The 139,526-nt window shown below is 48.9% G+C and overlaps 8 protein-coding genes and 1 long non-coding RNA gene across 40 annotated transcripts in view; 7 read left to right on the plus strand and 2 right to left on the minus strand.

Annotated features, from left to right (window-relative positions):
- Positions 1-3,738: 3,738 nt before the first annotated feature.
- Znf250 (zinc finger protein 250) lies at positions 3,739-29,917 on the plus strand. 9 transcript variants are annotated; one of them, XM_047567622.1, is made up of 7 exons: positions 3,747-3,829; positions 11,185-11,241; positions 11,414-11,475; positions 11,711-11,837; positions 12,031-12,144; positions 14,080-14,139; positions 27,530-29,917. In XM_047567622.1, exons 3-7 carry the CDS (start codon positions 11,434-11,436, stop codon positions 28,831-28,833), a joined length of 1,647 nt encoding a protein of 548 aa, XP_047423578.1. In that variant the 5' UTR covers positions 3,747-3,829; positions 11,185-11,241; positions 11,414-11,433; the 3' UTR covers positions 28,834-29,917. The 9 variants fall into 9 exon arrangements, with proteins under 9 accessions (XP_047423567.1, XP_047423578.1, XP_047423582.1 ...); XM_047567626.1 differs by having other exon boundaries at positions 3,792-3,845; XM_047567580.1 differs by adding an exon at positions 8,933-9,233 and having other exon boundaries at positions 3,794-3,829; positions 11,185-11,475.
- A 5,352-nt stretch (positions 29,918-35,269) lies between these two features.
- On the minus strand, positions 35,270-45,994 carry LOC124995143 (zinc finger protein 34-like). The gene is given in 3 exon segments (XM_047567637.1): positions 35,270-41,386; positions 41,389-41,937; positions 45,177-45,994. Coding segments are annotated over 2 exon segments (1,410 nt in total). The 5' UTR covers positions 41,777-41,937; positions 45,177-45,994; the 3' UTR covers positions 35,270-40,364.
- An 8,080-nt stretch (positions 45,995-54,074) lies between these two features.
- Rpl8 (ribosomal protein L8) lies at positions 54,075-56,499 on the minus strand. Its single transcript, XM_047567645.1, has 6 exons — positions 56,342-56,499; positions 55,966-56,113; positions 55,747-55,888; positions 55,273-55,491; positions 54,494-54,609; positions 54,075-54,271 (listed from the first exon to the last, which is right to left on the minus strand). Exons 2-6 carry the CDS (start codon positions 56,101-56,103, stop codon positions 54,113-54,115), a joined length of 774 nt encoding a protein of 257 aa, XP_047423601.1. The 5' UTR covers positions 56,104-56,113; positions 56,342-56,499; the 3' UTR covers positions 54,075-54,112.
- Positions 55,728-62,629, plus strand: LOC124995215 (uncharacterized). The gene is made up of 2 exons (XM_047567644.1): positions 55,728-57,721; positions 62,530-62,629. Exon 1 carries the CDS (start codon positions 56,102-56,104, stop codon positions 56,987-56,989), a length of 888 nt encoding a protein of 295 aa, XP_047423600.1. The 5' UTR covers positions 55,728-56,101; the 3' UTR covers positions 56,990-57,721; positions 62,530-62,629.
- Positions 62,630-66,035: 3,406 nt separating this feature from the next.
- Positions 66,036-75,352, plus strand: Znf517 (zinc finger protein 517). 5 transcript variants are annotated; one of them, XM_047567639.1, is made up of 6 exons: positions 66,036-66,829; positions 67,018-67,105; positions 68,471-68,550; positions 69,151-69,277; positions 69,636-69,749; positions 71,283-75,352. In XM_047567639.1, the coding sequence occupies exons 3-6, from the start codon at positions 68,518-68,520 to the stop codon at positions 72,383-72,385; spliced, it is 1,377 nt and encodes a 458-aa protein (XP_047423595.1). In that variant the 5' UTR covers positions 66,036-66,829; positions 67,018-67,105; positions 68,471-68,517; the 3' UTR covers positions 72,386-75,352. The 5 variants fall into 5 exon arrangements, with proteins under 5 accessions (XP_047423595.1, XP_047423596.1, XP_047423597.1 ...); XM_047567640.1 differs by having other exon boundaries at positions 66,036-66,643; XM_047567641.1 differs by having other exon boundaries at positions 66,036-66,604.
- Positions 75,353-81,773: 6,421 nt separating this feature from the next.
- Positions 81,774-93,009, plus strand: Znf7 (zinc finger protein 7). 13 transcript variants are annotated; one of them, XM_047567485.1, is made up of 5 exons: positions 81,774-81,876; positions 83,399-83,445; positions 83,821-83,980; positions 85,311-85,427; positions 88,066-93,006. In XM_047567485.1, the coding sequence occupies exons 2-5, from the start codon at positions 83,443-83,445 to the stop codon at positions 89,826-89,828; spliced, it is 2,043 nt and encodes a 680-aa protein (XP_047423441.1). In that variant the 5' UTR covers positions 81,774-81,876; positions 83,399-83,442; the 3' UTR covers positions 89,829-93,006. The 13 variants fall into 13 exon arrangements, with proteins under 13 accessions (XP_047423441.1, XP_047423454.1, XP_047423463.1 ...); XM_047567498.1 differs by having other exon boundaries at positions 83,854-83,980; positions 88,066-93,005; XM_047567507.1 differs by having other exon boundaries at positions 81,801-81,876; positions 83,402-83,445; positions 83,854-83,980; positions 88,066-93,005.
- A 7,837-nt stretch (positions 93,010-100,846) lies between these two features.
- Positions 100,847-103,565, plus strand: LOC124959651 (uncharacterized). The gene is made up of 3 exons (XR_007103980.1): positions 100,847-102,342; positions 102,520-102,610; positions 103,139-103,565. It is a non-coding gene; the product is annotated as an uncharacterized LOC124959651 (long non-coding RNA).
- Positions 103,566-119,405: 15,840 nt separating this feature from the next.
- Commd5 (COMM domain containing 5) lies at positions 119,406-122,033 on the plus strand. 3 transcript variants are annotated; one of them, XM_047540567.1, is made up of 2 exons: positions 119,406-119,471; positions 120,413-122,033. In XM_047540567.1, the coding sequence occupies exon 2, from the start codon at positions 120,465-120,467 to the stop codon at positions 121,134-121,136; it is 672 nt and encodes a 223-aa protein (XP_047396523.1). In that variant the 5' UTR covers positions 119,406-119,471; positions 120,413-120,464; the 3' UTR covers positions 121,137-122,033. The 3 variants fall into 3 exon arrangements, with proteins under 3 accessions (XP_047396523.1, XP_047396542.1, XP_047396533.1); XM_047540586.1 differs by lacking the exon at positions 119,406-119,471 and adding an exon at positions 119,517-119,646; XM_047540577.1 differs by lacking the exon at positions 119,406-119,471 and adding an exon at positions 119,661-119,852.
- The window catches only part of Znf251 (zinc finger protein 251), a 30,690-nt gene continuing 13,191 nt past the window's right edge, over positions 122,028-139,526 (plus strand). For 4 of the 6 annotated variants that reach the window (XM_047540511.1, XM_047540527.1, XM_047540520.1 and 1 more), the window contains exons 1-3: positions 122,028-125,568; positions 126,025-126,318; positions 126,858-126,971. In XM_047540511.1, the coding sequence (XP_047396467.1) occupies positions 125,439-125,568; positions 126,025-126,318; positions 126,858-126,971 (538 nt within the window). In that variant the 5' untranslated portion in view covers positions 122,028-125,438. The other 2 variants (XM_047540545.1, XM_047540554.1) reach the window with 2 other exon arrangements.

Consider the following 139,526-nt stretch of genomic DNA (forward strand, 5'->3'; position numbering starts at 1 on the left):
CTAGCAACTGGGGAGGCTGAGGCAGGAGGATCACAAATTCAAGGCCAGCCTCACCTTAGCAACTTAGTGAGACTCTGTATCAGAATAAATAAATAAAAAGGGCTGGGGATGTGGCTCAGTGATAAATTGCCCCTGGGTTAAATTCCCAGTAACCACCCCCATTCTGCCCAAATGAGACCTATAAACCAAATGCATTGTGTGTACCTGGTCTGAATATGGATTTACATAAATCAACCATAAAAAAGTAACATGAGAAAAACAGAACATGAACCCTGACTGGAAGTTTGACGACAACATGGAATGAGTGACTATTCTGTGGGATGACAGTTTTGTAATTAACTATTTAAAGGGTCTTTATCTTTTAGACAGATAGGGAAATAATTATTAAATAAAATGCAGTGTAATTATAATGCATTGTATATCTCAGTATTACTTAGCATAGATGTTAAATGGCCTCACCACAAAAAATTTTAAGTCTGTGAGGCAACAGATTTTAACTAGCTTGATTAACAACATAAACATATCAAAGCATCATATCATGTCCTGTACATATGTGCAATTATTTGTCAGTTAAAAATAAAATCTCCTTAAAAGTTATTCCTGAGAGGGAGAAGGGGGTCACTGGATAGGAAAATAGATGGGAAGAGGCTGGTCTATAATTTAAATTGCTTGATGGGCACTTGGGGTTCATCAAACCACAGTCTCTATCTCTGTATATCTCTGAAGTGTCCCATAGCAGAAGGCAGCAGAAGTCAGCATTTCTCTTCCCCCTCTATCTAATACTGCCTGGAGTTAGATGATTTTTCCAATTTGAGGGTTGTCTTTTTTTACTTTGATTATTCTTATGAAGAAAAGTATCCTTTCCACATTTGATATATGAATTTTCTAGTGTGGAATTTTTATTTTGTTTTGTTACCAGGAATTGAAATTAAACCCAGGGGTACTTAACCTCTGAGCTACAACCCAGCCTTTTTTTTTTTTTTTTTAGACAGGGCCTTGATAAGTTGCTGAGGCTGGCTTTGAATTTGGCAATCCTCCTGCCTCAACCTCCCAAAGCTGCTGGAATTATGGGCATGTGCCACCATGCCCTGCTTCCAGTGTAAACTGTCTGATGACAAAGAACTATGCATGAAAGACCACGGAGAGAATAGCCTTTCTTAGTGGTCATTTATACCACACACTTGGAGAACTGTGGGACAGAACATGGCTAACAATTCTGGTTGCCTACTGAATATCCATTCCCCACTTCTTCCTTAAAAACAGAACCTCAGTGTTGTATGGTGCTTTCCCAGCTGAAAACTACATTTTTCCCAGCCACTTTGGAACTAGAGATGCTACTATAACACATTTCAGACCAACAAAATATAAGAAAAATCACACAGTATACTTCTGAAAAAGCTCTTTAACCTGGAGTTGACTGAGCAATCTTTTTGCTTTCTCCCATTCTACCCGGAGTGAATGTGATTCTAGTGATGAAGCATTCTTCTTGTAACCATGAAGCCAAACAAACAGAAACAATGAGAGCCACATGTTAAGACAGCTAATTGAAAATACAGGGGGAGTCTAGAGACCTGGTGGCATCTCAGGATCCTAGATGGCCAACTTCTAGACTTCTTATTCCTGGAAAAAAACAAACAAAAAACAAACAAAACAACAACAACAACAAAAACATCTAGTGGGTTAAGCTACTGTAATTAAGTTTCTGAGGGACTGTTTGTATGATAGTGGGGACAAAAGACAAGGCCTCAAGAATGCTAGGCAAGCACTCTGCCACTGAGCCACACCCCAGCCACACATACTCAATGCAAACCCTGGGTTAAACTGGTAAGAACAGTGTGAACACCTTAAAAGGAGTTTCAACCTGTCACTCCAACAATGAACTGCACCCTTAGAGCTCAGACTTTGGCCTTTCAATCTTTTCTCCACCAAAAGCTGTCAGGACTCCTGAGGGGGCTGAGTCCATATTTGCAGTACAGAAAAAACACAGGAGCTCTAGAACACACTGTGCTCAAAGGACACAGTAACTAGGCTCAGGGTTCCTTGTGACTTGCTGTGACAATCCAGGAATTTAACAGCTAACTAATAATTACAATAGCAATTAATTGCATTAAGTAGAGTTGGTAGAAGACCTTGAAATCATTACACATTCAAAAGGTAACAATAAAGGAAACAAAGAAGCAGGTGCAATGTAAAGGGAAACTAAGTTTAATTCTCCATTTGTTTGAAAGTACACTATATTAGGCTTGAATCAAAGAAACACTGGAGACAGAAGTATATGTGATATACCACATATATGATGTGTTACAAGGAGTGGACCTCACACCCTCCTGGGACACAGCTGGCAGATCCTGTGAGGACGTTTTCCTCACATGTGGTGCTGGAACAGGGCAGGCAGATGGTGAGGGAAGATGGATGTAAACTGAAGAGAACAAGGAGTAGCTAGTACCTGGCATCCAGACTGGAACTCAGGAGGGCGGGTTGAAAACTCTTCCAGGAAAAGCTGTGACCCTTCATCTTGGAGCTGAAGGAGCCAGAGGAGGATGAACAGTTTCACATTGTCTGTTGTCTCACCCCACCCAGGTGATCCCATGGACACATGGGAGCTGCCGCGGCATCTGTGCTCTTCCCTAGAGGAGGAAGAACACATTGTAATTCCCACATTTATTCTATGTATTACCTGCTGTCTCCTTGGTGGTGAATATCTAGTCCCAGCTACTTGGGAAGCTACTACAGGACAGGAGGATCCCTTGAGTCCAGGAGCCAAAGATCAGCCTGGGCATTGCCAAAACCAAGAACTGTCTCAAGGAAGGAAAGAAAAAAGTTGTAGGGGAAAGGAAGAAAACAGGTTGCACGGAGGTGGAGGTCCTGGGATCATCAGAACCAAGATTGCTGGAATGGAGCTGGGGCCTGTCAACTGGCAAACCAATCTAGGACAATCCAGTAATGGGGCCAGATTCTGACTGCCTGCGTCGAGCTTCACAGCCCCTGGCAGAGGGGACCCTGTTCTGCACTGCCGTGCATGGCAGACGGGGAAAGCGGTTCGGCACTCCACCCAGTGGGAGCTGAGAGGGCTCCTGAAAGCACCAGCACAGGCCTGGGCCTCTGCGCTGCAGTGCGGGAGGCAATGGCTTCCTGCGCCCTTCCTGCGGCCTCCGCCCGGCCAGCAGGCCACGGCGGAATCTGCCCCGGGTGGGGCAGAGGCGCGAGAGCCCACTCCCGCCGCGGCCATCGGCGCCGGTGTTCCGGCGCCTCAGGAGCGCAGCCTCCGGGGCCCACACGCCGGGAAGCCCGCGGCGTCAGCTGCACAGGCCGGGGGTGCGGGAGGCCGCGACCCACCGGCCCGGACCGGCGGGGATTCCCCACTCGGGCCCCGCTAGACGACTTCCGCGCGCTGCGACAAGCCGGCCAGGAAGGGCCAGAGGAAAAGCTTCCCGGCTGCGGGGACCGCCAGGGCAAGGCTCGGGGCGGGCACGAGGGCGGCTGAAGCGGCGGGAGCGGCCCGAGGGCGCGAGTCCGGCCCGCGAGCCGCGAACTCCCGGAAGTTAGCGCGGGCCGGCTGGGCCGCAGCGCCAAGCGGCCTCTCAGAGCACCCGGGGCCTGGGCGGCTCCGGAGCCCCGCCCCGCGGTCCTCGGAGGGCGGGGCCGGGAGAGGCGGGGCCAGCGAGCGCACAGCCAGGCGTCGCGCTCCACGATTGGTGGCCCTGGGGAAGGGGGCGGGGACCAAGGGGGATGAGAAGCCCAGGATTGGCGGCTGCGCAGACGGGGCGGCACGGCCCCTTTGTCTGAGGGCGCTGCGGGCGACCGGTGGTCGCGCAAGGGCTCGGGGACGGTGAGTGGGGCCGCAGGTCGGTGCCTGGTAGGACCCTCTTCCCCGTGGACGCCTGAACTGGGAGTCCTCACATCGGTGCTGGCCCCGCTCCCACGGGCGCGCGGTAGCGCTCACGGACCGAGGCCGCGCCCTCCCCCCGCCCGGCCCCCGGCTCGCCACGCCCCTCCCCCACCCCTCCCTCCGACCCTCCGGGCCCCTCTTCCCCACCCTTCCCGGGGCCCCCTCCCTCCCGGCCCCTCACCCTCGGAACCCCTCCGCCCGGGGCCTTGCGCCTCAGCAGCCCCAGTCCGAGTCCGGGAGCGGCGGGGGCGTCCCAAAACTCAGAAACGAAGCGGGTGTTTGTATGTTTGCGGGGACCGGGTCTCGCGGGGTTGCCTCGAATTCCTGAGTCCAAGCTTCCTCCCGCCTCAACCTTCCGACTAGCTGGGCCGCAGGCGCCGCCCCCGCTCCGGGCTGGAAGCCCGAGGTTTCTCGGTTAAGGGTGCGACTGAGCGACCGCGCGCAGCGCCGCGCCGCACCCGAGCGCCGCAGGCCTGGGCGAGACGCCTGCCGGTGGCTGCGAGGACGAGCCCCAGGCGCTTCTTCCCGAATGTCTCACCCCCCACTCTTTTATTTAACCCGATCTGTTACTTTGTAAGAGCCCTCTATTAGTGGATGAGACGGATTTTTTTGGTAACAAAACACTTCATTATTGGCATTTAAATTTTGTAATAGAAAATGAAATGCAATAATTTCTTTACGCAGCACATTGGAAAAATAATTCTCTTCCCAGCACCCTGCCAAGACGTAGAGGTGGCATTGGAGAGTTTCGTACCTACCCTTCCCGAGTATTCGGTGCAGTGACGTCTGCCGGCCTTCGAGCCCACGCCTTTTTCTATTGCTAACTAGGAGCGGAGCTCGGAAGCTCCACTGGCTCGCCTGCAGGGTGGGTGCTTCCTGCTCCCGCAGTTGGCCGCAGTTGGGAACTGGCCCGCAGGTCCCTTGCGTTGGCGTGGCGCACCGGGGCTTCTCGAGGTGATCCGAGAAGAGGGGTTCCGGCAGGTCAGAGCGTTGCAAACCATGTTCTCGCCGTGTGGGGGCCTGTTCCTGCGTTTTTGCCGTGGGGACTTTGAATACCCATTCTCGGTAATTGGTGAGGTTGAGGTTGAAATGGCTTCATTTGTTTTTTAGCCATTTGTATTTCGTTTGTGATTTGCCAGTTCGTATTTTCTTACATGTTGAAAACTCACCCCGAGTGTCTTTTAACTAGAATTAAGATATTTTGTTCTGGTTTTAGTGATGACGGTGGTGGTGTGGTTTTTGAGGTAGAAGAGGTTAAGTTTGTAACGGTCACATATCTTTAAGGTTTTTGGGCTTGGTACCATGTTTTAAAGGCCTTTTCCTATTCCAAGATGATGATGATGATGATGATGATGATGATGATTTAATTGTAGATGGACACAGTACCTTTATCTTTTTGTGGTGCTGCAGATCGAACCCAGTGCATGACATATGCTAGGCCAGCACTCTACCACTCAAGATTATTTTTTAAATAATCTCTTGTTTTTCCTCTGGTACTAGTAAAATGTGGAGTCCAGTTGTTTTGATTTTTTTGTTTTTTTTTGTTTTTGTTTTTTTTAATTTTAGGTGTGAGTGAGCTTGGAATCTAGCTTCATTTTTTTTTCCCTGTAAATCAAGCGTTACTAACACTGTCCACCAACTATTGAATAATGTATTTTTGCATTGATTTAAAAAACCACCTTTGTCATGTACCAAATTCTTCCCTGCGTTTTGGGCCATTTCTGTAGTTTCTGGTGACTTTGAGGTGCACACAGGTTTGGTTTACAAGCCACCTGTCTGTTGGTCTCTGCACCCCAAGCTTTCTGCATTGATATTTTGCTTAAAAAGGCCCTTCCTGCAGAAAATTAAAAAAAAAAATTCCTTTATGCTTTGATATTTTGCTTAAAAAGGCCCTTCCTGCAGAAAATTTAAAAAAAATTTTTTCTTTATGCTTCTTCAAACTCTTTCTTGATGTAGTTGTACAATTTTAACTCTTAATCATTACTCTAATGGATTCATTAGCTTTTCAGTAGATGATGTGATTTTTTTCTGTTTAAAATCTCTTTGTTTTTACTTCATGGTTGGTTGTTGAGTGTTATGAAATTTTTAATTTTTCCCAAAATATTCAACCCGTCATCCTAGCACCTTTAGTGAATTGTCCTTCCTCCAGCAGTTTGTCTCCTCACCACACTTAAACACCTGCTCTACTCTGTTCCTGAGCTGCCCATTCTCCTGAGGCCCTTGTGGCTCTTGTCACTATGACCCTGTGACAGGGCTCACTCCACCCCCAGCTGGTGAACCCTGCCACACTACCTTCACCCCCGGAAGAAGCTTGTCAGTTGTGAGTGCAGTTCATAAAGTAACACCACTGCAATTTATGTTCTGTCCTTATTTTTGAGACCTGGTATATGTGTCTTTCCGATTGTCGTTTGTTGTTTGTGAGGTTTTGTAGTTTTCTTCATACGAATTCTGCACTTTTGGGGTTTTGGTGGTACTAGGGATTGAACCCACGGACATCCTATCACTGAACCACATCCCCAGCCTGTTTATTTTTTAGTTTGAGACAAGGTCTCACTAAGTTACTGAGTCTCACCTGGAACTTGCCATCCTCCTGCCTGAGCCTCCCAAGTCACTGGGATTAGAGGCATGCACCACTGCATCAGGCCTGAATCTACACACTTCTAAAATTTAAGCTTGTTTGTCGTTGGTATTTGTCAATAGAATCTGGCATTTTCCTTCATTTCTTTGACCACTGGTGTATAGGAAAGCTACCAGTTTGGATACATCACTCTGATGGTGTTTTCTGGGAAGGTTGCAGGAATTGTGCTTAGCAGTGTTTTACTTTGCACTCACAGGTGACTAGGAATCTGCCTCATCAGAAGGTGCCTTCATCTTGCAGGGCCAGGGCATGGAGATGAAAGAAACTGTTGCAAGAAGCCCAGGGAGTGAGAAAGGGAGAGTAGTGGCTCTGGGGGAGATCCTGTTCCCTTACCCCAATCCAAGAGACTGGGAATGTTTCTGTCCCACCCTGCCTCTGTAAATAGGGTCCTCTGGAAGGACAGGTGCATGCTGCTCTGTCACATCAAGACCTTCAGGAATTCCAAAAGGAATCACTGATTGCTAGGCTTAGCTTATAAAACAAACATATGTGTGTCTATGCAAACCTCACAGTCTGTGCTTTTCATGCCATGGGTGTCCCTTCTTAGTTCCTGTGCTTGGAATCCTGCCTGGCCATGATCATAGGGGCAGACCATGGACTACTCTGCTGGGCCTCCCTCTGGCTTGCTGGTGAAACAGGAAGAGATGGTGTGAGAGCTGAGTGGGACATTGCCCTCCGAGGGGGGAAAGGGCTACAGCTCCCTGAAGAAGGTCATAAAGTCAGAACAGCTTCCTGGGAGTTGAACTGGGGACTGGAAGGACTTCTGAGCAGAGGACAATCGGGGTATTTCCCTAGGAAGGCAGATGGAGAGGATAGACAGATGTAGGAGAGCCATGAGACATCCAAAAGGTGGTCACAAGTGTGGTCAGGATGAGTATGGATGGTAGAATAGGAATTGCTGTGAGAGAATGAAGAGGAGAGGAGGCTGTGTAGGTTTATAGACCACGCCAGGATACAAGCTGGTGAGTACTGCACTCTGGGTCAGTGGCACTGTGGCTCCCCCTTGGTATTGGCACACAAGCAGCATCTCCTGTGTCAGGCTCACAGACCTGGAGACCTGCTTGGGGGCCCCGGATGTGGTTCCTTTGTTGTCCATCATTGGACCCTCACCCAGTTGTAGTCAGGGCTACATGTGAATGACTTGTGCCTTCTGCCAGGTTTCCAGGAAAGCAAATCTGGGCTTTCACTGAAGGCCACATTCTCATGCAGACCAAGTGGTGTACAGGAAAGCTACCAATTTGGACACATCACTGCCAGGGTCCAGCCTTAGCTGTGGTTGGGGGTCCTAGGTGGATGGGGAGGCATCAGCATGGTGGAGAAGCAGCAGACAGAGACACCAAGTGTTCTAGGCTGAATTTCATTTATTCAAAATCATTGAGCATTAATATACTGTAATATACTTAGCTCAAAAAACACACTTGAGATTTTCATCTAAGGAAATGATTTGCAGAAGCAGGAAGTTTTCAGACATTAAGATTGTATCATAGTTACAGAGAGGAGTTTCAAAATTATCTCATAGTTAACTATTTTAACAATATTTTTGCTTATGAGTACATTCTATAATTATTAACAAAAGAAATCAGCCTTTAGGCAATACTAGTTCCTTATGCTAATTATTCCCTGGTTAATAGTAGACTAAAATTATATTTTGACCTTTAAGGTGTTAGACATAAGAAGGTAGAAATCATATCTGTGGTTAATCTATATCATTTTTATTACCTAAAGGCAGGTAAAGACAGCACTTTCTGAACCAGCTATTAATCTGTCTAATGAGAGCTCTTTTTTGCTCTTTTGTCTTAAGCACCATCCAGGACCAGAACGTCCTAGCCTTTCCATAAACCCAAGTGTTTGAGCATTAACCCATCTACTGTTTCTTCTAACTATCCACTGTCCTTCATTATATACACCTGTATAAGGGAGAGGAGGATCAGTCGGTGGTGGCCAGGTGGTTTTCCTTTTATTCTGTATGCAACATTTGGAGGTCCCTGTACTGTGGGGACCATGGGTTTTTGTTTTTGTATAACTGGAGCCACATGAGGAACGGCTGGAGTTGTTATTTGCGGTGCTGATAAAGCTGCTTGTCTTGCTTATCCATGAATATTCCATTACTTATATTAGGGGGCATATCTCTTCCGATTTCACATAACAGAGATCCATTACATTTTATTTTGTATTCCAATACAGTAGAATTTCCCTGGGGATTATATGCTGTTTCTCAAAGTCAAAGAGACTTGTGATTATTAACAGTAGTCCAAGAAAAGCAATCACACATAGGAGTATGCCATGTCTATGATTTCCAGGAGGGTGATAGCCGTGCAACATCCTCTGTTCCAACAGAACCATGTCATGTGCTGGAATGGTGGAAAACAGACGTGGCACATCACTCTTATCATGTTCTCTCGAAGGGACACATCTGAGAAGGCCCAACTGAGCGTGGTGCCCAGGAGACCAGTTGTGTCCCTGCTGCCAACAGTAGACAAGGACTTGGCCACATGGAGATCAAAGGAGACACCGACCAGGGCTGTTCAGGATGGCAGAGGCTATGACTGTGACAACTGCTCCCCTGAGAAGAGGAAAGGATTGGAGACTACTTGGGGAGGGTCTGCTCCATGGGTGGTGGCTGGACCAGGGTGTGTTCCCTGGGAGGATAGTTAAATGACGAGAGATGCAGATCTCTGCTGGTGCAGGATGTCATGGAAACAGCAGGTATGACAGGAGACAAGGCATGCTACTACTACTTGAGGACAGGCAGGTGTCAGGAAGGTGAGCCAAAGGGTGGGAGGCAGAGCAGTGAGGCTGGTTTATGATCACACTCAATCTTTACCTAATTCACAACTGGTTATCAAGTATCCATCTGGAGACAGGCAAGTTACTAAATTAACCATGCATTCATTCCCACTGAACTGAAATTTACTGCTTGTCATTTTCTTTTTCTTTTTTTTGTTTGTTTTTTTGTTCTGGTTTTTTTGGTACCAGGAATTGAACCCAGGGGTCCTTAATGACCGAGCTACAACCCCAGTGCTTTTATGTTTTATTTTGAGACAGGGCCTCACTAAATTGCTGAGTCTGGCTTTGAACTTGTGATCCTCCTGCCTCAGCCTCTCAAGCCTCTGGGATTACAGGGGTGTACCACCACACCCATGCTTTTCACCTTTTAAATCCAACTTATGCCTGTGTTTGGCTCCATCTGTCCCTTGTAGGCCATTCTCTGGTTTGACTGCAGCATCTTCCCATCACTGGCTCTGATACCTGGCCACTTGGGTGCCCACCACATACGTGCTGCCCACTCTTTTGAATTCTATTCTTCTGTTCTCTAGCATCTGTTCATGTGAATTCTAAGGCAGTTTCATGAAAAGACTCCTTTTGTAGTTTTAGGTAGAATTGCATTATAGTTGCACCCACAGAAACTTGAGCATTTGGAGAACCTCAGAATGGGGAGACTGGAAGTCAGCCTATCTCTCCAACTGTCTCCCTGTCCTGTGCCTCAGGCAGGAGCTGTTAGTTTATTGTGGGTCTTCCTGATGATTGTCTATTCAGAGATGTATGTGTATTGGACATTCATAAAGACAATGGGGAATGATAGCCCATGACTCCTACCCGGTGTCTTGAAGAGACATGTTTGTCATGGTGCCAGCTGAGCCCACTACAGATGCTTGAGATGATTGATTGTATGGGTTTTTTTTTTTTTTTTTTTGGTTTTGGTTTTGGGTTTTTGGTACTGAGGATTGGTACAGAGGTACTCTACCACTGAGCTACATCTCCAGCCCTTTTTATTTTATTTAGAGACAGGGTCTCCCTAAGTTGGTGAGGCTGGCCTCAAATATGCAGTCCTCCTGCTTCAGCCCCTGAGTGGCTGGGATCACAGGTGTGGGGCACTGTTGATTGTGCTCTTATACAACATTTCTGGTGTATGCTCTGCCTTTGCTCACAGGCTGGGCTCTGAGTCACTTCACAGACCCCCCTCAATGCTCCAGAAGACCACCTGTCCTCTGTCAGACCAGCCATGTCAGGAGACCTCTCAGTCCCAGCTTTCCCTAGCCACTGGGATGAGTTGGACACTTCTATTTACTTTGTCCTATTGCATCCCCAGCACCGACCCAGCCTCAGGCTTCTCCTCACGTGATGGTGAGGTCTCAGACTAGATCCCTGGGTCACTCTGGACTCAGTTCACCCAGAACAACCACTGCTCATACTTCTACTGCCTATACCCTGGCCGAGCCACAGGTTGAGAGCCCCTGCCTTATCGGAGCATGAGGATCACCAGAGGATGTTTAGGAGTGACTAAGGATCTATGGGTTGGAGTCTCCATAGTACTGTGAACCTTGAGCAAGACCACCTAGTTTCACACTAGTGGCTGAACCCCTCCTTTTTGGGAGGGTACTTGAGGAGGCAGCCTGGCCTAATACTTGCACATGACCAGTGTACCTTGGGTGTAGAACATGCAGGGCCCTGGTGAGCTGGCATCCTCTGGCTCAACAGTATTGCGGGTACAGTCCAGAGTCCTCACTGGCTCCCCTGCATAGGTGTGACCATGAGGACTCCAGGGGCTTGGGTAATGAAGGCCCAGGACCCTGAGCCCTTAGTGGGCAGCAGGTCCCCTGTATCTGAAACTCAGAGACGCTTGGCACTTGCTAACTGGGATCTTCTGGACCCATAGCCAAAGAGCCTGGACAGACTCCTGTGCTGTGGATCAGAGTGCTGGCACGGAGGACTGGTGAGAGGGAACAGCAGGCCCGTGGTGGGTGCAGTTCCTTGGGTGTCACCTCTGCATGCTCGTCACTCACTGCATGAGATCCAGAAACCCCTGGGACTCCCCGAAGGAAGTTGGGGCAAGGCCTGGCCCCTCCCACAGACCCACAGGAGCCTCCGATTTCTGTCATCCTCAGAGGCCCCAAGAAACAAGGTGATGGCAACTGCCAAGCTCCTGCCACTGCCAACAGAACCCCAGGTAAGTTGTCCCTAAGGCCTGTGTAGTGTCCCTGGCCAAAGCCCCTATGGTTCCTTCCATGCCTAGGGACCCTGTGGCACCCTGAGTGTCACTGCATCCCCTGAGCTTATGGCTTCTTCCTGTCAACTTTACCCTGGCTCACGGGGCCTCACACTCAGCTGCCTGGGGCATGCACCCACAACCCCATCCTAGACATCAGGATTTGGTCTTACTCCAAGAACCCCTGTTGTTCCAGGCCAAGGTAACCTTTGAGGATGTGGCCGTGCTCCTCTCTCAGGAGGAATGGGACCGCTTGGGCCCTGCACAGAGGGGCCTCTACCGAAACGTGATGATGGAGACCTATGGAAACGTGGTCTCACTGGGTAAGGCCACCAACACACCTCGTCTGTGGGACTGTGTGCAAGATTGGTGGGGGCTCGGAGCAAGCTCTGAGAGTGTTCAGCTGCAGCAGGAGGTCAGTCCTGTCCATCCTCATGTCCCCAAAGGTGGCATAGGTGGGGTGGGGGTGTGTTTGGGTAGATGTTGTATAAATAGGGCTTCCCTCCCCTTGTGCAGGACTTCCAGGATCCAAGCCCAATGTCATCTCCCAACTGGAAAGAGGGGAAGACCCATGGGTCCTGGATGGGCAGGGGGCCAAGGAGAGCCAGGGCCTATGGAACGGCTACTCAGGTAAGTGAGGGGAGCTGGCCCTTCCTTCACTGAAGGCTGGGCCTGTGGGTTATAATGGGCTGTCAGGCCTCACACCAGGGACCGCCAGACAGTGGTCCATGGCAGGAAGTAGGTATAGTGGTGAATCTAGACCTGGTGATACAGAGCGTGCAGCAGGGATGAGCCAGGCAGAGGCAAGAGCAGGCCATGGGTGAATTTTTGTCCCTGCTCAGAGAGACAAAAACTGGTTCACCAAGGCTGGTTCATCCTAATAGGACTTTCAGGCTTTGAGGATTACCTGATTGCTTTAGAAAAGAGCAAAGTATCCTAAATGGTGAAGGACTGAACTTGCTGTTAGAGCTCAGGTGCCAGACAAAAGACCCCACTCCCATGTTCCATGTGAAATGAAGCAGAATAAAACAACAAAACTTTAATAATTAGAAAGGAAAAAGAAAAGTGTCATTTGAAGTTAATACAATTTCCAAGTTAGAAAAAGATAGATTAGAATTCATAAGAGAAACTTAACAGTATTACTAGATATAAAATCATTTGTATTTCTATTCATGAGCAACAAACAAAAGCATAATTTTTAAGACAAAAATATTTATAATAGCATCAGAAATTAATGTATCCTGGAATTAATCTAACAAAAGATATGTAAGACCTTTAAGAGAAAATGGAGTCAGGTTTGATGGCCCAGGCCTGTGATCCCAGCAACTCGAGAGCTGAGGCAAAAGGATCGCAAGTTTGAGGCCATTCTGAGCAATTTAGCGCGACCCTGTCTCTAAATAAAAAAGGACTGTGGATATATATTAGAGCACTCCTGGGTTCTATCTCCAGCACCGGAATGAATAACGAAAGGAGGGGCTAGGGAGATAGCTCAGTTGGTAGAGTGTTTGCCTTGCAAGCACAAGGCCCTGGGTTCAATCCCCAGCACCGCAAAAAAATAAATAAATAAATAAAATAAAATAAAATAGTTGCTGCTGGGAAAAAAAAAAAAATAACGAAAGGAAGGAAGGGAGGGAGGGAGGAAGGAAAGAAGGAAGGAAGGAAGGAAGAAAAACATAGATTATAGATGGAGACAGGTCCAGACCCAAAGGCTGTGTTCACAGTTAGGTAGGTGACGAACCTCTGACTGAAAGATGGCATCTGAGTCTTGTGAAAACTGCAGTCAGCATGTCCTGCCAGGATGTACCCCTCTTGAGGCAGGAAGGTTGGCTCAGGCTGGTTGGTCAGCTTCAGCATCTCAAGTGTGGCTATTTTCCCCTTGAAAATTGCTCCTTGTTTTTAAAGAAAGTGTGGGCAGGGGCCCAGTGTTCCAGACAATCTGCCTCTTAGAAGCCTTCAAAACCAGACATGCTCAGAGGAGCAGTGGGCGTAACGCCTTCACAGGAGCATGATTTTCCAGTAACTGAGAACTAGAGGGCACAATATTATATCATGGAAATCTTGCACAGAACTTACTTCTTGAGACAGGTTCTCCCTATGTTGTCCAGGCTGGTCTTGAACTCCTGGGCCCAAGCAGTCCTTTGCTTTGCCTTCCAAGTAGCTGGGACTACAGGCTAGGGCCTGAGCTTTGCTCACAATTTCACACTGTCTGGTAACCACACCCATGGGAGGCAGAAAAACATAGAATGTTTTGCATCCATTGCCAAACCAGACCTGTTGAACATGGAGGTGCCTATGCTCTTGCCTGATGGAGACCTTCTACCCTTTCTGAGCAACGTTTGAGTTTCATGACTGAAAAACTAAGATTTTCCAAGAGCACAAAAGCACCTGGTCACTCTGCCTCTGGCCCAGGACAGAGAAGAAGATGGGACTGAGTCAGTTCTAGATAACGATGGGCATAGACAACAGAAGCCTTGTGCCCCTGCTGGTTTTCACTTGTAACAGCAGTAGGAACACTTTCCTTTTTTGAAGTAATGTTGTCAGCTCAACTCCCTGTTCCTTTTACAGACAACCTCAAATGTGACCGCACTGCAGTCAGTGTGCAGGACAGCTTATCTTGTCCATGGGGTAAGTGTATTTCTGATCTTTTTAATTCAGTGCAATTCCTGGGGTGTTAATGCTCATGTGTCACCAGAATGTGACGAGATTCCCCAGGGTGCTGTGCAGTTTGTTAAACAACTCACACACAAGGAAAGGTTTCTCCTAATCAAGCGTTACTTGTTTCAGTGGAATCTCTTTTTCCCCCTTTATATTTTGTCACACTGAAAACATACTTTCCTGCTCTATACTTAAAACCACAACTAAAAACACCATTCTAAAAGGGGGTGTAGTTGGCTCTGCGCAAGGTACAGGGCAGGGACCACTGTCACCAGCCTTCACAGCAGCTTGAGTGTGTCTCACAAGAAGTTACGTGATGCTTTTAAGCCATAGATGATTGAATGACTTCCCTGCAGTTAATTTACTATGAAAGTCATCTTGCTCATCTTGTTGCTCTGGCAGCAGAAACCATCCATTCAGGAAAACAAATAATATAATAGTGATACTGTCAATGCAAATGATTCTTTCTATGGCCTACAGGCTTTTTTCTGTGAAGATGGGCCTTGTGGGGGGGGGGGGGGACTAAAACTAGCCTGTCAGTTTAAGGAACGTATAGCATAACTTTTTAAAAAATAAGATTCATTAAAAATCTTACTTACTGGGCTGGGGAGATACCTCAGCTGGTAGAGTGCTTGCCTTGCAAGCACAAGAGCCTGAGTTCAATCCCCAGTACTGCAAAAAAAAAAAAAATCTTATTTACTGTAGTGGCTTCAGGAGGCTGAAGCAGGAGGATCACAAGTTCAAAGCCAGCCTCAGCAACTTAGCAAGACCCTGTCTCAAAATAAAAAAGACAAAGGGCTGGGATTTACTTCAGTGGTTGTTCAATCACTGATACAAAAAAAAAAAAAAAAAATCAATGACTGAATTTTGATTTTTTTTTTATTAAATGAAGATCCTATTAAATCCTCAGTTTCAGTTTATAAGTAGGTGCACACTTACACAAATTGCTCTGAAGGAAATAAAAAGACATAGAAATACCCAATAAGAAAAGTGGAAACAACACTTGAACAAGTTCCTGAGAGAGAAGGAACTCCAGAGGAGAACATGCAGATTGGAGAACATGTTCAGCCTCACGAGCCCTCATAAAATGGAAACTGAAGCCATTTCTATCCACCATGTTGCGCCTTCAGAACGGAACCATGGGATTCAGAAAGGAGCCATGGGAAGCTGTGGCAGCAGCAGGTGTGTGAGGATGAGAGCAGATCCTGGACCTGTCAGTCCACGCAGCCACCTTGGAAAACAGCGTGGCATTTTCTTTGTTCATTCGTTTGTTTTTAGAAAAAGGAAAAATGTTTTATTGCTTTGCCAGCAAAGGAGAAACACAGAGACTCCTGGCTGTGGTGTTTTTTTGTTTTGTTTTGTTTTGTTTTGTTGTACCAGGGATTGAACCCAGGGGTGCTTAACCACTGAACCGCATTCTCAACGCTTTTTTTAAATTTTTTTTTTTTTTTTTTTTTTTTTAAACAGAGTCTCACTAAGTTGCTTAGGGCCTCAATAAGTTGCTGAGGCTGCCCTTGAATTTGAGATCCTTCTGCCTCAGCCTCCTGAGCCACTGGGATTACAAGTGTGTGCAACTGCTCCCACGAGTTTGGCATTATCTAATGGAATTGAAAGTATGAAGAATCCTTATGTTCCTCACTCCCACCCCTGCATGCATAATAAGTACCAGGAAACAGGAATCTTTGTAGAAGCATGCTTCATGATGAAAAGGACTAAAAATCACCCAAATGTCCATTAACCGTAGAATAGAAAAACTGGCATTTTAATATAATGAAATATACCACAGTGAAAATGATTGAATAACTGCTACCAGAAAAATTTTTGATGCATCTCAGAAGCATAATTTTGAGAACAGAAGGCAAGTTGCAGAAGACCGTGCACCATGGAATTATAAAAAGCTCTTTCTTAAAGTAAAAAGAGCTGGGGATGAGGCTCAGTGGTTAAGCATCCCTGAGTTCAATCCCCAGTACCAAAAAAGAATGTAGAGCTTGACAGACACAGTGGCTCTGGAAGCTAAAGCAGGAGGGTCACAAGGTTCTGTTCTTGTTTTTGTTTGGTACTGGGGATTGAACCCAGTGGTGCTTTCCCACTGAGCCACACCACCAGCCCTTTTTTATATTTTACCTAGAGACAAGGTCTCACTAAGTTGCTCAGAGCCTTGTTAAATTGCTTAGACTGGTTTTGAACTTGCAGTCTTCCTGCTTCAGCTTCCTGAGCTACTGGGCTTATAGGTGTGTGCCCCCACATCTGGCAGGAGGATCACAAATTTAAGGCCAGCCTGAGCAATGTAGGAAGACCCTATCTTTGTTTTTGTTCATTTGTTGTTGTTGTTGTTTTTCCTTTGTGCTGGAGATTGAACCCAGGGCCTTTCACATGCTAGGTAAACACTCTTCCACTGAGCTACATCCCCAGCCCTACAAACCTCTATTTCAAAATAAAAAATAGGGGGAATATAGGTCAGTGGTAGAGTCCTGGGTTCGATTCCCAGTACCACAAAAAAGAGGGGGAAAGAGAGGAAGGAAGGAAGAAAAGTCTTTTAAATCTGGAAGTAGAGGTCAGAGATCAAAAGCATGAAATGCCCATTACTGTCTTGAGATGGAAGGTACCTTGTGACACTGAATACCTGTGACATAGACAATAAGGAGTCATCTTGGGCCACAAGCTGCAAGGAGCCAAATTTTGCCAACAAAAAGAATGAACTTGGAAATAGATTTATCCCCTAAGCCTCCACACAAGAACTGAGACTGGCCAGTGCTTTGTTTCAGCCCAGTGATACCCTGAGCAGAGAACCCAGCCATGCCATGTAGAATCTGACCTACTACCAACCTACCAATTTACCAACCTACCAATTGTAGGTTGGTAAATGGGCTTGTTTTAAGCTGCTAATTTTCTGGTAATTTGTCATAAGCTGTAACAAACTAATACAGTGCCCAGTGTTCACCTAAGGCTGGGAATACTACATGTTCCCAACCACAGTGCAAAAACAGTTTATAGGGCATTAGAGTACTAAGGAAGGTCTTGCCTCAGTTGTGGGGGAAAACAGCTCCCAGCAGTATCTGGTCTCACCTAACAAAGCTTATAAATGCAAGCCCCAAAAGAATATTCTATCCAAGTAATGTAACCACGTAATGGAATAAAGGTCAATAATATTTATAGAAGTACAGAAATACTCAGCTGCAAGCAAGGTAATTCATGATGTTTAGCATTTAGTCAAAAATAATTAGACATGCAGAAAAGCAAGGAAATATAACTGAAAAATTGGTCGAGTGAAGCTGACCAGAAATGACACAGATAATAGAGGACCAGGGCATTGAAACAAAATTAATATATATATCCTATGTTGAAGGAACTAGAGGAAGTATTGAACCTATTAAGTAGAGGCATGGAGGATATTACAACAGGCCAGATTTTAAATTCTGGAGGTGAAATGATGAGATGAAAAATTTCCTGGTTGGAATCAGTGGCACATTAGACATTGCATAGGGGACCTGGAGACAAGCAGTAGACTTTATCTAAAAGGACAGAAGATTAAAAAAAAAAAAAAAAGGCCAGTGAGCTGTGGGACAGCCAGGAGTGGCCTGACGTATGTGTCAACTGGAACCAACAATGTAGGGCCGAGAGGATCAGAAAAAGTCTTTGAAGAGATAATGTTTGAAATTTTTTCAGATTCAATGAAAGCTGTACACCCACAGGTCCAAGAAGCCCAGTGAGCCCTGGGCACAATAAACATGAAGAAGAAAATTACATTAAACCACATCATAATCAAATTATTCAAAACCCGTGATAGAGGAAGATTTTAAAGCAGCCAGAGGAAAATAGGTTGCACACAGAGGAGTAAGAATGGCAACTACTTTCTTGTTAGAAACAAGTGAGAAGACAGTAGAATGCCTTTAAAGACCTGAAGGGGAAAAACACCAGCTGGAATTTTATTTCCAGGAAAAATACCTTTAAAAAAGTCAGGGCATAAATAAAAGAGTGTATCATCAGAGGACCTGGACTACATGGAATGTTAAAAGATCTACTCATGAGGCAGAAATGCCTATCAACACACTGGAGCCAAGGGCCCTGCAGTGGTAACTGTGGGCAAACAGGATGTTTTATTCTAATTTGATCCCTTTCAAAAAGTGACTGCTTACCCAAAAACAGTATGTTTTGGAGTTTATAACATGCAGAAGTAAAATCTGTGCAACATAACAGACTGGAAGGGAGCACATGTCAGTAGAGAGTCGTAAGGTCTTAGGTGGAATGTGCTGCTGGAAAGCGACTGGTGAGTTAAAGATGTGCACCAGGAACCCTAAGAATGCTAAGAAATTTAAAAGGAGTTATGAACCAGGGAAGGTGGTGCAGGCCTGTAGTCAGGAGACAGGTGGGAGGATCACTTGAGCCCAGAAGTTGAAGGCTAGCCTGGGCAACATAGCTGAGAACTAAAATAGTTAGTTAAAATAGAATAAGGAACAGGGAGCAAGGCCACAACAACGATGTGCTTAACTAAACCATGTGAATGATCACATGGTGTAAACACTCAAAAAGTGAGAGTGTCAACCTGGGTGAGGGGAAGGAAGGAAAGACCAAGCTGCCTGCTGCTTGTAAGGAAAATACACCTCAGGTAAGTTAGAAGTGAAGAAAGATTGACTGGAGTGTATCTAGTAGTGTGCATGAGACCCTGCGTTCAATCCCTAGCACTAATGAAAAGAAAGCTGAATGACTTTTGACATCAAAGATTTCAGAATGAGCCGGATGTGGCAATGCACGCCTATAATCCCAGCGACTTGGGAGGCTGAGGCAGGAGGATTGCAAGTTCAAAGCCAGCCTCAGCAATGGCAAGGCACTAAGCAATGTGAAATCCTGTCTCTAAATAAAATACAAAATAGGGCTGGGCATGTGGCTCAGTGGTCAAGTGTCCCCGAATTCAATCCGCAGTACCAAAAAAAAAAAAAAAAAAAAAGACTCCAGAACAAAGAAAACTAATAATGATAAAGAAAAAAAAAAAAAAGGCTTTGTAAAGAGAGTAACTAATCAAGAGGACATAACAGTAATATATACAAAACAAAATCCATGAAACAAAAACTGATGAAACTGCAAGGAAAAATTGACAAGCCACATTTGCCATTAGAGATTTCAACCCCCTTCTCTTGAAAAGTGAACAGGATCCGTAGGAAGATGACCAGAGTCTAGTGCAGTTGGACAAGACCTCAGCAGCCTGGTGATGACAGTCGCTGAAAGGCCAGCCCACAACTGCAGAAAACATACCCTTTCCAACTGCACATTTACTAAGATAGAAAATAGGGTGAGCTAAAAACAAAGTCCTATGAAATTTAAGTCATCACACCAAGTATCTTCACTGACCTAAAATAGAATTAAGTTAGAAATCTGTATCAGAATGATCTATGAAAAACCCAAAAATATTTGGAAATTAAGTAACATACTTCTAAATAACTCAAGGTAAAGGTCAAATTAAAAGAAAAATTTTAACTGAATAAAAATGAAAACATATCAAAATTTGTGATATGCCGCTAGTGCAGTACTTGGGTCTTTTATGACCTGTGTTGGAAAAGTTAAAAGTTGTTAAGTCTAAAACTGTAACAATTGAATTTTTTTTTAAGACAGCTGCATGTCCAGGCTGGACTTGAACTTGCAATTCTTCAGCCTCCACCTCCTGAGTAACTGGGATGACGGGTGTGATCTTGTTTTTGTTTTGGGACAGGCTTTTGCCATGTTGCGTTAGGCTAATCTTGATCACCTAGGCTCTAGTGATCCTCCCGCCTCAGCTTCCTGAGTAGCTGGGACTACAATCCTAGCAACTTGAGAGGCTGAGGCGGGAGGATCACAGATTCAAAGCCAGCCTTGGCAACTTGATGAGACTGTTTGAAAAATTTAATTTTGAAACCATTCAAATTTTTTTAATTTTATTTATTTATTTTTTAGTTATTTACCTTCATTTTATTTTTATGTGGCACTAAGAATCAAACCCAGTGCCTCACACATGGTAGGCAAGTATTCTACCACTGAGCTACAACCCCAGCCCAGACAGTTTAGTTTAGTTTTTTTTTTTTTTTTTTCGGTACCGGGGATTTGAACCCAGGGCCTTGTGCTTGGGAGGCAAGCACTCAACCAACTGAGCTATATCCCCAGCCCAACAGTTTAAATTTAAAAAGGGCTAAGAATGTAGCTCAGTGGTAGAGTGCCTGTGAGTTCAACCCCTGGTACAAAAACAAACAAACAAACAAATAAATAAATAAATGACATGTTAGATTATTAGTCAAAAGTATAAAATATGCAAGTTCATACTGATGAATACATTTATTGCATAATAAATACCCTAGGGGGAAGAAGTGATTTTATAGAATTCCAAGGAAGATGTAATATAGATGGGTAGGTGGCCCCTCTCCAGGGTAGACTAGACTCAGTAACTTCTATCCAAAGAACAGCATATGAGAGACAGAAAATGAGGGGCATTCTAGAAAATACAGAGCTGATAAGGGAAGAATGAAAGACCATCACAGAGGAGACTGAAGAGACATTATAGCTAAATACAGTTGGTACTTAAAAACACTGAAATCCAAATAAAGTCTGAGGTATGATTAATAGTGCTAGACTAATGTTGCTTTCCCAGTTGTGACAAAAGTACCTGGGAAATGTAAGATGTAGCAGTGGGGGAGACTGGGTGAGGGACATAGGCAATTCTCTATGACTTCACAACTCTGTCAATTTAGATTGATTCTGAACTAAAAACCTTATTTTTTAAAAAATCGTAATTCACAATATTAATAGAATTAATAAGAACTACATAGGAACATATCAACTATGGAAAGAAAAGCATTTCACAAAGTCCAACACCCATTCCTGACCAAAGTTCAGCAAAGGAGGCATGGAAAGGCCAGTCCTCAGCTTCTTCAGAGACATCTGAGAAGTATCCACGCCTGCGGTCAGGCTCACTGGTGGAAGACGGACTGTGTCTGTCCAGCAGTGTCCTGGAAGTTCTGCCAGCACACAGGGGAAGATGGCAGCTGGCAGCCAGGCTGTAGAGGAAAGAGCAAAGTGGCCTGTATGGCAACCCTGTGACAGTCTACATGGAAAGTCCTATGAAACACACACAGTGGTCAGTAGAGTGAGCGAGCCTTGCAGATGTGCCGGACACACAAAAATCAATCACTTTCATCCACGCCCACAGTGAACAGGCCATCTTGAAATTAAAACAACAGCATCATAAAACAGAAAATACTAATGGGGGGGTGGGAGGGGTTAGGGTTAGGGTTAGGGTTGGGAGGGGGGCAAGAATGGAGGAAGGAAGGACTGCATAGAGGGAAAAAGGGTGGGGGAAGGGAAAAAATAACGAATCAAACAACATTACCCTATGTAAATTTATGATTACACAAATGGTATGCCTTTACTCCATGTACAAACAGAGAAACAAGTATCCCATTTGTTTACAATAAAAAAGTAAAAAATATATATATATAATATATAAATATATATAAAATAATTATTAAAAAAAAAAAAAACAGAAAATACGTAGGAATAAGTCTGACCAGAAGTGTTGGGAGACCACAGTGAGAGCCCCAAAATATTGCCGAGATAAAGTAAGTTTAAAATGTATCACATTCATAAATCAAAAGATTTGTTAAGATATCATCCCCAATTTGATGTTTAGATCCAGTGCAAGATAAGTCAAAATTACAGAAGGATTTTGGGTACACATTGATTCCAAAATTCACATGGAAATGCTACGTATCTTGAAGCATCAACAGCTTTGTAAAAACTTGGGGGATGTGCAGTACCTAACTCCAGGATTTATTATAAAGCTATGCCAATGAAGACAGTATAGTATTGGCCACAAAACAGAACATTGCAAGCAGTGGGTCAGAACAGAGAATGCTGAAATAGATTAGCACAGTCAGAAAAATATTTTTTTACACAGGAGCAAAAGGCAGGTCAGTGGAGAAAGGATATTCTTTTCAATAAATCCTGTTGGATATCCACATGCCAAAAATAATAATAAATTTTTTATTCATAACCTTGTACCATAAGAATTAACCCAAAATGGTTCATAGAGCTAAACATTAAATCTAAAACTCTAAAATTTGAAGAAACCATAGAATAAAATCATTTTTAACTCTTGGTTAGGCAAAGATTTATTAAGTCACCAAAAGCACAATTATTTTAAAAATTAATGTTATTTCCAAACTAAGAATTTTTTGAGGCTGAGGCAGGAAGATCACATTCAAGGCCAGCCTCAGCAACTTGAAACCCTAAGCAAATTAGCAAGACTTTGTCTCAAAATTTAAAAAGGGCTGGGGATGTGGCTCAATGGTAAAGTGCCCCTGGGTTCAATCCCCAGTACAAAAAAAAAAAAAAAAAAAAAAAAAAAACCCTTGTTATTAGAACATCTTCACTTTGAAAAACACTGTTAATCGCATGAAAAGACATTCCAGAAGACAATATTATAAAAGCAAGAAGTTAATATTGGGATATCAGTTGCCTTTAAGGATCAGGAAATAGGGTTCATGGTACAGAAGGACACGGAAGGTGTTCAAAAAAGTGTCAACATTCTCTTTCTTAAGTAGATTGTGGGTATGTGGGGGTGTTTTGTGTTCATTTTGTTATTAACCTTTTTGTTTTGTTGAGATGGGGCTCGCTGTGTTGCTCAGTCTGGTTTCAAACTCATGAGCCCAACTGATCCTTCCACCTCAGCCTCCTGCGTCACCAAGATTACAAGCAGGTGCCACCACACCCAGCAGTTGTAGGCCAGGGATATAGTCCAGAGGTAGAGCACATGCCTAGCATGTGTGAAACCCTACATTTGAAAAATAAAAAAAAAAAATTAAGATTTAATTCATATGCCATACAATTCACTCAAAGTATATAATTAAATGGTTTCTGGTATGTTCCGAGTATATGGCCATCACCACAATCTACTTTGGAAAACTTTATCACCCCCAGGAGAAACCTTAGACCTTCTGCTTGCTCCTCTCGGATCTAGCCAGCCCTGTCCTCTCCTTTCAGTCTGATTCTGGACATTTCACATAAATAAAACAACATGTGTTTTTTCATGCCTGCTTGTTACTTGGCAACCTCCATGGTTCCTCCATATAGTGTTTCTGATGCTTCATTGTGTGGCTCCATATTTTATCTGTCCATCCATCAGTTATTAATATTAGAGCTTTTCCAAAGTCCTTATACTTGTAATTTGAAAGCTGTTCTTTGTGTCTATTTGCTTTAAGTGGAATTGCCATTAAATGGTACCAGCACAACGTCCTGGGCTTACAGATAAGCCGTCTCTCAGGTTTGGGGAAGGAGATAAGGAGAGCTGCGTGGAGAGAGGGCATTTGCAGGATGTCTTGAGGGCCTGTGCATGCTCAAGTGGAACAGGGGGACATGGCAGTTGGGATAGCCAGACTGGTTGAAGCGTTGAAGGACACCAGGGATGATGTCCTGACCCAGACCCAGAGATGGAGGCAGGTGGTGGAAAGGTAGTCCACAGGTGGACCAGGAGTGGAAACTGGAAAAACAAATGTGAGCTGATTGTGCCACCACTTTGCCCTAGTCAGAGGCAGCCTTCAAAAATTCCATGTCTGGTTCTAGAAGGAGTTCTTTTGATCTTAGAAGCCACTGCTGTGGAATTTCCATGGCCTGCTTTACCTTTCAAGTTCCAGCAGTACGTGGGAGTGTGCCACCCTGGAGGTGCACGCAGTGGTCGCGGAAGGGTAGCCTGCATCCAGATGCCTGCTCACGCCTCACCCAAGCCCCACCTCTAAACAGGGATGATGGTGGTTTCCTCCCAGGAGTGTGGTCTGGTTGGCAGCAACAGGTACAATGCAGAATCTGAAGGGTGTGGGCCAGGGCCCTTCCCAAGGAAGGAGCTGCTAGGTCATCACTGCCTCTGGGAGGTTTTTCTGCTTAGCTCTGGATCCCGTGAGCTTGTCCCTGGGCCTGCTGCTACCTGGTAGCTTCTGCCATCACTCTTCAACACCTGCTGTCTGAAAGCCTTTATTCCAGCCATAGTAACTCTGTAAGAATTAAATCCAGTTCTCATGAGAAATCCTCATTGAGATTCTGGTACTCCATTGGACCATTCACCTTGAATATAATTGTTGACACCCTTGAATTCAAATCTTCCTTTTTGACTGTTTTCTGATGGTTCCATCTGCTCTTTGCTTTTTATCCTACTTTTATGCCTGCTTTGATGTTGAGGAGTTTTATGATTATTGAATAATTTTATATTTGCTATTTGCTTATTTAATCTCTTTTTTTAAAAAAAGATGCTTAGTGGTTGCTTTGCAGTTTATAATAGAATGGGTCCTTGGCATCTGTGGGTTTTGCATCAACAGATTTAGCCAACTGCATACTGAAAATATTTGGAAAAAAATAGCTTCTCTGTTGTACATGTACAAACTTTATTCCTTCTCATTAATCCCTAAGCAACACAGTGTAAGAACAGTTTATATAGTACATTGTAGAAGGTATTGCAAGCCCTCCAGAGATGATTTAAAGAATACAGGAGGAGGTGGACAGATTATATACAAATCCTATCCCATTTTATAGAAGGGGATTAACATCTCTGATGTTGGTGTGGGGGCTGTTCACAGATGCGAAGGGACAACAATATCTCCAGTCATTGTCTGACCTCAAAAGGTGTTTACCACTTTACATGTAAGAATCTTGCAGCAGTGTACTTCTGCCTTGGTCCACTCAGGCCATTTCAAAACACTATAGATGGAATAGCTTAACCATCAGCAATTCCTCACAGTTCAAAGGCTGGGAAGTCCAGGATCTGGGTACCAGCCAATTTGGTCATTTCTGGTGAGGGGCCAGCTGGCTGCAGACAGCCACCTTCCAGCAGTGTGCAGAGAGCACAAGCTGTGGTGTCTTGTAAAAGCACCAATTCCCTGGCAAGGGCCCCCTCCTGCCTGGATCCAGCTGGGATCATCTCCCAGTACTATCACATGGGAACATAAATAGTCCCTAAGAACTTCCGTATTCCTTCCCTCTAAACTCTGTGATATTAGCATGTTTTATTCTTTAGTGTTCTGAGTTTCTTTTGGAATGATATAGGACTGTTCTCAGTCTTTTATATTCACCTGTTTTTAAAATGGCTATCATTTTAACCATCTCTAGAAATCTTCATTTCTTTTCGTAAGTCCAAGCTTTTATCAGGCATATATCTTCTATCTGAATAAAATTTTTTGGTACTGGCGATTGAACCCAGGGATACTTAGCCACTGAAGCACATACCCAGCCCTTTTTATTTTTTTTTAATTTTGAGACAGGATCTTGCTAAATTGCTGAGGCTGGCTTTGAACTTGCAATCCTCCTTCCTGGGGCTCCCAAGCTATTAGGATTACTCCTGATGCATCACTGCTCCCAGCCCCAACCCTTTTTATTTTTTATTTTGCAACAGTGTCTCACTGAGTTGCCCAGGCTGGCCTTAAACTCACAATTTTCCTGCCTCAGCCACCATAGCTGGGATTGCAGGTGTGTGCCATCACACTCAGCTCTTTCTTAGTTTTTAATCCCTCTGCTGAAATTCCCCATCTGGTCGTGCATGTTAATCCAACCATAATCCATATGGTTATCTCTAAGTCAGTTTTTAAAATTGCTTTAACTTTTGTTGTTTTTTGTGTTCTTTTTTTCTTTCTGGGTATCCCACGATTTTTTACTGAATGCCAACATGTGTGGAAATGTGGGCTCTCCTGCTGGGCAGCCAGTGTGTAAGCTGGTCAGTCCAACCAGGAGCAGACTAGGTGTGAATTTTGTTGTCGTGATTACTTTGCATGTGCCACCAGAGTGCAGCTCCTCTGGCATTTCCTGGAGCACAGGGTAGGGGCCATCAGTCTTCCATAGACACCAGCACCCCAGAGAGGGTCCCTCTGCTCTTGCCCCATCCTAGTCATAGCCTCTGTTACCTGTCACCCAGGGCTTGCTCACCTCAGGGGTGGGGAACAAGGGGACTGTGCTCACCTGTCCCACCTTCAGTCTGCAGGTGCTGGGTCTTTGGGTCTTGGGCAAGACCTTCATGACCCTCCCTGTGCCTAGCTGTGGGAGACCATGATCATCTCCTACCCTGTTTTTCTTTTCTCTTCTCCCAGCCACAGTGACGATTACCAGTACTCTAGGTAGACAGGTTTCCTTTGCTCCCTGTGACTTCTGGCTTGCTCCATGAAGAAGGGTCAGGCAGGTGTGCACCCTTCCCTCCTCCAGTCCTGAACCCCCTGGGAGACTTTCTCATGAGTGCCTTGGGGGGATCTATAGACAAGAACCTTAAGGGACCATGGAGCAGAACCACGGGGACCATGGAGTAAAGCCCTGCATCGTGGTCCCTGGGGTTCTCCAGCAGCTCACTGAAGCATTCTCCTTGCCCACCTGTGTGATGGCCCCATCTCACCTCTTCTCTACAGGGCAGGGTAGTGCACATGTCCCAGGGTCTTCTTTCCATGGGGCACCTGTCTCAGATCCTCAGCTGGTCAACTGACATGTACCCTCAGCTCTCATGGGTTCAGGAAAAGAAGGGGTTTTGTAGGTGATCTGGCATCTTCCAGTTGTTGGGATGCAAGTGAGGCTCTTTCCAGCCTTCTTCCTCCAGGAAAAACAGTCGTGATGATAGCAAAGCAGCGTATTTCACAGCATAAAGTAAAGATGATCAAATGAATTCAGGAACATGCAGCTAGAGTTGTCCGTGTAGCCACATGACTCCACAGAGTTAGGTCTGGTGAGTACCCAGGTGAGGGGGTGGTGAGAGGACAGTCAGCTGGAGTTTCAGCAGGGAACTGTGGGGAGTGGTCTGGATGCTGGTGCAGGAAAGGAGGAAGACAAGGAATTGGAAGAGTGACCTGAGTCCCGAATGCCTGGCAGCTGCAGGAGGGCTTGCTCTTAGAGCACTGTCCAGAAGAGAGGTCTGGCTGAGCTGACCCAGCCTGGTTGGCAGTGGAGCGTCTTCATTGTTGGTAGGATAGCTCTGCCCAAGAAAGTGTAGCGGAGCAGGTTGGTTGGCCCAAAGTGGCACCCCCTGCAGGGAGGCAGGGTCCGGGCAGCACCAGGTCATGCCTCACTGAGGTGCCCACGGCACTCTGCAGGATTGCCAACCTCACTCAAGGTCCACTGTCAGCCAGGCTGGGGCCTGTGGAAATGTAATCTTGCAATTTCTCCAGCAGAGAAGTGACCTTCACCAGAAAGCCAGCCTCAGGGTTGCATTGTGCAGTTTTTTTTTCGTTTTGTTTTGTTTTGTTTTAGTTTGGGTTTTTTTTTTTTTTCGGGTGCTGGGGATCGAACCCAGGAGCACTCTACCGACTGAGCTGTCTCCCCAGCCCCGCATTGTGCAGTTTTGAGAAGTGTTGACATTGTCATTTTGGATTTGCTGTTTCAGAATGGAAAACAAAGGAAGAGAACCAAAATACAGATTGGCCCCTAAAGCCATTAATCTCAGATGCTGTTACTGTGCATCTGGGGAAAGCATCGCCAGGGAGCACCACTCAAGAACCTCCTGACCCAGAGCGGAGCTTCTGCCTGCGTCCAAGCCCTGTCAGTCCCCGCGAGCCTCGGGTCCTGAATCCCAGCGAGGCACCCGGTGGAGAGAGGCCTTACATGTGCATCGAGTGTGGGAAGTGCTTCGGGAGGAGCTCCCATCTCCTTCAGCACCAGCGGATCCACACAGGCGAGAAGCCCTACGTGTGCGGCGTATGTGGGAAGGCCTTCAGCCAGAGCTCAGTCCTCAGTAAGCACAGGAGGATCCACACTGGCGAGAAACCCTATGAGTGTAACGAGTGTGGAAAAGCCTTCCGAGTGAGCTCGGACCTTGCTCAGCACCACAAGATCCACACGGGAGAGAAGCCTCACGAATGTGCGGAGTGTCGGAAGGCCTTCACCCAGCTCTCGCACCTCATCCAGCACCAGCGGATCCACACGGGGGAGAGGCCCTACGTGTGCCCACTGTGTGGGAAGGCCTTCAACCACAGCACCGTGCTGCGCAGCCACCAGAGGGTGCACACCGGGGAGAAGCCTCACCGCTGCAGCGAGTGCGGGAAGACCTTCAGCGTGAAGAGGACGCTGCTGCAGCACCAGCGGGTGCACACCGGAGAGAAGCCCTACACCTGCAGCGAGTGCGGGAAGGCCTTCAGCGACCGCTCGGTCCTCATTCAGCACCACAACGTGCACACGGGGGAAAAGCCCTACGAGTGCGGCGAGTGCGGCAAGGCCTTCAGCCACCGCTCCACCCTCATGAACCACGAGCGGATCCACTCGGAGGAGAAGCCTTACGCTTGCTACGAGTGCGGCAAGGCCTTCGTGCAGCACTCCCACCTGATCCAGCACCAGAGGGTGCACACCGGGGAGAAGCCCTACGTGTGCGGCGAGTGTGGGCACGCCTTCAGCGCACGCCGCTCTCTCATTCAGCACGAGCGGATCCACACTGGGGAGAAGCCCTTCCAGTGCACCGAGTGCAGCAAGGCCTTCAGCCTGAAGGCCACCCTGATCGTGCACCTGCGGACCCACACCGGCGAGAAGCCCTACGAGTGCAGCAGCTGCGGGAAGGCCTTCAGCCAGTACTCGGTGCTCATCCAGCACCAGCGCATCCACACAGGGGAGAAGCCCTACGAGTGTGGGCAGTGTGGGCGTGCCTTCAACCAGCACGGCCACCTGATCCAGCACCAGAAGGTGCATGGGAAGCTGTGAGCCTGGGGCAGCGGCTCCCTCAGGGTTCAGAGCCACAAGACCTTTGCCGGGAGAAGCAGGGGCCTTTTCCTCCTGTGGAAAAGCTGCAGAACGTGTGCCTCGTTTCCTCAGCGCCTGAAGTCGTGTCAAAGGATGACCATGCAATCATCGTGAGGTCTGGGTAAAGGCAGCCATGATTCCTCGTTTCTTCAACATTGGACAGTTCGTTTGAAAGAAGTAACTAAAGGAAGTTAAAGCAAAGGATTGTCCCGAAAGATTCCCTTACATTCCCAGTGAGGCTCTTTCTCTTAGGGGGTGGTATGCCTTTCCCAAAGAGTGAACCAGTTAGCTGTGACACTTAGAACCATGGATTGTTTTCAGTATTCTTTTGAAACACAGAAGTGCTGTGTGCATAAAGTGATATACAATAGATTGTCATCAAGTATCACATGACATCGCTGAAAATTCTAAGTGTGGAAATACCTGTGTGTATGAAGAGAAGTCTAAAGATTCATTCATGATAAGTGATGTAAATTCTGAAAACTTTTATCTGGTGCTTTAACTTATTCAAGACCAGAAGGAATATCCTGACACTTTAGTAAAAATGCAACTAAAAAATGGGTATTTCCTCAAACCTGTCCTCATGACCTACATACTCCGCATGACAGAAATTCTGGATCTCTGGGACCTGTTAGGGCCCAAGCAAGAAAATATTGCTAAAAAGACGATTCCTTGGTGCATGTTGTTTTGTTTTGTTTTGTTTTGTTTTGTTTTGTTTTGTTTTGTTGGTCCCAAGAGTTGAACCCAGGGGTACTCACTCCCTGAGCTGCATCCTCAGACCATTTTATTTTGTATTGTGAGACAGGGTCTTGCTGAGCTGCTTGGGGCCTCAGCCTCCCATGGTGCACCACTACACCCGGCAGCGCATACTTGAGAACAAAATTCTCAGACTCTTTTACTAGCTCTAATAGTCATTCCTGTACTCCGGTTGTTTGTTTGTTGTGTGTGTGTGTGTTGTTGTTGTTGTTAACTCCTGGTTCAAGAGAGTCCAGTATCCATTGCCTGTGATAATTTGGTTCATTCATGATTAAATGTTCGTTCAGAATTATTTGCTCAGTTTTTAAGGGTATAGGCCTTATATCTGAGCTTATATCAGAGTCATTTCTAGTAGTATCTGGCTGTAAATGAAACCAAGGTACGAGACTCGAGCCACTTCAAACCTAAACGTGTTAGCGCCTGATGGAGGTGCATCCCTTCTTCCTCTTGGGAGAGGAGAGTAGCCCTGGGGTGTTGGTCCTCAGTAGTCGGTGTGACCCAGAGCTGGTAAGAGAGCCCCCGACCAAGGCCTTGGCTGGAGCAGGGGGCGAGTCACAGCCAAGCTGCTGCCTGGGCGGGAGCTGACCGCAGAGAAGAGTGGCGCCGAGTATCACTCCGCGAGGAGAGCTGAGTTCGGCGCCTCCCTGCAGAAAGGAAAGGCGTCCGCGGTGGTGTCATTTCAGCGGGGCGAAATTCCAGAGAGTTGGGAGCACTGAGATAGATGAGTTCCCCACAGGACTCAGGTCCCTGAAGGGAGCCAGCAGAATGGGGGCCGCTGGGCACCGTGTCATAGAGCGGGCAAGGTCACCACCCAGAAGCTGGAATCAATGCGTTCTTACTTCAGGGAGGAGCTGAGCTCACTGAGGTGTGACCTGGGGCCAAGATGACATCTTCAGGGGCGAAAGTGAGTGCCATCGAACTCCGCCAAGCTGCGCTCTTCAAAGGACACTTGAGAGGGAGGCCACGCTGAACAGGAACTGAGGCCACTGAGAGAGCGTAAGACCGCTGGTGGAGGGAGGCTGCCAGCCCTCACTAGGAGGGTCCACAGCCAGGGTCTGTCTCGGTGGTTGCTGGTCAGAGCCACCACTACTCGGGCCACGGTTGCCGATCATGCAGAAAGGCAAAGTCATGTGCCAATCAGGGTGAGAATAAGAGCTCGATTAAATTCAGTGTGAGATTCGTGTAGGAAGACTACATGTCAAAAATAGAAACAAAGGCTTTAACTGAAGTTACACAGCACAGATTGCTGAACCCTCCAGTAGCCGTGGGGTCCAGGGAAACCTTTCTACAGTGCAGAGTTTGCTTTCCAGCGTTCTTAGGCAAAGCATGCTCCACGTCTTTCTCCTGTTCTTGCTGGCAGACCGCCTTTGCTACACCCAGGTGCAGGCCCTGGTGTCCATGGAGCTGGGAAGTGGGCATCAGTGCCCCTCCTGGAGGTGATTGCCATTCACCTCCACACACGGCCACCTGGAACACACGGGCAGCTGCCTCTGGAGCTTGGGCTGCCTGCATGTGGTGGCCATCCTCTTGGCCTTTACCTCCCCACTACTTGTCCCTTGTAACTACCATTCCATTCTTATTTTGAATTTTTTTTTGTTCAGAACTCTACAGTTTATGCATTTGAATCTTTATAGTAAGGCATTTAAGTCTTTATATTCTCATAATGGCTACCAAGAATTTGCTACTTAGTACTCTTCAAATTTCCTATTGGAAAACATTATGGCCCTCCTGGGATTTAATTCTGTGTACTGTGTATAATCTGACATTTTATAATAAAAAATAGCAATGACTGTAACACATATCTGGATAAAGAAAGATCAATAACTTTGTCACAAAGATCTGTACTTGGTGACCTCTGGATACAAACAGGCAGCTCCAAACCAAGGAAGACCTGAGAAGCTGGGAAGAGGTCCACTGTGCCAAGCAGGTGAAGTTGTCGCCTTCTCCCAGTCAGTCAGGGATGCGGAGGTGGGAAGAGTGCTCCATGCTTTGCTGATGATATCACCAATTAACATGGAACTTCTCCCCAAGCACCGAGCAGACTTCATTAAGAAATGCAAGTTTTCCTGGAATATCTCTGGTCCACAGCACGCCATGCCCAGCTTCTATCGGGGAGGAAGCAGGGGCGCACTCATCCCTTCTCTGGAGGAAGATGGCAGCACAGCAGGGCTCCACTTGGCAGGGCACTCCAGGGTACAGGCTGGGGAGTGCAGGCCACCAGACGCTGCAGTGGGCTGATGGTGGAAGCTGAGAGGGTCTTGCCTGGGAGTTGGACCTGCTCTGGAGCAGAAATGAGAGCAGCACATACTTGGGAGGGCTCCTCCCTGGCCCACCTGGGCAAATGTGGGGAGCATTTTAGGTTTCAGGCTTATAAGTTCCCAAGCTTATAAGCCTCAGGTGAGGTGACGTGAAGTTTGTGGGTCCCAAGATTGTCCTCCCTGAGGGGACCGATGGCAAGTTTGGTTATCCCCAGCATCATTCTCAGGTTCAGTTATTTAATATGAGGACTCAGGATTCACCTTGAAAGCTGGTATCATCCTGGTTACGGGTTTTGTTGGTAGCGCAGAGGTGAAAGGCAGTGCCCATCACAGACCATGCCTGCACCCGCATCAAGCAGAGGTGACAGGGTCCAGTGCAGGGGCTGTGTGGCAGCCTTTGTGGTAGGCAGGTAAACGACTTTGAGTGACTGAGTGCTGGTGACATGACATGGTGCAGCAACTCTGGAAAGCATGGGGCGTACATCAGTGTCCTTTTAGAACTTTATCACATCCCTAGGAATGTATCCTAAGTACATAACTTAAAATAGCAATAAAACCCTAGGATTACACACTGTAAAATAGCATACAGGTGGTCTCCAACTTATTATTCAACTTAGGCCCAAATGGAGGTACAAGCCTGTAATCCCAGGGGGAGCTGAGGCAAGAGGATCACAAGTTCAAGGCCAGTCTCAGCAATTTAGCAAGACCATGGCTCAAAAAATAAAAAAGTGGGCTGCGGTTGTGGTTCAGTGGTGGAGCGCTCTCCTGGCACATGTGAGGCCCTGGGTTCAATCCTCAGCACTACATAAAAAAAAAAAAAAAAAAAAAAAAGGTATTATGTCACCTTCAACTAAATAAAAAAATTTTTTAATTAAAAATAAATACATGAATAAAGCCAGGGATGTTCTCAGTGGTTGAGTGTCCCTGGGTTCGATCCCCAGTACAAAAAAAAAAAAAAAAAAATTTTTTTTTTTTTTTTTTTTTTTTTTGCGGTGCTGGGGATGGAACCCAGGGCTTTGTGCTTGCAAGGCAAGCACTCTACCGACTGAGCTATCTCCCCAGCCCCCCTGCAAAATTTTAACTTAGGACTTTTCAACTTTATGATGGTGTAAAATGACAGTCATTCAGCAGAAACTGTATGCTGAGTTTCCCAGGCCTGTGGCACGCGCCATGGGCCTCTGGTGGTGCTGGGCTGCAGTGAGCAGTGACCCCTTGCAGGCATGCTATCACAGGTGCACATGCTGTGCAGTGGTGCCAAGCTCTGACATTCTGTAGGGCAGGTGTTAAATGCATTTTCAATTTATGGTACGTTCAGCTCACAAGGGATTTTACTGGGACAAGACCTCATCATATGGAGCATTGCATGGTATGTCCAAGTGATACATTTTATAAACTAAAATATGTCCTCTGGATAGAAAGATTGTTGCTATCATAAAGCAAACTATCAGAGTGATGTCATGAAAGGCAGCTGAGTAGGAAGTTCAGGAATCTATCCTTCTACCTCTACAACTACCAAGCTGACAGGGACTGTCAGAAGTAATCTGAAAACTCTTTGAGTCTGGTCAAATGCTTGTAGCATCCAGAGAGAGCTTGAAGAGGTGTGTGGTAAGTTCCAGCAGATTTCCTTGTAGTGCTTGCCAGGTGCCCTTCCCTAGCCTAGAATGGTGGGCAACAAGGATCTTGTCTTCCAGAGACTGGGGCTGTTTTGATGGTTGATTGATGCTCCTGATTACTAGAGGATTGGCATAGAGGCTAGCTATTGATTTTGATCATCTTGGGCTGAAACCATTTAGGTTTGATCCTCTGTAACCCCCTTCCTTCAAAAAAGTTAAAACAACTATCTTAAGCATGTTTGATGAATTAAAGAAAACCATGAACAGAGAACTAAAGGAAATCAAGAAAACTATATATGAACAAAATGAAAATATCAAAAAAGAGAATTTATTTTTAAAAAGAACCAAATAAAAATTCTGGAACTGGAAAGTACAATAACTGAAGTGAAAAACTCACTTGAGGGATTCAACAGCAGATACAAGGAGGCAGAAGAAAGATTAGCAAACTTTAAGACCACTGAAATCAGTCTGAAAAAAGAAAAGAAAAGAAAAACAGACCCTGAGATTCCTGTGGGATAGCATCAAATGTGCCAACATACACATTATAGGATCTCAAAAGGAAAAGAAAAAAGAAGGAAGAAAAGATATTTGAAGAAATAATAGTCCCAAACTTCTAAAATCTGTGGGAAGAGACAGATTTGACTATACACATCCAAAAAACTCAACAAATTCCAAATGGGATAATCCCAAATCCACAGAGACACATTAGAGTCAAATTGTTGAGACTCAAAACAAATTCTGAAAGTACCACGAGGGTCCTGACTAAGAGCAACAGCAGACTTGTTCTCAGAAACTGTCGAGGCCAGAGGCAGTGGGTGACATATTTACCAGCCTGAAATGAAAAAAACAGTAAACCAAGAATTCTATATCCAGCCAAACTACCCTTCAGGAATGAGGGGGAAATCAAGATACAGCTAAGATAAAGAACAGCTGAGGAAATCGATTGCCAGTAGATCTGCTTCACATGAAATCTGAAGGGAGACTTTCAGGCTAACAGGAAAGGACTTTAGAGGCAACCCTAAGTCGTGAGAAATAAAAAATACTAGTAAAGGTAACTACATAGGTAAATGTAAAAGCCAACATCACTGTGCTTTTTGGTATGGTTTGTGGTTTCTCTTTTTCCTATGTGATTCACTAGAAAAACACACTTAGAAAAAAACATAAATCTGTTAATGAACACAATGTATAAAGATGTGGACTTTGACAATATAAAGAGGTAAGGATAGGGGTGCATAAGAACAAGTGTTCATACTTTTAAAATTAAGTTGATATCAACCAAACTAGCTTAAGAAGTTGGCCATAAATCCCAAGGTAACCAATAAGAAATAAGAGAAAATGAATAGACATAACTGAACAAGGCATGGTGGCCATGCCTATAATCCCCAGCAACTCGGGGGATTGAGACAGGAGGATCATGAGTTCAAAGCCAGCCTCAGCAAAAGGAGAAGCTAAGCAACTCAGTGAGAACTTCCTCTAAATAAAATGCAAAATAGGGCTGGGGGTGTGGCTCAGTGGTCAAGTGCCCCTGAGTTCAATTCCCAGTACCAACCCCCCCAAAAAAGACATAACTGGGAAGAAGACTGCAGCAGTAATCAAAAATCCCCCAACACTGGTGTGGTGGTATATGCTTTATTTAATTCCAGCAATTCAGGAGGCTGAGGCAGGAGTGTCCCAAGTTCAGGGTCAGCCTGACCAACTTAGTCAGAACCTATCTTAAAATAAAAAGGGTCAAGAGTGAAGCACTGCAAAAAAAAAAAAAAAGAGGGGAAACCTAGTAAAACAAATTCAAAAGCATATTTAAGGTATTATACAACATGGCCAAGTAGGATCTGTTTCTGGAATGAAATATGGCAACATATGGAGATTGATTGATATGATCATCACACTAATAGAATAGAGAAGACCCACTTATCATCTCCACTGAGGCAAAAAAGGCATTTCACAGAATTTAACACTGTTTCATGATAAAAACACTCAATAATCTAAAATTAAAAGGGAATTTCATCTACATGAGGAAGGGTGGGTGAAGAACCAAACACTGCACACCACAGAGAAGCCTAGAAGCCTTAAGATCGGTAACAACATAAGGATGCCCACTTTGGCCTCTTCTATTCAACACAATAATGGAAATTCTAGCTAGAGAAGTTAGGCAAGAAAAGGAAGCATTAGGCATCCAAACTGGAATGAAATAGAAGTAAAATTATATCTCAGTCCAGAGCTGGCAATGATCTTCTATGAAGAGAACCCTCAAGACTGCTCAAAAAAGTACATAAGAGCTAACCAATGAATTTAGCAAAGTTGCAGGACATAAAATTAAGGCACAAATATTCCTGAAAAAATAAAAAGGAAATGAAAAAACAATTTCATTCATAGTAGCATTAAAAGGAATAAAGAGGCAAAAGATTCATACATAGAAAGTACAAAATATCACTGAAAGTTGAAAAACATGAATAACTGGAAACATATTCCATGCTCATCATTTGGAAGACTTAGTATCGTTAAGGTGATAACAGTATCCTAACATTTTTTGCAGATTCAAAAAAACCCATCCTAAGTTTCATGTGAAACATCAAGGGACTCCAAATAACCAAAATAATCCTGAAAAAGAAGAACAAATTGGAGAACTCACACATCCTAATTTCAAAACTTAATACAGAGTTATAATAATGAAAACAGCATGGATGTGCCTTTGTCTTAGTTCATTTTATGTTATGTTACTATAACAAAACACCTGAGGCTGGATAGTTTATAAAGAAAAGAGATTTACTTACCTCAAAGTTCTAGAGATTCAAAAGCATGGTGCCAGGTACTTCTTAGTTCTGGTGAGGGCCTCATGACAGATGACATCACAGAGGAATTCAAGGAAGGTACCAGGCTCCCTTATAACAATTTTTTTGTACAGGGGATTGAATGTTCCACCATCTCAACACCATCACACTGGGCACCAATAACAAACCACATCAAACCACAGCATTCTACCCCTGAACCCCAAGCTTCATCATGTCCTTCTCACAGTACAAAATAAACACATCCAATCCCCAACAGTCCCAAGAGCTAAGCTCTTTCCAGCATTGCTCAAAAGTCCAAGTCCAAAGTTTCATTCAAGACTCAAGGTAGACCCCTTCCAGTAGGAAGCCTATAAAATAAAAAAGTCACATACTTCCAAGACACAAAGGCAGGACAGGGAGGGTAGACATTTCTAGATATCCGCCAAGCAAAACCCAGCAGGGCACTAAATCTTAAAAGTTTGGGCAGCATCCTGTGCACACTGTGGGGCACAGGGGCCCCCAACTGCTCTTCCCTCAGGAGGGGAGGCCAGTGCCACGGCTTCCCTGGCTGGCTTTGCAGATGCCAGTGCATCTACCTTTCTGGGGTCTCAGAAGTGGTGGTCCTACTCCAGAGGCTGCACTAGGCGTGGCGGGGAGAAACCCTGAAGCAGGCCTGTCTGGCGCCCAGCATTTCCTTTAAAGCTTGGTGGAAGCGTCTGTGACTGCAGCTCTAGCATCCTGCACGCCAGCAGAGCCAACTCCTTCTGGAAGTCACCAAGGTCTACTGGTTGCTCCCTGAAGAGTGGCAGATCAGCCATGCCTGGGTCTAGAAACTTTGGAGCACTTCCCTAGAAAGCAGGAAGCTGATCCAGGGGCGGCCCTGGGCAGTGAGCCGCGGAGACTGCCCAAGGGTATTCCACCATGCCTTCCTGCCCTGTGAAGGGGAGCAGCCTCTAGACCCCCATGCACACTCTGGCTCCCTTTCGTTCCCAGCACCTGAGCAGCAAGTGGCCACAGGCCACACCTGCATCCTCACAGCTTCGTCTTTGCTCTTTTCCTGGACAATCTGCGCATTTTCCAGATGTTCCCACTCTGCTCCCCTTTGTCCCTGAGTCTGAGCATGAACAGTTGAAAGTAACCAGGCAGCAGCCTAAATGTCTTGTTCAGAAATGTCCCCATCTTCACAGTGTTAGGGTGGGCCCACCACAAAGCCCTCCTGGACACAATGCAGTGAGATCCTCACAATGGCCTTTACTCTAGTGCCCAGCAGGATAGTCTTATTTCTATCAGCATTCTGATCATAAACACTTAACCAATCTCTCAAAATTTCTAGCTTCTTATCTACTAAGCCCTCACCAGAATCACCCATAATCCTCCACTTACAGCATTCTAGGCTGTTCCTCCAGTCTCTTCCAACCTGTGCCCATTACCCAGTTCCAAAGTCCCTTCCATATTTTCAGGTGCCATTATGGCAAATACCCCATTCTCAGTACCAATCTCCTGTCTTAATCCACTTCCTATTACTATAACATAATACCTTTTTTAAAACAAGGTTATTGTATTTTTATACCTTTATTTATTTTTATGTGGTGATGAGATCAAACCCAGTGCCTCACATGTGCTAGGCAAGTGCTCACCACTGAGCAACAGCCCCAGCCCCACATAATGCCTTCTAGTCACCCATAACCTCCATTCTCAAGAGAACTCTGGGCCCTGAGACCTGAGCTAATTCCTGCAAGGATGGCTCCCCACTCCTTACCTAATCACCTTTCCCTAGGCTCCACCTGCTGAGAGACCCAGTCCCCTGACATCACCACATTCGGTACCAGGCCTCCTGCATTTGACCCTCAGCCAGAGAAGCCACGTTCAACCTTGTCACAGTGGCATAAGGATAGGCATGCCGAGTGGAAGAAAATAGTGCAGAACTGAATTCTCACGGACATGACCCATTGATTTTCAGCAACGACTAAATGTTTGGGTCCCCCAAATTCACATGCTTAAGTCCTAACCCCACTGGGGCTGTACGTGGAGATAGGGCTTCTGAGAAGGTGGTAAAGATTAATTCGATAAGCTCATAGGGGTGGCCCTGATCCAACAGGGCTGTTGCTTTTCCCCTTAGGTGCCAGGGATTGAACCCAGTGCTCTACACTGAGCTTCTACGCTGAGCTCCACCCACTCCAGCCCCGCCCCCTTTGTATTCTGGGCCCCACTAAGTGACCCAGGCTGGCCTCAAACTTGGAATCCCTACCTCAGCCTCCTAAATTGCTGGGATTACAGGTGTGAAGCGCCATGCCCAGCGAGGGTTGTTGCTTTTGAGAGGAAGGGACACCAGCCTCTTTCTCTCTGCCCTGTGAGGACACAGAAAGAAGGCAGCCATCTGCGAGTCAGGAAGAGAGCCCTCACAGGACTAACTGGAACCTTCACCTGGACTTCAGCCTCCATGACTGTGAGAAATAAACCTGAGTGGTTAAACCATCCAGCCTGTGGTACTCTTGTGGCAGCCTAGCTGACTGACGATGCATTCAGCACGGAAGGGAAAGTCTGTTGACAACACTGCTGGGAAACTGGGTATCCACACATAGGAGAATGGCGTTAGACTCACCTTATGCCATATGCAAAAATTAGCTCTAAATAGACCAAAGACCCAAAATGTAAGACCTAAAGCTATAAATTCCTTAGAACTATACACAATAGAAAAACTTCATGACCTCGTGCTTGGAAATGATTCCTCACATGTGACACCTAGAAGCATAGGCAATAAAAGAAATAACAGATAACCTGAACTTCATCAGAATTGAAAATTTTGTGCATCACAGGACACTACCATGAGAGTGAAAAGATAGCTCACAAAATAGGAGAAAATATTTTCAAATCATGTATCTGATAAGGGATTAATATCCAAGGATATGAAAACTACTACAACTCACCCAAAATAAAAAGACCCAATTTAAAAATGGGCAAAGAACTTGAATAGACATTTATCCAAAGAAAATATACGAATGGTCAGTAAACACCTGAAAGTATGCTCAACATGACTGGTCATTAAGGAAATGCAAATCAAAACCGCAGTGCCACTTCACGGCTCTGAGGATGGCTGCTATGAAAAGCAGAAGAGAACACAGGCTGGTGGGGGTGCGAAGGTAGGCAGCTCCTGCGGCAGCTCCTGCGGCAGCTCCTGCGGACCCAACACTCGGCTGCAGGCTCCGACGCAGAGGTCCTGAAAGCCAGGCTCCACACACATCCTACAAGGACCTCAACATCGAGTGCACACCCAGTGTCCAGCCACAGGCGGAATCCTACATCTGCAAAAGGAAGGGAGTGGCGATACAGGCTGAACGCCCGGAGCCTGGACCACAGTGCTGGGGAACACAGGCAGACATTCAGGACTCCTCTTGCATGAGGTTCCTAAGAGGTAAATTCAGAGACAGAATGAGCGGAGGTTACAGAAGCAATACCTGGGAGAGCTGCTGTTTAAGAGGCAGAGTTTTGGGGCTGTGGCTCAGTGGCAGAGCGCTTGCCCAGCACGTGTGAGGCACTGGGTTCAAGCCTCCGCACCACATAAAAATGAATAAATAAAATAAAGACATTGTGTCCATCTACATCTACAAGTTAAAAAAAAAAAAAAAAAGAGGCAGAGTTTTGTTCGGGACACCAGAAGGCGGCTGGAAACAGCAGTGAGGGTCACAACTCTGTACATGTGCTCAATGCCACCGCTGCACCTTTGAAAATGACTGGTGGAAAATTTTATGTTATACATATTTTACCGCTATAATAAATAAAAAGCAATTTTTAACTCAGTGACATGGAAAAGAATGAATACGTTACTTTTTGTAATTACAGTACGTAAAAATGTGTCCTGTGTGAACAAAGTTCTCTCTAGCGTGGGTTTCGTGACACGGAAAACAGCCACGGTGGAGGAACTTCTTTTCCGCGGACAAGCACACGAGCGTCTTCCTTTTCCTTTTTCTGGCGCTCAGCATTTCCTTCCCCAAGTCTCCACGCGGGCGAGGTTACAGGAGCTTGGGTTTCCGTCTCTCCGAGGGAGTACGTACCCTTCTGGGCCACGAGCCGAGGCCTCTGTAACCAACACAGCGGCCTCACCCCACCGAGCGCTCAGCGGCGGAGGTCGCTGCGCAGGTGCGTCCTGCGGCGCTGGCACTTGGCACTGTGGCGGGAGGCCTTCCGCACGCGCCGCACCGGTGGGGCTGCTCGCCCGTGTGCGCCCTGCGGCGCTGGCACTCGCTGGCGCTGTGGCGGAAGGCCTTCCGCACGCGCCGCACCGGTGGGGCTGCTCGCCCGTGTGCGCCCTGCGGCGCTGGCACTTGGCGCTGTGGCGGGAGGCCTTCCGCACTCGCTGCACTGGTGGGGCTTCTCGCAGGTGTGCGCCCTGCGGCGCTGGCACTTGGCACTGTGGCGGAAGGCCTTGCCGCACGCGCCGCACTGGTGGGGCTGCTCGCCCGTGTGCGCCCTGCGGCGCTGGCACTTGGCACTGTGGCGGAAGGCCTTGCCGCACGCGCCGCACCGGTGGGGCTGCTCGCCCGTGTGCGCCCTGCGGCGCTGGCACTTGGCGCTGTGGCGGGAGGCCTTCCGCACTCGCTGCACTGGTGGGGCTTCTCCCAGGTGTGCGCCCTGCGGCGCTGGCACTTGGCACTGTGGCGGAAGGCCTTGCCGCACGCGCCGCACCGGTGGGACTCCTCGCCCGTGTGCGCCCTGCGGTGCTGCGCCAGGTACGCGCTCTGGCTGAAGGCCTTCTTGCAGTCACTGCAGGCGTAGGGCTTCTCCCCGCGGTGTGACCACTGGTGCTGAAGGAGCCTGGAGCTGTTGTGGAAGGCCCTGCCACACTCGGCGCAGCTGTAGGGCCTCTCGCCCGTGTGGATGCGCTGGTGCTGGAGGAGGTGCGTGCTCTGGCTGAAGACCTTACCGCAGGCGGTGCACTCGTAGGGCTTCTCTCCGGTGTGGCTTCTCTGATGTTCGACAAGTTTGGTTTTCTGGATGAAGGCTTTCTCGCACTGGTTGCATTTATAGGGCTTCTCTCCGGTGTGAATTCTCTGATGTTGGATCAGGTTAGAGCTTTGAGTGAAGCCTTTGCCGCATTCTTTGCACTCAAAGGGCTTCTCCGGCGGTGAGTCCGGCGGTGCCGAATGAGGATGGAGCCGTCGCCGAAGGCCTTCCCGCACTCGGCGCACTCGTAGGGCTTCTCCCCGGTGTGGATGCGCTGGTGCTTCACGAGGTTGGGCCTCTGGCCGAAGGCCTCCCCACACTCGCCACACTGGTAGGGCTTCTCCTCATGATGAAGCCGCTCGTGTTTGACAAGGTTGGCACTGTACCTGAAGGTCTTCTCGCAGTGACCACAATAATGCAGTTTTTTTCCAGCGGGAATTTTCTGATCTTCTCTAACAACTAAGTTTGAATTTATGATTTCTCCTGCATCATGAACTGTATTTGATTTTTTTTGCCTGGTGCACATGTTTATGGTTGTTGAGGTACACTCTTGGGTCACTTTGCTCATATGTATCACAGTTGTGAGGTCTCTGATCCGTGCACAGGTTGACCCCAACCTGGGGCCCACAGCCCAGGCTGCTCTCCTTGCTGGTCGGTGTGACTGGCCTGGGACCGCTCTGCCACTCTCTCTTGTCCAGGCTCCCCTCGCACTCAGTGCTGGTCCCACGGCTGAAACAGCAAACAGGGCTCATTCAGAGACAGAAGGAAGGCAGGAAGCTGCTGCTGACCGCTGCATACCAGTCGGCAGTCTCCAGAACTGCAGCCCTGCAGATGTAGCCAAGACTCGGAGGCCCCAGGTCCTTGCCCAGGCCCACAGCCATGCAGCACCGGAGCATTAAAACCAGACCTGTGCTGCCAGAGTGGACCGCAGGACACCTATGCCCAACAGTGCAAAGGGACAGAAGACAAAGGCTTCACAGCACCCTGGAAACCAGAGCAATGAGGGGCTCCAAAAGTCACAGATGATGAATGACAAAGAAAAAGTGAGGCCAAGGAAGTCTGAGGGCACCCCAAAATCCGTGGCAGGGCAGATATTGGCACATGCCTGGCAGCCCTGCAGGAGGAAGGTGGAGGGACTTTGGCTCCCCCAGAAGGTCACTGCCATTCCCAAGGGTTTCCCTGAAGGCCTGAAGGTCCCACCTACATGACCACCTGCTCCTCCAACTCAAGACACCTGTATGGAATGCTCTCTGGTACCTTCAGACCTCCATGCATCTCAACACTCAGCCCAGAAGTGGATACTGACAGGATACAAGTGGGTCCCCTCAGAGCCGACACCAGCAGCCCACTCAGGACCCACCAGTCCTAGCCCTGATTTGCCCACTGAATACCCGCTTTCTGAGCCTGGGTTTCCTACCTGAAAAGCAGGGGCCATAGCAACATCATGAGAATGACACCAGATTGACTGTCAGCAGCCCAGCACCCAACACAAGGGTCTCAGCCAGCCAGTGATGCCTTTGTCTTCACTGCTCCCTTCCCCCCCTGAGAGGCCTGCTCCACACCCTCAGCCAGGCCCTCGCTGCATGTGGACAGATGCTGATGATGGGCAGCTGGAGAGCTCACTCACAGCCGCAGGAGCACATGCTGGAGCTGCAGCTCTGGAAAGGTCTGGCAGCCTCCTTATAGCCATTTGTGTGGATTCTGTGACCAGCGACTCCACTCTCAGGTCCATACCCACAAACACCACTCCTGTGTGCCAGGGGTGCAGGCATAAGTACCCCAAACTGGGAACTGCCAAGAGTCCTCCACACGTAGAGGGAAGACAAATCACAGTACATTTACACGACAGAACACTGGCAACAAAACAGACCTAACTGCTGCTGTGTGAACCAGGGACACGCGGAGCTCAGCAGAAGGCGCCTTCAGGCATCCAAGAGCAGCCTCTTGCGACTCTATGGGGAGCAGTGGGAAAGGATGGAGGAGGCCCCAGGCTCCTGAAAGCCATGCTTTTCCATAAAAATTCACTGAGCTATCAACTTAGGGTTCCTCCCATTCTATAAGCATCTTCAAATAAGCAAATTTGCAAAAGAAAAATTCAGGTCTGTTGATCCAGCAGTTCCTTCTGAGGACATGATCACACAAGTGCTAAAGATGATCAGGACATGTCCACAGCAGCAAAAGTGGACAGGACCTTCTGGTTGGCAGTTACACAGACGGCCCGACCACCCACCCATGCACAGAAAGGTAACCATGCTCAGTGGCCGGGTGGGCACAGGGTCTTTCCAATTAGGAGGCAGAGCTCTATGCTGGGCTGGGGCTCAGTGTACAGCAGCTGCTTAGCATGCAGGAGGCCCTAGGTCTAGTCCCCAGCAACACACACCACCCAACACACAGACACCAAAAAGAAGCAGTGCTTGTACACAGGGGTAGGAAGGCCATCACAGAAAGGGAGCAGCCAGGGGCTGGGGCTGTAGCTCAGTGGCAGAGTGCTTGCCTAGCATGTGTGAGGCACTGGGTTTGATCCTTAGCACCACATAAAAATAAGCAAATAAAATAAAGACAAACTGTCTATCTACAACTACAAAAAAGTACTTTAAAAAATATTAAAAAAAAAAAAAAAAAAGAAAGGGAGCAGCCAGGAGTACTCCAGAACACAACTGGGTCTTGGCCATGAGATACAGGATGATGGCGCTCTAATAGTCTACTTGATTTCAAGAAGGGGAATGAAATGATGGTCTCATCACTACACCCTAGTCTGACCCTGCTCTGAGGACAGGGCTCCTCAGTTCCCAGGCCCAAGCCTCCCCTCCAGCACCCTCCCTAACTGGCTCTGCCTGGAAGCCTGTCCCACTCTGCTCCACAACACTGCCACCACTGCCTCCCTAGAAGATTTTGCTCAAGTCTCCCACCAAGGCATCCAGGTGACAGAGGTGATCGGGGCACCAGTAGGGGCTGTGCAAGTCACCTGAGCTGGCCCTGATCCATCACCCCCAGACTCCTGAGTCATTAACCAGACACCCTGAACCCCAACAAATGTTGGTGCAGTGACCAAGCTGGGAAACGACTCCCCTCACACAGCTGAGTGGTGGACTCTTGGGTGTTTTTTCCCCTTGGCATCCCGCGTGTCCAGAACCCATGGCTCGTCCCCTTGCCCCAGCTGTAAGATCACTCCAGGCTTGGGACCTGTAGGGCCTGCTCCTGGGGAGGAGACAAGGCCCTGGTTGGTACTGAGATGCAAGGCTGTGCTGCAGGCCATCTTGCCCTGGGGCTGCTGGGGGAGGGAAGCACAGGTAGAGGGTGGTGGTAGCCTGTACACCCTCTGGGGGCGCTGGGAATGGGCTGGAGGTGGTCATGAAGATGGAGGCCTGCGACTGGGAACAGAGCTCAGGGCCTCTCCACCAGGAGGCACAGAGCTCCCCTGAGGAGGGGCCTGCCTCAGGCCTGCAGCAGGACCTCAGAGGAGGGGTGGGCTGACTCTGAGGGACCCTGCACAGCCTGTCGCACCTCTCCTCTGAGCAGGCCTTTCTGGACCAGTGCAGCAGTGCCACCTTCAGGTGCATGGGTGAGGGTCCCAGCCCACCCTTGCTGAGCCCTCAGACCCACAGGCTATTCCCAGAGCGGAGGCCTGCTCAAGGGCCTTACCCAGTGAGACCAGGTTCTTGTAGGTCTCCAGCGTCACATCCCTATAGAGGCCCCTCTGGGCAGGGCCAAGGTGACTCCACTCGTCCTGGGAGAGGAGCACAGCCACATCCTTGAAGGTCAACTCAGTCTGAAACAATAGGACCCAGCCACAGCCCCAGGTGTGGCCCAGGGTGAGCACCAGGGGCAACACAAGCCCGCCAAGGGCAGCAGCAGGCCACCCCAGGGTGGTCCTCCTCTGCTGTCAGCACCCAGACCAGAGACACCCGACAGCATTTTCTGAGAAAATCCTCCGTGGAGAAAACCCTGTGCCTGGAGAACACACTTACCTGGAGCGAAGCAGATGGGAACAGGGCCTCCATCACCTATGCCCTGGGCTCCTGCAGGCAGTGGGGCTCCTGCAGTCACTCAGGTGCTGAGGGGAGAGAAAGGGACACAGGAAGACCCCGCCCTGCCCCCTTCTTCACTGCCAGCCACTCAGGGTGGTACCCTCATGCTGCGGCACGGCTGGCCTTCCAGGCACCGACCTACCCTTGCCTGCCCCAGACCCATGGCCCTGCCCACCAAGATGGTCCCTCACTGTGTGTGGAGGGATAAAGACAAAACAAGGAGATTTGAAACAAAATGAAACAAAGGCACAGGGCAAAGGAAATGCACAGAACATACAAACAAAACCAGTAGAAGCAAATCCAAATAAATGAGTAACAGTAAGAAATAAAATTAGACTTACAAGAAGCAAGAAACTCTCCAATTAGATGCACACAATGTACCTGTGCACCCTAAAATAAATTAAGCAACACAGAAAGGCCGAATGTGAGATCAGACACTAATTAAATAGAGCTGCTGTAGCTATTGACCTTTTCTTCATCTTTCAAGTTTTTTATTGAAGAATGAAACTTACATAGAGAAGCCAACAAATCCTGAGTGTACAGCTGGACAGTCACAAACTGCTCACCCACAGTACCAGGACCTGCTGCCAGACACCCTCCTGGCCCTGCAGCCTCTGTCCTGACCCCACAGGTCAGCTGCTGGACTTCATGTACACCAGACAGTCTCTGCCTGTGTTTTCCCTGAGTGTGGAGCACATGGTTAGCTATGTTTACACCAGTAAAAATAGAACTGATGCAGGGCACACTGGACACACCTATAATCCCAGAGACCAGGAGGCTGAGGCAGGAAGATCTTAAGTTCAGAGTCACTCTCAGCAACTTAGGGAGGCCCTAAGCAATTTAGTGAGATCCTGTCTCTAAATAAAACACAAAAAGGGCTAGGGATGTGGCTCAATGGGGTTAAACACTTCTGGGGTCCAATCCCTGGTACCAAAACAACAACAACAAATACAGGGTTGTTTTTTTTCTTTTTTTTTTCAAATATACATTGAATATCACCAAAAAAAAAAAAAAAAAAAAAAAAACCACAAACCAGGTAATGGAGAAAGCTTTAGCAAATTCCAAAGACCAATATCACTTGGCAAAACATTCTCTGACCATTTGTTGTTGAACTAGAGATATCTGATAGACACACTCCCTCCCCCGAAAAGTACAGAGAAATGGAAACCAATGTGGGAAAAGGTCCAAGGAAGGCAACTCAAAGAAAATGTGTGTCCTTAAATACGCCTGTTTTCACTCAAGAGACTGTAATAAATGATCTAAGCATCAACAGGAAATCACACACAAAATAAAGTAATTCAAGGAAAAAGGTGAAATAGCATAAAGAAAACACAAGTTAAAGACACAAAACAATCTCAACACTGGTTCTTTGGAAATGTCATTAACATACCCAAAGTCTGGCAACTTCACTTAAGGGAAGAAAAAGTGATGGAAAAGAAAATACTATCATGAAAAAAGAAGAAGACATAAAGTGAGATACCACCCCAAATGTGGCCCAAGGCCTGGAGTCCTCAGCAAAACAATAAGGACACAGGAGAAGCATGTGCAAGGGCCAGTGGCAGGTCAGTGATGCTGCCTCTACTGCTGGCCAGCATCCTGACCAGTGCACCACGTCTCAGAAAAAGGGCACACAAGCTCCAAGTAATGGAATAAAAAAGACAAAATCGCCAATGTGGGGGCTGGGGTTGTGGCTCAGTGGTAGGGCGCTTGCCTGCCATGTGTGAGGCCCTGGGTTCAATACCAGCATGCTTATAAATAAATAAAATTAAGTAAAAGATTCATTGACAAATAAAAATATATTTAAAGTTTTCCATTGTGTGAGAATGATAATGTTGTCTGCCTGGAAAACTAAATAGTGTCAATCCACAGCATCCCCTTCACTCACGGTGCAGGGGATGGAACCCAGGGGCACTGCCCCCAAGCCACACCCCCAGCACTCTTTATTTTTAGACAGGGTCTCACTAAGTTGCTGAGGCTGGCCTTGAACTTGCCAACCACCTGCCGTGGCCTCCGAGTTGCTGGGATTACAGGTGTGCCCCACCACGCCCAGCCAACAGAACAACCTTTTATGTCAAACATAATTAAAAGAAGTCCTACATACCAGCAATCAGCAACCAAAAGCTGACACTACAACACCTATGAAAACCATACAGTACCTAAAAGCCTAACAAAAAATATGTTACTGGGAGCTGCGCTGCACACCCAGCTACTCAGAAATCTGAGGCAGAGGATCACTTGGACCCAGGAGTTTCAGACCAGTCTGGGCAACATAGTGAGATCCTGTCTCAAAAAAAAAAAAAGAAAGAAAAGAAAAAGAAAAAGTACGAAATGAACAAAATAACAAAACTTTATTAAAAGATCTTAAAGACCTAAAGAGAAACAAAAATTATAAACAGTAAAGAACTGAATATAACAAAGATGTCAATTCTCCCTAAATTGCAATTATCCTGTGCAATTACAATAAAATTTTCCAAAGGACATATGAAGTGAGACCACAATGTCTCTAAATATCACATGAAAGAATAATGATCTGAGATTAATCAAGGCAATGCCAAAAAGAGCCCAAGGAAACAGAGGTTTGCCATACTAGACACCAAGGTTCAGGCTACAGCACTGAACCCTGAGGGGTAATCAGCAGTGGCCAAGGATGTGTGCACACTCAATAAGTGTGCTGGCACAACTGGTTTTCCACAGGAAAATAAAGTAGATTTCTGCCTTCTATGGTACCTAAATACATATTTCAGGCAGCTCGAGGATCTAAATGTTTTTTATAAAGTCTATGCAGGAAAAGATTGTACAATTTGACTCCATCAAAAAGAAAAAAAGTCTCGTACAAGATACGGCAAAATTTTTTAAAAAGCTGCAGAGTGAAAAGACATTTGCAAACAAGCATAAATATATAGAATATATTTCTTAATAATTTAAAGGCACTCAGTTTTTTAAAAATGAGGCCTGGGGACATAGCTCACTGGAAAAGCATTTGCCTAGCAAGACTGAGGCCCTGGGTTCAATCTCCAGCACTACCGAAATAAAACAAAACAGAAGAATTGCAGGGTATGGTGCATACCTGTAATCCCAGCAACTTGAGAGGCTGAGGTAGCAGGATCACAAATTTCAGGCCAATCTCAGCTTAGTGAGACCCTGTCTCAAAAACAAGTGGAGGGAGTCAAGGACGTCGCTTTGTGGTACAGCACTCCTAGGTTCAATCCCTAGTACGTGGGGCAGTGGGTGATGACCAGGATATATGACTTGCTAAATCACAGATACATCAAACTGTCCAACACATGTCTGAAAAAGAATTTCAATGTCATTAAGAATTACAGAAATGGGGCTGGAGATGTAGCTCAGTGTAAGAACTCATGCTTAACTCCATAAAACCAGACAAAATGAATTACAGAAATACAAAGTAAAATAAGATTTCTCTCCCCATAGATAGGAAAATATAAAATACTTTGTGATAGCAAATGCTGAGGACATGAGGAGTGTTAACTGGTGGGATTGCTCTGGAAATCTGTCTGATGCTACCTGGTACAGCTGAAACCTGTAAACCTCTCAGGAAATGCAATTCTCAGTTATGTGCCCCATAAAAAATCCTGCTACTGCACTTAAGACTGTTACTACATGACTACATACAAGAAAAAAACTTTAAGTCCCTCAAGGTAACAGGAAATATCACAGCAGTTTAAAGAAACCAAGCATATCAATGTCAAGGAGTTATAAGGTTGAGTAAAGATCTCAGATAGGGTTATCCATAGTATGATAGGTGTGTAGGGTTTTGTTTTGTTTTGTTTTATTTTGTTTTGTTTTTGTACCAGGGATTGATCCCAGGGGTGCTTAACCACTGAGCCACATACCCAACCCTTTTTATTTTTTTCTTTTGAGACAGGGTCTCACTAAGTTGCTTAGAGCCTTGCTAAATTGCTGAGGCTGGCTTTGAAGTTGGGATCCTCCTGCTTCAGCCTCTGGGGTTGCTGAGATTACAGACATGCACCAACAGGACCAACAGTATGTAGGTTATTAAGAGATGAAAGACAACATTAAGTTTATAGTGATATAAGAAAATGGGATGAAGCATATTGATCAGAAAATGGGTGCTTCTAAGGAAGAGTGGGACTGGAATCTTGGGTCTAAACACAGTTTAACTTTTTTTTTTTTTTTTTTTTTTTTTGTATTGGCAGCTCAACCACTGAGCTATATTCCCAGCCCTTTTCATTTCTCAAGATTGTCTCACTAAGTAGCTGAGGTTGATCTCAAACTTGCAATCCTCCTGCCTCAGTCTCCTGAGTTGCTGGGGCTACAAGTATGCACCCTGCACCTGGGTAACAATGTTTTCTTTTAAAAAAATAAATAAATAACAATAAAAAATTTTAAAAAGCTTGAACAAATGTGGTACAATGACAACTGACAATTCAAGCCGCTGGTGTTTGTTAATCCGTTTTGCATAAATGATTTTATTTTAAAAATTTAGATTGGCACCAAAATAGACTGGTAGATCAATGGTACAGAATAGAGGACACAGACACAAACCCAAATAAATACAATTTTCTCATACTAGACAAAGGTGCCAAAAATATGCAATGGAGAAAAGATAGCCTCTTCAACAAATGGTGCTGGGAAAACTGGAAATCCATATGCAACAGAATGAAACTAAACCCCTATCTCTCACCCTGCACAAAACTCAACTCACAATGGATCAAGGACCTTGAAATCAGACCAGAGATCCTGCATCTTATAGAAGAAAAAGTAGGTCCAAATCTTCAACATGTCGGCTTAGGATCAGACTTCCTTAACAGGCTCCCATAGCACAAGAAATAAAAGCAAGAATCAATAACTGGAATAGATTCAAACTAAATAGCTTTCTCTCAGCAAAGGAAACTATCAGCAATGCAAAGAGAAAACCTACAGAGTGGGAGAATATCTTTGCTACTCATACTTCAGATAGAGCACTAATTTCCAGAATCTATAAAGAACTCAAAAAACGCTACACAAAGAATACAAATAACCCAATCAACAAATGGGCTAAGGATATGAACAGATACTTCACAGAAGAAGATCTACAAGCAATCAACAAACATATGAAATAATGTTCACCATCTTTAGCAATAAGAGAAATGCAAATCAAAACTACACTAAGATTCCATCTCACCCCAATTAGAATGGCGATTATCAAGAATACAAGCAACAATAGGTGTTGGAGAGGATGTGGGGAAAAAGGTACACTCATACATTGCTGGTGGGGCTGCAAATTAGTGCAGCCATTCTGGAAAGCAGTGTGGAGATTCCTTAGAAAACTTGGAATGGATCCACCATTTGACCTAGCTGTCCCACTCCTTGGCCTATACCCAAAGGACTTAAAATCAGCATACTACAGAGAGATACAGCCACATCAATGTTCATAGGTTCTCCATTCACAATAGCCAGACTGTGGAACCAACCTAGATGCCCTTCAGTTGATGAATGGATAAAGAATTGTATATATATATACAATGGAATATTACTCAGCTATAAAGAATAATAAAAGTATGGCATTGCAGGCAAATGGATGAAATTGGAGAATATCATGCAAAAAAAATTTATAGAAAAATATTTTTAAAATAATTACTAAAAAACACAAGATGCCTGTAGTCCCAGCAACTCAGGAAGCTAAAGCAGGAGGATCTCAAGTCCTAGGGCAGCCTGGACACCTTAGTGATAACCTGTCTCAAAAAAGCTAAGCAGGGTTGGTGAGATAGCTCAGTTGGTAGAGTGCTTACCTCACAAGCACAAGGCTCTGGGTTCAATCCCCAGCACCGCAAAAAAAAAAAAAAAAGCTAAGCAGGGGGCTGGGGTTGTGGCTCAATGGTAGAGCACGTGCCTAGCATGTGTGAGGCACTGAGTTTGATCTTCAGCACTACATATAAATAAATAAAATAAAGGTCCATTGACAAATAAGGAAAAAAAAAAGAAAGAAAGAAAGAAAAAGAAGCTAGGCAGGGCGTGTCACATGTCATTCCAGCAGCTTGGCAGACTGAGGCAAGAGAATCAAAGCCAGCCTCAGCCATAGCAAGGTGCTAAGTAACTCAGTGAGACTCTGTCTCTAAATGAAGTACCAAAAACAGAAAAAGAAAAAAAAAAAGAAAGAAAGAAAGAAAGAAAAGGGCTGGGGTTGTGGCTCAATGGTAGCGTGCTCTCCTAGTATATGTGAGGCACTGGGTTCAATTCTCGGCACCGCATATAAATGATAATGAATAAAATAAAGGTCCATTAACAACTGAAAAACATAAAAAAAAAAAGCTGGTCACTGGGATGTGGCTCAGTTCAGCTTGCACAGGCTCTGGGTGGGGTGAGGGGCAGGAGGAAGCACAAGATGATAGGGCAAATTAAAAGATTTCAGGTCATTTGAAAAATAAGAATAAAAAATTTGGAAAAAAGACTTGAAGAGCTCAAAGAGAAAAGAGGTTAAGACGGAAAGAAGTTACACCCAATAAAATGAGGAGTTTGGGAAGTGTCTGCTAAAACAAAGTGAGGGGCAGTACCTGTAAGGACCTGGCGGGGGGGGGGGGGAGCATTTATAGAGGAGCGAGTCAGCCCCGGGAAGGGCTACGGGTCATCAGGAGGAAGAGGGGTCAAGAGTATCCCAGGACACAAACTGACCTGTGGGGTGCCCTGCAGAGGGGCCCTGGGGCGTGCATGGGCCCTGTGAGGAGGGACTGTCAAGGGGAGTGGGGTGGGGGCAGAAGGAATGACCCCGGGGTCGGGGGTATAGGAATGCCGGGTGAATGTGGCAACAGGGAGACTAGGTTGGGGGTCCGGATGGGGCCTGCCCAGGTCCCCCGGGCAGGGGTGCTGTCAGTTGGGGAAGGGCCCGTCCGGGTCCCCGGGGCAGGGGTGCTGTCAGTTGGGGAAGGGCCCGTCCGGGTCCCCGGATGCTGTCAGTCGGGGAAGGGATGGTCCGGGTCCCCGGGGCGGGGGGTGCTGTCAGTCGGGGAAGGGCCCGTCCCGGTCCCCCAGGGCGGAAGGCGCGGTCGATGGCTCGGCTGACCCGCGCCCTGAAGGTCGCTGGCAGGGTCTGTCGGCAGAGGGACCGCACTCACCTCAGCGCCGCGGGGGAGCGGCCATCGGACCCCGCCCTGCGGCCGACCAATCAGTGCCGGGGCGGAAGTGACGCGAGGCCTAGCCCTCTCCTGGCCGGACCCCAAGCACCGCCCGTCCGCTCTGGGAAGGGGGAGCGGAGTCTCCTTGTCCGCCTCCGTGGCTCTCAAAGTCTCCCGGAACCGTGAGCCGCCACACGGTTGGTCGGTGCTGGGCATGATACCCAGCTCCTCACCCATGCCAGGCAAATGCCCGGTGTAGTCATTCCTTTCTGATGAATTCTCCCTAGTGAGCAATGAAAACCGCCAGAGTCTAGCAGCGGGAAACACCCTTTCCTGGGACAAGAGGTTGCTTCTGGACAAAGCAGCCTGTTTAATCCACTGTCCCCAACCTTGAATGTAAATGGGGGCCAGTGTCCCCTCCGACTAAAACGGGCTTTTGAGCACCACTGCTCTGGAGCAAGCCCTCCCAGAGAGCGTGTCCCTCGGCCAAGACCTGACCCCACTTTGCCAAAAAGGGAGCAGGAAAGCCGCGGCAGCTTATGGCTCAACCACACCTAGTGCTCTATCACTCTTCCAGGTGCCTCCCCACCAATCCCTCAGCAACACCTTCATCTGCAACCCAGGAATCTGGGGTTCCCTCTGCGAGCACAGGAAGGCCTTGTCATTCAAGGACCCTGACTACAGCTGCAAGACACAAGTGGGGTCAGCCATCTTCAGAACTGCCTGGCATAAGATTGACCGGCTCACACTTGATGCTATTCAGCATGACACTGTTTACGTGCAAGATGCCGCGGGCCAACAGGAAGCTCATTTGTTCTGGTGAAAATTAACCTGTCTTCCTCTGGCAGATCAGCTGTTTCCAACCTGTGGTTTCCCAGGAGCACCACTCTTCTTGACAGAGGGAAATATCAGGCTCAAAATACTCTACCTACATTCTCTTAAGTGCTCAAATCAAACTAACATACTTTTCCTGGTGGCCTTCTTTGCCTGGAGCAGGTAGGGCCACAAGCCAACTGCTTGTTGTCCAGTCTAAGGTTCTACATAGTTGGACAAGACCTAGAGTGGACAGGGACCCATGGTACACACACTGCAAACACCTATCAGTGTTCAAAAAGGGTAACTTTGCCGTGTATAGACCTGGGATGAAGAACAGCAGCCCCAAACCTAGGACCCTCCACTCTGCAAGTGACCACCCCTCAACCCATCCTACTTGTGCAGGGAGCTGCCTGCTCTTGATAACCTGCACAAGGATAGTTAGACCATATCAGATCCAGATTCACATCCCAACTCTGTAAGGCAGCTCCCATACGGTTGGCACCTGCAACTGTACTAAGGAAAAGCTTCACAAGAACATAAAAGGAAATGTGCCATTTGAAGGGGAACTTGTTGCTTAAGTCAAATACAGGGCTGCTTTCAGGAATCGGGAAACTAGTGAACCTAGCATGCACAACCACTGAGTCTCCACCAAAACACCGAAGGTATGGTCCACAGCATTGGGCTCAGGATTTGGTTCTAATCTGTTTCCTCATTTGTTAAGTGGGGTCTTAGCACTGCAGGCTGTGGTCACCCACCTCAGTCTGTCATGTTCTTGGTCCCCTCTCCTCTGGGAACAAGCTCCTGGCCCTGGACACCTCCACCTCCTCCTCTTGAGTCATGAAGCTCCATCTCTCACGACTAGTCTCCTAGTTACAAGTTTCTTCCTTTTCACCTGTACCAAGATATTCATGGCAGGGATCCCTCCCTCTGAAACCACAGGCACACAGGCTAACAGCAAAAGGACAAACTTTATTGAGCCCCACAGGCCTAGTTCTCTTTCTCCTGCACAGTCTTGGTTCCACGGAGCCGCCCAGTCCGGCGGGCAGCAATGAGACCCACTTTGCGGCCAGCAGGAGCATCTCGGCGGATGGTAGAGGGTTTGCCAATATGCTGGTGGTTACCTCCTCCGAAGGGATGTTCCACAGGCTGCAGGTAGAGGGAGATGGTGTTATAGTAGTAGTGACCCCACTGCAGGAGGGCTGGGGCAAGATCAAGAACCCTGTAGCTACAAACTACCACCCAGTGCTTCGCCCACTGAAGATTACCCTGTTACAGAAGTTAGGGAACACCTCATGAAGAGACTTGCTAACCCACCCACATGGTCACTGTATTTTGAATACCCTGCCCACTGATTGCTGGACTACTTACATTCATGGCCACACCGCGTACACGTGGCCAGCAGTTTCTCTTTGCTTTATACTTGTGGTAGGCACGGCCAGCTTTCAAGATAGGTTTGTCAATCCGGCCACCTCCAGCCACCACACCTGTTGGGAGATCAGAAGCCTCAGAGAATCCCCTCACCTTGCCCACGAACCCTTCCCAATGCATACCGCCACTCTTAGTTCTGTCATGTGTTGCCCATGAGCCATAGTACTTCTACAGCCACGATGCAAAGAGCCCACCAGCCTCCACCCTAGTGAACTGACTTTAAGTTCCCAAATGAGCACTCTTGCTTCACTGTGTCTGAGATACAAGGTAGGTCACCCAACCTCTGAATCCCCCAAAGCAACTAACTGACCAAGTACACTGCACTACAGCTCTGCTTGTACTGTGAACCTCAGCAACTACTCTCTCCAAGGCTGTGTTTTGCAGATTCTAAGGTGTCGCCAGTCAAAGAACCTGAATCCAAATCCTTTCTCCCTCAACAGTTACAGATACCTTTAAGGAAATTCCTAGTATCTGATCCTGTTTTCTCTGAAGAAACCCCAGGAATTAACCAAATGAAGTGGTAACAAAAACCAGGAAGCCTGGATTAGACCGGCACACACTTGGAGATTGAGAACCATCTGATTCAACCTCATTCTGCTCCAAACCACCAGACTTTACAGCTATGAGGGCTCAAAACGACCTATATTCAAATTACAGAGCCCAAGGGCAACAGGTAGCAGTTCATAGGCAGCTCACAGCCTGAGCACCTAGGCACTCACCGACAACAGCTCTGTTGGCTGAAGAAATGACCTTCTTGGAGCCAGAGGGCAGCTTCACACGGGTCTTCTTGGTCTCAGGATTGTGAGAGATGACCGTGGCATAGTTACCGGAGGCTCGGGCCAGCTTGCCCCGGTCCCCTGGCTTCTCCTCCAGGCAACACACAATCGTACCCTCAGGCATGGTGCCCACAGGAAGAACATTGCCAATATTGAGCTGGGCTGCCAGGAGAAGCGGAACCAGGTGGTCAGTGCAGCCAGAGGCAATGCAAAGCCAGGCTTCTAGGAAACCCCAAAGCGACGAGCATTCGACATCTGGGCCCCCACCTCTCCAGACACCCCGTTGGACACCATATCCCAGCGGGCCCCGCGGGAGGCTTCAGGCGCGGGCCGTGCCGATCAGGCCGCAGATGGGCAATCCAGCGGTGGCTCCCATCTCCTCTCCGCCCCAAGCTTCCTCCCCGCCGCTAGGCTCACCCTTCTTGCCGCAGTACACGAACTGGCCTGTGTGGATGCCCTCGGCGGCGATAAACAGCTCCGTCCGTTTTTTAAACCGGTATGGATCCCGGAAGACCACCTTGGCGAGGGGCGCCCCGCGGCCTGGGTCATGGATAATGTCCTGCGGGCCGAAGTGGAGTGAGCGCGGGTCTCGGCAGACGCCGCGTTCCCCCACCCATCAGGGCAGACGCCCCGCACCTTCACGATGCCTTTGATGTAGCCGTGTCGCTCGGCGAAGTCCACGGCGCGCAAGCGCGCGGCGCCCTTGCGGTGTTTCACGTGCGCGCGGAACACGGAGCCAGCGCCCTTCCTCTGTCCACGAATCACTCGGCCCATGGCGGCGGGTCTGGGGGCGACTCAGATCAGCGTGAGTCTAGCAAGGCGGGCGCCGGCCCGGCGTCCCGAGACCCGCCCGCACCCCCGCCTCCCACGTCTCCATCCCGGCCGCGCGCGCCTGCGCCTTCTCAGAACAGTCTCCCAGGAACCACGGCGGGCCCCATCGCGGCGGATGGCGGCGGATGGCGGCGGATGGCGGCGGATGGTCCCAAGCCCTCAGCACCACAGACCGACCTACCTGCTCCCGGGCGCTACCGAAAAAGGAAACGTGCGCCCGCGAGCCTCCTTATCTTCCGGGGCGGAGCCAGAGCGGGGCCCTCTTCCGGGCTCGGAGCACGCCGGGATGTGTAGTTGCCCTGGCGCGCCGCCGCTGAGCCTCCGCGCAGGCGCACGGGGGAGCGGGCGCGGGCTGGGCCCGCGCAGGTGTCTTCCCGCTGACAGGCGTCGCGCTAGGCACGAAAACTGCGCGAGGAGAGGTCGAGGAGTTTGTCTAGAGCCACACACAGCGATCTGCACCAAGCCGCGAGACCGGCACTCCGGGCCTGACCGAGGAGAGCTCCCGCTGGTGCAGGACGCCGGGTCGCCGGGCAGTGGGTGTGCCGCCTCGAGGACCTGGTGCTTCTGCACCCAGAAGACGGGGTCTGACCGGCAGGTGGCGAATGCCCGCCGCCCGCTGGCACGGGCGCTGCTGGCCGCGGGGACTTCGGCCCAGCCGGGTCCTCGAGACAACGGGAAAGGAGCCGGGGGACCCTGGACTCTGCCCAGAGGGAGCAAGAGGGCGGCTGTGGGCCTGGACGCAAGCCGGGAAGGCTCCGGGGAGGAGATGGCCTCCAAGCCCCCACCGGAAATAAGGAGGACCAGGATGAGGTGGGAGGTCCCAGGATAGGGAAGGTGTTTAGTGGCACGCGATGGAGAGTGGGGTAAGGAAGGTGGACCAGAAGGACAGAGAAACGAGGCAGAGTACAGCAGGGGGTGCCCAGCAGGGCGCAGGCTATGGTGGGAGAGGGGAGTCCTCAAGTATTCACCCCCCTCCACGTCTGAGTGAGCCTTGTCAGCCGGGGAGGACAACGAGGGAGGGAAGTAAGTGAGGGCAGCGGTCTCAGTGTGTGGGTGAGGCTTGTGGTCAGGACTTGTGAGATTTTAATCAGATCTTGCAGGACAGAGACAGGAATGGCAGGGGATGGAGAGGTGCCACGTGGCCACCTGCTGGAGTTACGGGAGTCTAGGGACCTGTGCAAGAGGCCCTCCAGAGAGGCAGCTGAGCTGGGGTTGACAGGGGTGAATGAGGCCACAGCCCAAAAAGCAGGGCCAAGGGCATTTCTGACTGGGATGGGGTAGCCAAAGGCTTCTGCTGAAGAGTAGGTCTGGAGGATGGCCATCTCCTGAGACTCCACCTCAGCCAGCAGCTGCCAGAAGTCCAGTACCTCAACTCCCTTGGCCTTGACTCCTCCTCCCTCAGCAGGCAGTAAGGTGCTGACCAGTTTCAGCCTGAGCTGTATCTTTGGCCTGCTTCAGTCTCCAGTTACTTTGCTTGGAGGCTCCAGACACCTCCGGCTTTTCAACCTGCAGCAGCTGCTGGATCCCTGCAACTGAATGGCCTTTTGGCTAGGAAGGCAAGGTAAACAGCCTAAATCACCTAGTGGCCCGCTGACTGGGCCCTAGTTTTAACCTTTCTTTATGTTTATTTTAAATCTGTTTCTGATAAACAACATTCTCTGATTTTAAGAGTCTGTCTTTTGGTAAGAAATCCAAGGCTTTTTATCATGCAGTTACTGAGGATCTTCATCCCTACTCCCTAGTTGTCTTCTGTCTCCTTTTTGTTATTCTAGCTCCATCAGGTTCCAGCTCTCCCAGCTCACCCCAGTGTTAATCTGGCGGTGCTGGTGATCTTTGCCATTCCTTAGCTGGTGTGATTTCTTTCCTGATTCTAGGACTTGGGATAGTCTTGGCAGACAAGTTCCATTCAGCTCCCTCCTGTGCCTAACCACACCTTGATACAGCTGACAGCAAGTAGTTACTTGTTTGCTGAAGGAACCAACAAGCAAGTGCCTGAGACCCTTCATCACACTGGGTTTTTGTGGTGGGGGGGTGGGTTGCAGTGCAGAAGATTGAACTTAGCGTCTCATGGAAGGCAGTTTCTGCCACTAAGCTACATCCACACTGTCTCATCCTACTGTTAACACACTGCAAAGAGGGAAGAAAGATGAAATGAGTCAAAGTGCTAGGATGGGTGCCCGGGTGGTAATGTTTAGCCAGTCAGCCATGAATGGGTGAGCAGGGAAAGGAACATGAAAGGTGACTGAAAACCACATAAGCCTTATTTGACAGGCGAGTACCTAGAAGATGGGGTTGGTGTGTCAAAATCTCCCTCAGCCATAATTATTTACCTTAAGAAAAACTCGAGATCAGGTCATAGCCTGCCAGATGGCCTGGGCCCTCCCTCATCACCTAAACTATGTCACAACCCCCAGTCACCCTGGCAACCAAAACATCAGGACCCTCACAAAGAAAGCTTGCTGAGGGCTATTCAAAGGGTAGTGAACTAAATAAGGGGACCGGAAATTAAGATAAAAACAGAGGGACTCAATTTCCTTAAAACCCCTAACCCTCCGAGTACACCATTCTCTCTCTGAGGTGTCCATGCATTTCCTATGCTATAACTTAGCCTCGCTTCTCACTATCTCTGGGCCCATCATATCTGTGCTGACACCCACATGCTTTTTTGTGGGATGGGGGGTTACCAGGGATTGAACTCAGGGGCACTCAGTGCCTGTGCCACATCCTCAGCCCTTTTTGTACTTTATTTAGAGACAGGGTCTCATTGAGTTGTTTAGCACCTCACTTTTGGTGATGCTGACTTTGAACTCTCAATCCTCTTGCCTCAGTCTCCCAAGCCACTGGGATTACAGGCATGTGCCACCGTGCCAGCCTCCTTTTTTTTTTTTTTTTTTTTTTTTTTTTTTTTGTACCAGGGATTGAACCTAGGGACACTTAACCACTGGAGCCACACCCCAACCTCTTCATTTATTTATTTATTTTTAATTTTGAGACAGGGTCTCATTAAATTGCTGAGGCTGGCTTTGAATTCAGGATCCTCCTGCTTCAGCCTCCCAAGCCACTGCAATTATAGGTGTGCACCACTGCACCCTAGCTCTTGCTTTCTTGTTAAAAGCAATTTATCAGCCAAGCACTATAGGTATATGCCTATAATCCCAGTGACTGTGGAGGCTGAGGCAGGAGGATCACAAGTCCAAAGCCAGCCTCAGCAATTTAGCAAGGCACTAAGCAACTCAGTGAGAACCTGTCTCTAAATAAAATACAAAAAAGGGCTGGGGATGTGGCTCAGTGGTTGAGTGCCCCTGAGTTCAATCCCCAGTACCAAAAAAATAAATAAATAAAAATTAAAAAGAAATTTACCTGCAGCCCTGCCTGGCTTAAGTTAACAGGATATGTTATATTCCTCAGCAAGCAACCTCTTATCTGCAGGAGAAATTCAGGCCCAAATAAGAACACAGGTTACCCTGGTTGGGGTTAGGGGTTTGTGACCCTTTCACAGATGAAATCCCATAACTCAGGAGATAAGGATAATCCCCTGCTAACCGTAAAATCTGTAAGAATAGTTTCTGATTAGAATCAGTCAGCATGGACCAAAGTAACCTAGAGATGTCATGGCAGTGGAGACTTGAAAGTCTGATGTCATCCTGCTGTCAGTCGAGAGGTAGACCTGGGCAGGACTCTGGGAGCATCTCTGGGACCCCCAACAAAATTGGAGGGCAGAAGGGGTGTGCATTCCTTCTCTCTGAAAGTACCCACTGTCTCTGGTCAAAGTGTCACCTTTTCCCTTTTCCTGTCCCTTGTAATAACCCATGCCTGCCACTCTGAGCTGCATGTCCTGAATCCCGGTGGCTGAGTGGTCCTGCTGTGAGGTTTCGAGGAGCAGACTGCTGGCTCCAGGACAGATTTGGGCAGGCATATCTGGCTGGCAGCAGTAGCTTCCCCATTTGCCTGCAAAGCAGCTGCTGCTTTTATCTGTAGCTGTATCCCCAGGGCAAAGGATGCACAAGGCCACACGGGCTGCCATCAGGTACCAGAAACCATGCCTGTGACCTGGCCTTACACGGTTCTGTCACGGGGATACTTGTCTACCCTTTCTGTACATACTGAGGATGTGGGCCCTGTCCAAGGTCTAGAGTGCCTAGACCTAACATATTGGGGTCTCATCCATCCTGTTTGCTTTTTAAAACATTTTTTCAATTATCTTTATCCGTTTTATTTACTTTTTGAGATGAGGTATCTCTGGTTGCCTAGGCTGGCCTCGGATCCTGGTTTCAGGCAACCCTCTTGATCCTCTTGCCTCAGCCCTTTTAATAGCTGTGACTACAGGTGTCGCCACACACAGCATGTTTGCCTTTTTCTTCCCCCCGTAGTGGGGAATGAAGCCAGAGGCACTTTACCACTAAGCTATATCCCCAGCCCTTTTTAATTTTTGAGACAAGGTCTCACTAAATCACTTAGGGCCTCGCTAAGTTGCTAAGGCTGGCTTTGAACTTGCAATCCTCCTTCCTCAGCCTGCCAAGTTGCTGAGTGGGCACCTGCCCATTTGCTTTGTATCCTTCCTAGTAGAGGAGATTGTTTGTGCTCTGCTTACATGTCCAAAAACAGCTCTGGGGTGAAATCTGACCCTGGGGTTGGACCCAGGTCAGAGACCTATAGGGCTCTGGAGGAGCTTGACTGATACTTGGGTCTTGGCTCCTAGCCTCTGAGCAAAACTGAACCCTGAGGGGCTGGGGAGATAGCTCAGTCGGTAGAGTGCTTGCCTTATAAGCACAAGGCCCTGGGTTTGATCCCCAGCACCCCCCCCCCGAAAAAACAAATTGGACCCTGGGAGTGCACTTTCCTGGGAAGGAGGAGTCTAGAGTCTGAGCAGCTCCCAAACTGTGTCACAGGCATAGTTCTGCATGCCCAAATCCTAAGACTTTCCTGCTGCAGGCAGACTAACTAATCTCCAGAATTCAGCCACCAAGGTTCTTGGTAGGAAGGTATTTCAGTTTGCTGTCACTATAATGAAATACCTGAGATAATTAACTTAGAAAAGAGTTATTTGGGCGCATAGTTTTGTAGGTGCCGGGCCAAAATCAATTGACTTCATCACTTTGAGCCTGTGGTAGCACATAATGACAGGACGGTGCGGGAGAGCAAAGCCACTCACCTCATTAGCCAGGAAAGAAAAGAACAAGGAAGGGAGTCAGGGTCCAGGAGTCCCTTTTGACAGCATGCCCCCAATGATCTAAGAACCTCCTGCTAGGCCCCACCTTCTAAAGTTTCCACCATCTCCCAGTAAAGCTATCTAGGGGCCAGACCCTTAACACATGGGCCGTGGGCAACATTTGACATCCAGACTAGCAAAAGGGTACAGAGAGGAAACAGCATTGTCCCCATCCTGCAGGAACCTGGTGGGGGTGCAGCGGGGAAGGTATTCCAGGTCAGGAGACCATGAGTGGGATTTCCCATAAGAACTCCCACTTCCTGTGCATGAGTAAGGGAAGATGTCAACTGGAACAGATGGAATGGTTTGAGGGACTGGGGGTTGCAGCTGTTGGGAGTGGCTCGGAGGTGTGTATTAAGATTTTCCTGAGGTTAAAGTGAACTACGTGAAGCCCAGTAGGTCCGTAAACCCTAAATCTCTGTGACCCCAGACCCTTGTATAACCCTTGTATATCATTTCAACCTGACATAAAGCTATGGCTGAATGTCCTCTGGGGTGCCACATGCATAGTGAAGAACTGAAAGTAGGACAGTTTTCTTTGGTTAAATGTGTCTTTTCATAATGAAAGAATAACAGGATTTATGAAGACACAATTTGTGAACATCTAAGTTCACCATGAAATTGTGTAGGGCAGCCCTGAAGGAAACCACTGTTCCTCCTCCAGGATGGTTGTGGCTGTGACCACAAGCTCCCCTTCCCTCCCCTTCCCTCTGTGAGTCCACAGAGCACTTCTGCCCTCCCAGCCTTTGCCTCACCCCTGCACAAACCTGTCAGCACCCCAGGAAGTCTTGAGGTGGGAGTTCAGGGACATCAAGATGGAGGAGACAGAATACAAGAAAAATGCTGACTGGAGTACAAGAGGGAGAAGAGTCGTCAGGTCCCTGTTAGGATAAGTTCCATTACCATGACAACTCCAGCCACTGAAGGCTTACAGCCTGTGGTGAACCCCACCACCAGTTCTGTATTCTAATTAGCTGAAAATAAAGTGACCAGTGGGAACAAATGGAGCATGGTCTTCAGTGAGGTTCCTAGGGAGAGGGGAAGGAGGCACAGCTCTGCGCACAAGACAGCACTGCCCAGTTATGGAGTGATACTTTCGCTTTTGTTCTCAATAAATCTAAGCTCCACTTGTTACTTCTGTGTGTCTTGCTCAATTAAAGGATGCCAAGAATGTGGACTCCAACTGGACACCCCACCTGTAGTGATCTGAGGGCCCTGGGGCATCTAAACATCCCGTTCAAAGGTAAGGACTGATCAGAATGTCATGAGAGTCCACCACCATCAGTAGCAGGTCACTGAACAAGTTGCTCCCCTTCTCTGACTCTCATGCTTCCTGGGTCTGGTCACAGTTCATAAGACAGGAAAACAAAATCATCTGCAGAGTACGATGTAGGAAAGGAAGAAGCTTTTAAGCACATGCCATTTATTGGATTGTTCCTCCCTCCCCTGCTCAGTGAAATAGTTTCATGTTCCAGTTGAGTGGTTAAAGAATGTGCCCTGAGCCAGGTTTGTGGGTCCAGTCCAGCTCTGCAACATAACAGAGGTGGGACCTTGGGAAATCATTGGAATACTATGCTCCCCTCACTTTAATATGGGGACAACAGTATTTTTTCATAGGATATTGTAAGGATTAAATTAAAAAATACACATGAAAGACACAGAAGTGTGTCTATACAAATCATCAGGATTTCTAGGCACGGTGGTGCATGCCAATAATCTCAGCTACTCAGGAGGCTGAGGAAGTGGATTGCAAGTTGTACGTCAACCTGGGTAACTCAGTAGGAGCCTGTTTCAAAATGAAAAATATAAAAAACTGGAGAAGTAGCTCAGTGATACAGCAGTTGCCTAGCATGAGGCCTGGTTTTCAATTCCTAGGAAGTGCTGGGGAGCAGGTATTACCAGGAATCATAGAAGTTCCACTATGACCCTCTCCATAGATACCTAAGTGACCAGAGGCAGCAGCAGGGACACTTTGAGTCCCCAAGAATCTATTTGTTGATCTGGTACCAGTTGCACAATGTCTTAAGTGTGAAAATTCATCCTGCCGTGCTTCATATGAAGCTATTTGCAGTTCTGATTGTTTTGTTGTACTGGGGATTGAACCCAGGGGTGCTTTACCACTGAATCATATCCCCAGCCCTTTTTATTTTTTTTAATTTTTATTTATTTTTTATTTGTTATTTTTGCGGTGCTGGGGATTGAACCCAGGGCCTTGTGCCTGCAAGGCAAGCACTCTACCAACTGAGCTATATCCCTAGCCCCCTTTTTATTTTTTACTTTGAGACAGTTCCTTGCTAAACAATTTAGGGCCTCCCTTAGTTGCTAAGGCTGGCTTTGAACTTGCAGTCCTCTTGCTTCAGCCTCCCTGGTCTCAGGGATTACAGGCATGCGCTCTTGGGTTCAGTCCTCATGTTAAAAACACTGAGGTGCCACAAGAAATCAAACACTTGCTCAGAAGTGGGTCGGCAAGGCAACCTTTACTTTGGCAAAAAGGGTGTGCTACTGAACCTGGCTAGCAAGTGCACTTGGGTAGGCAGTCTGCCTGTTTCTGTCCCTAACAGCACTCCCCCTTGCTCAGGTAGGAGGAGCTCCATGTTACAAGCTACACAATTAGCTAATTTTTAAATCGGGGCAGGCAAGGGTAAGGGTTATAGTTAAAAATAGCTTCAACTGGATCTTTACATCCCAATTAAGGTTAATTACTATATATTGAAAATGGATCATCAAATTTTTTATTTCCCACACCCAGCACACACACAAAAAAGACCATTCTTCAAGGCTATGGAATTAAGACAACATGCCAGGAGACAGGAAGTTAAGTCAGCACAGCCTTCTGAAACTATATGGTCAATAGAGATCCCCCCAAAAAATAGAGAAGACAAGGCTATTAAAATCAAACCCATTGAGAAAGGGCAGTAATCTGTCCTGTTATGAAAAATAATATTCAGAGTTTTCCCAAACAGTAAGGAGCAGCTCCAGATGGTGGGGCTCAAGCACATGCACAAATGGTCACTAAAGAGATCTGTGGTTACCTTAACTTGTGAGCACAGTAAAGTGCACACCCCTAAGTGGAGACTTAGGATGATAACCAGTCATGTTGTGCATGAAGAAGCATGATGAAGAGCTCAGGTGCAACCAAAACCCCATCTCTACACGTGGTGACATCAAGAGGCTGGACTCCTACCCCAGGGATACCATAAAAGCTGAACACCTCTGTCCATTCTTGTCCAGCCCTGCCTCCCTTCTGATGCCAGCAGAACCCCCATTACCACCACCACCACCAATAAAGAGCCTGCCTGTTCCTGTTAACACCGTGCATCTGCCCAATTCTTCCCCCAGAGAGCACAAGAACCCAAGCTGGTAACAATCCCAAGAATTATTTAATCAGATGCTATTTAATTGCCAACCATACCAGATTTACTTAAACCAACCATTTCTAAATTTATTGTTTTATATGTAGGCTTCTATTTTGGGTGAGATTTCAACTATTTTTAAAAAATATTTTGATTAGTTGTTGATGAAACTTTATTTATATGTGGTGCTGAGGATCCACCCAGTGCCTCACACATGCTAGGCAAGTGCTCTACCACTGAGCCACAACCCCAGCCCTCAACTACTTTTAATGTTCTCTTTGTCTTCAAAAAGATGTGGTTCAGGACTTCAGGTGTAGCCCAATGGTAAAGGCTATTGATCAGCATGCCCGCAAGTCCAGGGTTCCAGTGCCTGGTGGAGGAAGTGTAGTCCCTGCCTTTTGCTTTTGGGATGTAAATCAGTAGTTCTATATGCCCACACACCATGTGGTTCAAATCTTGTCTTAGCTTGACTTTTGTCTGCTTGATCTGTTTCTGAGAAGAGTTAACATTTCCAGCAATAGGTGCACGCCTGTAATCCCAGTGGCTGGGAAGCCCATGCAGAAGGATCACAAGTTCAAGTCCAGCCTCAGCAACTTAGCGAGGCCCTAAGCAACTTAGGAAAACCCTGTCTCAAAATTGAAAAAACTAAAAAGGGCTGGGGATGCGACTCAGTGGTTAAGGACCCCCAGGTTCAATCCCTGGTACCAAAATAAATTTCCGGCCGTAACTGTTAGATAATCTATCCCTCTCTGCTCTTCTATCAGTTATTGCTTTCGGTATTTAGAGGCTGTGTTATTAGGTGCATGTTTCTCGCTGGACAGTGTCTTCTACTAGTTCATAAGTGTTGCTCTTAAACCTTCGTATTCTCTGGCCCACGCTGCCTCGGGTGGCAACGGCAGACTTCCGGCTCCTTCCCAGTATCTGCTCGCACCTTTTGTGGTAAAGAAGCCTGAGTAGCGTCTGGCATATTGCTCCCGGTACCCAGCACATTCCCCAGCCCACCTTAAACTTGCTCTTGCCCACTGGGACGGCTAAGCTTTCTTTCCAGGTGTGCCTAACACTTGAAAAAAAACACACTTCATCACACGCAGGAACGGGGCCCCGACACGGGCTCGCCCGCCGCGCCCAGGTCCCAGCAGTCCAAGCTAAGGACCCCAGGACTCCGCGCCCCCCGCCCCCGCAGCGGCTCTGGCTACAGCGTCGCCCCGCCCTCACTATTCCCACGGCAACCACGCCCCCCGGGTAGCTCCGCCCCGCCCCAGCGGATCTCGCGATAGTTCCGCCCCCAGAGCGTGAGGGCGGGAGAGCGCGCAGGTGTGCGGTCGTCGGCGCCAGGGCGGGCGGGCCAGTACTGTGCATCTCCCCCGCTCTTCCGTGCCCCTCCCGAGCTGTCGCTGGCGGCGGCCCTGCCTGGGTCGGTCGCGCCGCGGAGCGAGGACTGCGGCGGGGTCCGGCGGGGCGGGGGCGTTGGGCCCCGCGCCCCCGGCCGGCGGGTGACACAGCCGCGGCGGTCGCAGGCCCCCGTGGCCGCGCGGCCCTCCCCGCACGCGCGCCCCCGCGACACCTTCCCCAGCTCCGCGGAGCGCGTCCCCCTCCTGGCCTAGGCGTGAGCGGACGGCGTCGGCGAGCTGGGAGCAGCCGCCTGCGGTAAACCGGTCCGCAGGTGGTCTGCACACAGAATAAGCCAGGAGGCGGGACTGGGGGCCGAGGGCTGCGGTGGTTAGGGAGGCCTCCCGGGACTCGACCAGTGCACGGAACCCGAGCTCGGACGGGCCCGCCAGGCTTCGGGAACCCGAGGTCCCGGCTGGCTTGACTGGTTGGATAACAAAGAGAAGGCTGGCGAGGCTGCAGTGTAGTGAGGAGCGCGAGGGGCGCCAGGCCCGTAAGCAGCAGTGACTGCGGAGTTTTTGTTTAATTCCCTGTATGTCCCAGCCCTTTTTATTTCATTTTTTACTTTATATTGAGACAGTCTTGCTAAGTTACCGAAGCTGGCCTCAAACTTGTGATCCTCCTGCCTCAGCTTCCCAAGTTGCGCAGTGATTTCCCCCCTCCCCCAGAATATGGAGGGAAGAAGGACGACTCCTTGTCTTCCGGGTCCCAGTTGAATGTAATTTCCCCCAGGAAGCCCTCCTTAATCCTCCATGTAAACTAACATCGCCCCCACACCTTGATTGATACTTTTTCTTTTAGCATATGATCAAGAACTTGGATTATTTTTTCATTATATCCTCTGCTTCAATTTTTTCAAACCCAGCACTGTTTAATCTGATTAAAGACATTTTTGCTTCCATGTAGAACTAAAGGCAGATTTCCCCGCTCTAACCAAGCGGCCCCTCCCTGAGGACATGCAATCCCAGATGAGAGCAAACAAAAACTAGCTGAGGTAACTTTCCCCCGCCTGTCCTAAGTTCAGTTCTTAACCACAGTGGAGGGTGGTGTGTGTTGAGGGGTGGGGAGTCAGGTCTTCAGCATTCATTTTTGAGATACCCTAGTTGTCTTGCTGGGTAGGTAGACAACAGATGCAGGGGTAGCTCTGGCGGTGTGTGGTTAGGGTCCTGTGCGTAGACTGGACTGTGATTCTGTGGGGGTTGGGAAGCTGCTCTTCAGCTCACTTGTAGTCGCAGGTCCCCTTTGCAACCCACCACACTCAAACTGTCAAAAGGCTTTGCAGCCAAGTGCCATTGGCATTAGATCTGTCATCCCACTTTAACCCCATTGCTTTCAGTTAACTGATGACTCAAGGGAACATCTTTTTACAAAGTGGGAGGAGCTAGCAAAAGAGGGTAGCTCCAGAGACCTCAAGCCAAACTCAAGAGCTCAGCTGTCAGTTGAAGGGAAGATTAAAGAGACCAGGGCCTCCTGCCTGCTCTACACATCTTGTCAAAGCAGAAATGTACTTTCTGGTTTTTTTGTTTTGCTTTTTCTCTTCTATACCGGGTGCTTTGCCACTGAAGTACATCCCCAGTCGTTTTTGTTTTTTATTTTGAGACAGGACCTCACCAAGTTCCCCAGGCTATCCTTGAACTTGCAATCCTCCTGTCTCAGCCTCCCAAATCACTGGGATTATAGGTGTGGGCCAGAACCCCCACCTACTTACTGGTTCATAAATAACTTTTCCCAACCACAGAGGTACTACACATCTATATATAAGTAAGTGTTAAAGAAATTAGGAAAACAGAAGAACAAGAACCATCATGATTCTATAATTCAGAAATAACTTGGGTTAATATTCAGGTGTATGTGCCATCTACTTGTTTTGTGTAGTAACATAGCAAGAATGTTTTCTGTGTTCCTCATCATGGTTTGACTGAAGGCAAGAGTCACCCACATTAGAGATCTCCATATTGATTCCATAAGTCCTTTAGGAGCACAATCTGTGCGCCAGGCCCCCTGCCAACACAGGGGGTATAGGCAAAGCATTATCTCCTGGGGATAGGCAGATAAGAGCAGGTAAGTCAGCTTGTCTTATATGTTGGGCAGAGTGCTGTGGAGAAGAGTAAAGCAAGGAGTGAGAATAAGGAATTGCCCAGGCAGAAAGAAAGCAATTTTAATTGGGGTAGTCTTGGTAGGTTATGTTACCCTCGGAAGGTGACACAACAGTGCCCGTAACAGCACTCTGGAAGGAAGGGTGAGCAGGGTCAGAGGACAAGGCTTCATCCTCATACGTAAGAGAGATGGATGGGCTGTCCTGCAGCTGGGTGGTCCTATGGGAGTGGGGTCCTTCACTCATGGCTGTGTGTTCCCTCAGTGTTCACTGTCCCCAGCACCTACCCCATCCCCAGCGGGTAACCTGGAATGGCGATGGTGTTCCCAAAACCCAGAACCCAGGTGAGTGCTCCCTTTGAGCCTGTCTGCTGCTCCTGGAGACTGCCTAGCCCCAGTCTCAGCTTTTCAGCCCTGAGCATCTTCCCAGGAAATGTCAGGTCCATCCTGTCCCAGGATGGAGTCTGAGCCAGGTCAGTCTCTCCCTTCCATGCCTTGCACTGACTCTGCTCTCTCCTTCCTGAGGCTTTGGGCAGAGGTGAGCTGCCCTGGGCTCCTGTAAACCCTGAGCTTCCAGGCTCACCTGCCTCCAACCTGGTGTGAATAGTTGGCCCTCTCCTGACACCGTCTCATCACATCTGTTGGAAGCTGTGGGGATTGAGGGGGCAGTATGGAGGCTCAGTCACCAGTGTGTCTGTGGTGCTCCTTCCCCAAATCCCTGATCACCCATGAAGAGGGTTGAGACCAACATTGAGATGACCTTCTGTGGGAAAGTCTTTCTCCCTCCTGGTTACACTTGCTCCTTCAGGGAGTGTCTGTGCTATGCCCTAGGGATGCGGCGACTAGTACAGAGGACCCACCTGCATGTTCCTAATGTGGCCTCCCCATCTCCTGGGTCCTCACCAAGGCCTTGACCACCCAGAACAGTAGAGTGTGTGGTTGCAGGAAGCTGTCATGTTCGAGGATGTGGCTGTGTACTTCACAAGGATAGAGTGGAGTTGCCTGGCCCCTGACCAGAGGGCCCTATACAGGGATGTGATGCTGGAGAACTATGGGAATCTGGCCTCCCTGGGTGAGTGCTCCCATGGTCAGTCCTGGGTCTGTGAGGTGCTTCTGTGTTACTCAGAGATGACCCTGTTCATCCACTGGGCCCTGGGGACTTGGTTCCTATCCAAAGTAGAGTCTTGACACACTTGGAGGGGAAGCTGGACTCCAGGGAGCTCCACTGTGCTTCCTGTTAGTCATCTATGGCCTAGCCTTAGCCTGCCTGGGCCCAGCTGCCTGAGAGCAGCGTCCCCCTGCTACCATCTTCCCACAGGAGGGTATCTCTGACGCACTCCAAGAGCTGTACCCGCCCCATGCCAGGCTGCTAGACACCCTTCCTCCCCTCATGATCCCTGACTTTGGCTGCTTTCCCTCTCTGCCACTAGGCTTTCTTGTCACTAAACCTGCACTGATCTCCCTCTTGGAGCAAGGAGAGGAGCCAGGGGCCTTGATTCTGCAAGTAGCAGAAGAGAGAGGGACCAAGCCTGACCTGTGTGCAGGTGAGTGCAAGATGCAGGAAGGCCCAGGCTGCCACTGCTGGATGTGTCATGTTACCCCAGCCTATCCTAGGCTTCCCGCAGCTCCATGAGGTCCCTGGGTGCTATCCTGGACCCAAGCTGTGGAAGGCATATGTATGTCGTTCCTCACAGTGGAGCAAGTTTTCTACTGAACACCTTGCCATTGAGCCAAGGCCCCTGGAGACTGATTTGTGCAAGAAGACCCTATTGCACAGCACAATGGTTCAGTCTGTGTGGTCACTATAAGCTACTTGCCTCAAGTGAAAAAAATTGACAGACTCTGTCAAAGTTGAGGGGGGCTTGAGAAATTCATAAAGAGGCACTTTTTTTTTAATGATACTAAGGATTGAACTCAAGGCTTCACACATGCTAGGCAGGTGCTAAACCAGTGATATTTATTCATTCAGTGTTAGTGGGGATTGGACTCAAAGGTACTGTACCAGTGAGGTATAACCTGGCCCTTTTTATTTTTAACTTTTTAGTTTGAGACAGGGTCTTGCTAAGTTGTTGAGGATGACCTTGAATTATTATCTCCTGCCTCAGCCTCCTGAGCCTTTGGGATTACAGGTGTGTGTAATCATGCCTGGCTTATTTTATTTTGAGATGGTCTCAGTTGCCTTGGCTGGCCTTGAACTTGCAACCCTTCCACCTCAGCTGCCTGAGTAGCTGGGATTATAGTTGGGCACCACCATACCCAGCTCTTCAAGAGGCTTTACAGTTGGTTCAGGTGAGAAAGGGTGTAAGCACTGTGGGACACGCTGTCTCCCAAGGCATCAGAGACCAGGTTCGCAGGTGCAGTGGACACTATCCATGGATTGTTTTGATTTTTCATTCCCCATGGCCCATATGCCAGAGACTGACTTGGGGCAGTGGAGGCTACAGAAAGAATCTCCAGATGGGGAGGAAGCCTGAACAGGCAGGGCCCTCTGGAGAGGCAGGGCCACTGGCTGGTCCACACGGAGGAGAAGCCTTTCTAGTGCAGCGAGTGTGGCAAGTCTCCTCTCTAAAGGAGAGAGGAGCAAAGATAGAGATGCGGGATGAAGCGGGTACACTCCATGCCTGGCAAGCCCTGCCTGCCAGTTCTTGGGCCTCATTCAAGAGCCCCAAGCCAGGCTCCCGTGGTCCTTCTGCTCTTACTAGCCTCCCTTTTGGTTTCCTTTTCTTACCCAAACCCTAACATTAAAGCCTTTGGCAAGAATTTCTCAGAACTTCTTGCATCTTTGACATAGAGATGCTGTCAGGTATGGTGACACAGGAGAATAGCAAGTTTGAGACCAGTCTTGGCAGTTTAGCAAGACCCTAGGCAACATAGGGAGAACTTGTCTCAAAAAGAGCCAGGAAGCTGGTTGTGGTGGCCCACATATATAATCCCAGTGACTTAGGAGGCTGAGGAAGGAAGATTGAAGGTCAAAGCCAACCTCAGCAATTTAGAGAGACCCTAAGAGCCTTAGCAAGACCCTATCTCAAAAAAAAAAAAAAAAAAAAAAATGCTGGGGATGTGCTTCATTCTTTCAGATTCCAGGATGAAGGCTGGGATCTTGTCATCGCCTCTGAGGAGGGACTTCTTCAGGCAAGCAGGTCTGACCAGCGGGATTTGGGGCTGCCTCCCTGACCTGAATAGCAGGCCTGAGGATGGGTCAGATACACCCATCCAGCCCTGGGTCTCCCCAGGGTCCCTGCAGGAAGAGCAGGGCGGCAGGCCTCCCCGGAGCCTCACCAGTAGGCAGGGAGACTACAGGTGCACCTGCGGCAAGATGTTCAGATACAACTCCCTGCTGCTCAGGCACCAGATCATCCACACTGGGGCCAAGCCCTACCAGTGCACGGAGTGCGGCAAGGCCTTCAAGCAGAGCTCCATCCTGCTGCGCCACCAGCTGATCCACACGGAGGAGAAGCCTTTCCAGTGCGGCGAGTGTGGCAAGTCCTTCCGGCAGAGCGCGCAGCTGGAGGCCCACCGCCGTGTGCACGCGCGGGACCGGCCCTTCCAGTGCGGCCAGTGTGGCAAGGCCTTCGGCCGCAGCTCGCGGCTGCTGCAGCACCAGAAGTTCCACACTGGGGAGAAGGCCTTCGAGTGCGGCGAGTGTGGCAAGGCCTTCTGCCGCCGCTTCACCCTCAACGAGCACCGCCGCATCCACAGCGGCGAGCGGCCCTACGCGTGCCCGAGCTGTGGCCAGCGCTTCATCCGCGGGTCCTCACTGCTAAAACACCACCGGCTGCACGTGGAGGAGGGCGCCCGGCCCAGCGGCCCGCGCCCCGCGCCGGCGGAGGCGGGGCTGGAGTGCGCGGAGTGCCGAAGGCCGTTCCGGCACCGCTCGCTGCTGCTGCTGCACCTGCGGCTGCACACGGGCGAGCGACCCTTCGCGTGCGCACAGTGCGGCAAGGCCTTCGGCCGCAAGTCCAACCTCACCCTGCACCAGAAGATCCACACGCAGGAGAAGCCCTTCGCCTGCACCGAGTGCGGCAAGGCCTTCCGCAGGAGCTACACGCTGAGCGAGCATTACCGGCGGCATGGCGGGTCGCTCCGCCCGCCCGCGGCAGGTGCACAGCGGGAGCCCCTGCTGACGGCGCCCGGCGGGCAGCAGGGACTTGGCCGGGTCTCCTCGGCGGCACGCGACTAGGTTCGGGGCTGAGGCGCAGTTGCAGGGCCTGTGGGACGGTAGACGGCGGTGGAGTGAGGCCGCCTCTCCGGCTGTTCCCCAGCAGACCTGGCGGGGATTGTGGGTGAAGTATTTCCTTTTGAAGAAATACTTTCTTTTTATTCTTCAAACATTGACTTGCGATCAGAAAGAAAAAGGATAGGTTGAGTTTTTATAGCTGTTCATTTAAGATTGGCCAAGATGTGACCCTGCTTGAAAGGGCAGGCGAGTGGGCCAGGAGTTAGGAGGGGCCTGCCGGCTCCCCTGGCCTTGCCCAGGGAGTGGAGCCCCAGGCAAGCCTCGGGAATCCAAGCTGGTTGTGGCCACAAACGGTCTTGCTGAGGAGAAGCCTGCCCACCAGCCCTCCCAAATCTCAGGGAAGAAACCCCTGAGGGCCTAGTGACCAATGAAGACCCAGGGACCCCTCCTCATCCCAGGAACCCCAGGAACTCTGACAGGCTGTCTTGCGCATCACAAAACCGGTGGGAGAAAGGACTGCTGGCCTGAAACCAAGCTGAGGACTCCACTGGAGAACACATATCTATAAATTAACATGGTTTTTCTAAACATAATGTTAGTGTAGAACATCTGGAAAATGCCAAAACTTACGTTAAAAAAGAAGTGTGGTGGCACAGCACACTTGTAATCCCAGCAGCTGGGGAGGCTGAAGCAGGAGTATCAAAAGTGAAAGGCCAGCCTGAGCAATTTAGCAAGACCCTGTCTCAAAAAATAAAAAGGACTGGGGATGTGACTCAGTGTAAAGTGACCCCAGATTCGATCCCCAGTACCAAAATGAATAAATGAAATTTTTCTTTATCCCACCCCCTGGAGATAGCTACTATTGATGTTTTGGTGTGTTTTCAGTCTCTTTCTAATACTATTGTGTACAGACACTTATTTGCAGAATTGGGGTTATACTTTGCTTTGAATTTTTTATCTACTCATTGGGTAACAATCCCTGTGTACCTTTGCTGTTTTGTGTGAAGTATGATTTATTTAACAGTTGCCTGATTTTTAGACATCTTTCTTTTCCATGTTTCATGATAACAGTTGACTTCACATGGCACATGTCTGAATTCCTAGGGGTTGGATCTGACTTTCTAGGTTGATAGTGCTGGGGATGGGATGGCACTTTTAAATCATTTTCGTTAATCATGAAAAATGTCACTTTTTGCCTTTTTTAAAATACCTTTTATTTTGTTTATTTTTACATGGTGCTAAGGATCAAACCCAGTGCTTCACATGTGCTAGGCAAACACTCACCACTGAGCCACAACCCCAGACCTTTATTTGCCTTTTGATGAGTGGGTTTCCTGTGAGCCCTTGACATTGTGAGTATGTGGAGGTGGGGTACCTGGGATGGAACCCATGGCCTCAAGCATGCTAGGCAAGCACTCTAACACTGAGGTGTACTCCCAGCCCTTACTTTTTTAAAATATTTTTTTGATGTTGATAGACCTTTATTTTATTCATTTATTTATATGTGGTGCTAAGGATCGAACCCAGTGCCTCACACATGCTAGGCAAACGCTCGGCCATTGAGCCCCAGCCCCAGCCTGGGTCCTTGTTTGTTTTGACACAGGTCTTGTTTAGTCGCCCAGACTGCCCTCAGACTTTCAATTCTCCTGCCTCAGTCTCCCAAGTCACTGGGATTACAGGTGTGTACAGGTGCTGACAGATGTGAGTTTGGGTTCATGTCACCCTTGCAGACTCTGGGTAGTCAAAGTTTGTGCACCTGAGTCTGGTTTGCTTCCTTCATATGATAAAGCCAGTGAGTACATCTTCTGATATTTGTAACATATGTAAGCATTTGTAAACAGGTCTCCCAGGCACCCTGTGGTGTTGGCAGGGTCTGGCCTGGGGATACTGTTTTATCAAGCATTATTTGACCAAGGTGTAGGAGCCACCCAGGGCAGAACAAAACCTAGCCTTCAGCTCCTGGTCTGGAGCCCACTGCTGTTACACCACAGAGCCTGTCTGTGTTCATGCCCCCACAGGGTGATAGGCTTGGGAAAGAAGGCTCTGAAATGTATGCAAGAGCAGTTTTCTGTATGTGACCTATTAGAGGGCAGTGAATCAGTTTTGACTTTTTGGAGGGTACTAAGAATTGAACCCAGGGGTGCTTTACCACTGAATTACATCCCCAGCCATTTTTATTTCTTGAGACAGGTTCTCACTGAGTTGCTGAGGCTAGCCCCCAATTTGTGATCCTGCTGCCTCAGCCTCACAAGTCACTGGGATTACAGGCATGCACCATCACACCTGGCTCAGTTTGACTTTTGAACACTATTTTTTTAACCTACATTTCATTTTTTTCCATATTTCTGTTGGTGCATTATAGTCGTGCATAATGGCATTTGTTGTTACCTATTTGTACATGCCCACAATATAACGATATAATTTGGCCAGTGTCATTCCCCATTATTTCCCCCTTTCTTCCCCTCCTCTTCCCGCAAACACTTTTTGTTCCAAGGAAACAAAAACCAGAGACAATAGAAAATATCAAATTATGTGCATTTGCTGAGGATATGTGTGAGCCAGGTTGCAACATAAGACACTTTTACTATGGGTCTTGGTCAACAAGTCAGTTGAGACTGTTACAATAGTTTTGCTCCCATAGTACAAGGTGAAACACAGATAAATTCCATGGGTGCCTGTGCATAGAAAGTGTTCTTTCTATAACTAGGCACCTGGGTCCCATCTGTCCTTCAACCAGATACCAGCAGTAAATTTCAGCGAGTGAATTTACCTTACCAGAATAGCAGAAACATGAACTAACTGGAGCAAGTCTTCCATTTACTAGTTAAGATTGCTTACTAAGCCAGGCACAGTGGCACAAGCCTCTAATCCCAGCAGCTAGGGAGGCTGAGGCAGGAGGATCTCCAGTTCAAAGCCAACCTCAGCAATTGAAAATATAAAAAGGGCTGGGGATGTGGTTCAGTGGATAAGCGACCCTGGGTTCAATCCCCAGTACCAAAAAAAATAAAAATAAATTGCTCATCGGAATCCTTATAAGGTCTCAAACTGAACTGATTTTCTTTGGGTTATCTGAGGGTTACCCCCAAATTTCCCATCTCAGAAGCCAGATCTGCCTTGATCCCTCAGGGAGCTTAAGTTAGGGCATCATTTTGTTTGGGGCAGGTATTCCTTAAAGGCTCCCTGAGAGTTGGCCTTCCTGTTCAGGTTCTGTTTTGCTTGGGTAAGGAGGAAGCCCAGGGCTTTAACTTTACCTACTAATCCAGAGTGACCCAGCCTGCCTGCAGTCAGGCCAGGAGAAGTGTCATAAGCACTGACCTGGAGGCTACCTCTTGGCGATCTGAAGCTGCTGGCAAGATGCAGCAGGTGAATTATGCCCAGTAACCCCACAAGGAAGCATGTCACTCTGTAGATAGTATTAAATCACAAACTAGATTGACACATCAAGTAATCCCTAGGTCAACATCCATGAGCTGCCTGGAACCCAACGTAGACAGTGTGCAGTATGCAGCTGACGATGTCTGCAGTCTCCTCTCACACCACTCCCGTGCCTGCCATCTGGTTGACCTCACATGGCACCATCCCAGCTCCAGGCTCCCCAGCCCCTACCACTCTAGCAATAATGGCTGCAGGCTTCCCTGCTTCTCCAGCATACAGAGACCCCACTCCAACACAGCCCCTGTCAGGCTTTGACTCAGAATGTGCCCAGGGCACAGGTGGTTTTGGGACACAGGATTTGTGTCTGGGTGGAATTTGTGGTCCAGTGACCAGCATGGTTCTGTAGGAAATTCACAAGGATTAGGGGATCTTTTTAAGTTGCAGGCAGCAGAAAACCACTGTCTCCAAATGCCCCAAACAGGTGATCCTCACCATTCAGCATTAGGAGGGCACAGGAGTGCAGTGGAGTCCCCACCCCATTCTTCCTGTCTTTCCAGTGTCATCTTCTGGGTTCCAGTCCCCATATCCTTGATCTTGGAGAGTTGCCCATCTGCAGAGTTCCTTGAGTCACCTGGCCTCCACACAATGCAGGAGGATATCCTAAAACACAGCCTGGATCCATCTGACCCCAGGAATGGTCTTTAAGTACTTGGACTCTGCATAAAACATTCCATACCTGCTCTCCAAACCCTGTGGCTCTCAGAAAATCAAAATCATACAGACTGGGCCCAAGTAAGAATGTGCAGAGCCACTGTGGGGACCAGTAAAACACGCTCTTGCCCTTTAGGGCACCACAGTCATTTAGAAGGAATCCCCCATCCCCATGGAACCCTGTCCTACAGCCACATGACCATGAGTTGAGGGAGCTAGCAGGCAAGGAGGCAGTGCAGAGTCTCCCAGAAGCCCTCTTAGCTCTGGTCTGTGGCACCAGGAAGGGGCCGACAGCCAAGAGGGCTGCTTGCCATTAGCTCAGGGGAGTACACCAGGTCCCTTTCCTTCCTTGTGTGCTGGCATTCAGAGATTAAGGGGCACAGTTTGGGCCATCCTCTACAGACCAGCACAATCCCATGTCACAACTGCCTCAATCACCAGCCTGTCTCAAATCCTCAAGAAAGTGGCCAGACCTTGCAAGGAAGGGACCTCTCAGGGCCTTCTGTTCAGCTAGGCTGCAGACTCTTTCACCCCCAATTTTCTTGGTGTGGTCTGGGTCAACTGTGCCTACCTATATCCACAGTTGCTCCTTGATTAGGGGTTGGGGACTCAAACTGTTCTGATCACACCTGAAACTAATGCTGTCACTGGTTAGCTGTCCAAAACGATCTCCTAGGAGAAAGAACAGGACTTCAACTTTTTGGGGGAATATATGGGGCATTGAACCCAGGGGTGCTCTACCACTGAGCTACATCCCTGGCCCTTTTCATTTTGAGACAGGGTCTTGTTAAGTTGCTGAGGCTGGCTTCCAACCTAAGATCCTCCTGCCTCAGCTTCCCAAGTCGCTGGTAATGTAAGCATGCACCTAACACCTTGCAGGTTTTTGATGGATGTCACAGAAGAGAATTTCAGGACACATCAGAAAGAGGCACAAACCGAGATTTGTTTAGGAAAGCATAGTACACACTCCAAAAGAAAGAATGCAGGGGCTGGGGAGATAGCTCAGTAGGTAGAGCGCTTGCCTTGTAAGCACAAGGCCCTGGGTTCAATCCCCAGCACCCAAAACAAACAAACAAACAAAAAAAAGAATGCAGGCTATCCCAAGAGTGAGATATACTTCTGTGGTCTTGGGATCTTCTTTTAAAGGAAACTTTGGGGTGGCATCAGCTTAATGAACTCAATTCTTCCAGTCAGAGCACAGAGCAGGCCCTAGTGCCTGATGTTTCCAAGATCTTTAGGTTGACTTTATCTAGTTAACTGATAATGTTTGGAATATACCCATATCACAGGTCTTCAACAGTACTTCTTCCTTGGCTTTGTTGAATTAATCTAAAACTACATTGTGTGACCTAGCAAAGGAATAAATTAACTGGAATCACTGCTCCAATATTTATGGGCTTTTCAAGGATGCAGACCTGGCCAAGTTTGTTGGCACATGCCTACAATCCCAGCAACTGGGGAGCCTGAGGCAGGAAGATCGTAAGCTCAAGACCAGCTGGGGCAACTTAATGAGACCCTGTCTCTAAGCAAACAAACAAATAAATAAAATGGGGCTGGGGCTGTAGCTCCATGGTAAAGCACCTCTGGGTTCAATCAGTACAGGGCTGGGAGGTGTGAGGGGACTCAGGACTGGGGTGTAAAGTAAGGATGTTCATGGAGCTTCTAGATTTAAAGTTACAGTCTCTCCCCCCAACCCCCGGTAGTCTCTTTTCTATTATTTATATATTTTTGATACTGGGGATTGAACCCAGGGTTGCTGTATCACTGACTACATCTCCAGTTCTTTCTATTTTTTAATTTTGAGAAAGAGTCTCACTAAGTTGCTAAGGGTCTTGCTAAATTACTAAGACTGGCCTCAAACTTTCCATCCTGCTGCCTCAGCATCCCCAGTAGCTGGGATTATAGATATGTGCCAACTGCCTGGCTTAGTTAGTCCCCTTTCTACCTATACTTATTTCTTCTATTTGAGGGCCCAGGTACCCAAGGTGCCACAAACCCTTCTGCTCCCCAGAATACTCCCCAGGCTCTGGTCTCCCCTCCATAGTCCCCTCCAGGCACCCAGGCTCTAAGACAGGGGTGAAGGACAGGTGGTCTGCATAGATAGTAACTGATTAGGTTGGAGAGATGGACTGACTGGCTAATTGTCAAAGAAAAGGAAATGTGTTGCTGAAAGCTCTGGGGATTCCTGCTCCCAGCACAAGGAGTTGCTAATGAGTACCGCAGGGCACTGTTTTCCTGCCCGTAGGCACATAGGCAGGTTGGGAAGGTGAAGAAACCTGGGATCTAAAAAAAAGGCAAGATACACCCACCCCTGCAGATGCCAGCTCTGCATCCCCTCCTCCCAGAGAAGTCTCTCTGTGTCTCTCCCTCTCTTAAATAAAATGTGCTTTCTACACTTGCCTCGGCGTTTCTCAGGTGCTTCATCTTCAACACCAGGGGAATGAGGACCCAATCCTGATTTCCAAGACTGATAATCAGTTTGACTAGGTAAGTAAGACTTACCCAGTAAGACTTACACTTAGACATTCTGGAACATGTAACAGAGATCATGCCCAGACATGCTGTGTGCAGTGCCCTCTCCCCAAGGTCACCTTAGGTGTATGGGACCTTGAACCTGAAGGGCTGCCCCTTCCAGGACTAGCTGACTCCTAAGGCAGCAAATGACACCCCTTCCATCCAGAGTCCACAGTTCTCCTTTATGAATTTCACACAGCAAGTCATTATTTCCTGTACCCTAAATTACCCCAGGATCAGGCACCAAACAAGAGACATCCCTGGAGGCCAGAGCCTGCCCTGGCCCATATTCTGCCATCTCCTTTCTGCCCTGACCACTCCTGGTCCTTCCCAGGTGGCCCTGTGTGGCATGCCCTGCTTCTTGTTTCTAGGCACCTGTGTCCATGAACAAATTCCTTCATTACAGTCATTTCTGTGTTTGTGTGTCTTACCACACCTGATTAAAACAAGCCGCAGGACATTTTAATCACTGTGAGACTCGTGTGTACCCAGGAGGGTACTGGCCTTGTGGAGGTGCTCCCTCTGTCCTTGCCTGTTTAAAGTTGCTGACTCTGGCTTGTCTGCCAGGATATTGAAATGCTCCTGGAAACACAGCATCTCTTTAAAAGTAGCTTTTTAGTTGGGATGTTTCTGGAAACATTTACAACTTGGAACCCTGATCTGTCCTGCTGAAACAAAGGCTGGAGACACCTCGAGGGCAGCAGAGGGGGATTCCCACAGGGAGTGCCGCAAACCATCCCAAGATGGGTCAGTTGAGATTCCAAAGTAAGAAGCACTAATTCCTCAGCACTTACTAGGGGAACTTACAAAGGCTCAGCTTCCTGGGGACCAGATAGGTTCTATCAAGGTTTGTCTGCAAGGAGGGCCTATGGAGTTAGAAGAGGGCTTCAGGAATTCAGTTCAAGGTTGGGGCTAGTTTCTACCTATTTAGGAACAGAAGTTATCTCTCAGTATTTCTGAGCAGCAACCTAAGCAGCATTATGGGTGCCTGGGAATGTCCAAGACCCCAGCTTGGGTTCAGGCCTACAGGGAAAACAGTTGGCCAAAGTGTAAGCCAAGGCACTCTGTCACTCAGGAAACAGTAAGAAAGCAGGGAGAACCAGGAAGCCTAAAACCCCAATCCCAGATGGATTCGAGGGAAAGTGATCTGGCCTGGCCCAGAGAACACTGCAACCCTGCAAAGGGTCTGTGACTGCTCAGTCGAACTGAGGCTCAGTGAGAAGACGTGTGGAGGCCCTGGAGTGGCCTGCAGTGGACACAGAAGTAAGAGGCAGTCCCCTTTCCCTCTCCAAATAGAACCTTCAGGGCCTAAGTGCCCTTCACCTGAACACTGGGCTGGTGTGGGGGCCATCCTAAGCCTGGCTCTCTGGAACCCATGTGTCAGCTCACCCTGGGCTCCTTGTTATCCTGGGTGTGCCCTGCTCACGGAAGGCCAGGTTGGGGCACAGGTTTGCCAGGCCCTATCAGTCCAGGACGCTGCAGTATGAAGCTTGCTCTGTCCCGTAGGCCAGAGACGCCAGCGTGCTTGGTTAGATCTAAAGTCCTGTGAAGGCATCAGGGCGCCCGGGCAGTGCTTCCCTGTCTGGCATGGGAACTGGCGGAGGCTCAAGGCAGGAGTGCACTGATGTCCTGGGGCTCCAAGAGGAACTAGAACATTTTTAAATTTTTTTTCTTAGTTTTAGATGGACACAATACCTTGGTTTTATTTACTTATTGATTTGTATGTTGTGCTGAGAACTGAACGCAGTCCCTCACAGGTGCTAGGCAAGTGCTCTACCACTGAGCCACAACCATAATAAGCCTAGAACATTTTTTACCGGGACTCCCTGCAGAGGGCTGGGGCATTGGCTGCGCCAGGTTTTCTGTGGCTGAGTCGGGGACTCGGTGTTTGGATCAGGCACGCGTCGGTGTGATGCCCCGAACCGAGCCTCACAATAAAGTGGAGTCAGCCCAAGGTCAGGCGGGGTCCTCCACTGCCTGGGATGGGGGAGCATGCAGACTCTGCCAGATGGCGCCTCAAACTCCCACAGTACCCTAGGAAAGGCTGATACCGGGAACAGCGGGTGGCGGGGCACAGCACAGCAGAGCGTGGATCTGGGGGCCGGGTTTCCCGAGACGCTGCGAGAGGACGCCCTGGCCTGAGCTGGCGGCTGGCTCCGACGCCGCCCTCCTTTAGGGAGGCTTTCGGCGAGTCTCCGCGCGCCCCGGCTATCAGCAAGAAACAGCCTCCTGCGGCCCCAACCAGCCTCGCCCACTGCCCGGGAGCTGGCGTCCGCGCGGCGCGGCGTGCCAACCGGGGCTTCCTGCTGCCGAAAAGCTGACCGGCTGCGCCCCGACGGGGCCAGCGTGAGGAACCGGGGCCCGAGACTGACCGGCGGCGTGCGCGGGTCCCGGCGACTCCTAGCCCGGGGTGCACCCACGATTCGTGCAGCGCGGACTCGCCCGGCCTGCCCGGCTCCGGCCGCGCCCGGGCCCAGCCACGCCCTTCTCAGGCCCGGGCCCCTCCCTTTGGCTTCTGGCCCCGCCCTCCCTCCTTTTTTCAGCCACGCCCTCCTCTCACCCCGGCGTCTCTCAGGCTCCCGGCCCCGCCCCGAGCCTCGTCCTCCCCGGGGTCCAGCCTGGGCCAGGCTCCTGTCCCGCCCTCCCGGTAAGTCCCACCCACCGTGGCCCTGTCCCGCCCTCCACAGACCCTGGCCTCTCCCTCGAGCTCCTTGCTTCTTCTTTGGGCTCTGGCTCCGCCCCTTCCGCCCAAACCCGGGAGGCAGGGCTGGGAACCACCGAGACGGCCTAACCTCCGAGCGGACCAGAACGGCCGGAAGTGGGCAGGGTGCGTGAGCGAGGCTCGTTTCTGGCGGCGTCGCGCGCTTGCGGGCCTCGGGCTGGCCTCCGGGAGGGTGAGTCGGTGCGGCGGGCTGGGTTGGCCTCTGCTGAGGGGAGCGCGGTCAGCGTGCAGATGCGGGGAACGCCTGGCGGAGGCCATGGTCGGGCAGCGGCCGCCCTGGACCCTGTCGGCGGGAGGCGGAGTCGAGTGGCCGAACCCCGCAGCCTCCTCAGGTCGCTCGCGGACTCGGGCGTCCTGCCTGAGTAAGGCGAGTCCTGACTGCGCCTTCCCCGCCGCCCTGGGCCGCCGGGCGCTCCCTGGTTTTCCCGCATAATCACTCTTTCTAGGGCGCTGTCTTTCCCTCTCACTTTCCACTCCTGCAAGGCTTCGAATCGGTGACAGTGGCACAGAAGTCGGTGCCTTGGGTGGGTTAGACTGTCTTTGAGTTCTGGCCGCCTCTCAAGGCCTGACTTTCTCTGTAGGATACCCCTCTTGCAGCCCTGGCAGCTGCATTCTTCATGTCCAGGCGCCAAGGGAGCACCGCCCTCCAATGGGCACTGCTGCACAGGTCATCCTCCCTGTGCCCTTTGCCTGGGACCATTTTCTGGGCCAAAAGCTCCCCTAGGAAACATTTCCCATTCTGACTTCTCAGGGGACTGCCTGGTGAGGGTCCAAAAGTCGCTGATTAGTGAGGTGTTAGCTGCATCAGATTAGATCCCTGGGGCTGGTGCCATCTTGGTGACAGATACCAGCTGTATCCGGACCCTGGAGTTTACATTGGGGCAGGGTTCCTGATCTGATCCTATCTTCCCTGCAGTCCGTCATCCTGGCTTGTGTATTCCAACCTGCAGTTGCTACTTGCCTTGCTGCCTATGATCCACCCTCCCTAGTTCCTTCAACCTCATTCTTGATTGCTTCAGGCCCTTTGCACATTTTGTTCATGTTGCCTGGAGTGTTCTCCCCACTACAATCACCTTGGCTTAGCTCCCCGGTGAAGTGACCCCTTAGACCAAGTCAGTTTTGTTTGTTTGGTACTGGGGAGTTAACCCAGGAGCACTTTACCATTGTACCACACCCACAGTCCTTTTTATTTTTTATTTTGAATTGTGGCCTAAGTTGCTGAGGATCTTGTTAAGTTGCTGAGGCTGGCCTTGAATTTACAATCCCCCTGTCTCAGTCTCTTGAGTCACAGGGATTACAGGCATATGCCACTGCACCCAGCCTAAATCAGTTTTCTAGTTAAAGGTTTTCATAGTTCCCTACATTGGCACTATCATGGTTGTGATTTAGTGGTTATTTTGCTCTTTCCTCCACTAGACTAGTCCATGAAGGTAGGGTGATTGTGCATTCATTGCTGCCTCCCCTTTGCCTGCTTGAGTGTGTGGTACATGCCAGCCACTCCTGGTATGTTTGTGAACTGATTGACATCATACGCAAACACTGAAAGATGTACAAGGCTTCAAGGGCCACATGTACCAGGGTTGCCACAATCCAACCCATGTGCCTGTTGTGCATGGAACGCAGTACTGCCTTGATTTTCCTGGAAGTTGGGGAGCTTCCACCACACTGACCTCTGACCCTTTCATAATTTCCAGCAGGTGTCCCAACCAGGACCAGTGAACAACACCCGTCAAGCCTCATGGTAGGAAGCCTGACTGCCTTCATTCCCACACTTGCCCTGGGAAGCCTCCACCTCCTACTTTGGGCCTCTACCCTGCCCACTGGGCCCGGCCGGGCCCAGACCCAGCCTCAGCCCTCACTGTGGTTCTTACCAGGCTCAGGTAGCCCTTTGGTCCCATCCCTGAGGCAGTGAGCAAACCTCTGCCAGATCAGGGCCTAGCTGAGGCTCATGAAGGGAAGGATCCTAAGGTTACCAAGAGCCAGGTCCCTCCTCTCCCCTCAAATTGCCCTTTCCTGGGATTTTTAGAGGAAGGAACTGGGCAACTCTTATCCAACCCCTTGGTGCACCTGCCTAAATTATGCTGTGATGCCGTGCAAGAATGGGGCTGGCACCCAGGGATCCCTGGGGTGCTGGTGTGTGTCCTTTCAGGAGGCGGTGACATTTGGTGATGTGGCTGTGCACTTCTCCCGGGAGGAGTGGCAGTGTCTGGACTCTGGCCAGAAGGCCCTCTACAGGGAGGTGATGCTGGAGAACCACAGCAGCGTGGCCGGACTAGGTGAGGTGGCACTTTGGGCCCCCTCCCCTCATAGTCAGTCAGCGCCCACACAGCCAGACCTGCATCAGAGGCTGGGGAGGCTGAGTGCTCAGGCCCTCATGGGCTGAGCAGGGGACTCAAACCTGTGAGTACTGGGTTGGTTCCAAACTTTGCACATATCAGGTGACTCAGCCCTCACTGGGTAGGTAAAATTCCAGGAGTTAATAAAGCCTCCTTTTTTGTGAGTCTGGGCTTTTTTCCTAAACTACTAAATTAACTTTTTTTTTCTTCTTCTGTTTTTGGTACTGGAAATTGAACCCAGGACACTTTACTGCTGAGCTACATCCCCAGCCCTTTTTATTTTTTATTTTGACACAGGATCTGACTCAGTTGCTGAGGTCCTCACTTAAGTTTCTGAGGCTGGCCTTAAATTGTGATCCTCCTGTCTCAGCCTCCTGAGTCACTGGGATTATAGGTGTGTGCCACCATGCCTGACCAGAATAAGTTTTTTGAAGACAGTGTACAGAGCAAATAAATGGAGCATGTGTGGCCAGGTTCATGTGTGTGGCCAGCAGTGGCATGTCACATCTGCTACCAGGTTGCTGGAAGGCTGCTGACTTCAATTCTAAGATGTCCTCAAGGGTTAGAGCTGTGAAAGCATTTTATACAAAGTCTGTCTTATAATATATCAAAGGTGATAACACCACACAGATTCACTTTGTATCTTTACCCTTCTCTCGTGTTTGGTAACGCTGGTCCGTTTTTTTGTTTTTTTCAGAACTGGGGATTGAGCCCAGGGCTTCATGCATACAAAGCAAGCACTCTGCACTCAGCTGCATCCCCAGCCCTGTCAGATTTTCACATAATGAACTTTGGGTTTTGTCTTTAGGTTGTGCCTTTGAGGTATTATTAGTTATTCCCACTTCAAGCTCACTGAGATAGCCTGCATTTTCTCCTGTGAATTTTATAGTTTCTCTTTCTCATTTATATCATGGTTCCACTTTTGTGTTGGAGTTAAGTAAAAATGCTGTTTTATTTTTGTCTGAGCATTGAACCATTATGATTTGCTAACAATCTCCTTTTCCCCTTGATGCTTTTAAAATATGAAGTGGTGTGTTTCTGCACTATTCTTTCCTGTGAGTCTGGGCCAGCTTCCTTCTTGGTGTGTTTTTGTTTCATTGCTTTGGTTTTGGGTACGCTTCAGCCTCCCAAGTGGCTGGGGCTACAGGTGTGCATCACTGCTTCTGGCTAGTATGTATTAATATCTGTTAGGGCAACTCACCCTTTTTATTTTGAGGGAATGTCAAGCACTGGCCATGCTCCAAGCATCTCCTTCTCTGCCTACACACAGCAGGATTCCTGGTCTTCAAACCTGAGCTGATCTCCCGGTTGGAACAGGGACAAGAGCCATGGGTCATCGACCTGCAGGGAGTGGAGGGGACAGAAGTACCATGGTTCGCCCACACAGGTGAGGTATAGGTCCCATAACAGAGAGGCTTTGGGGAGGAGTAGCCATAGGTGGGACCCCACAGGCAGGGACAGTGCTGGAAGGAAGCACAGACAGGTGTGGGGCTGCCTTTGGGGAGACTACACCACAGAACTTTAAGGACACAGAACGCCTATGCATTCAGCAAAAAGTTTGTTTTTGAAGTTGTGCATATTTTGTTCAATTTCTAATTCTACTAATATCCTTATTGAACAAAGGCACAAATTTGTGGATCTGAGGAAGCATTAAACTTGGCTTTCCAAAGCCTCTACTCAGGCAAATGTGTCCCTGAGGTAGTTCCCTCCCCAGCTGCTGTCTCTAACTTCTTGGGGCCTGGGGAACCAAGCCCCTCAAATCAGACCCCTGTGCATTGGCCTCCTGCAGCTGCTTGCAGCAAAGCACCACACATCAACAACAAATGTATCATGACTGTGGAGCCCAGAAGTCTGCAGGACTTGGCCTTGTTTCCTCTTCCAGGATTGGGTACCTCACGCAGCAGTTGTTGGTGTTCCTAGGCTTGTAGATGTGCCATTCCTTTACGTGGCCAGCGCCTTATAAGAACACCATTCCTGTTGGATTAGGGGCCACCTGACACCCTTATCTTAAATAAAACTATATGTGGAGTGACCCCATTTCCACATTCCCCTCTGTCCCTCCTACAGAATTTCCTTCTGATCCTCCCTGGGAAGCCAGAAGGCACAGAGTAAAGGAAATGCCCAGGCAAGTTTTTGTCCCCGGCAGGTGCAGCTGGCCTCAGATATCGAAGGGGACTAGAGGGAACAGTGACCAGGGGCAGAGTCTGCAGCAGTCCCTCCCCATGCCCTTGCCTACCGTCAGAGCTCCCTGATGTGTGACTCCTAGCTCCTTGTCCCCAGATAGTGACAGGAGAGTCATCAGCCAGGCACTACTGTGCCTTTGCTCTGGGAAGACGTGGGTCTCTCCTCTAGAGAGATCTTGCTTTCATAGTGCTTGCCATTCCCAACTTGTTGGAGAGGGACCTTTGTGTTCCAGGGAAGTGGAGAGGGCCTTGAACTTTAATTACAAGGGTGCCATGCCAGAGCTGTCAGTGTCAGAGTCAGAAAGAAAAGGGCTGGGCAGGAAACTGTGGGAGGCTGGGCAGCAGGACAAGGTGGGGCTGTGGCCTGGTGTTGTGCAGGGTGGGGGAAGAACTGGGAAATGGATATCAAGCCTCTTGGGGATGTAAGCACAGGGACCCAGAGGTTGGAAAATATAAGCATAACCAAGTGGTCTGTGATGTCTTGGTCCTTTGGTCAGTGGTTGCAAGTGGCTGTGAGCTGTGTGACCAAATGCAGGCTTGATTCTATGCAGCCAGAGGCCTGGGCAGTTCCTGGCTTAGCAATGCCAGGGATGCACCTCACTCTCCTTTGGGCCTGAGTTTCTGGCAGGGGGAAGAGCAGGAACAGTACTTGCTGGGGATCTTAGTGTCTTGCTTTCTCACCTCCAGGCAGAGGAAGGCTTGGGAGGAGGGCTGAGCAAGCACTGCCCAGGGAGCAGCTTTGCTGTAAGGCTGAGAAGGGAGAGAGCTGCCTAATGACTCCAGAACTGTCCTCATCAGCATGGCCTTGTGCAGGCTGCTCAGCTCTGAGCCAGTCTGCTTCCCTGTGGGTGGGGATTCTGCTGACCTCACTGCATTGTGGAAGACCAATTAGGAACCACTGGGATCTGTTCCCTGTATGCAGAAGAGCTAAGTAGATGGGAGCCCTTCCTGGAAGACATGGAGATCACAGGAAGTTGGAGACCCAACCACTATTGGTTAGGAGTGAGCAGAGCTGTGAATTTGCCATGGGTGGAAGCAGGCTGGCTGTGACTGTGACTGTGTGGTTGTGTTGTGATGATGACGACGGAGAAGCGTAGCTTCAGCAGAGGTGCCCTCTGGGACGTTAGAGCAGGATGGGAGCCTGAAGCAGAGTCCAGAAGGAAAGCAGAGTCAGGAAGGTCTTCTGGGGTGCTGGTGCGTGTGGGACCCTCCAGCACCCTGCTGCAGGCAAAGGGAAGTCAGTGTGTCTGCTGTGTGTGGCACTCAGCTTCTAGCCTAGCAAGGAGTGGCAGGTGCAAGAGGTAGAGAGCAGCCCTGGGCAATCTGGCGCTACCTCTTCTGGGCTCCCCAGGTAAGCCCCCCACAGCTCTACAGCCTCAGTCTCCTGTTCCTGCCCCTTCCTTCCATTCACAGACCAGACCCTCTTCTACCTCCCTGTTCACCAGCTGGAATGCGAGGGACTCTGAGCCCTTCTGAGAATCCTTGTTGGTAAACTTTCCACCCTCAGGTTGGCTTTGTCCAGTCTCACTGTGTGTCCTCATGGACATCCCCTTTGTGGTGCCCCTGGGGTGCCCCTCTGCTCACAGACCCCTCTTAGGACATGCAGCTCCCAGCACCCTGCCTAGCAGAGAGGAGCACTTCATCACTGTTGACTGAAAAGCATGAATGAAGCCGAGTCATGAGGCCTTTCCAGGGACTTCTCCTCGTAGACATCGACCCTGGGGTGTGTAGCAATGCTGCCTGCAGCCTGCCCTAGGAAGTGCTGGCCCTCCCACCACCTCAATCTCTGTCCTTCTGTGAGCTCAGTATATAAGGAGCATTTTCATTTCTTGTTTATTTCAGATTCTGCTGTTAGGCCTTCCCATGAGCAGGAGGACATGGACCTTCTAAAGCCTCAGGGTCCTGGCTGTGCAGACACTTCCAGTTCTGAGGTCTGGTTAGAGAGACATCCAAGCAGCCCTGTGCTGACATTGCGAGGCTCCCTCTTCCAGAATCACTGTTCGAATAAAGAGACTGTGGCTCCTAAGACCTTGACTAAGGACACTATGCAGGAACACAAGGAACTGGGGGCCAGTGGCCTTGGCCATCAGCCTGGTAAAGGTCAGAGAGCTGGCGTGCAGGGGTCGTCACAGCAATGCCAGGTATGTGGCAGATGCTTTGGACACACTCCAGACCTGGCTGCACACCAGGAAGTTAGTATGCAGGAGAAGCCTAACTACTGTCAAGAATGCCAAAAACAATTATCTGGCTGTTTTCAGGGGAAACTTCGAAGTAACTGCTGTGGGGAGAAGCCATATGAGTGTGAGGAGTGTGGGAAAGTCTTCAGGCTGTCTTCACAGCTCAATCAGCACCAGAGAATCCACACTGGAGAGAAACCATTCAAGTGTGTGGAGTGTGGAAAAGCCTTCCGCCTGAGCTCAAAACTAATTCAGCATCAGAGAATTCATACTGGAGAGAAACCATACAGATGTGAGGAATGTGGGAAGGCCTTTGGTCAGAGCTCAAGCCTCATCCATCATCAGAGGATCCACACAGGAGAGAGGCCCTATGGCTGCCGGGAGTGTGGGAAGGCCTTCAGCCAGCAGTCTCAGCTGGTTAGACATCAGAGAACTCACACTGGAGAGAGACCCTACCCCTGCAAGGAGTGTGGCAAGGCCTTCAGCCAGAGCTCAACTCTAGCTCAGCACCAGAGGATGCACGCTGGGGAGCGGTCTCAGATGCCTAGAGCTTCTGAGGGCCCAGGCCACACTGCACATCAGAGAAGTCACACTCTGGAGAAACCCTTTAAGTGCGATGAGTGTGGGAAGGCTTTCAGGTGGATCTCTCGCCTGAGTCAGCACCAGCTGATTCACACTGGAGAGAAGCCTTATAAATGCAACAAGTGCACAAAAGCCTTCGGGTGTAGCTCACGACTCATTCGCCACCAGAGAACTCACACCGGAGAAAAGCCATTCAAATGTGATGAGTGTGGGAAAGGCTTTGTGCAGGGCTCGCACCTCATTCAGCATCAGCGGATCCACACTGGAGAGAAGCCCTACGTGTGCCATGATTGTGGGAAAGCCTTCAGCCAGAGCTCCAGCCTCATCTACCATCAGAGGATCCACAAGGGAGAGAAGCCCTATGAGTGCCTCCAGTGTGGGAAGGCCTTTAGCATGAGCACGCAGCTCACCATCCACCAGAGGGTGCACACCGGGGAGAGGCCCTACAAGTGCACTGAATGTGGGAAAGCCTTCAGTCAAAACTCAACCCTCTTCCAACACCAGATAATTCATGCGGGAGTGAAACCCTACGAGTGTAGCGAATGTGGAAAGGCCTTCAGTCGGAGCTCTTATCTTATTGAACACCAGAGAATACACACGAGAGCCCAGTGGTACTATGAATATGGGAATACCTTGGAAGGTTCCACCTTTGTGAGCCGTAAAAAGGTTAACACCATAAAGAAACTGCACCAGTGTGGTGACTGTGAAAAAATATTCAGGTGGCGCTCACACCTGATCATACACCAGAGGATTCACACCGGAGAGAAGCCTTACAAGTGTAATGACTGTGGCAAAGCTTTTAACCGCAGTTCAAGGCTCACACAACATCAGAAAACGCACCTGTAGGAATGAATAGATGTGAGTAAACCTGCAGCTTCAACTTGCTCATGTTATGTGAGGTCATTTATACTGGCAGGAAAGTAGAGTGTTGGGATAGATTCAGAATTGCCCTCTTAAGAATGTCCGGCTTCGTGCAAAATGTATGTTTATTTGCCCATTAAATAAAGCCCATTCCCCTCACACTCAGGGTGCAGTCTGTAGTTTTGAGTTCACAGAGGGCAGAACCCAGGACCTGCAGATGAGGAGCAAGCTTGAAGGAGACCCTGCGAGCCCTGCCAGACAGCAGGTTAAGGAAGTCACCTCAAAGTGGCTTCAACAATGAGGATGTGTTTGCACTGATATTAGAAGGTGTCCAGAAGTGGCATGCCTAGAATTCACTTCTGACTACTTTACCTGGCAACTTCTCTTAAAACTCATCCCTGGTTAGAGCCACCCAGGGCTGGCCCTATCCCCTTGAGAGGCAGGCTGGGTCCTGAGTCTGTCCCTGAGTGTGGGTGTGGCTGGCATTCATGGAGCACACTTCAGAAGCTGGTGATATGGCAAGGTCTTGAAGTCACACCTGCTGTCCAGGAGCTGACTGTGTGACCCAGGATATCTTGGTCTCCCTGAAACGTGGAGCTTTTTGCTTACCTGAAAATATGTCCTGTTGATGTGTACACATCTTATTGTCCCCAGCAGAGGATAAGCACTCGTGAACCTCTCCCCTTGCACTGCACACCCCCAGCCCATGCCCCAGTTGGTGGACACAGGCCTGGACCCCTGGACTGGAGGACCATCTTGTTTGGTCCAGTGCTCTACTCTTCAGGGGACACACCTGGAGAGGTCAGGATGGGTTTGTGCTGCAGGACACATTTCCTTGAAGCTCCTCAGCCTGAACCAGAAACTGGAAGGACTGAGAGAGCCCAAGAGTGTGCCCTTTCTGGAAGCCATGGAGACCCCCTGCTCCTCCATAGATCTGGAGATGGCAGGCAACTTACAGCAGTGGCTTTCCTGTGTGCCACCTGGGGCCACACAGAGGAGAAGGGTCAGGGGGGTGCACGGGCATGTCAGCTGAGAAACGGATGGGGGGTCCAGCGTCATGGTGAGCAGCAAGAGCCTGCCCTGCTGGGCCCTGGGCTTGACTCCCTCACCTGGGACTTTCCCTCCAGCACAGATCCCTCCTCGAGAGGATCTGTGTGAAGCACGGGGGCCTGACACTCCTGGCTCACAGGACAGCATGGGGAGGCTTGGGCTGTTGACAGCTCATGACTGACAGGGCCTCACCGTGGCACCAGCCACTCGGGTGCATCTGACCAACAGGTGGGGTGTGTTCGAGTTTGTCTCCGAGCATCTGAGACCACCGTGCACAGGCCTCCTCAAGGTGCATGAGGCCCAGTGCAGTACTGGCCTCTGTCCTGGCCCACGGCGCTGGTCCCTCAGCTGTAAGTGTGTTCTGGAGGCAGGTGAGCTCTTTCCCAGCTGGTCAGGGTTTGCACCCTCTTCTGAGCCTGCAGTGTGCTTCAGAGCTGCTCAGGGACTGCCCTGTCCCTGCGGACGTAACCACCTTTCTGTGGAGTACCTGCAGGCTCGACTCCATCTCCAGGGCAGCTTTGGGTGCCAGCTCAGTGTCACTGGCTCCCTGTCTAGGTGGTGACTCTGCCTCAGAATGTGGTGTTGATGTGACTGTTTCGCCTCAGGACTCGGACGAATTGGCAGCGAGGGCTCAGTAAGCTCACTGTGCACAGACCTCTGCCTCAGGGTCTAGGGCCATGCTGACATGGAGCATGCAGGGAGACTGCTGCCCTGCTGCCAGTCCCTTGAGAGGGTGGACTCACTGCCACCCTGCTGGAGGCTCCATGAGCATCAGTTATCCAGCTTGGAGGGCTTGTCTTTATTATTTTCATTGGTCTCTTCTGCCATTTCCACCTTCCTTTGCCTTTGTGCTCCCTACTCTCCCAGGCTTCTCTGCAAGGGTCCTAGTCGAGCCCAGTTTTACACAGACCTCTCTTTCCTCTGCTGCAGTGGTTACTGAGTAAGCCTGTTTCTACTGTCTCCAGGGTCTGGCTTTGTTTTCCCCAAGCAGGGACAGCCTGTCACTTTAGGTGCAGATCATCAGGCAGGGGACCAAGCTGTCTGCCCAGGATAGGCCATGACAGGCCAGGCTGAGTGCCAGTGGGCATGGACCTACATGGACTGGGAGGCTGCTGGGCCTCCTCCCTCTGCCTCCCACACACCTTCCATGCCATTCCTTGCCAGATGTCCTGTAAAAGAAGAGCCTGAAATTGTGTCTTGTTCTCTAGATAGTCTGCATTCTGCTCTGAGAAGGATTATCTTTCATTTTCTATTAAAGCTCTTCCTTTGCTAAAACCCAATGGATTTTCTTGAGTCTGGAAGGCCCAGTCTCCTCCACCTCTGGAAGGACTTCCTTGAGTCCCCCAAGGGTGACACCTGCCTGCCTGTCAGAGTCCTTGAGACTGAGTCCCTCCCCTGGGCACCTCCTGGGGCAGGAGATGGAGACCGGGCCTGGCATCAGAGGTGTTCCATTTGAAAAAGCTTGGCAACCCTTAAGTGTTTTTTTTGTTTTTTTGTTTGTTTTGTTTTGTTTTGTTTTGTTTTTGATTCTTCAGCTAGAACAGCAGAAGGGATGATTTATTGTACATGTACACTGGACACAGTTGAGAAATGAGGTAGACCAGAATACTGGAGTTCCCAGGCAAAGGACCAACTGGGACTGTTATGAGCAACATAACTGGGTCTTCTCAGTGGTGATCTTGGTGACGGAATGGTGATGTGAGTTCTAGTCCACCGAGAAAGAATCTGCACAATATCAGACCGTCATCAACTGGTGTCAGTGGCTGTGAAATTAAAGATTGGTTGAGATGCAGAATGTTGAGTGAATGTTCACTGTTGTTCCTGTCATTGTCACAGGCACTGTTCCCCTGCTCCATGTCCCGCATCCTGGTAAAGGAAATGGCATCCCATCCTTCCAGGGGCTTACCCAGTACTCCTGGAATGGCCTTTCGCAGCTGACAGGAATTCCAACCCTGAGCCTGGGACCCCTGACTGTGAAGGCGACAGAGCTCCCTCCACACGCATCAAATGCACACGTACAATCCCCTTTTAGTGGAGGAGACAGGAGCTGTCTCCAGCCTCTGATGAACACGTACACTCCTCTGAGAGTGGAGGAGACAGCAGCTGTCTCCACACTCTGGTGCACACGTACGCTCCTCTGAGAGTGGAGGAGACAAGAGCTGTCTCCAGCCTCTAGTGCACACGTACACTCCTCTGAGAGTGGAGGAGACAGCTGTCCGCAGCCTCTGGTGCACATGTACGCTCCTCTGTGAGTGGAGGAGACAACAACTGTCCCCAGCTTCTGGTGCACACGTACCTTCCTCTGTGAATGGAGGAGACAACAGTTGTCTCCAGCCTCTGGTGCACACGTACAATCCTCTGAGAGTGGAGGAGACAGCAACTGATCCCAGACTCTGTTGCACACGTACCTTTCTCTGAGTGTAGGAGACAGCAGCTCTCTTCAGACTCGTGCACACGTACACACCTCTGTGAGTAGAGGAGACAGCAGATGTCTCCACCACCTGGTGCACATGTACGCTCCTCTGTGAGTGGAGGAGACAGCAGCTGTCCCCAGCATTTGGTGCACACGTACCTTCCTCTGTGAGTGGAGGAGACAGCAACTGTCTCCAGCCTCTGTTGCACAAGTACGCTCCTCTGAGAGAGGATGAGACAGCAGCTGTGTCCAGCCGCTGGTGCACACGTACGCTCCTTTGAGAGTGGAGGAGGCAGCAGCAGTCTCCAGCCTCTGGTGCACACGTACGTTCCTCTGAGAGTGAAGGAGAGAGCAGCTGTCTGCAGCCTCTGATGCACACGTACGCTCCTTTGAGAGTGGAGGAGCAGCAACTGTCTCCTGCCTCTGGTGCACACGTACAATCTCTGGAGTGGAGGAGACAGCATCTGTCCCCATCCTCTGGTGCACATGTATGCTACTCTGTGAGTGGAGGAGATAGAAGCTGTCTCCAGCCTCTGGTGCACACATACAGTCCTCTGTGATTGGAGTAGACAGCAGTAATATCCAGCCTCTGGTGAACCCGTACGCTTGATTGTGAGTGGAGGGGACAGCAGCTCTCTACAGCCTTTGGTGCACACATACACAGTCCTCTGAGAGTGGAGGAGACAGCAGCTGTCGACATCCTCTGGTGCACACGTACCTTCCTCTGAGAGTGGAGGAGACTCAGCTATGTCCAGCCTCTGGTGCACACGTACGATCCTCTATGAGTGGAGGAGACACCAGCTGACTCCAGCCTCTATTGAACACGTACGCTTGTCTGAGAGTGGAGGAGACACCAGCGGTCTCCAGCCGCTGGTGCACGCGTATCTTCCTCTGAGAGTGGAGGAGACAGTAGCTGTCTCCAACCTCTGGAGCACATGTACGCTTGCCTGTGATTTAGGAGACAGCAGTATCTCCAGCCTCTGGTGCACACGTATGCTCCTCTGTGAGTGGAGGAGACAGCAGCTGTCTTCAGCCTCTGGTGTACACGTATGCTCCTCTGTGAGTGGAGGAGACAGCAGCATTCTCCAGCCTTTGTTGCACACGTACCTTCCTCTGAGAGTGGAGGAGACAGCAGCTATCCCCAGCCTCTGCTGCACATGTACGCCCCTCTGAGAGTGGAGGAGCAGCAGCTGTCTCCAGACTCTGGTGCACACGTACGCTACTCTGTGAGTGGAGAAGACAGCAGCATTCTCCAGCCTTTGTTGCACACGTACCTTCCTCTGAGAGTGGAGGTGACAGCTGCTCTCTCCAGCCTCTGGTGCACATGTACGACCTCTGTGATTAGAGGAGACAGCAGCTGTCTCTAGCCTCTGGTGCACACATGCGCTCCTCTGTGAGTGGAGAGGACAGCAGCTATCTCCAGCCTCTGGTGCACACGTACGCTTGTCTGTGAGTGGAGGACAAAGCAGCTGTCCCCAGCCTCTGGTGCACACGTATGCTCCTCTGAGAGTGGAGGAGACAGCAGGTGTCTCCAGCCTCTGGTGCACACACACGCTCGTCTGTGAGTTGAAGAGACAGCAGCTGTCTCCAGCTTCTGGTGCACACGTACGCTTCCGAGAGGGGAGGCGACAGCAGCTGACTCCAGCCTCTGGTGCACACATACGCTCATCTGAGAGTGGAGGAGACAGCAGGTGTCTCCAGTCTCTGGTGCACACGTACATTCCTCTGAGAGTGGAGGAGACACCCTCTATCTCCAGACTCCTGTGCACAGGTACGCTCGTCTGAGAATGGAGGAGACAGCCACTGTCTCCAGCCTCTGGTGCACACGTACGCTCATCTTAGAGTGGAGGAGACAGCAGGTGTCTCCAGTCTCTGGTGCACACGTACACTCCTCTGAGAGTGGAGGAGACAGTAGGTGTCTCCAGCCTCTGGTGCATACGTACACTCCTCTGTGAGTTGAGGAGACAGCAGCAGTCTCTAGACTCTGGTGAACACATACGCTCCTCTGAGAGTGGAGGAGACAGCAGCTATCCCCAGCCGCTGGTGCACACGTACACTCTTCTGAGAGTGAAGGAGAGAGCAGCTCTCTCCAGCGCCTGTTGAACACGTACACTCCTCTGAGAGTGGAGGGGATAGCAACTGTCTCCAGCCTCTGGTGCACAGGTACGCTCCTCTGAGAGTGGAGGAGACAGCAGCTGTCTAGAGGTTCTGGTGCACACTTACGCTACCATGTGAGTAGAGGAGACAGCAACTGTCTCCAGCCTCTGCTGCACTCGTACACTACTCTGAGAGTGGAGGAAACAGCAGCTGTCTGCAGCCTCTGGTGCACATATATACTGCTCTGTGAGTGGAGGAGACAGCAACTGTCTCCCGCCTCTGGTGCACACGTACACTCCTCTGTGAGTGGAGGAGACAGCAGCTGACTCCAGGCACTGGTGCACATGTACGCTTGTCTGTGATTGGATGATACAGCAGCTGTCTCCAGCTTCTGTTGCACGCGTACCTTCCTCTGAGAGTGGAGGAGACAGCAGCTGTCTCCAGCATCTTGTGCACACGTTCGCTCCTCTGACAGTGGTAGAGACAGCAGCTGTCTCCAGCCTCTGGTGCACACGTACGCTCCTCTGAGAGTGGAGGAGACAGCAGCTGTCTCCAGCCTCTGGTGCACACGTACGCTCCTGGGATCGGATGAGACAACAGCGGTCTCCAGCATCTGGTGCACATGTACGCTCTTGTGTGAGTGGAGGAGACAGCAGCTGTCTCCAGCCTCTGATGCACACATACGCTCCTCTGAGTGTGGAGGAGACATCAGCTGTCCCCATCCTCTGGTGCACACCTATGCTACTATGTGAGTGGAGGAGACAACAGCTGTCTCCAGACTCTGGTGCACAGGTACACTCCTCTGTGAGTGAAGGTAACAGCACCTGTCGCCAGCCTCTGGTGCTCACATACACTCCTGTGTGAGTGGAGGAGACAGCAGCTGTCTCCAGCCTCTGGTGCACACGTACACTTGTCTGTGAGTGGAGGAGACTGCAGCTGTCTCCAGCATCTGGTGCACACATACACTCCTCTGAGAGTGGAGGAGACAGCAGCTGTCTTCAAACTCTGGTGCACACGTACACACCTCTGTGAGTGGAGGAGACAGCACCTGTCTCCAGCCCCTGATGCACACGTACACTTGTCTGTGAGTTGAGGAGACAGCAGCTCTCTCCAGCCTCTGTTGCACACGTACACTCCTGTGTTAGTGGAGGAGACAGCAGCTGTCTCCCGCCTCTGGTGCACACATACGCTCTTCTGTGATTTAACGAGACAGCAGCTGTCTCCAGCATCTGGTACACACATATGCTCGTCTGTGAGTGGAGGAGACAGCAGCTGTCTCCAGCCTCTGGTGCACATGTACACTTCTGTGTGAGTGGAGGAGACAGCAGCTGTCTCCAGCCTCTGGTGCACACATACGCTCGTCTGTGAGTGGAGGAGACAACAGCTCTCTCCAGCCTCTGGTGCACACATACACTCCTCAGAGAGTGGAAGAGACACACTATCTCTCCAGACTCTAGTGCACCCGTACGCTCCTCTGAGAATGGAGGAGACAGCAGCTGTCTCCAGCCTCTGGTGCACACGTACACTCCTTTGAGAGTGGAGGAGACAGCCGCTGTCTCCAGCCGCTACTGCACACGTACGCTCATCTGAGAGTGGAGGAGACAGCAGCTGTCTCCACCCTCTGGTGCACACGTATGCTTGTCTGTGAGTGGAATAGACTGCAGCTGTCTCCAGCCTCTGGTGCACGTGTACACACGTCTGAGAGTATAGACAGCAGCTGTCCCCAACCTCTGGTGCACACGTATGCTCCTCTGAGAGTGTAGGAGACAGCAGGTGTCTCCAGCCTCTGGTGCACACGTACACTCCTCTGTGAGTTGAGGAGACAGCAGCTGTCTCTAGACTCTGGTGCACACGTACACTCTTCTGTGAGTGGAGGAGACACCAGCTCTCTCCATCCTCTGGTGCACACGTACACTCCTCTGAGATTGGAGGAGACAGCCGCTGTCTCCAGCCTCTGGTGCACACGTATGCTTGTCTGTGAGTGGAGGAGAAAGCAGCTGTCTCCAGCCTCTGGTGCACACGTACGCTCCTCTGTGAGTGGAGTAGACAGGAGCTGTCTCCACCCTCTGGTGCACACCTACGATCCTCTGTGAGGGGAGGAGACAGTAGTTGTCTCCAGCCCCTGGTGCACACGTACGCTTCTCTGTGAGTGGAGGAGGCAGCAGCTTTCTCCAGCCTCTCGTGCACACGTAACTTCCTCTGAAAGTGGAGGAGACAGCAGCTGTCTCCAGCCTCTGGTGCACACCTACGCTCCTCTCAGAGTGGAGGAGACCGCAGCTGTCTCCAGTCTCTGGTGCACACGTACGCTCCTCTGAGAGTGGAGGAGACAGCAGCTGTCTCCAGCCTCTGGTGCACACGTATGCTCCTCTGAGAGTGGAGGAGACAGCAGGTCTCCCGTTGGGGAAGGCTGTCCCCTTCCTGCAGTCCACCAGAGCCTCTCACTTTCCCACAGAGCCCCTGTTTGCAGTGTGTTTGGGTGTCGCTCTCGCCAGCAAGAACGACCCGGAGACGTGATGGGTGGCAAGCTTCTTTATTAACAGCAGATTCTTCTTCTTCTTTTAGGGAAGTTATTGTCACTTATATAGGTTATATCAACTAATTAGAATATTCATGATATGTGGGGAGAACATAGACGTATATGGGTATAACTTGAAGCACCTAAGAATCACGCAAGAATCATGCAGAGGCCCTGACCAATTACTGAGACTTCCTCAAGGTGAAGTTAGTTGTTTGCGTGCAGAATAGCAGTTTCCAACCGCACTGGCAGCTTGCCAGGCGCCATCTTGGCCAGGCTCCACCTAGGGCCAGGGGCCCATACGCAACCCCGACATTTGGGAGTTCCTGGGTTTTGTGCTTTGCCTGCCTCCCCTGTGGCTGAGGCAGAGGACCCTCCTTGTTGCATCCAAGGACTCCATGTGTGCTCCAGCCTCTGCCAGCCTTGCCTGTGCTCCCCAGCACTGAGACCACAGCTGCTCTCATCCACGTGCCCAGGGGTCAGCACCATGCTCCTGTCAGGGTGTCAGGGGGTGGAGGGTCTGTGGCTGAGGCTTTGCTCATCCTGTCTGCTGTCCTCCGCCCCATCCTCACAGCTCCCAGGTGCCTCACCACTGCCTGGGAGCTGGGAACAGCGCACCAGCTTTCTGTCCTAGCTGGTGCCTTCCACTCAGCTCTTCTCTACCCAGCAAGTCCTCCAGGGGCCTGAAGAGCCTCCTGGTCATTTGGCAGAGTGCTGGGCCCATGCAGGAGCTTGGGCTCCTCTCCTGGAGTGTTGTCTCTGAGGCAGGACAGATGTTGAGCACACTAAACAAGGGGGGACAGGAAAGTGGGGCTTGGGTAGCAGGAGTGTTTGACGCTGGACAGCCTGACCTTTGGGGTCAGGGAGACCCTTCTGAGGTTACTGCCAGGTGGAGCCCAACAGGCCTTGGAACAGCATGGCAAGGACCATGTGGCACAGGACAGGGTGGCAGGTCAGGAGAAGCCTGGGGAATACCCTGGACACTAGAGTGGACAAGGGAGGGGCACAGGTGACACAGTGCCCTGGGAGCCTCTGGTGGGGTTGGTTGTGTTTTTGTTTTGTTTTTCCAGAAGTGCTAGGGATTGAAACCAGGGGTGCTCTACCATTGAGTTGCATCACTACCCTTATATTTTTTGAGACAGGGTCTTGCTAAGTTGCTGAGGCTGGCCTCAGACTTGCCATCCTCCTGCCTCAGCCTACCGAGCAGCTGGGATTACCGGCATGCACCACCAATGCTCCACCACTGAATCACATCCCCAGCCCTGGGATGGCCTGCTCTGAGGTTTGAGGCAGTTTGAAGAGAAATGCTGAGGGCAGCAATAGAGAGGAGGAGGAGAGAGCTCCAGCTCTGGAGGCAGAGTGGACAGCCAGAGTGGCCACCTTGGCCACTGCACCAGAGAACAAGCAGCAAGTGGGAGGCAGAGAACATGCACAGATCAGCAAGAGAAGACAGACCAGACATTTCCAATAGAAAAATATGTGTAAAAACAGGAACTCCCCAAACAGGAGAGCCAGGTGACCAGGGAATGCCTGCCAACAAATCTGTGGGTGTGGGGAGGGTGGTGTGACTCAGTTGGTGGGATGTGCCTCGCACGTCAGAACCCACTGAGAGACCTGGGGATCTCTGGGCATGCGATTTCTCAGTGGTTTCTGCACAAGCCAGAACTTGGAGTGGCCTGAGCACTGGAGCAGGCAGGGATGCCCTGCTTTGTGCATCTGAGTGCCTCCTGACCCTACAGCAACTAGCAGCTGGAAGAGGCCCCCTTTTGCCAGGGTTCTTAGCTTGGGCTTGTGGCTTGTTCTAGGCAGAAATGGGACAGGTGGGACTTAGGCCATAGTGCTATCCACTGCCCTCCAGAGCACCACCATCTTGTATTCCCAAAACTGCAAAAGCAGCCCTAAGCAGAGGCGGCCCCATCCTATTGTGAAGGGGGCAGAGGTCTGCCCTAGAGACCAGCAGGCAGAGAATAGTTCTTCCACACAACACATTTCTTCCTAGCTGAAAAAGGAAAGGGAATTGAATGTGTATTTTTCACTTTTACAAAAATAAACACAGGCTGGGTATGGTGTCTCACACCTGTCATCCTAGCAGCTTGGGAGGCTAAGGCAGGAGGATCACAGTTTAAGATCAGCCTCAGCAATTTATCTCAAAACAATTAAAAGGGCTCAGGGATGTGGGTTTAATCCCTGGCACCAATCAACAAACAAATACAGGAAAAGTAGCATAGAAACTGCTGAGAATGGTAACTAGGGAGGAAGGCAGCTGTGAGAGAAGCATGAGGGTGGGAGAGGCAGGCCTGGCTTGGAGCGCACCTTCATGGGTGATGTTGGTGTAGAGTTTTCGGAAAGATCAAAGGAGAAAAGCAGACCCTAAACAACCCACACTGAAATAGCTGAGCTGGAAACGTGCCTCCACACCTCTCGCCGCAGTGCCCTGCCTGCCTCCTCAGGAGCTAGCGGTGCTGGTCCCAGGGGCCCTGCAGCACCAACGTGTGGACGCACAGTCTCTCTTACAGAGGGGTAGCGTCTGCTTGCTTTGACTCGTCTCGGGACTACTGGCAATACCTGGTAGGTGTGAACACTGTGATTAGTGTCACATTGTACTGGTTAGGGCACAATGACAGGGGACGAGGTCCATACTCATTCAGTACAGAGGCAGGTCGTTTTGGTTGTTTTTACATATATTTTTAGATGTTGATGGGCCTTTTTATTTTTATTTTTTTATTTGTATGTGGTGCCGAGACTCAAACCCAGTGCCTCACACACGGTAGGCAAGCACTCCACCACTGAGCCACAACCCCTGTTGCTGTTGTTTATTGTTATTTTGGTACCAGAGACTGAAGCCAGGGGTACTTAACCACTGAACCACATCCCCAGCATTCTGAGACAAGGCCTTTCTAAGTTGCTGAGGCTGGCTTTGAACTCGAGATACTCCTGTCTCAGCCTCCTGAGCTGTTGGGATCACAGGCATGGCCACTGCACCCAGCCCAGATGCAGCTTATTTTTCCCAAAATATTTGCCATCCATGGCTGGTTGAAACTGCAGATGTGAAACCTGAGGATTCAGAAGGCCACCTGTACAGGGGACCGGGGACAACCTGGATCTCACTGTGAGAGAATTCCAGGACTGACCAGGTGGTGACCTTTTATGCCATCTGGGCACACTTGTGCACCTGTCCTCTCAAGTATTCAAGAGACTGAGGTAGGTGGGTCACCTGAGCCTAGGAGCCTAGGAGTTTGAGATCTGCCTGGGCAACAACAAGACCCTGTCTAGAAAATAGAAGTCAATATCACAGAGGGACATCAATCAAAAAGTACGGGAGGGCTGTTTCCTATTGAAGATGCTGAAGAGGATAACCGGGCATCTGGTGTGGCTGCTGGTCCTGGTCTGCTGAAAACTTTCCTGGGTGTTTTTGAGATGCAGGGAAGGCTGAGTCCTGCCTGGCTGCTGTGGAGGGTACGGGGTATGGTGTGTGGTGCAGGTGAGAGCCTTGTTGCCAAGCTGTGTCCTGACCCGCGGGCAGGCAGGAGCTGTGGAACCCCAGGGGAGCACACGCATGGCCTTCACTGCTCTCCTGACTTGGTTCTGCTGGAAGATTTCCTTAATCAAACATCGAGATAAGCAGAAAGAAGATAGGAAGCAGAGTGAATGGCACAGACACCAGTGTTGACAGATGGGCCAGGCAGGACTACCACTCAGGTGTCAGGCTGACCAAGCCGCTTCCCCTGCAGAGGACATGGAGGCTAATTCCTGGTCCTCACTGGAGTTGGATGGCCCTGCCTGGCACCTTTCCCCAGTCTCATCCCAAGGCCAGGTTCCTCTGGAGACGCTATGGCCACCTGTCCAGCCACAGGGCCTGAAGAAGCCTCAGGCCGGGGTGATCCTGTCCCCTTGAAGCTGGGGCTATGAGGTGCCAGGCAGGCAGAGGTCAATGAGACCATGACCCTGTTGTGTGCTGTCAGTATTTCCCATGGGCTCTGCTTGACCCTGGCCACCTTGTGGACATCAGTCACTTCTTGAAGGACTGATTCCATAATCCTTCAAGTAAGAGATGAAGAGGTTGTCTTAAGATTGACCTCGAGCGGTGCCTGTTAACGTCACCTCCAGGATCTCGTCAGTGAACTTACCTGCCCGTGGCAGTGTCATCAGAGGAGCCCCTCCCACCTGCAGGGTGCTGCCAGGTGGGGACTGCAGGGCCCCAGTCCCCTTCCCTGCAGAACCCTCTGGACCCCTCCCAAGACAGCACGGGCAGCTCTGGGACTCTTGACCAGCAAGGTCCTTGGGCAGCAGAGGATTCTGTCTCAGGGTCAGTGCCAGCTGGCACAGTGGCTGTGCATTTCACGGGAGGGATGGAAGCACCCAGGTCTTCACCAGCAGGAATCTACAACTGTGTGACACTGGAGACCTTGGGAGTTTGATCTGGGGTGAGCCCTGCTCTGCGCCCCACCTGCCCTTCCACTCCCTCCACCCCTCAGCATGTGAGGCCGCACCCTTCCCCGCCCTGGGCCCTCCCGCCTGGACTGGCTGAGCCTGCCCTCCCCTCTCCTGCCCTGGCAGACCTGGATCAGCAGGCGTATGTGGGCTCTCTCCTCCTCCTCCAGGTGAGCTTCGGGCCCTACACCTGACATGTCCCAGCTGGAAAGGAGAGAAGAAAAGGCCAGGCTGAGACTGGACAGAGAGGGCCCTGCCCAGGTGTGCAGGGAGGGGGGCTCTGGGGAAGGCAGTCATGTCACTTTCAGAGACTGTCACCCGCAAGAACAGGCTGTGGGAAGAACAAGGGAAGGAAGAAGCCTGGCCCCAGGGAGGGGGCGAGGCTTCCCTGGACCAATGGGAGGCCAGCACTGTACCTTTGAGGGTCAGGCCAAGGCAGGGAAAGCTCTGGCCATGACTGGTGACAGCCCAAGGGTGGCATGGATGGCCTGGTCCGGCCCACTGCTGCAGAGGGAGTGCGAGTCTTGAGTCACGTGGTGGGTCGTTAGGTGACCTCGTTCCAGTAACTACTCAGGCTCCTTGCAGCGGGTCCTCTCCTAGCTCCCACCCCTGACCCGTGGTTCTGAGAACTTCGGTGTGGCTCTGCCTCACCCTTCCGGCCAGGCCTCTTCCTTATCACGCTGTGCCCTCCCCTTCCCCCTGGCATGAGCGAGTTTCCTGCTTGACGTCACTCTAAGTCCAGGTCCCCACAGTAAATGGTGTCTTTTATTCCTTTCGTTTCCCTTTCAGATTCCTTAATGCAGCTCAACAGGGGTTGAGAAGGAAGGACGCTTTTAAGGAGTGGAGGCTTCTGACTGCCACATGTAGAGCACTGGAAACACTCCTTCAGAGTTTCCTGCTGAGGCCCAAGGCAAGGAATTGCTGGAGCACCTTCAGGGAATGCTTCAGGAAGGCCCCCTGGGAGAAAGCCCATATCCCATGAGGAACTGCTCCCTGAAAGGGTGACCTGAAATGTAATGAATGTGGAAGAAACTTCAAGTCGACACTCATCGCCTAAAAAGTCACAAAAATTCTACAGAAGACAGTAGCCCATAGATGTGACAGATGTGGCAAGAGCTTCAAATGCAACCCAGGTGGGGCTGGGGTGGTGGCTCAGTGGAAGGGCACTCACCTAACACATTTGAGCCTCTGGGTTCGATCATCAGCGCCACATAAAAATAAAGGTGTTGTGTCCACCTACAACTAATATTGTGTCCATATATATGTGTGTGTATATGTGTGTCTATGTATATATGTGTACATATATGTATACATATGTGTATATGTGTGGGCTGGCAGGGAGCCAAAGGGCGTGCTTGGATGCCTGGAGAAAAAGAGGAAGCTGTTACAATTGGCTACATGTATGCCTGATTGCTTGACCTTTAACAGGATTGGGTGGACATATCTGATCGAAATTGCTTATGCATGAGACTGCTTATATATTGAGGGTGAGGCTGCTTTTTTGGGGTTTTTTTGTTGTTGTTGTTGGGATCCGAAAAAAGAAGAAGCTGCTTCATGACAATCTGAGGTGTACGAGTCTTTATGTCCCACTGGACAGCGACATTTGGTGGCCCGTACGGGGAATGGTGAGCGCTCAGGTAAGTAATAAAGGAGAAAAATTTTCACTAGCACAGTCAACTAGCAGTCAACTAGCAGGTTTCCCTATTCGAGGAAACAGTGGGTTTTAAGTACTAATGGAAGGCTCCCCTAGTGAGGGAACTTAACAGAAGGCTGTCCCAAGAGACAGCGAAGGATGTCCTGTAGTAAATGAATGTGTGTAAGGTGTTAGTTGTGTTAATATTTTTGTTACTTTTTCTTGTTTGGTTTCTGTTTAAATTTCACGGATTCGCATGGAAGGCTCTCTTAACACCTCTCCCTCTTGGTACTTTGCCTATATGGACATTAGTTCATTTCTGTCTGACTTCCAGGGAACCAAAATTTCAAGAACAGTTAAGAGAAGGGGAAGAGATATTAGAAACTGTAAAAGAAGAACAATCAAGTCGAGCTTCTGAAAGAGAAAGTAGATGTTCAGACTCAGAACAGGGATGTGACTCTGAAGAACAGGAACTATCTGAGACAGAGCTAGAAAAGAAGTTCTCTCAGTGGCATTTAGTCCCTACCACGCCACACCCTCCGGTGTATAATCCAGGTCACCACTCTTTTCCAAGTTGTAGGGGCGCATGTATTTGCTACACCCGGGGGGGGGGGGCAGACAATGGGCTGATGTAGAATCTCGGCTATTAGGTGACATTAACTGGATTAGACCTTACTTTCACTTACCCACTTCAAGTTTGGGCCCCCTGTTTGACACTCTAAAAGGTGATTCTGACCCCCTTTCTAAGCGGGTGCTTACCCCTAAGGCTTGAACAGCTCTCGAGCTTGTTGAAACAGCTATGGAAAAGGTTCATCTTGATCGTATTGACCTAGCTAAGCCTTTATCATTCATTGTCTTGGCCACAAATAAGTTACCCACAGGAGTGTTTTGGCAAAAGGGTCCTATTCTATGGGTTCACATGAATTATGCCCCTAACAAGGTCTTATCCTTGTTTACTGAATCTGTGGCAGAATTAATCCTTAGGGCGTTAAAATTATCCCTTTCCACCTTTGGGTCACATCCCTTGACAATAACTACTCCTTATACTACTGATCAGATACAATATCTTATTAATAATTCAAATTCATGGGCTATAGTCTTTACTAGTACCTCTGCTGTGTTTGACAATCATTTGCCATCTGATCCTTTCTCCAATTTTGGAGTCAACATCATATAATTTTCCCCAAAGTCACCCAAAAAGAACCTATTATAGGAGCTACCCTTATATTTACTGATGGATCAAAAAATGGTACGGGTGCTATTACTGTAAATAATGTTACAGAAACATTGCTGTTTAATACTCTATCTGCACAACAAACAGAACTATTAGTAGCTATAGAAGTATTCAGAATCCACCATGAGCTTTTAACCTATTCTCTGATAGCAAATACGTTGTTAATGCTATTCAAAATTTAGAATTAACTGATCTGCTCTCCCTCACTTCCACCATCACTAAGTATTTACAATCTTTACAAAAACTTATTTGGGATAGAAAAAGTCTTTTTTTTATTGGGCATGTTCAGGCTCATACTGGCCTTCCAGGTCCTCTAAGTTTACACAATGATTTAACAGACATGGCCACCAGAGACCCACATATCTTTGATGCACTTGAAAATGCAAAAAATTTTCATTCCAAATTTCACGTAAATGCTTCTACTCTATGTTTACGCTATCAGATTACTAAGGCAACAGCTCGGGACATAGTCAAGTCTTGTGCTAAATGTGCTACACTTATTCCTAACCCCTCGTTAGGAGTAAATCCAAAAGGGCTTCAGCCCAATCATATTTGGCAAATGGATGTAACTCATTATTCAAATTTAGAAAACTACAATTCATCCATGTGTCAATAGATACCTTTTCAGGATTTATTATGGCCTCTGCTCACGCTGGAGGAAAGAACCAAAGATGTAATAACACACTGTTTACATTCTTTCTCCATCCTAGGGGCCCACAAACAAATTAAAACAGATAATGGTCCTGGATATACATCCCAGGCCTTTAAACAATTTTGTTCCACCTTTGGTATTCAACATGTCACAGGAATTCCCTACAATCCTACTGGACAAAGCATTGTTGAACGTGCCCATTTAACACTTAAAAACATGCTTTATAAACAAAAAGGGGGAATAGGGGCATCAGACAGTTTCCCAAAAGACAAATTATCTGTTGCCTTGTTCATTTTAAATTTTTTAAATCTCGATTCTGAGGGCCGATTGGCTGCTGACCGTCATTCAGAGCCTAATAAAAAACATCTACCTCAAGTGCTCTGGAAGGACATTCTATTGGGACAATGGAAAGGCCCAGATCCGGTATTAATCTGGACCCGAGGATCTGTTTGTGTTTTCCCACAGGACACACACAATCGCCAATTTGGGTGCCTGAAAGATTAGTCAAGGCTTCCTCAATAGAAAACCAAGAACAACAAGAAGATGTGGAAGTTCCTCCAACTGCTGTTGTTGAAGATCCCTCACCATGTTAATGGAGGAGCTGTGCGTTACCTATGGGGGATAGTAAAGGCGTGGCCTTGCCCTTTGCCCCTTACTAACTCTTCCAATCTATATCCTCCTATTCTTACCACTAATTCCACACTAGGGTTACCTACTGTACCCTTTTCTCCTGACTTAGCACCCTTCCCAAATGGCTCCTACGACTTAGCAGGTTATGTGGGAACCTCCCCCCAAGTTTGGCTATGCTAGACCAGTAGTCAGAGACGGGTAATATTTGTGAAGAGCTCATACCAATCTAAGACAGGGAATGAAGATATAAGCTTCATTTTCCGATGACGGGTACGGATGTTGCTCTGTCATGGACAACCTAAGACAGGTACAGGTCTTTTTATAAACAAACAGGGGGAGATGTGGGCTGGCAGGGAGCCAAAGGGCGTGCTTGGTATGCCTGGAGAATAACAGGAAGTTGTTACAACTGGCTACATGTATGCTTGAGCTCGTGATTGCTTGACCTTTAACAGGATTGGGTGGACATATCTGATCGAAATTGCTTATGCATGAGACTGTTTATATGTTGAGGGTGAGACTGCTTTTGGGGGTTTTTTTGTTGTTGTTGTTGGGATCTGAAAAAAGAAGCTGCTTCATGACAATCTGAGGTGTATGTGTCTTTATGTCCCACTGGATGGCGACATATGTGTGTGCATATATTTATGTGTATATGTGTCTATATGTATATATGTATGTGTGTATGCGTGTATATATGTGCATATGTGCATACATGTGTATATATGTATATTGTGTATATATGTATATGTGCATATGTGTGCATGTATGTATATATGTGTGTATATATGCATGTATATATGAATACGTGTATGTATGTATACATGTGTATACAGGTGTATGTGTGTGTATAGGTGTATATGTGCATATATGTGCATGTGTATATGTGTATGTATGTATATGTATATGTGTGTATATTTGTGTATATGTGTATATGTATATAGGTGTATGTGTATATATGTATATGTGTGCATATATGTGTATATGTGTATACATGTATGTACATGCTTGTGTATATATGCATGTATATATGTGTGTGTGTGCAAACGTGGGTATACATATGTATAATGTGGGTATACATATGTAAAATGCAACCAAGGTATTACTCTACACCAGCAAATTCATACTGGAGAAGAACCCAAGAGTATCATGGATTAGGGAAAGATTTTAGTCTAGGTTCAAATCTCAGGGAATATCTAACAATTCTCAGTGGAGGAAAACCCATAAATGCTTGATGGTTTCCAGCGAGCTCCCACTTTTTCTAACACCAGGTGACTCGGTGCCTGGTGGCATCACACATGGGGAGACTTCAGTCAGAAATCACAGCTCATTCACACTGGAGGGAAATCCTGTGAACACAAAGGAAGTGGAAATACCATCAATCAGGTCACAACGTAGTGGGCATTAGAGGATCCAAACAGGAGAGTCATCTCAAAAATGTGAACAGCATGAAGGCAATTTCAGAATTCACATCTTATTCTCCTTCAGGGAGTTCACCCTGGGGAGAGTCCCACCTTTCAAGGAATGTGGGAAGTGTGTTGGCCAGAGCTTGCCCATCCCTATCACACCCTTCACATGGCAGGGGCCCTATGAATAAATGACTGGCAGAAGCCCGTCACTTGTAGTTCATGCATACTCAAGGCCGGTGGACACACGCAGAGAGCCTGAAAGTGCAACAGGGGGAGCTCAGGTCTTACTTCATAACAGAGAACTCACGCCTCGGAGAAACGCTTCTCCTGTGGAGTGTGCAGAGGCTAGCCCAAAGCTCCCAGGTACTCAGTGTCACAGAACACCCATGGGAAAGCACTGCTGTAGGGAACAAGACAAGTCTTTTGGGGACTGCTCAGAAATTGGTATGAAAGGATTCACACAGGGACACATCAAGTAAGTGTAAACATGTGGGAAAATCTCTCACCAGAGCTCCCAAATTACAGACCTCCAAGAATTCATACTGCAGGAAAATCCCAAATGTGCAGTGGCTAAACTTTGTGAGAGCTCACCAGTGAGGAGCCCACACCGAGAAGGACCCTGCAAGTGTCTGGGTATCTGAAAGCTTCATATGGAGCCCCTGGGCACCTGGCCTCTTCCTTGGAGAGAAGCTGCTCAGTGTCATGATGGATGCAGTGATGTTTCCAACTGTGTTTTCATTCTGGTAAGAACTGTATCTGCATAACAGAAGTGAAATGGCTTCCAGGTGTAGTCCACCCTTGTTTTGAAGGCACAATTCACAGTGAAGAGGGATTGTGGAAATATCCCATCAGATGGTACATGCTCTAGGATCTCCACATTTGGGTAGACCTCTTTGAAAGTTCTCAACTGCTTCACAGCGATGTCCACCTTGCTGTAATGTCTCCAGCTTGTGGGTAAGATGTCAGGAAGAGTTCATGCTTACACTTAAGAGATTTCAAGGAGAATACAAGGATGAGTGCATGAACCTTCTCTTGTAGACATCATGTGGACCTTCTGACCTGAGACCCAGGCACTACTTATTGGTCCCAAGCAGGAAGCAAGTGGGGAGACCCAGGGACAGAAGTGCAGCCCTGGGCTCCACAGAGGTCATCAGGCCATAGAAGCAGGACTTAAGCAGCCTGATGACATTAGCTCAGAGGTGCATGTGGTCAGGATTCTAGGGAGGCTCCAAGGAAGAGGGTTAGAACCTTGGTGGGAAGCCTCAGCTAGACAGGTCCTTTAGAACCAGTGAGTAGGGAGGTGCACCGTGACAATGCCTAGGAGAGACTCAAGGGTTCCCAGGAGTGAGATGCTCCACCCTAGTAGATGGATTCAAAGAGTGATAGGAGAAGTTTTGTGGCTGTCAGTCAAGCTGCTCTGGGAAGCAGAGGTCACCACGGATTAGACAAGGGAGGATGTTCCTGGGGGATGCCTATGTGAGAAAATGGAGGAATCAGACACTCTCCAGCCCATGATGGCCATCAAGGTACATCTGGCCCAGAGTGAAGGAAAGGCAGAGAGAAGGTTGACTGCACGAGTTCTCAGGGGCTGATCAGGAGGATCTCAGCCAACAAGGTCCCATGTCTCCCAAGTGGGCCTGCTCAGTCCTTGAAGCAACCCTACCAGCCTCAGCACAGACTGGCAAACTAATGCCTGCATCCCTTGGGCACTTGGGGGAGGTCTGTGAGGGGCACACTCATGACCACACAGCCAGCCCACCCCGTGATCTGTAGAGAACCCAGCTCAGAGAACCCTGGCCCTGTGTTCTCGTTTCCTGAAAGACTCGGAGGGCAGTGGTTCACGGGATGAACTAGACACCATCGCTGGAACTGATCTGGGGTGTTGGAGGCCATATATAAAGTATGGGTTTTTTCCAGTCATTAGGTAGGGAAGCTAAAGACCCCCAGATTGTTGGGGTCTGTAGTCCCCTTGCTCTTCTCAACCAGCGGCAAGGGAAGGGGGCACTCCCCAACAAGGCCAGACCAGGAAAGGTAGGGCCGACTGACCGCCCGCACCCAGCCCTCCAGGCGGAGGACAATCAGAAGTGTCAGGGAGACCAGTCACAGCAGGAACTCGTTTATTGAGGAAGTCACACAGCTTTCACGAGCTGATCACGTTGGCAAAACTCTTGTTAACCAACCCCTGACGGTGGTCTGATTTATCGTCATTAACTTTTGAAACTGCCTTTGAGGCCTTGATCTTGCTCACCCGCCAGGGAGTAAGGAGGCAGCCTGAGTTAGTTAACGTGTCACTAGTCCCAACACAGATCATGCTGGTGCCCTGTCTTAGCTCACAGCCTTAGGATCAAACAGCCTCCCAGAGTTGGGTATAACCTGCCAAACACCAACCTGTTTACTGCAAGACCCCACCACACCGAGAAACAAGCACCTGAAACAGGACTCCTCCCACACCGAACCCTTCCCCCTGCCTTTGATGTCCTCCCCCTTAAATAAAGAATGGGTTTCTTTCTCAGTTGTTCAGCCCTAGTTCCTATCAGGACTGGAAGGCCCATCAGGAGCTCTGCTTTTTAAATTGAATCTTTGTCTTTGTCTATTTCTTACTGATAATTTAGACTTTTTATTTTCCCAGGCAGCTCACCTGCCCTGCTAGAGTGCTGGCCACTCTGACCCTGAGTGACCTCATTTCCTCCCTTCATTGTTCTTTCTAAAACCCTCACTTAGCTGTGGGCATGGCAGACCTTGGTTGAGTAAGAGGGAGGGTGGTGCCGTTGGGCCCACAGGGAGTCTCCATCCTTGTCCCGTCTTCCACAGGCTCATCACGGTCCAGGCGCTGACTGTGAAGGCAGCTGTGGTCCTCTAGCCAGGTCCTGTGGTCTGCTGGCTGCAGTGGAAGCTGCAGGGCCCTGGTCTATGTCTGCTCCTGTTCGACATTCACCTCCTCCACCCGCGGTGGCTCCCAGGCCTCCTTTCCCTCTAAGTCCCTGACCAGGACATGGCACTCACCGCAGGTCACTTCTACAGAAGTGGGGCCCATGCCACCACAGCTCTGCCTGCTGGGAAGGGTGCCCCACTGCAGCCACTGCTGGCCCTGCAGTGTGTCTCCTGCTGACCTGTCCATCGGTCAGGCTGACACCCTCCTTCCTCCAGCAGCTGCCCTGTGAGGCTCCTCCACGAGTGTGGTGTGTACAGGTCCCCACGTGCCTGTGCAAGGTCTCACTGGTGACCTGGGCGGAGAAGCCCTGGCTTGCACTTGCCGCATTGGCCTGTTGCCCCTCCACCTGGGAAGGCCCTAACCCCGCTCTCCACCATTCCCACACTTGTCACATAGACGTGTTTCATTAGGCTCTCCTCAGTCCCTCCCCTGCCACCCCCCACATCCTGGGCAGCACCATGTGGGTGGGGGGCCCAGCTAGTGACTCTGGGACAGTAGTTTAGAGGACATGGTGTCTGCAGACCAGTTCCAGGATCGCACCTGCCCAGTGGCTGCTGTGTCTGTTCACAGGGGAGGCCTCCCTCACACCTGCACCTCAGCGTGCACACGGCCTGGCGTGGAGGGAACGTGGGGTGCTGGTCAGGCAGGCTTGACCGCTGAGTGGTGCAGGAGAGTGGAGGGACTGAATTGCCCTCACATGTGTACGGTGAGGAAGGGCGCACCTTGGGAACAGTCCCTTTTGCCAACCGGTGTTCTGTTTCAAACAAGAGTCCCACCGAGCCAGCTACACAGACAATGGGACCCTCCGCTGCTGCCGCCAGACAGGACGCAGCTCAGCACCCCACAAGACCTGCATCAGCCACGAGGCCACCTGACCAGCTGGTCGCCCCTCCCCTGGATCAGCCTCCTCCTCCTCCACCAAGATCCTCTCCTTTCTCCCTACTCTTAGTAAGATCTCTCCATGTGCTTGGAGCTGGCCTGACAGTCGTTCTTCCTGGCCTCTCCTGTTCTCTGCATTCAGAACCACATTTCCCTCACTGCATAATTGGCTCTCAGTTCTGCTACTGGTTCCACAACTCTGAGAGGCAGAAAGCAGTGCTATGGGCCAGAATTGGTGACATCCCCACCCTTAGTTTTGCTTCCCCTTGTCCTTCACAAAACCAGGTTCATGGGGCTAAAATCCAGGCCTGCTCCACATGACATCCTGGAGACCAGCAGTGGTGTCCTCCCCACTGTGGGGCAACACCACAACCTTCCTGCGGACACAGTCATACTGCAGGTTTTTTGGCTGTTATAAACAAGGCTGCTATGAATGTTCTTCCTTATGGGTTGGACTGAGTCCCTCAAAAGCACACGGAGGTTCTAACTCCCCTAGAACCTATGGGCAAATTTGGAAACAGTCTTGGCAGACATTGCCAAGTTAAGACAAAGTAATGCCAGAGCAGGGCAGACCCAGCCCAGTGACCAGCGTTGTGGTGGCAGGCTGTGCCAGCTGAGTTACTGCATGATGTGCAGTACAGCAGTTTCAGATGGAGCCTAAACCTGAGTTACCCCATTTTGTAAAGCAGTAGTTTGCCATGAGTTGCTCTAGTTTGAGGAGCACTGCCAGGTGGATCAACTCCACACCTTGTTTGTACAAGTGTACAGCCACCTGCTGCCCAGCATGACCATAAGGCACAGATAGATAAATGATTTATTGGCATCGACTTATCACGGAGCACCTGGACTCATGGCTCTCCCACGCTGTATCAGAACACCAGACATGGCGCTTATCAACCTCGCCAGATGCTGTACCCTCACTTGAGACTTGTAAATGGAGGAGTCCCCCAACCCCCAGACTGACCCCATCACCTGGTCACTTGTCACAAATCTAGCCCAGGACTACTGCCACAGCAATGAACCTCAGTTCTGGTTCTGTTGGGCTTCAGCACAGCGCGGTTTCTCCAGCCTGTGACAACATGCCTGGCCCAACCCAAGCTGACATTGAGACTGAAACTGCAGTCAGACCCTCGGCCTTAGGAACTCTGGGGAACTGGCTGAGCAGAACCCTTAGTCTACCTACAGTGACTCTTTGACACTTGGCATTCATCTCTCTGTCTGTACTCTGGGCACAGCATCCTGTAATCATGTGATGCCTTAACCCTTTTTAGCCTGTGACATACACATAAACACACACACACACACACACACACACACACACATATATATATATAATTTTGTGGAATATGATGTGTGATTTGAGTGTTATTGGAAATTAAGATTGGAATGGAATAAAAGAACTTGTGTTTGCCTGGGTTATGACTATCGGGTGACCCTCAAGTATTTGTTGAATTGCCACCACAGAAAGTGATGTAGCTTGTGAATTTGTTATTCAACAAATTCTGACATTGTGGAAAGATGCAAATGGGTTTGGTTTCTGTTGATGGCACAGCTTGCTCATGGCATGTATGTGTACAAGAAAAGGAAAATTTGGACACAGACTTCAAGGAGAGAGCACCATGTGGAGATGGAGAAGACTGAAGGAAGCCCAGGAGGCAAGGCCAGGGGTCTTCCCAAGGCTGGAAGAGTCAAGGAAGGGCCCTATAGGCTTCAGAGAGAACACTTCCCTGCTAAAACTTTAATCTCAGATTTCTGAGATTAAAACTCAGATTTCTGAGTCCTGGAACTGGTAAATCAATCTCTGTTATGCCACCAGGATTGTTACAGCAGCCCCAGGAGATTAATACATTTTATAAAATCTTTTTGTTTATAACAGTTTTTGTTTCTTGTCGGGGTTTCCGGGACCCCCAGCCTTGGGCACGGTCAAGATGGCGCCTGGCGCTGAGCCAAAAGCGGCCAGCTATACAGTAAACAACCAGCGAATTCCAATGATTGGCTAGTTAACGATGTGATTAGAGCATGCCCCCCTCGTGTACCTATTCTATGCCTGCAGCTGTCCGCGCGTTTACCTCGTGTGCTCTCCCCTGATTGGTTGAAGTGTATATAAGCTTGATGGGTGGGGGAGTAAAGAATAAGCCGAGAGTAGGAGTAGAAGCGAGGAGGAAGAGTGCGAGCGAGGGCGAAAGCCGAGTGGGAGAAGCGGAGCGGCCGAAGCAGGCGTGAGCCGAGCGGGAGAAGCGGAGCGGCCGAAGCAGGCGTGAGCCGAGCGGGAGAAGCGGAGCGGCCGAAGCAGGCGTAAGCCAAGCAGGAGAAGCGGAGCAACCGGAGCAGGCGAGAGTTAAGCAGAGGGAAAGAGAGCGAGAGAAAGAAAAGAGAGAAGGGGATAGAAAAGAGGGAAAGAAAGGAAGACTGTGCACAATAAACTTCCAAAGCTTCAGACGTTTGTCGTGTCTCTCTCTGCGGGCAGAGGGAACGCGATAACTGGTGCCGAAACCCGGGAACATGAAGGGTTTATAAAGAAGACAAGGTAAGATATCTTAAAAAATTTTTAATAAGTTAAACCGGTTATAAAAAAGTTAAAGGGTATCAGGATACGCCATCAGCGGTCCTGGGGATACGCGGAATGCGGTCCAGTTAAAGGGTATCAGGATACGCCATCAGCGGTCCTGGGGATACGCGGAATGCGGTCCAGTTAAAGGGTATCAGGATACGCCATCAGCGGTCCTGGGGACACGCGGGATGCGGTCCGATTAAAATAAAAATAAGGACACACGGAAGGTGGTCCGGTATCGGGATACGCCAGCAGCGGTCCTGACGCGTGGAACGCGGTCTAATTAAAAGTGAAAGTAGAAACACGCTTGAAGCGGTCCAATTAGGGTATAGGTAGCACGTGAAAAGCCGCTATAAAAATTTTAATGCACACTTGATAGATAGTTTTCCTTTCAGTAATCTCGTTGCTCCTGGCAGCTAGGCCACTGTTTGTTATCGTAACTGCCATAACTGAAGCTATTCAAATTAGTAACAATGGGGTCTGAAACGTCTAAATTCAGAATGCAGCAACCCCTCAGGGAGCTATTAAAAAACCATGGGACGCCATTAAAGGAAAAAACAGCTAAAGTATTTCTCGATACTGTGGAAAGGGTTTCCCCTTGGTTTTTGGATGAGGGCCTTTTGAATACCCTACAGTGGGAACAGCTGGGGGAGGACCTTCGTATAGCGGATAGGCAAAACCCTTTGCCAGTAGGCACTATGGCTATTTGGTCTCTTATTAAATCCTGTCTGCGAGATAAAAACAAAAAACCTTCACTCACCGAGCCTTTAGCTGAGGGAAGACAGGTTGTTGGAAAGGACCGGATCCAGTCCTTCGTTGGGTCCGAGGGTCTGTTTGTATTTTCCCACAGGATCAACAGACTCCAGTCTGGATTCCAGAAAGGCTAATCAGAGTTTTACAGCATGCAAGTGATGCTGCTCCTCCTCGCAATGGCGAGCCTGAGCCTTCCTCCAATAACAAAAACTCAGATGGAAAGGCAAACCCGGAACCTATGGGCCATTGTTAGCCTGGCCATATTTTTTACTTCTAACTAACACATTTTTTATCCTTCCTTTTCTTGTTTTTCACCAATTCCTCTACAAGCCTGTCAATTCTACTGATGATTTTTCAGGTCGTGCTGTTTTTGGTGACAAGGATATCTCTAGTCTTTCTTTGCTTTAACAGGAGGAATTTTTGCACTTTGCCGTTGGAATCATACTACAAATCAGACCCAGAGTAGAGCAACTCGTTCTGCTGACCCTAGCTGTAATATTGCTTTTCCTCCCACGTCAGCTTGTGTATTTCCTCCCTTTTATGTTTCTACCAACTAACATTTCTAATAACACCTCTTAACTGTTCACTAACCGTGTGCTATCTCTCACAATGCTGGAATGGTTCTTTTGCCACCCGTGCAATTTTGATGCACATTCCTATCTTCCTACCAGTCCTAGTTTCTGTTGCAGATATAGAATTGCCAGTGCTATTATCAAGAAACAGAAGAGGCTTTGACATTGCAACAGCCGTGATCATTGCCATCACAGTCCTTGCAGTAGCAGCATTGACACAACCATAACAACGATCATTTGGCCGAAAATACAGCTGCAGCCTCACAGACCATACAGACTCTATCAGAGAGTGGACTTACTACAAGAACAAGTGGATACCTTGCAAGAACTTTTGGGACTGGGATGCGTTTATTCCCTGAGAGCTGTTTGTGTTGCCCGTATTGTAACTCTACTGGGATGTATATTGTTTCTGTATTTAATATGCCTACATGGTTTTTCTTCTGTTTATAGATTTATCAAACAGCGGGCAGGCTTTAGGAGCTATGGTGGTACTCCTCTGCCTTGGCCTCCTTCTCTTCATTCGTTTTGGCATGCATCTACGAGCTAGCCAATAGAGAGATCAGATTATCTTTCATCAGGCCATGACCGCCCTAAAGGCCGACAGCCCCCCATTAGTATGGCTCTTGATGCTGGACCGGTAGTCAAAGATGGGTAATGAAGGAGGTGGCTGTGTACCAACCTAAGACAGGAGCTGCAGCATGCTCTGCAGGCTCTGATGACGGGTAAGGACATATGCTGACCACTCAGCCTAAGACAGACACGGTCCCGAGCCTTAGTTTAATAATAAAGAAGGGGGATATGTCGGGGTTTCCGGGACCCCCAGCCTTGGGCACGGTCAAGATGGCGCCTGGCGCTGAGCCAAAAGCGGCCAGCTATACAGTAAACAACCAGCGAATTCCAATGATTGGCTAGTTAACAATGTGATTAGAGCATGCCCCCCTCGTGTACCTATTCTATGCCTGCAGCTGTCTGCGCGTTTACCTCGTGTGCTCTCCCCTGATTGGTTGAAGTGTATATAAGCTTGATGGGTGGGGGAGTAAAGAATAAGCCGAGAGTAGGAGTAGAAGCGAGGAGGAAGAGTGCGAGCGAGGGCGAAAGCCGAGTGGGAGAAGCGGAGCGGCCGAAGCAGGTGTGAGCCGAGCGGGAGAAGCGGAGCAGCCGAAGCAGGCGTAAGCCGAGCAGGAGAAGCGGAGCGACCGGAGCAGGCAAGAGTTAAGCAGAGGGAAAGAGAGCGAGAGAAAGAAAAGAGAGAAGGGGATAGAAAAGAGGGAAAGAAAGGAAGACTGTGCACAATAAACTTCCAAAGCTTCAGATGTTTGTCATGTCTCTCTCTGCGGACAGAGGGAACGCGATAGTTTCTCATGGAGAAATATCTAGAATTGGAATTGCTAGGTCCTAGGGTATCTGTATCTTTAAACTTCTTTGTTGTTTTTGTAGTACGGGGGATGAGTCCAGGGCCTTGGGCATGCTAAGCAACTACTCTGCCACTGGGATGCATCCCCACCATGTATGCTTAAATTTAAAAGAAACTGCCAAGCAGTTTTCCAAAGTAGTTGTACTATTTTACAATCCACAAACAGTAGATTGTTGGGGGCTGTGCCATGCAGACGGTGCCAGGATGGCGCCTGGCAGTCAGCCAGAGGTTGTGGGCAGCGAGGAGGTTAATTGCCATAAGCACACTCAGGTGATTTATCGTCCACCCACACAATGCATGTGCATGTGTTCTCGAGCACTCCTAAGTGCCTGCTCAGACATCTAGCTTCTTGCCTAATCTTTGCATAAGAGTCGTGGCCCTACTCTCCACCTCCTGGAGGTGATATAAGCGGCCGTAGGCGGAGCGGGCAGCAAGGAGCAGCAGCTAACAGAAAGAAGCGGAGAGAAGCCACTAGCAGAAAGGAAGAAGAAAAGGCAGCAAGCAGATAGAAGCAGCTCACAGAGAGAAGCAGCAGGCAGCGGCGGAAGGCAGATCACAGAGCGGAGAATTGAGAACACACCTCTAGATCACAGATAGGTAGACCGCAATACGCGGGACGCATCACTAAGAAGCACCTCAGATAGACACACTCTTAGTTCACAGGCTGCAGGATGCACCTTTAAGAAGAAGCAGAACTAAGAAGATATAGATCTCTGAAAGTGTAGTCTCTCTCTCTCTTAAACAAAGTCTCTCTCTCTCTCCTCTCAAAGCAAGTCCTCCCTCTCTCTCTCCTCTCAAAGCAAGTAAGCCTCATTTCCTCTAGCCTCTATAAATAAGCAAGTAAGGAAGCAGTTCAGAGTAGCTCAGTTTCCAGTCCACCTTTGATAAATACCCGTTCAATTGTTGCCATGGGCGGCAACAGTAGATAGCTGATGCAATTACTGTACAAACTTTCCAAACTTTGACTAGTCAGTTCTATCTCAGCTCTGATGAATGGCATGAAACAGTATCTCATTGTGGTTTTAATCTGCACTACCAGTAGCACTGATAATCCTTCATATAGTGTTACTGTTCATGTGTGGGGTGTGTGTATATGTCCAGTAAAATCTTTATTGATTTGCAAAAGTTCTTTATATGCTCTGGGTATCAGGCCTTTGTCAGATATGGTGCTTTGAATATTTTCCCTAAATGTATGGTTTTCCTCTTTAATTGTTATTATTGTTGTTGAAACTGAAAGCCTTTTACTTAAAACCCATTAACAGCCAGTCATGGTGGCCCACACCTGTAATCCTAGCTACTCAGGGGGCTGAGGCAGGAGAATCACAAATTCAAGGTCAGCCTGGGTAATTTAAAGAGAATCTGCCTAAAAATAAAATTAAAAGGATCTGGCCAAGTATGGTGGCGCACACTTGTAATCCCAGCAATTTGGGAGGCTGAAGCAGGACTGCAGGTTCAAGGCCCAGGTAAAATTGCCAGTGACGAACCTCCTTCCTGTCTCCACTGGGTTCCAGCAGAGTGCAGCTTCCCCTGCTTGTGATGACCACGCATGGCCCACTCCCACACCTAGAGCTGACACCCTGTGCCGCCCCCTCTGCTTTGGTAACTGCAGAACTGGCACTGGTAGTTAAGATCCTTATCTGACCACATGCAGTGACTGACTGCATCTCTGTGCTCCTGGCTCAGTTTCCTGTAACCCTGCAGCTGCTCTGCCCCTTCCTTTGTCTTTCTGTGACCTATTTGTATATCACTGTGTGAAGCAGGTGTGGCTGGAGTGTGTAGATGCTGTAAATTAAGAAGGTAAGAAGAGAACCTGTGACAGCCCGGCTATGCCCACCAGCGACCCCGAGCGTCCAGCCAGCCTCCGCTGACGGCAGTGGTGGCGTGAGGAGGCGCGTCCGGCCCGTTCGCTGGCAGGCCGGCTCCGATCGGCTGCACTCGGCCCCGGCGCTCCTCCTCGGGCGGCCTCCCAGACCCGCCGGCGGCTGCCCGCGAGCTCGATTCGCGACGGCCGCGCGCCGCCCGCCACGACTGGGGCTTTCGGATCCTCACGCGGCCACGACCCCGCGCCGCGCGGCTCACCCATTCAGCGCGCACGACCCCACGTTCCCGCGCGCCACATAACCTTTGAAAACCAGAGTCCAGCACGTCAAGTGGATTCTGTGGGAGGCCACGGCGTGCCTGAGCTCCACAGCTCGCCGGGCTGCCCTCTCCCTACTCGATAGGAGGACTCGAACGTCCGAGAGCAGGGAACCCACCCAGCAGCCGCTCACCGCCGCCCGACGGGCCATAGAGCCCCGCCCTCCGCTTTCCTAGAGCGGCCCGAAAGTGTTTCGCGGCCCCGCCCCGCCCCGCCCCGGGGCCGCGAGCCACAGAGATGAGCCGTCCGCTTTCCTAGAGAGGCCCGGGAGTGACTGGCGGGGCATCTGCGCTCACTTCCGGCCGGTGGTTTGCAGCTGCGGACAGCTCCAGGTGCGGGGGCATGGGGTCGGGGCTGTGGTCGGGGCACGGGGTTGTCATGGGAGCGGCCTCCCCACTGTGGCGCCGCTCGCCAGGACCCGGCGTCTTGGCACGGGAGACGACCGTACGAGTTTGTCTAGAGTACTGGGCGGACGACTCGGAGCGCGGCCCCGGGAACGCATACAGGGTGCGAAAAGGCCGTGTGGGCGGAAGAGGGGAGCCGGGCCTGAGCAACGGCGGCCCGTCAGAGCCAAGGGGCCTCCGGATACTGGCTAGAGAGCGGCGAGCGCACTTCTGCCTCTGCCCGACTTGTCGAGGTGGATCGTGCACTTTTCCTGGGGCAGATGTGTGGGCACGTCGCCAATGACGACGGTGTCGCCACAGTTTTTTCAGGTAGTGCCACAGCCCTCTACGTGGTGCACGTACTTCTGCCAGGCCCTCCTGCAGGGGAGGCTGCGTGTAGTCCCTGTGCTAACGGGGCCATGCTGAGTGCACAGGTTTAGACTCTAGGTCTTGGCTTGGGCAACAACTGCATTGTAGGTAGGCTGGATTTCCTTTGTGAGGTGAAAATAATTAACTCTTGCAGGGATATTCTCAATATTGTGGGTTGAGTAGTGAGGGATCCCAGCTGCCGTGTCTTGTGCCTCGTGAACATTTCTCCTACCTAGTTCAATCTTAGAGGACTAAGATCACATGTGCTCTGCTTTTTTTTCTTGATCCTCTTCCCTTCCCCCACTTGCCTGCCAGTTCTGCTCATCTCGGATGTCACTTCCTCTGAGCACCCTCCCTTCTTATCAGGACTCCTGTGGGTCTCACAGGGTCATTTCCCTAGCCCTATCACACCTACTATCATTGGTAGTTCAAACTGTCAGCATCCTGACAGTGGGGCCCCAGTGATCCTTAATGTCCTAAGGATGTGGGAGTCACTGGCCTTCCCTCCTGCTTCCCTTCAGGCAACTGCAGCTGGGACCTCCTCCCTGGCCCATCAAAGAGGAGGAAGCAGGGATGTCTGCCTTAGGGGCTGCAGCTCCGTACCTGCATCATCCTGCTGACAGTCACAGTGGCCGGGTCAGTTTTCTGGGGCACCTCTCTCCAGAGGTGGCAGCAATGGCCCGGTTTCTGGGAGACCTAGACAGGAGCACATTCAGAAAGCTGCTGAAGCTTGTGGTCAGCAGCCTGCAGGGGGAGGACTGCCGAGAAGCCGTGCAGCGCCTGGGTGCCAGTTCCAGCCTGTCGGAGGAGCAACTGGGTGCCCTGCTTGCTGGCACACATACACTTCTCCAGCAGGCCCTCCGGCTTCCCTCCCCCAGCCTGAAACCCGATGCCTTCAAGGACCAACTCCAGGAGCTTGGCATCCCCCAAGACCTGGTTGGGGACTTGACCAGTGTGGTGTTTGGTGGCCAGCGCCCCCTCCTGGACTCTGTGGCACAGCAGGAGGGTGCCTGGCTTCCCCACATTGCTGATTTTAGGTGGAGGGTGGATGTGGCGATTTCCACAAGTGCCCTGACCCGCTCCCTGCAGCCAAGCATCTTGATGCAGCTGAAGCTTTCTGATGGGTCAGCATACCGCTTTGAGGTTCCCACAGCCAAGTTCCAGGAGCTGCGATACAACGTGGCACTGGTCCTGAAGGAGATGGCAGATCTGGAGAGGAGGTGTGAGCGCAGACTGCAGGACTGAGCCTTCCTTGTCAGCGCTGCAGCTGGTGCCAGAGTGCAACTTCCATTTCCTCTAGTTGGATGCTAGACTGCATACCACCCCTCCAGTTGATGGTCTTGACTTCCAAATGTGGTAAGGTGGTGGTCTGGGGCCAAATCAGAGCCCTCTGACGTCACCATTGGTTGCTCAGCCTGACCCCACCAAGCTTATGGCCCTCTCTGCTCATTTGCTTTCATAAATGCTGTGTTTTGGTGTGGGCACTTTCATCTTCTGTCTTAAATCCCTGCCCCTGTGGGACTGATACCATAGTGGGATGGGAAGAGGGGGAAACTTTACAATATGCATAGAAAACAGTGGTACAGCTCATCAAGCTATGACAAGTGCACACTTAACGTAGAGCAGGATGGGGTGTGGACGGCGGGGAGGTTCCTGCCACCATAAGCTGAGTTGTGGCTGGGCTTCCTGGAGAACATGGTATCTGAGCACACTTGAAGGATGGGAGCAGGTGAGTGCAGTCCACTGAGGGACCAGCTGGTGCACAGGTGGCCAGTGGACAGAGACCAGGTATACTGGATGTCATGTACCTGCAGCCAAGTAGGAGAAGGTCATTGGAGGGAGGTAAAGCTGGGGAGGGTACAGAGGTCATGTCTGAGAAATTCTGCTCAAAGGACTCTGACTGAAATTTAAGCCAAAGGAGAAGCCCTTTGAGGGTTTTTGACAGAGGGTGTGCTCTGGTGATTGTTTTAAAAGGATAGCACTTCTATTATTTAAAAGGTTAACATTATCCAAGGGTGGTGGTACATGCCTGTAATCCCAGACACTTGGGGGGCTGCGGCAGGAGGATTGCAAATGCAAGGCTAGCCTTAGCAACTTATTGTGACCTTGTCTCAAAATAAATATAAAAAGAAAGGACTGGAGATGTTGCTCAGTGATAGAGTGCCCCTGGGTTCATTACCCAGTTCCATGAAAATAAGTAAAAGAATTGGACTGGGACTGGGTTTGTGGCTCAGTGGTAGAGTGCTTGCCTGGCATACATTAAGCACTGGGTTTATTCTTAGCACCGCATAAGTAAATAAAATAAAGGTATTGTGTCCATCTACAACTAAAAAAAAATTAACAAGAAGGGTAACATTGCTGCTGTGTTTAGAGTAGTCTGTAGGGGAACAGGGAGGAAGTTGGGAGCCCACTGTGGGGGGTGTTGTTGTAAGGTGGAGCTGCTGGATTGGGCAGGGGCCTTTCTGTGTGCCTCCAGGGTAGGAGTGGGGGGTGTGTGTGAATGGGCAGCTTTGTATCCCTCAGTATAACCATTCTCCAGGTAGGGACTTTGGGGCTCTCAGGCTGTCTCCCTTGGGAGGTCCCTGCCTCCTGCACTTTTATGGTCCACATGTAGTTGGGTCTCTGCTGAGAAACCAGTTCTTATATCTCAGGATTATCAGACCTAAGTGAAGGAACTTCCAAAAATAGCAAATGAGCTCCACTGCCCAGGCCAGCCTGTTGTCCATACAGGCTGTTTACAGAATGCTTTGGCTCCTGCCATCTCAGTGAAGGCCTTTTTTCTCTGAGTGAGGACTATACCATGGCAACTTAGGTGTGGGCCATAGGCAGGGAAAGGAGAAGGCTGCCTTTTGAGGGCAGAGGTCTTCCAGGGAGGGTGCTGTGTTTCTGGAGCTGGAGGACTCAGAGGCCTGGCTCAGCTAAGAGTACAGAATGCCCATGTGTCCTTCAGCCTCAGCTGGTGCCCCCCAGGAACACTGGCCCGCCATGAAGGGAACAAAGAGAACCAGACCTACAGAAAGGATGTGCACAATTAATCAGAGTGCCCATATCGACTTTAGCCAGTGACAGACCTTTCTATGTCACATACTTCTGATCTCAACTATTAAATGTGTTGGGTACTATGTACTCATGATACTTTTTGGAAAAAAACAGGAATGTAGGAACAAAATTTTCTAATTAAGTCCCTCAGTGCAGTGGCATTGAGACCAGAGGATCCCAAGTTTGAAGCCAGCCTGGGCAACTTAGACCCTGTCTCAAAATAAAATGCAAAAAAGGGTGGGGAATGTAGTTCAGTGGTGGAGTGTCCCCAAGTTCAATCCCCAGTACTGGAGAGGAAAAGAAAAAAAAAAAATCCCTTTGCCCACATATAAAGCATTTGACACTCCTAAGAGTGTAACTGCCCACATTGTTCAGTACCAAAGCAAAAACAAGAACAGAGAAAGAAGGTGCCAGGCAAAGCAATCAAAAGGCACACCACTTCTGGACATCTAACATGAGCACAGACATGTCCTCATTGTTGAAGCCACTTTGACCAATTGATCTCCAAGAACAACTTCCTCAATCTGCTGTCTGGCAGGGCTCACAGGCCCCTTCTCACGCCTGCTCCTCATCTGCAGGCCCTGGTCCTGCCCTCTGTGAAGTCAGAACTACCGACTGCACCCTGATTGTGAAGGTGATGGACTTTATTTCATGAGACAAACTTCCAACTTTCCAGCAAATGCATGTACATTTTGTACGAAGTTGGACATTCAGTGAGCAGTTCTGAATCCATTCCAACAGCCCACGTTCCTATATGGTGTAAATGATCTCATAAGTTAAGGCTGCAGATTTATTCACATCGATCCATCTCAAACAGGTTGTGAGTTTTCTGATGCCATCACTGACTTGCTGCTTTCCTTTCTTGGACAATGTCTGTTAAAACTGTGCCCAAGACTTCACTTGCTTTACAAGTTTTTTCATGGGAACAAACTTACAACCCTATCTCCACTGTCCAGGGCTCTAGGCACACACTGAAATGGCAGAGGCAGAGGGGTTGGGGGAGCCTGCCTGGCAGAGGAGGAGGGGAGCAGGTGATGCTATGTTGCACTTAGGTGACCTCACAGAGGGGCTGTGGGTGGACCCTGCAAAGAACTGAATCAAGACTCTTCACTTAGCAGTCTTCCTGTCTTCTTCCTAAGGAGGGAGAGAAACCATTAAGGAAAACTATTCAGGATGCAATGCTTTGTAAGGTCAACTATCCAAGACCACCTCAGAAGGCAGAAGGGAGATGGCAGCCCAGGAACATGGGGACATATAGACCACGAACCAGGTGGGGCAGTGGATGGAAAATGACCAAGGAAACTTGAGGTTAAAGGGACTTCTGGTGAAACTGACCTAGCAAGGTTCTTGTTACAATGGGACAGTGCACAAAGGAACATGGAAGCCGGAAAGTTAGATGTGAGCAAACTATGCCATTAACACACTTCATATTTGTAAATTCCACAACGTCAGATTTTATTGAATAAATTAACAGGTTACATCACATCACCTTTAATTCAAAGATACTCATGGTGTGATTGGCAATCACAAATTATTCTGCTCCCATTTTAATTACTAATATCGTTAACACTGAAGTCACACGTCAAACTTCAAGGATTTGTGAGTTACAGAACTGCTGGGGAAGGGCTACCTATGGCCAGAGTTTATTTACTGCAGTGCTGGGGATGAAACCAAGAGCCTTGCGCATGCCCGGCAAGTGCTCTACTCTTGAGCTACACCCTCAACCAACTCTTGAAGACAGAGTCTGGCTAAATTGGTCAGGCTGCCCTTAAACTTGCAATCCTCCTGCCGCGGCCTCCCGAACCTGCGCCGGCGGCTTTTTTTTAGAACTTTGTATACATATTTTTAGTTTTCGATGACTTTTATTTTTTTATATGCGATGCTGAGAATCGAACCCAGTGCCTCACACATGCTAGGCAAAGTTCTACCACTCCCCAACTCCAGTCCGTCTTTTTTTTAAAGTTTATTTTTTGTAGCACTGGGAATGGGCCCCCGAATGCCAGGCCAGCGCTGCACACTGAGCCTCAGCGCAACCACAGATTTTGCACAGCCTATTTTGGGCGTTAAGGTCATCCTTGGCTTCATCTCGTTTTCCCTTCCCTATAACCTGGCCGTGCTACCTCCTCCATTTGATCAAGCGCTTCTTTAAACCAGCCTTATCGGCACTGTCAGGAGACTGCGGTGACGAAGTGGACTAGTACCAGTCCTCCGGAGCCTGGCGGTCAGAGCCCGCAGGTGGGGCGGGACAGCCCCGCGAACCACCACCGATGGCGCCGACTCTCTGGAGTCCTAGAACAGCCTCGGAAGCACACGGGGCGGGGCTTCATCTCGCTTCCGGCCTCGGCGGTCTCCGGGGGGAAGGGGCTGCCCGCGCATGCGCAGCTAGGCAGTCCCTCCCGCTTCTCTTCTGGCCCTGTCTCCGGCTGCCGCTGACTGCTGCCGGGCTTGGTCCTGGCGCCCTTCCTGCGGGCCGACACTGAGGTGAGGCTTTTCGTGGCTCCGCCCGCAATGCGGGTAGCCCGCGGCGGGCGGACCGGGCTGGCAGGTGCGAGGGTATCACGGGGAAAGACACGCACCGAGCGAACGAGTTCGACGGTTGCGGGACGCGCCGGCAGGCTGGTTCCCGCCGAAGGCGCTGGTGAGGCCGGGGACACTGCGGGAGGGGGCACAGGCGGCCTCTGAGAGGCGGGCGGGGGTGAGACCGTGGCGTCAGGCCGCGCCCGGGCTGGGCCCTCGAAGCCCACCCGCCGCCCAGCGCGACCCTCCACGCCCGCGGCGTCCGGGGTAGCGGGAGGCCTCACGGCGCTGCACGCCAGCCTCGGGCCCGAGGTTGGACGGCCGGCGGGAGCAGTCCGAAGGTTTGGGGCGGGCACGCGCTGGCCCCGGAGGCCTCTGCGAGAATGCAGGCTGCCTCGGTCCCCTGGGCGCGTCCGCTGCCCGAGCCTGGGTTCCGTCTCCTGAGGGTGACCTGAGAGGCCGCAGGCCGCGGCGCCCCCTGCTTTTTCTTGGGTCCCAGGGCGGTCGCGTCCGGGGACGGCAGCCGAATCCGGCTCCCGGGCCCGGGCGAGTTGACCTTCCTCCCCGCGGTCCACAGTCGGAAGCTGTCTCGGGACCTGTGAGCCCTTCGGTGGGGAAAGCCGAAGAGTTGGCAGTGTGGACCCACGTCCTGCCACTGGGGGCGCGGCTCTGAGCTCTGCGGGTGCTGGCTCCTCCGCTCCCTCGGACCGCGCCGGGCGCAACGCCGTCCGATCCCAGGGCGCGATGCCGCTGACCTTCCAGGACGTGGCCGTGTACTTCTCCCCAGCGGAGGGACAGCAGCTGGGGCCCCAGCAGCGGGCGCTGTACCGGGACGTGATGCTGGAAAACTATGGGAACGTGGCCTCACTGGGTGAGGACTGCATCTTGCTCTGGCTCCTAGGGACGAGGGGCGGGGGAGGGGTGAGTCGCTAAGGGGCTCGTGGGCTGCTTTGGCTTCTTGGGTTCCAAGAAGAAGGTCCTACCCTCATCCCGGGTACCAGTCTGATCTCTACTGAAGGAACATTGCCCTTGAGAGAGCCACCTTGCTGCCTAATTCGAGGGATTTCGCTCCCTTTGCCCGTGACCCCTGATGGTGTTCCCCCCACCCTTCCCCACAGGAGAACAGAGTGCATTCTCCCTCAAAAAACCCACTTAAGGGCTGGGGTTGTGGCTCAGTGGTAGAGCACTTGCCTAGCACGTGTGAGGCACTGGGTTCGATTCTCAGCACAGCATACAAATAAATAAGTAAAGGTTCATCAACAACTAATAAAAATATTTTTTTAAAAACCCACTTAAGCCTCTGGCTTTCCCTGACCAGGCACTGCAGCATGCAGGCCACTTCTCACTTGGCCTGGAAGACCGAGTGGGCAGTGGCCACACAGGCTCACCCAAGGTTTTCACCCTCAACAGGATTCCCTGTCCCTAAGCCAGAGCTGATCTCCCAGCTGGAGCAAGGGGAAGAGCTGTGGGTCATGGATCTTCTGGGGGCTGAAGAATCAGAGGTCTTGAGAACCTGCCAAACAGGTGAGAGTGGGCGGTAGGTCAGACCTAGGAACCACCTCCCAGTTCTACCCTCAGCAGCAGCACTGAGGGTGGTTGGGTTGATGTGCCCAGTCCAACCTCTCCAAGGGCAGATGCAGCCACCACACACACATGGCATGTGCTTCTGGTTTACAAGGGCTTCCCTTTACTGCTCCATTTGCTTTACTCTAGAAAATGTATGCAGTGCCTGTTACGCTGTGTTTTGTGGCACCTTCCCTCCCTTCTTTCCATTATGTGCTTTTTTCCTGACTTCTTTTGACAGTAGCTATTGGTTGCCTACCATGTCCTTTTCTTCTTCTCCTCTTGTTTCCTCCACCCTCAGTTTGGTCAGTAGTATTCTCACCCCTCCTCCTTCTTGAATCCTGTGTCCTCATGTACACATACTTTTGCTCTCTCACCGTTGCTAGCTGGTCTTGAACTCATGGGCTCAAGCTTCCTACTGCCTCAGCTCCCAAGTCATGTCTCAGTGCCTGGATGAATAGTATTTTTTTAAATATGTACTTTGTTCTGTTGAATGCAACCTCTCTGCTTGATTCTTCAGCTCTTAAGTATTATTTTGACTTTCAGCTGCTGAGGCTTATTCTTCTTTCTACCCTTTTCTCCTCATTCCTCTCACTTTTGTTAATTTGATTGTTCTACACTGTCAGAGCACATAATTCCTTTATCCTTTAGCATCACTCACCTTTGATATTGTTTTATTTTTGCAGTTAAGTTTATAACTATTTTACCCTTTAGTTAATTGTTGAACCTTTTAGCAGAAATTTCTGCATCATTTCTCTGTTACCTGGAACTTGTCTTCTAGTTACTAAGAAAGGCTCTTGTATATAATATGCCCCAAATTTATGCACATTCAAAACAATCTGTTTGAAACCTTTTGCTTCTGGAGGTGGGAGCTAAAATTGTTGATTGTAATACTTCTTTTTATAGACATTTAGAGTTTAGCCATAGCTGCATTTTGGAAAATTTTAATACATTGTATTTTTATCATCATTTAGTCCAAAATATTATCTAGTTTTTCTTGTGATTTCTTTGATCAGTGATTAGTTGGATGTGTGTGACTTCCAAAACAGTTGGTGCTTTCCTAGTTATCTTTGTGTTGTCACTTAGTTCTACTACAGTCAGGGAACCTGTTCTTGTATAACTTCATTCTTCTTCTATCTGCTTGCCCTTGTTCTATGACCCTAGGGTCTCTCTCAGTAAGTGCATCACATGCATGTAAAAAGGGTGGGTTCAAGTATCAGTTAGGTCGAGAAGCTTTATGGTTCTATTCAGATATTCTTCAGCCCTTTTCTCATTTTATGTGTAGTTATTCTTTAGTTACTAAGAGGTGTTAAAATACGTATGATTGTGGAATCATTTTTTCTTTAATTTTCTCATTGTCTGGTTCATGTACTTTGAAGCTGTGTTATTTGTATTATTCTCACTTCTGATCATCATTTTCAGGGATAAGAGGGTCCCTCCTTGTCTCTGATAATAAATTTGGTTCTGAGTATATTTCACCTAATACTCCATAGCGGTTCTAGCCTTACTATTACAGTTAGCATGGCATATCTTATTTCATCCACTTAATTTCAACCTATGTCTTTACACTTAAGGTAGCTCTTCCCAATAGCATACAATTAAAAGATAAGGTCTCATTTTCTTAATCCATCTTAACAATCTTTATCTTTTTAATTGTAGTGTTTATTAATATTTAATGTCACTTTACGTGTGTGTGTGTGTGTGTGTGTGTGAAAGTGTGAGAGAGAGAAGAAAGAGAAGAAAGAGAAAGAAATATTTACTGGGGATTGAACCCAGGGCCTTATATGTACTAAGCATGCACTCTACCACTGAATCACATCCCGAGCCCTTTTTATTTTTTATTTTGAAACAGGGTCTTGCTAAGTTGCCCAGATTGTTCTCAAATTTGTTTTCCTGCCTCAACCTCCCAAGTTGCTGGTATTATTGGTATGCACCACTGTGCTTATAAATATAATTTTTGAAACAGTTCAGAAAGGCACTTGTGGATGTTTCATTTTTTATTTTATATCTTTTTATTCCTCTTTCTTGCCTTTAATGTACTAATGCACTATAAATCTTAACCATCCCTCCCATCCTTTATGTTAAAATTATATGTAATATATCTATGTATATCTTTAAACTACAAGACAATGTTATCATTTTCTTTTTAAACAGTTATAGATGCTTAACAACAGGGTTATGTCCTGATGAACCCATCATAGGTTGGAAATCCACTTACTGCTTCTAACCACCAAACATCCCAGCTTAGCAGCACAGCACACTGGAGAGTACAGTTGTTTGCCCTGGGATCTTGTGGCTGCCTGGGAGCTGTGACTTGCTGCCACTGCCCAGCATTGCAAGAGAGATCATAGTGCTGAGGAAAAGACTAAACTTCAAAATCTGAAATATAGTTTCTATTGAATATATATCACTTTATGCTGTCATAAAATTGAAAAAGTCTTATGCAGAACCATGGTAAGTCAGTGCTGTACTTTGGATCTACGGTATCTCTCAAAGACCAGTTTGTGAAAAGCTAGACTGAGAATCCACTGGGGGCAGAAGTGAGGCCAGTGGGGGAATGCCATTGGAAGGGCTCTGGGACTCTATCCTTCCTGTCTCTTTGGCTACCTGCTGCCATGAAGTGAACAGGCTTGCTGTGCCAGGCTCCTGCATCTATGTAGTGCCACCACATGCCCAGAGAACAGGACTAAGTGACCATGGACTGGAACCTATGAAACTGTGGCCAGAATAAATGTTTCCTCCTTTTACCTTATCTAAGGTATTTCATCACAGTAACAAATAGTTTATGAAAAAATAAAAGGAAAAAAAAAATTAGCCTTTTTACTGTCTTGACATGTAAGGAGCTTAGAAGTTGATGCTGCTCCTAACAAGTAAAGAACTGAACAAATTAGAAAATCAGTGACTCTTAGATCTATCAGAATTGAGATCCCAGGGCAAACCACTGCCCCCACCAAATTGGATAGGCAGACACAGAGTCATGATTTGTGAACAGAAACCTCCAGGAGAACCAGTGCAGGTAGGAACAGTGAACAGAAATGTACAAATTGGTGGAAGCTCAACATGGACAAGTCTGAGCTATAAAAATGACAGGAGACCTGTCATGAAGGCTCAAGCATTTGAGGTTTTTTTTTTTTTTTACCTCCAGAAGTGTGACAAATCTCACAGTGAACATCAGGGGGAAATTTCCCTATGCTTCTGGCAGGGAAAGAGAAAAGAAACCAGTCTGAAATGTGTCAGAGCACTCTTCTTCCTCACAAGACTGTGACGTGACCTTGCCAGAGCCTGCCTGACCCGAGGAAGGGAGATTCCCAGCCCTGTGCTGTTTGCCCTGACCCTGTGTAGGCCCTGGAACACAGGCTTGTGATGATCTCACCTCACTTCACACCCATCACAGCAGCACTGAGGCCCATGTGCCCCAACTCCCTTACCCAGCATGCCATGTCTGCATTTTGACAAAGACCTGCAAGACACAGAAAGGAGAAAAATACAATGTAGAGAGACTACACGAGCATCAACCAGAGCCAGACATGGCAGGACTGTTGGAATTGCCAGATCAGGAATTTTTAAAAACTAATATGCTAAAGACTTTAGTGGAAAATGTATGTGATGTATAAAAATAGATATATAATGTTGACAGAGAGATTGAAATTCTAAAAAGAATAAAAAATGCTAGAGATGAAAAACACTGTAATAGAAATGACAGATACCTTTGATGATTCATTAGTAGACTGGTTAGGGTTTTAAGTATAATGTTATTTGAAAGCAGACTTGGAGTAGTCATAAATGTGGATTGAAAACCAATTAAAAAAAAGGTAAAAGACAAGTATAATCAATATGGCAACAAGGAGACAAAGTGGAGTAATAGGAAATACTCAGCTAAAACCACAAAATGAGACTGGCTAGCCCAGTAGTAGACAATTCGCATAGCATATTTAAGGCCCTAGGTTTGATTCTCAGCACTGAAGAAACAAGTTTTATAATGCAGAAAAAGTATATAAGACAAACAGGAGCAAAGAACAACTATGATACACAAAATAGTGACAAATAATGTAGATATTAGTTCAACAATATCAGTAATCATTTTATTTTATTTATGTATTTTGGGGGGCAGGTACCAGGGGTTAAACTCAGGGGTATTAGGCCACTGAGTCACATCCCCAGCCTGATTTTGTATTTTGTTTAGAGATAGGGTCTCACTGAGTTACTTAGCACCTCACTTTTGCTGAGGCCAGCTTTGAACTTGTGATCCTGCTTCATCCTCCCAAGCCGCTAGAATTATAGGCATGTGCCACCATGCCCACCTCAGCAGTCATTTTAAATGTCAGTGGCCAGCCAGGTGTGGTGGCCCACATCTGTAATTGGGATTGCTTGAACCCAGGAGTTAAAGACCTGCCTGGGCAACATAGTGAGACTCTCTTGGTTTTTTGTTGTTGTTGTTTTGGTTTTGTTTTTTAAAAAACTTCATTGATCAGTAGATGATAGAAACTGATTGTCAGAGTGGGTCAAAAGCAAAATCTAAGTATATTTTCTACAAGAAACACCCGTAAACATAAAAAATACATAAAACTTAATATGTAAAGGAAAAGAGAAGCAACACATAATGATAAAGGAGTTTATTCATCAAACAGCCACGATTCCTGATGCACCTAATAGCAGCAGCAGAAAACAAAAGGCAAAATCTGGTAGACCTGCAATGGGAAAGAAGTGACTCTAGCATGACAAATTTGGCAGTGCCAGCTGTTGTCTCTTTCATCAACGGACAAATCCAGCTGCAGAAAACAAGGACGACGCAGCTGGGCTCAGTACTATCCATCTCCTGGGTAGACATCTGCAGACTCCTTCATTCAACAACAGCAGGTTGATTCTGTTTTGATGGTGCTAGGGATCAAACCCAAGACCTTTTACATGCTGGCCAAGTGCTCTACACCTGTACGACAGTGCCAGCCCATATTATACGTTCTTCTTGAGCTCACATGGAACATTCACCAAGACCACATTCTGTGCCTGAAGCACACTTTCATCTGTTTAAAAGTATAGGATGCCAGGCACGGTGGCACATGCCTATAATCCCAGCAACTCAGATTTGTGCAGGAAGATCACAAATCTCAAAAGGGATTGGAATGTAGATCAATGGGTTTAATCCCTAGTACTGAAAGAAAAGTATACAACATGTGCTCTTAGACCACAGTGATATTAAACTAGAAATTGATAACAAAAATATAGACAGAAAATTTCAAAATTTTGTGTACTTTTTTCCTCCCTCTGTACTAGGTGTTGAACCAGAGGGGCACTCTGCCAGTGAGCTACCTCCCCAGCCTTTATGTATATATATATGTTTTTTAAATTTCTTTTTTAGTTGTAGATGGACACAGTATTTTTATTTTTTCACTTTTATGTGGTGCTGAGAATCGAACCCAGTGCCTTACATATGCCAGTCAAGCAATCTACCACTAAGCCACAACCCCAGCCCCACCTTTTTATATTTTTATCTTGAGACAAGACAGCTCAGTTACCAAGGCTGGCCTTGAACTTGGGGGTCTCTTACCTCAAACTTCCAAGTCACAGGGATTACTGGTGTGTACCACCATGCCCAGCTAAACAGCATACTTCTAAATAATATGTGAATCAAAAAGAACTCCGAAGAATTTTTAAATGAAGATAAAAATACCATCTAGCAAATTTTGTGGCATGAATTGAAAGCATGCTTAGAAATTTATGTCAGTGAATGCACATCTATAAATAGAAGATATGTCTTCAAGTGCCAGGTGCACCACCACTGGTGGTGCAGGCCTGTGATCCCAGCAGCTTGGGAGGCTGAGGCAGGAAGATTGTGAGTTCAAAACCAGCCTCAGCAACTTAGCAAGGCCCTAAGCAACTCAGTGAGACCCTGTCTCTAAATAAAATATACAAAAAGGCTGGGATTGTGACTCAGTGAGTAGATACCCGTGGATTCAATCCCCAGGAACAAAACAAAACCAGCAAAACTAAAAGTTAATATTCTAAGCTTCTACCTTAGGAAACTAGAGAAAAGAAGAGGAAATTAAATCCTAAGTGAGCAGAAGAAAGGAAATAATGTGAAAATAAAAAATGTGAAATGAAAGTAGTTTAGAGCTCTTTCCAGGAGTTGGATCTTTGAAAAGATCAATAAAGTTGATGAGCATATAGCTAGACTAAGAAAGAGAGGACATGAATCACTGATGTTAGAAATGAATGGTTTTTGTAAAGATGCCTCATGAACTTGGAGAGGGCAAAAGGATATTCTAAACAACTCTTTGCTCACAGATTGAATAAATTAGATGAAATAAACCAATTTCTTGAAAAACAGTCTCCAAACTCATTCAACAATGAGTAGACAATCTGAATGCGTCTATGTCTATTAAAGAAATTGAGTCAATAATTAATAACTTTCCAAAACAATTTCCCCTGGCTCAGATGGTTTCACTTGCGAATTCTTACCCATTTAAGGATGAAATTATACCATTTTTATCATCTTTTCCAAAAGATAGAAATGGAGGGAATGCTTCTTGACTCTTTCTGTGATGCTAGCATTATCATACTAGCAAAATTGAAGACTACAAGAGAAGAAAACAATGGACACATGAATATGGATGTAAAAATTCTCAACAAAATATTAATAAATCAAATTCAGTAATATATACAAAGAACCATACCCTGACTAAGTGGAGTTTATCCCAGGTATGCACAACTGGTTCAACATTCAAACATCAATGTATTTCATCACATCAACAGACTAAAGAAGAAAGGCCACATGGTCATGTCAATAGATAAAGAAAAAGCATTTGACAAAATTCAACATTCATGATAAAAACTCAGGAGGTTAGGTATAGATGGGAAGTTCCTCAACTTGATTAAAAAAAGAAAAAACCTACAAAAACCTATAACTAACATACTGAAGCTTTTCCTCTTAAGATCAGAAACAAGGCCAGAACATCCCCCTCTCACCACTGCTTTTCAACACTGTATGGGTAACTGTAGCTAATGCAATAAAACAAGAAAAGGAAATAAAGGGTATTACATATTGGGAAGGAAGAAATACAACTCTGTTTACAGGTGACCCAGTTGTTTAGTTGATAGTCCATGCTATGGATAGGAAGACTCATTGTCAGGATGTCAGTTCTTAGTCATTACAGTGACCCACACCTGGAATCCCAGCTACTCAGGAGACTGAGACAGGAGAATCACAAGTTCAATGCCAGTCTGGTCAGCTAGCAAGACTTAAAATAAAAAGGACTTTAGATGTAGTTCAGTAATAGAGCTCTTGCCTAGCATACCCAAGACTGTACTGTGCCAAAAAAAAAAAAAAAGTCACTTTTCCCAACTTGATCTATATATTCAGTACAATTCCAGTCAAAAATCTCAGCAGGTTATTTTGTGGATGTCAACAAACTTTTACTCTGTTTATAAGACAAGGTAAGAGATCTAGAATAACTAACTCAATATTGAAGGAAAGGCACAAAATCAGACTCCTTTACCATCTGATTTCAAGGTTCACTATAAAGCTACAGTTATCAAGGTGATGTGGTACTGCTGAAGAACTAGACAAATAGTTTATTAAAGCAAAATAACCCAGAAATAAAACAACATAAATTCAGCAGATCTTTGAAAAGGGAGCAAAGGTACTTCAGTGAAGAAAGTAGAGTCTTTTCAACAAATGGTGCTGGAGTTGCTAGATATCCACATGTGAACAAAATGAATAGAGATGTCTTTTACCAAAGGCACACCATGAAATTTGGCTCTGAGGAGACTGAGGCATGAGGGCCACAAGTTCACCTTGAACCTGTCTCAAAAATAAAGGTCTAGGGGTGTGACAGTGTTAGAGCACTCTTGGGTTCAGTCCCCCTCCCCCCATACCACACACACAAAAGTTAACCCTTCAAGTTCCAAGTTTTAAAATAAGTTCATTGAAATAGGTTGGAAATCATAACCTAGAGCATACATGCAGTTATATTAACCCTAGTATATTAAATAGTTATATGTACATAATTGTATATTATATACTATATCTAAGTTTGTATAGGTGTTCCACATCTGGAACACTTGGACCAAAGGGGTTCAAAAAGTCTTAGTCTATTCATGCTTAGTCTGCTGCCACAACAAAATGCCATAAACTGAGTCCTTAAACAGAAATTCATTTTCTCACAGTTCTGGAGGCTGAAAGTCTGAGGTCAGGGAACCACATTGTCAGTTTCTGGTGAGGGTCTCTTGCTGTCTCCCAGATGATTATCTTCTCACTGTGTCCTCATCTGGTTGAGACAACAAGCCCTCTGGTCTCTCTTCTTAAAAGGGCACTAATCCCATAATGGGCCCTATTCCCAGGTACCTCCCAAAGGCTTCATCTCCAGATGCCATTGAAAGTTAAGACTTTAACCTATAAGTTGAAGGACGCAATTCAGTTCATAGCAAAATGTTTATATCCCTAAATGTAAAATTGTAAAACTTCTAGATGATAACATAAGAGAGAAAATGTAGATTGACATTGGGTTTTACAGTAAGTTTGGGAATACATCGAAGGCATGATCCATAAGATAAATAATTGATAAGCTAGATTTCATTAAGATTAGAAACTAATGCAGTTGGGTGTGGTGATGCACATCTGTAATCCCAGCAACTCGGGAGACTGAGGCAGAAAGATCACAAATTCAAGGTCAGTCTGGGCTATTTAGCAAGACACTGTTCAAAAAGGGCTAAGGATAGCTCTGGTAGAGCACTCCTGGGTTCAATCCCAAGTACCAAAAACAAACAAAAACTTACAAACAACAGTGATGAGAAGAATGTCCTTAGACTGAGAAGATATTTACAAAAACCATGTCTAATAAATGACTGTTATCCAAAATACACAGAAAGCTTTAAAACTGAACAGAAAGAAGATGAACAACCTGATTTTTAAAATGGACAGAAGGCCTGGACAAACACCTGATCAAAGAAGACACACAGGTGGCAAGCGATGAAAAGTTGCTGCTTGTCCTGTCATTAGGTGCACAGTAGAGCTACAAGGAGGTGCCCACTTTTAGAGTGGCATATCCAGGACACTGCCAGCACCCAGTGTCAGCAAGGACAGGGAGCAGCAGAATGTTCCTCCTGCTGTCTGAATACAGAGTGGTGTGGCCACCATGGAAGATTGTTGGTCTTTGTCTCAGAACTGCACACTCATACACAAGATCACATCCACAGTCTTGGTATTTACCCAAATGAACTGAAAATTTATGTCCACACAAAAACCTGTACACAGATGTTTATAACTGCTTTATTAATGATTGCTAAAACTCAGAAGCAACCAAGATATTCTTTAATAGATAAGTGGAATGGAATGTTACGCAGGGCTAAAAAGAAATGAGCTTATCAAGCAATGGAGAGAATGCATATCACTAGGGGAAGGAGTCTGAAAGACTATATGTTGTATTATTCCAGAATAACACTCCTGAAAATTCAAAACTGTAGAGACAATAAAAAGACAAGTAGATACCAGGGAATAGGGGAGGGGTGGGAGTGAACTAGTGGACACAGAATGTTTAGGAGACAGGGATGCTCTCCTATATGGTACTGCAGTGGTGGAGCCATAGCATACATTTGTCAAAACCCACAGACTGCAACACAGGATTGGACCCCAAGGTTAACTGGAATTCAGGTGATGAGGCGTCCCTCTAAGTTCATCCATTCTAACACTTGTACCACCCTGGTACTTGGTGTCCTGAGCACATGTTAAGATTCAGGGTGAAATTTGTTCCTTCTGAGATGGGTAGAAGAGGGATTTGTGCCTTCATCCAGTTACCATGTGTTCCAGGATTTTCTTTTTATGGGAAGCACGCCATCAGTGGAAGAAGAGACAGTTGGGGAATTACAGTTTTATTACTCATAGGTCCTGGGCATATCCCAAGGCCACACAGACTGGTCAGCAAGAAGAGAGGGAACGGGGTGGGGATCTGGAGCATCTGGCAGAAGCACAGACAGGAGAGGAGTTCCACCCTGGTGGCTTAGTCCTGTTATGCCTTTAGTCAGGCAGCTGGGTGGGGCTGGGGCTTAGAGCAATAGTATTGTGACCCCAGGAAGTAGAGGGAGTGGTTGTATAGCTCAGGTCAAGCAGGGCAATGGTGGATCAGTGTACCCCAGAAGGCCATGTGTCAAAAGCTTGGTCCCCTGGGCAGCACAGTTGGGAGGCGGGGGCTTGTGGGAGGCCCTCAGGTTGTTGCGGGAGTACTCAGCAGAGACCATGGGACCCTACCAGTGCGCTATGCTTCTTGGCTCCTGGTGTAAGCAGTTGATTCTGCCATACACTCCTGCCATTGCCATCTGGTACCCTCACCAGAGGGTAAAAATACCATCTTTATAAATTAATTGCCTCAGGTATTTTGTTATAGTAACACAAAGCTCAACAATACAGGCTGTTAGCTAAAGAGGTCTTATGCCAGCATCAATCAAGGAACTCGTATCAGAAAAAGAATGGAGCTAGGTGCAGTGGCACATAGTTGTAATCCCTGTGACTGGGGAGGCTGAGGAGGAGGACTGCAAGTTTGAGTCCAGCCTGGGCAACTTGGACCCTGTCTCAAAATAAAAAAGGGGTAGAGGTACAGCTCAGTACAGTACTCCTGGGTTCAATCCCCAGGACAAAAACAAAAAACCAGAAGGAAGGCTGAAGCAGCACAGAAGTGTTGGCCTTTCTGCACCCTCTAAGCTATTTCGATTTGCAAGTGTTCTATAGCATTTTCTTTAAATTATTTTCTTTTTTTTTTTTTTTTCCTTTGCAATGCTGGGGATTCAACCCAGGGCCTCACAAGTGTGAGGGAGTGCTCTACTGCCAACCACCCTATTAGCCCTCATCTTCTACTTTTATCTACATGTACCTAGTATATTAGGAAAATGAACCTATGAGCAGTAAAACCTTAACTCTCCACCTTGTGTCTCTTTTGTGATGGGGGCTTAAGTAGCATTCTGTGAACATGGTTACATGCAAGCACGGTGTTACTAGCACTAGCATAAAGTTACCTGGTATCATTTCTTTGGTGACTCAGACCTCAAATTCAGACTGACACCAGTTGGCCAGCTTTTTCCTCTCACAGTGAACTGTCAATCACAATTCTGGGTTATCTAGAATTTATAGATAATGCTTTCTTCCAGCATCTTGTTGAGGATTTTATGTAGCAAGCACCATCCCTCCACCACCTGGATGCTGCTGGCATTCCCCTTGGCCGTTCTAATCTTGCAGGCTGTTGTGCATAGTTAGAGCCTCCTGGGCCTACTAAGCCGTCACCAGATCTGGTGTCTGTCCTGGGGACAGACATCACAGGCCCCTTCGTGCAGAGACTATCTTTTAGGAACATTTTGGCCTATTTGATGCCCTTATCCTCAGCACTCTACAGCTCAGGGTTGGGTGGCTCTTCCCCTGGGACCTGGCCTGCATGCAGAGACTGTCATTTGTCAGACTCCGTTACGTGGGGCTGGCAGGGCTGGTGGTTTCTCTGATGGGATGGCTCCAGACAGGCATTGGTGCCTGAGTCCCTCAGGTGGGCATGAGTGAGGTCTTGGAAGGGAGAAAATGGTTTTCATTGGTTTCTGCCTTCCAAGGAGCGCGGTGAGCACAGGCTCTGCCTGGGGAATGAGTACCCCACCTCAGGGCACAGGGGCACATAGATTTCCTCTGGTTTCTTATTAATATTCATAACGGAATTTTAGAATGAGCTGTGATTTTTAAAGCTTTTACATAAATAGGAGTATAAATATTTATTATGTTTTGAAATAGCCTGCAGACCCCTAAATCATTTAAGAATGACAAAACCCCTTCATTGCTAGCAAGATACAATAAGAAATTGTGTTATCCTTGACTCTGTGACACAGTATCTGAGAACATCAACTTAAACGGAGGCAAGATTTTATTGACTGACCCTTGTTTGACCCCACTGCTCTGGCCTGTGGCAACACAGCACAGCATGGCGGGAGTGTGTGGCAGAGGAGGCCTGGGCCCCTCATGGCAGCTGGAATGCAAAGAGACAGGGAGGGCAGGTCCCCAAAAACCTCACATCCTTCCACCAGCCCCCACCTCCTACGGGTTCCACCACCTCACAGTAGCACCACCAAGAAGGGACCAAACCTTCAGCACTTGGGCCTTTGGCCGGCATTCCAGATCTTAACTATAACAGACATTAAAAATCATTAATATTAAAAAATATTTGGAAGACTTGTGCTGTAGCGGACACCTCTAATCCCTACTATTCAGGAGTCAGGGGCAGGAGGATTGGAGTTTGAGGCCAGCCTAGGCAACAGAGCAAGACCCCATCACAAAATAAGATAATTAAAAATTTTTGAAACTGGATACAGTGGCACATGCCTATAATCCCAGCAACTCAGGAGACTAAGGCAAGAAGATCATAAGTTGGAGGCCAGCCTGGGCAATTTAGCAAGACCCTATCTCTAAAAGGGCTGGAGATGTAAGTCAGTGGTAAAGCACTCTTGGGTCTAATCCTCAGTACTAAAAAAATTTTTTTTAATTATATAAGCCTTCAA

The sequence above is a fragment of the Sciurus carolinensis genome, chromosome 1, assembly GCF_902686445.1.
Source record: "Sciurus carolinensis chromosome 1, mSciCar1.2, whole genome shotgun sequence".
In the NCBI taxonomy this organism is placed as follows: Eukaryota; Metazoa; Chordata; class Mammalia; order Rodentia; family Sciuridae; genus Sciurus; species Sciurus carolinensis.

What these genes read in the sequence shown, in the direction of transcription:
- Znf517 (XM_047567639.1), top strand. Translation starts at nt 68,518, where the DNA reads ATGGCGATGGTGTTCCCAAAACCCAGAACCCAG. An exon ending in TCCCAAAACCCAGAACCCAG is followed by an intron (nt 68,551 to 69,150) that starts GTGAGTGCTCCC and finishes GTGTGGTTGCAG; the next exon opens with GAAGCTGTCATGTTCGAGGA. An exon ending in CAAGCCTGACCTGTGTGCAG is followed by an intron (nt 69,750 to 71,282) that starts GTGAGTGCAAGA and finishes TCATTCTTTCAG; the next exon opens with ATTCCAGGATGAAGGCTGGG.
- Commd5 (XM_047540567.1), top strand. Translation starts at nt 120,465, where the DNA reads ATGTCTGCCTTAGGGGCTGCAGCTCCGTACCTGCATCATCCTGCTGAC.
- Znf7 (XM_047567471.1), top strand. Translation starts at nt 83,791, where the DNA reads ATGCCGTGCAAGAATGGGGCTGGCACCCAGGGATCCCTGGGGTGCTGG. An exon ending in CAGCAGCGTGGCCGGACTAG is followed by an intron (nt 83,981 to 85,310) that starts GTGAGGTGGCAC and finishes GCCTACACACAG; the next exon opens with CAGGATTCCTGGTCTTCAAA. An exon ending in ACCATGGTTCGCCCACACAG is followed by an intron (nt 85,428 to 88,065) that starts GTGAGGTATAGG and finishes TGTTTATTTCAG; the next exon opens with ATTCTGCTGTTAGGCCTTCC.
- LOC124995215 (XM_047567644.1), top strand. Translation starts at nt 56,102, where the DNA reads ATGGCGGCGGGTCTGGGGGCGACTCAGATCAGCGTGAGTCTAGCAAGG.
- Rpl8 (XM_047567645.1), bottom strand. Translation starts at nt 56,103, where the DNA reads ATGGGCCGAGTGATTCGTGGACAGAGGAAGGGCGCTGGCTCCGTGTTC. An exon ending in ACATCAAAGGCATCGTGAAG is followed by an intron (nt 55,889 to 55,965) that starts GTGCGGGGCGTC and finishes TTCGGCCCGCAG; the next exon opens with GACATTATCCATGACCCAGG. An exon ending in AGCCAACAGAGCTGTTGTCG is followed by an intron (nt 54,610 to 55,272) that starts GTGAGTGCCTAG and finishes ATCTCCCAACAG; the next exon opens with GTGTGGTGGCTGGAGGTGGC.
- Znf250 (XM_047567580.1), top strand. Translation starts at nt 9,183, where the DNA reads ATGACGAGAGATGCAGATCTCTGCTGGTGCAGGATGTCATGGAAACAG. An exon ending in CCTATGGAACGGCTACTCAG is followed by an intron (nt 12,145 to 14,079) that starts GTAAGTGAGGGG and finishes TTCCTTTTACAG; the next exon opens with ACAACCTCAAATGTGACCGC. An exon ending in CAGCTTATCTTGTCCATGGG is followed by an intron (nt 14,140 to 27,529) that starts GTAAGTGTATTT and finishes TTGCTGTTTCAG; the next exon opens with AATGGAAAACAAAGGAAGAG.